We start from the raw sequence: 144,179 nt of genomic DNA on the forward strand, positions 1-144,179 counted from the left end.
AAAGGTTTGCATGAAACAGAGCAGGGTTCTGCCCAACGGGCAAAACCAGGTTCGGCCGCCGAAGGAAGGTTTGGCCGCCGAACCCCTTGTGGAGGCAGTTTCGGCTGCCAAAGCTTGCCCCCGAAAGCTAGGCTTTTGGTTTAGAAAAGGACTTTCGGCCGCCGAAAGAGGGAGTTCGACCGCCGAAAGTGTGTGAGTTTCATCTCTGGACGAGACCTTCGGCCGCCGAAGGTGCCGCCGAATATGCATGAGTTTCGTCTCTGGAGAGGGGTTTCGGCCGCCGAACCTGCCGCCGAAAGTGCCCTGTCCAGCTTTCTTTTGCATGTTTTATGTGATTGTGTGAGGATCTTTTAGAGGGTTTTTGGGGAGTTTCTTAGAGATGTTCTTGAGTTAGTTTGGTCCCTCATTTGAGTCCACCTGTGTAGGTACGGACCAGAGGAACCCCAGAGAGCAGCAGTGAGCACTGCTTCAGAACCTGCGGAGTTAGTACAGAGTCAGCCAGAGGTGAGTGGAACTTCTCTTTTCAGAATTAAACTGCTTTGAGCATATGTCATGCATCATAAGAGTATAGTAGGATGATTGCATTAGTTTCACGAAAATGACGCATTGCATAATACGATGTGTATGAGGCTGTGGATAGACCAAGGCGACTCCAATAGCCCAAGCTCTGTTATAAGACCTGGCCGGGCCAGGCAGCCATCTGTAGGTAAGACCTGACTAGATCAGGCAGCAGAGATAGTAAGACCTGGCTGGGCCAGGCAGGCAGAGTTGTAAGACCTGGCCGGGCCAGGCAGATTGAGGTTGTCAGACCTGGCTAGGTCAGGCATCCTTTCAGTGGGATTTTTGGTGGTCATGTCTATCCCTGAGATGATGTGTTGTAGTGCATTCCATGAGATCATGTTTTGAAACTATAGTTCTGCTCATTGGGCTTGTATAGCTCATCCCTCTCCTCTATCCCCCAGGTTTGCAGGTTCAGAGTTCAGAGGGAGTCTAGCAGGATACGGACGAGGAAGAGTTATGTAATAGTTAGTGTGGACATGTACTTGTAAAGAGATAGTGTACAATGTATAGACTTGTGCTTGACTTAGAGAGTTGTAATCCCTTGTTGTAGACACATGATCAGTGTATGTATGTTTCTTTTATTGTTGTTGTATATGCGAAAACCAGGCTTAACATTATGAGTTTATCCGCTCAGAGAAGGATAAGAGAGATCAGAAATAGTGCTTGCACAGGTTAAGCCCTGGAGTAAAGAAAAGTTTCAGAAAATGTATGATCATGTATGGGATTTCACAGATACACAGTCAGTATAACAGGCTTACTACGGGTCCCGGCGACCTTAAGTCGATCTGGATCCTAGTGCCGGTAGCGGTTCAGTTTTCGGGCTGTTACAGATTGGTATCAGAGCCCTAGGTTCTTATGGTCGGACCTATAGAGATAGAGTTGGGCTCATATAGATGCTAGTGGGTCAAGCACAATAGGAAAACATGTCCACTAGGAGAGGATGTCAGTCTTGTCTCTAGGATGATGTGCAATGCCATGATTCATGCATGTGCATTCTTTTATATGTGTTGCTTATGTGCTCTGTTATGTGTTGTTTTCCAGAGAGTTAAGATGCGAGGAACTCGTCGATCCGCGAGATTGACTGGAGTCCCACCTGAAAGTGAGGGTACAGCTGCTCATCCTCCTGCATTGCCAAGGGCAAGATCTCAGAGGTCAAGCAGGGAAGGAACGTCACATGACCCTAGAAGGTCTTCTAACGAGAGCAGAAGAGGAATAGGCAGAGGGGGAAGATCAGAAGAAGAGAGAGTTGCTATGGAGGAGGATCAGAGTAGAGATGTAAGTATGGGTATAGGAAGGTCGGAAGAAGGTATGAGGGAGTCTCAGGGAGGCGCGCAGGCCTCGGGGTTTGGCTATCGACCCTTTCCACAGGGCCCAGGGTATTCGATGGGAGGCACATCGGATTACTCCAGCTTTGCCCCATATCCACCCTACATGCCGTATATGCCCTATCCTTCCTTTTATCCACCATATCACATGTATCCACCCCCACCTTTTCATCCATGTTCAGCATCGCCTGAATCTAGAGAAACAGTACCTCCACCACCACCACCTGAACCAGCAGCCCCTGTTGTTGAAGCACAACCCAGTTCTTCAGAGGGAAATAAGGTGAAGATGACGGAGTACTTAAAGTTGGATGCTCCTCAATTTAACACGGGATATGATCCCTTTGAGTATCTCAGTGCAGTCAGAATGATAACAAGTGAGTTGGGAGCAGATGACAGTAGAGCCATTGAGATGGCAGGGTTCACATTAAAATGCAAGAAAGCCAGAGAATGGTTCAAGAACTATGTGGACCCCAGAATAGATAGTATGACATGGGAAGAGTTTGCCAATGAATTTGCTGGATGGGCTTTCCCTGACAGTTGAGACAGACGGAGGAGATGAGCGTTGATGAGTATACAGATAAGTTCCTGGAATTGTTACCATACGTGGGTCAGGCGTATGATACGGATCAGAAGAAGGCAAAGAGATATGCCACGAGGCTTCATCCCAGGTATTTCTCCTTGATTCTCCACGCGGAGAAGGAGAGTTTTCACTCCATTGTGGATGCTGCTAGAAAGATGGAGGCCAGTGCCATAAGTCAGGGAGTAGTTAAGCAGCCAAAGGTACAGTCTTCTGGTGCTAAACCAGGTTCCTCCTCACAGAGTACGGCAAGTGTGAGCAAGAAGAGATGGGATAAACTCAGAGGAAAGAGAGGCAAGTTCTGGAACAGGATTAAGACGGGTCTGGGAATGAGTAGCGGCTCCAGCTCTGGCACAGATATTCCAGTTTGTAATAGGTGTGGGAGACCGCACAGAGGAGCTTGTTTGTTGGGATCTACAGCCTGCTATAGATGTGGGCAGGAGGGACATTATGCACGGGAATGTCCTCAGGCGACTTTGGTTGCACCATCCCAGCAGATGACCTCAGGTAGTGTCGTACAGTCAGCAGCTTCAGCCCGACCACCAAGCAGTGGCAGAGGTAGAGGAAGAGGGGCAGCCTCTTCATCAGGGATGGGTTCCCGAGGTGCAGGTCCGTCAGCTCCAGCACGGATTTTCACCATGACGCAACAGGAGGCAGACACTTCGAACACAGTGGTGTCAGGTAATCTCATCATTGGGTGCTCTGAGGTGTATGCTTTGATGGACCCCGGTGCTTCTCACTCTTTCATTTCTTCTAGAGCCGCAGAGAGGTTGGGTCTGATGGTGTCCGAGTTAGAGTGTCCTCTTTGGGTCAGTGGACCCAAATGTGATCCATCTTTGGCAGAGTCAGTTTGTCGGTTCAGTCCGGTGTGCATAGAGAGTAGATACCTTCCAGCTGACCTTGTGGTTCTAGAGTTGACAGATTTTGATGTCATTCTAGGGATGGACTGGTTATCTACGTATAATGCTACCTTGAACTGCAGGGACAAGGTAGTCCGTTTCAGAGACCAGGATGGGTCAGAGTGTGTCTTCAGAGGAGATAGGAGGGGGACACCTAAGGGTTTGATATCAGCCCTCCAGGCTCGTAGGTTGTTAAGGAAGGGTTGTCAGGGGTTCCTAGCTCATGTGAGAGAGCTAGACAAGCAGGTTAGGGAACCATCCTCAGTACCAGTGGTTAGCGAGTTCCCAGATGTGTTTCCTGAAGAGCTTTCAGGACTACCACCTAATAGGAAAATAGAGTTTGAGATCGAATTGATGCCTGGTACCAGACCGATCTCTATTCCGCCCTACAGGATGGCACCAGCAGAGCTGAGAGAGTTGAAAGAGCAGTTACAGGATTTGGTAGACAAGGCTCGCCTGGACTTCCATAGCATACCATACATATCCAATCATGCCGGGGGCGTAGTGCAGGCTCACCCGGACTTCCATAGTCTGTCATGTTATACCATATAAGGGCTAATGGATCATTCAACATTCATCTACATCGACAACATAATGTGCAATACGACATATTCTTGAATTCTAATGCAAGCACCCTAATATATCTCATGGCATTCATGATGCGTGAATCATGCTAAAACGTTCATTATTTACTTTGAAAACATAGAGAGTTATTCCACTCACCTCTGGCTAGCTCTGACAAGACTCGAAAGCAGCTATCTCATTGCTGGGGACCTCTGTTCCTTGGGTCCGAACCTACACAGGTGGACTCAAATGAGGGACCTAACAAACATGAACATGACTCTAAAATACTCCCCAAAAACCCCCTAAAACACCTCAAAACATCCATAGAAAACATGCAAAGGAAGGCTGAACAGGGCACTTTCGGCGGCAGGTTCGGCGGCCGAAAGTCCCTCCAGAGCCGAAAGTCATGCAGGTTCGGAGGCACCTTCGGCGGCCGAAAGTGCCCTCCAGAGACGAAAGTCCATTTTCGGGGGCAGGCTTTGGCAGCCGAAAGGCGTGCCTCACAGACAGGTTCGGCGGCCGAAAATCCTTTCGGCCGCCGAACCTGGTTTCTCCCAAAGGGCAGAAACTCAGCTCTTCAATGCACACTTTCCTCCCAAACCTTCCAATCAAGCATCCAACTCTCTCAGAGCATGCATACACACATACATCAACACCTAGGGGTCTCAAACTATCCTAAACCCCAACTACAACACATCAAACATACACAAATATCATACATTGTCCATATAATCACATAAAACCTAACAAAGTTCAACTAACCTAAACATGCATTTCTACCCCATGAATCAACTTAAAACTTACTTAAAACATAAAATGAGTTCAAGATCGGCTCTTACCTCTTGAAGATTGAGAGAGAGACGACCTAAACTTGGAGAACCAAGGAAAAGAGCTCCTGAGTCTTCCAAGCCTCAAAACTTGCTTAAATGCTCAAAAATCTTCAAAACAAAGTGAAATCTCATGAAAATCATAAAAGATTTGTAGGAAGAGACTCAAAATCGGCGAGGGACGGCGGAGAACTCACCTTGGCCGAAAATGGGGAGAAAAGCTCGCCCATTCGGACAAGGGGACCCTTTTATAGGTGGTTGGCCAGGCCACTTTCGGGGGCTTAACGTGCCTCTGCATGCATGCCATGTTCGGCGGCCGAACCTGGACTTCCCTCACTTATGCCTTCGGGGGCCTAAAGCACTCCTGAAGTGCATGCATGTTCGGCGGCCGAACCTCACCTGAGTCTTCCTCTCAAGACTATTTTCATTCAAAACTTAATTTCTTTCTTGCTTAAAACCATAAAATACATTAAAACATTTTATGAAAACATGGTTTTACCCTTCTAGAGGTTTCCGACATCCGAGATTCCACCGAACAGTAGGAATTCCGATACCGGAGTCTAGCCGGGTATTACAGAGCTGCTCCTTCATTTTCTGCAGCTTCTGGTCCACACCCTCTTCTTCTTGCCTAGGCCGCTTCTCCAGGCAATATTCTTCTTCTCACTCTTCATCTTCTGTCCTCCTAGTTGTCTTGGCAGAGTAACTTTCTGCCTCATCATGTTCTATCAACTCCCTTACCCTTCTTCCCCGGATTCTGGCCTCCGGCTCTTCCTTTTCGCCTGGCCTCCTTCCCCTTTCTCCGGTTTCTCTGCTGTTTGTTTGAGGGTGGTTAAAGGTAGGTTGAGGTTCATTGGTTTGGGGTTCTTCTACCACCGGCAACATGTTTATTAGGGTATTGAGGCCCCTCTGTTGCATCATCTGCCCCAGCTAGTGAGTGGTGTTTTGCAGTTGAAGAGCCATGGTTTGGAGGTCTTGGTTGGATAGGGTGTTTCCGGGCGCATTCCCTGCCAAGCTCGACGAGGGATTGAAAGGGATTGGCGGTTGGTTGTTAGGAGTTGTGGGGCTAGAGAAAGAGAACTGTTGCCCTTCCTGGGCGGAGCTCAGGTCATTAGGGGTGTTAACAATGTTGTTTTCGTTTTGGTTGGCCATCGTGGATCTCAGTGGGTGTTGTAAGAGTGGAACTCCGGTGATGAAAAGTTCTCCTTCGTTCCCACAGACGGTGCCAATTGATAATCTGAGATCCAGAAAATAGGGTTTTATAAGGGGTTTGTAAGCTTGGTCTGAAAGGAAGGTGTCCCTCTCCTTTTATTCTTTTCTTTTGCCTGCCAGTGACGTGCAATGGCCTTGCCCTTATTGGGCCACCTGTCTCTGCCATACAGATTCATACGTATCAAGGTGTCAGATGTCTGATCCACGCTGAACGGCCATTTAATTCCCCCCTGGCACGCATGCGGATGGACTCACTAGGCGAATGGGCTGGGTACCTCTTTTCCTCCGGACTGGGCTGGAAGGTGAGATTAGAACTGAAGCCCAGGAGAGGTCTGATCTTAGAGCCGAAACGACTGGGCCGGCCCGATTGAGAGGCTTTAGAAGGAGTTCAGTCTTAAGGCCGAGCGGGCTGGACCTGGTTCCTTCGGGAGGCTTAAGAGCTTTCAGGTAAAGGGCTGCCATCATGGGTCGGACCTCAAATCGGGGTGGTGAAATCCAGCGGTTATCAATATTTAATTATTATTATATAAATATCAATAAAATCATATATTGATTGATTTATTTATATATATATTAAAATTATTAATTCATTATATAACATATATAATAATTAAAATATATTTTTGAAAATATATTTTTTTATATAAATGATCATATAAGTATGAATATTATGATTTATTTAGTAATTATTTATAAGATTTTTATATTTACCTAATATGTTTTTATATTTTTAAATATTTTATTAATGTAAAACTTTAATTTAAAAGACAACTTTATAATTAATAAAATTTTTAAAAAAATAATACAGTCTAAATGAAAAATAAAATTATATATATAAAAAACTAGTTGATAGAAAAAAAACTCTATAATTAAAATCCTATCAGTTATATATCAATTATTTATTATTATTTTAAAATAATTAGTTCAGTTTTTTTTTTTTTTTTTTGAAAAGGAGAGAAATATCATTAACTCAAAACCATCAAAGAAACTATATGAGGAGGAAGGACATAAACCTAAACTCCTTGACCTGACTCAGAATGAGCCGATGTTGTTAGAACATGAGCGACATCATTCGCAGACCTGTGAATAAAACCACATCTTACTTCTTCATAACTGGATAGAAGCAATTTACAATTTTGAACCAAAAAATTAAAAGATGATAAATCATCTAACGAAGCATTGTTAATGGACACAACAAGAATCCGAGCATTCGATTCGAAAAGAACTCGATTTTATCCACACTCTTTAATCTAGCTCAACGCCTCTCGAAAAGCCATTGTCTCAGCACACTTAACCTCCATCTGACTGCAAAAACAGCCTGCTTTAGCTGCCATAAATCTACCATTAGCATCTCGGACTACACAGCCGAAGCATAATGAATTTCGTTACGAGTTTAAAGAGGTATCAATATTAACCTTAATCCAACCCTGCGATAGAGTTGTTTTAATATTTATGGGTGATCAATTGTATTTAACAACGGAATCAAATATCTATTTAAAAAAAATATTATAAAAAAGAGCATTATAATTAGAGTGAAAGGTTCAAACTGCAATGAGGGATTAACATGATATATAACCACTTCAGTAGAAATATGAGCAACCACGTCACTTAGTTTCCAAACCCAACTTCAAATTCAAGAAGACTCTTGTGGAAAATAATTTTAAGCAATTAAACCAAATTCAGACGGATCGCATCAAAACAACATCAACTATACCTCTTAGCATCTATTTCAACATTAACATTATGCACACCCATATTCCTCAACTAAAAGGGAGTTTTTTTGAAGGCAAGAACCACGCTATCTTTAAGGAAAAAAATTATATATTTGAAAGAAGTTAAAAGCTTCTCAGTGGACAAGACTCACGCTATTTTTAGAATCGAATCCACCTAAAAATTTATTATTATTTAAAATATAATATATGAATTAATATAATAAATTCAATAAAATATATACTTACATTGTTGCATTATTTCATATTAACTTTTTAAATATCTGAATTAAAATTCAAATTTATAAGACATATAAATTTATAAAATTTATAATAATTAAATACAAATTAACCATTTTATTAATAGTTTATAAAAGAACGTAAGAAATAGATCGATTTATTAGTAATTATATTTAAAATTTTACTTATTAAATTTTAAATTTTTATAAAATGATATTATTATATTTATTTAATTTTATTAATTTATAAAAATTTAAAATATAATTAATAAAATTTAGAATATAATCCGTAATTTGTATAATAATTTTTATTTTTTTTATAAATTATCGATGATATGTTTAATTTATATTTAAATGTTATGATTTTTATAAATTTTAATTTTAAATAAATTATAATTTTAGTGTAAATATTTAATAAATTAATATGGATGAGTAAATATATATTTAACCTAATAAATTTTGTTGGGATGAGAGAAATTGTTTGGGAAGTAATAAAATAGTCTGCAATCCTGTTAAAAAAAAAAAGTAAAAGCATAACTGAAAGGCTTTCTTTAAATAAATAACTTAATTTCAAATTTAAATTAAAGTTAGTAAAAACTGGACTAATTAAGAATTAATAAATTTTTTTATATTACAAATTAAAATAATAAATTTTTTAATTCTTTTCTTTTTTTACAAATTATGGTGCTTTGTCACGATTTCACACCATAAACCCAAACCCTAACGTCTTCTATCATTCAACTTTGATATTGCTCTTGTGAAGGAATATGATCCATGATTTTTATTGCAAATGAAAAATGAAATTTAAGAGAAAGATGAAGGGATAAAAAAAAAAAGATTTTTTAAAAGAGTCAATAGAAGAGTTATCAAATTGATGGAAACTAGAAATAGAATCAAGAAACAGAAAGAAAACAGGAAGAAGAAGACAAAAACAAGGATTGAGAGAAAGAGAAAACTAAAAAGAAAAATCAAGAAACTTTTGTGATTGCTGATATACACTGCTTTGATACCATTGATGTAAACTAAAAGAGAAAGAAAGAAAATTTCAAAAGAGAGAAACATGAAAGATCAAATTCATTTCATCCATTTATAGTGACGACTTTAATTTCATTTAATTTATAAAAAATATTTATTTATATGTATAAAATTTTTAAGTAAAATTTAATTTTAAGTAGAGAAATAAAAAAATATCACATGTATAAAATTTTATAAATTAAATTATTTTATTCACTATTAAATATTGAATATAAATTTTTAAAATTTTTTAATATGAATCCTTTAAATTATTATTTGTTAAAAAATATATATTTAAAAATTTTTAAATTTTAAATATAATTTTAAATTATTAAAATTATTTTTTATTTATATTAAATAATAGTATTAATTGTGTTCTAAATTTTTATAAAATAATAAAATTATTATCGTTTAATTTTATCAATTCATAAAAAATTAAAATATAATTAATAAATTTAAAACATAATTAATAATATATTTGATCAATTTAATATTTTTATTATATTTAGTTATTATAGTTTTATAATTTTAATTATTTAATGAAAAATAAAATTCTCAAAAATTAAATGTAATTTTTTTAAATTCAAAAAAAAGAAAAGAAAAGAACATAAATTAGGATGATTACTTTAAAATTATATTGACATTAATACTTTATTTATAAGAGAATTATTATTAAATTTTTAAATTTTTAGAAATTTTACTAATTTTTATCTTTATAATAATTACTCAATTAAAAGATTTATATATTTTATGAAATTAAATTATTTAGTCAACTTGTTAAAGTAATTATTAGTTAATTTTTTTTTTATCAAAAAAATAAATAGTGTAAATATTTAAATATATAAATACTTAATATTAAATGTATAAATATTAAATGATGCATAAAATTAAAATTACATGAATTAAATGATATAAATATTTAAGACATATTAATGAATTTATAAAAATTTAAAATTTTATTTTATAAAATATAAAAATATTTTAATTCATTAATTTTTAAATATAATAAATTAATAAATTATTTTAAAATTTAAAGATAGAATAATATTTTTTTAATTAATGAAAATTATATAAATATTATATTAAATTTATAAAAAGTTTAGAGAGACTTATAATCCCTTTAGTTTCTGATTGGGTTCGTCGTTGACCCTGTTCTGCCAGCAAATAGATCCATGGCGAAATTAGGATTTTTATAAGAGAGCAAAAAAAAAAAGAACAAATTTTATCAAATTTAATTATATGTTATTTTTTAAAAGGGTGTTTAGTTTAATGTATAAAAGTATTAAGGTTTTATAAACTAATTTAAAATTATAAATATTTTTAAATTTTAAATTATTATATATTTAATATAAATATTCATAAATAATAAATAAAAATTGATATATTTAATTAAAAATGGTTTATATTTATTATAAAAATGACTAAAACTATATTAATTATTTTTTATTAAACGATAAATGTGTTGTAATTTTAAATTTTTTAATAAAAATAATACAATAATTTATACTTATAAATATCAAAATAAAAAATTGAAAAACTAATATATTTTTTTATACTTATAAACTTATTATATTATTATAAATGTCATTTTAAGTTTTAAAGTTACAAAATGATTTGATTTATTTATAAATTAAGTCGAACACCTTTAAGTCACCTTTAAGTATTAAGACAATGCGTTTTTGTTCTTTTACCCTAATTATTTGGATGACATCACTTTTCTTTTATATATTTTCGGTGAAGAAAAGAAAATTTCACTGGCCAAGTATTTGCCTTTACGTTATTATATTTTTTTATAAAAATGTAATTTAATTATTTATCATTAAGGGGCAAAAATATAATCGTGTAAGCACATCTTTATATTAATTCTAAAATTTAAATTCCATTTATTTTAAATAAAATATTTTTTAAAAAATATTTTTTTATATATTTAATATTTAAAAAAATTAATTAATTGAAAATATTTTTCTAATTAAAAAAATTTTAATTATTTTTAAAAAAATAAAAAGAAATCATTTTTTATCTTTTGAAAATTTTATTAAAATTTATATATATAAATTTATTAATATATTTTATTTTTTAAATTAAAATTAAAAAATAAAAAATAAATTATTTTTCGCGGCAAAAAAATATTCTCAATAAAAAAATTTTCCAAATGCATCAGAGCACTGTTAATTTCCCACCATATTTTCTCCTAGTTTCGTCGCTGAAAATGGTTGTCTCTTCATTGCGGCCGACACCTCCTCCGACCTTCGCTATTCTCTCTCCTCTTCCATTGCTACCCTCGCTCCTTCTTCCCCTACCCATCTCAATCCTCCTGAGTGCCACCTGCCCATTCTTGTACATTTCTATTAGTTTATTCAATTTCTATTATCTTCTCGCTCTCAGGAATTTAGATTTTGATAAGCGAAAACGCTAACTACGTAGAAGGTTTTAGGAGCTAAAACACACTTTATTGGAGACTAATCAATAGAGCTTATGAACTAGGATTTCTAAGGCGCCTCAGTCCGTGCAGTGAAGACGCATTGCTCAGCCGTGGAGAGATTCTCTTACCCGCATGTGACACCCTAGCGTAATAGATGATGAGCGGGATATTATCATCACTCAGGTCTCGAGGGACAAGGTAAGTCATTCTCCTTAATTTCTGATTTCTGTTGTGCGATCGTTGGGTCCCTGGGGCTTATTGTTAATTTAAATAGATTGATATTGTAGGTTCCTGGGGCTGTGTCACTGTGTGTGTTGCAAGAAGCATGGGAAAAGGAGGTTGTTCTTGAAATTGGAGACAGTTTGCTTCGAGAGAGACTGCCCAAATCATTCTTGCAAGGTGTTGGTTGGCCATGGCGCTTGCTTATATGGACTTGTCAAGGATGCTATGGCTTTGAATCCTAAGGATTTCATCTCAGCCTCTGAGATGCTAGAGAGAGCTTTGAAGCTTTTGCAGGTATTTGACTGCATGAACTTTTAACATTTCTTTAATCAATTTTGATGTAATAATGAAAATTTCCATTTTATTTGATAAAAAAAGGGAAGAAATATAAAACAAAAAGAAAAGGGGAAACAAACAAAAAAAAAAGCGAAGGGGCACTCTTTCTATACAGATGATTTTTAAGTACAATATTGCTGAAAGTGATACTGATAGATAAGTTATTTTTATGTCATCGTCATCGTCACACAATTAAAGCCAGAAAAAACTTTGCTTTGCTTTAAAAATGCATAGACAACCTGCAGGAGGCTAATGGCTTCCAATAAGGTAATAAACTTAATAACAGAACCGAGCCAACCACCCTCCATCTCCCCTGAAATGTATTAATGATTCCCTTCTTCATCTATTGACATACCATTAGAGGATTTAATATATATTTTATATGAATGAAAAAAAAGTACTTGTACTGTTTTTAGCAGCAGAATAAAAAAAAAATCCTGCAACTACAGTTAATTCATAACCGGTGTTCAATTTACAATTAGGAGAACGCTGAACATTCAACCATGCAGGATAAAGCTTGCGGAATGAAGATCCATTAAAGAAAGAAACTTTTGGAACTCCCAACTCCCACAGGCTCTCATAATATAGACAGAGAAGACACATTGTCTCTCCAGCTGGAGGATTTTTGACTTGATGATGGGGTTATAAAGCTGAGTCCAAACATCTCCTTAGGGGCCAAGCGTGGCTCTACATATCCGACCAACTTGGTAATAAGCAAAGAACTTTCCTTCATATGTTTCAAGTCTTTTGTGTCTGTCCATAAACGGCGTGTCAACTGTACTCTCCTCTGCTTTGTGTCCAAGTCGATACCCCACCTCAGGTAAAGTTCCTCTCTCTCCCTTTTCGTCAACTTTTTCTCTAATTGCTTTGCTAAAAATTCCCTTTCCCTATTGAGAGCCTTCAAACTACCATCAGAAAACAAGAGTGGCAGAAATTTCAGACACTTGTTAAAGCCATTGTAATGATAAAAGGCAACACCAATGTCTATGACTTCGTTTCATAGAACTTGACTGATTTTGATTCTTTTGCCTAATTCAGATAACATTACAAAGGTACTATGAAGTAGAAAAGAACATCACAAATGGAAGAAAGTGATTTCATAAGACCAACAATACAAAATGAGTGTTTAGTAATTTTGACACTTCAAACGTATGGAAAAAAAAGTATTTAGTGATTATTTGGAGTAGATGCTATGTATTAGAAACAGTTATTTAGAATTAACTACTATTAGTTGTGGAAGCAATTTAGCTTTGTATTGGGAGGTCTATAAAATGGTTTCTGTCTTCTCAGAAGATCCCAAATATCTCATAATTTCATAGGTGTTCATGATTATCTTATTATATTCAAATTTATAAATATATCTCAAGAAATTCCTTTCACTCTGTATTCTCGAGGTAGTTAGAAAGGCAAATTTAAGCATTTCCTTTGGTAAGTATTATGCTTCATAGCATGTACCATGTAAATAAATTCCCTTAATGGGTTAGAAAGACTACCTTGTGGTTGGTGAGACGATCTGAGTATCTATCATCGTGTTAGTTCTACGGGCAGACGTATCCTTCAGAAAATACAATCTTCTAAGCTCAACCTCCATATATACGTTGTCTGAAGAGTCACCTTTGAAGAGCAAAAAGAAATAGCTTCTGTGGACCAATGGTACATGGGATTTAGCCCATAGCTCAATTATCTTTTTCCGGTATCTTAGGAATTTTGAGGGCCAACTACGATGCTGCCTATCACCATTGCCTCTCTGTGCGCCTACACCTCTGCTGTTCCCTGCGTCACCAATTAGAATTGATGCTTCCGGGACCTGCAAATAGCCATCCTTTGGTAAGTGAAATGTGTTCTTTGTGAGGTCTGCTAAAACAGAGCTACAGAGCTGCAGGGTCAGAGGTGCCAGCCCCTGCAATTCGTGTTTTCCATCTACATTAGAGAAGAAGAAGAAGAAGAGGAAGAAGAGCTATCTGATGTGTGTGTAAACATATACAGGCACTAGATTCACTTGGCACCACAGCAATCCTTACATAGTCTCAATCCTTATGTATAATCCTAACAACTGCTTAACATAATCATAACTATAACATGACACAAGCATCTCGGATACATGGATAGCATTATACAGACACATGAATATTCAATAGCAATGTACTTTTTGTTTTCTGCAATAATATGTAAGCATGATTAACTGTAATCTGCCCATTAACAATCTCGCATACTTCTGTCTCATACTATATGTTTAGGAAGAATCTTGAGCCTTTGATTATTTTAGCACCATAAAATGGTTTATTTAAAATCTATGCCTTTTCCGCTCATTAAAAAATCTACTAAATTCTTCATAATTTGTTACTCAATTTGAAAGAAATTGATATGGTTCAAGACATATAAAAAAAAGAGGGCATTAGATCATATGAACCATCAGAATGAAGAGAGGAACATGAGAACAAACATGGGGTATGTGTGTGTGTGTTAGAGAGAGAGAGGTTTGCATTCTCACAGGAACATCACTAATTTGCATCTCTGACTGAGGAACAGGCAATTTGTTTACTCCTGCAACACAATCAAGGACACTTGGAGTATCGTTTACATCTACGTTTATCTCTTTGATGCTTTCTTCTTCTGTGGAAACACTACCAATGGAAGTCTTTGAATCTTCCCTAGACATACTTCTAGTTTCGGCATCAAGCTCTAATTCAGGAAGCTTTTGTTCAATGTCTAATGGTCTTTCCAGAGAGTCCTCAGTATGTGGTGTGTTTTCGTTCTCTTCTTCCTTTTCATACCAAATATCAGATGGAATTTTCATAAGAACCGTTCTCCTGCTTTTGCTTCTAGTCCATGTCAAGCCTCTAGCAGAAGCACCTGCTTCAATGGAAGAAGCTCGTTCTAAAGAGCCGATTGTTTCATACAATTCCTTAATTTTTCGCTTTAGAGCATCATGAGAGTCATATGAATTATCATGGTTCACCTCTTCATCTTTTTCCTGTGTTGATGGTGCGGCACCCTCATTCCTCACTTCTTTTGAGGCTAATTTTCCTTCTTGTTCTTTAGAACCAATTAACGACGCATCACCTTCTGTTTTCTTGTTCACGCATTCTTCCTCCGTTTCGATGCATCGAACTTCCTTGCAGATATCTTCCGTTTCTTCACGATTACCATGACATGGATCAGGCCCAAAAAACTTAGGATTGTTGTTATCCAGCTGAAGATTGTCTTCAGGATCAGGAACCTGTAGGGTTTTCTTGGTAGGAGTAACCACACTGGCCTCATCAAAATCCATGTTGCTTTTTGAAAGACCTACAGGATTGATCACCTCCGAGGACTCCGATGCTGAATTTTCATCTAATCTGGAAAATCTATCTTCACCAGTTGACCTTAGCAAACTTTCAACTCGAGATTGAGCAAGATCACGTTGCCAAGTTAATTCTTTGATTTCTTTATCCATCTGCAATATTTTCAAGAAAACAATGTGAACAAACATTGACAAGTGTTTAGCAGCAACCAGAACCCACTCCACCCCTTCACCCCACCTTTTCTTTCTGTGGCCTACTACTAAAGAATTAAGCCCTCACCCAGTGCAACAGCTTTGGCAGAGGGAGATAGGTCTTAATTTACTTTAAAATAAAAAAAAGTCCAGCCAGAATCAGAATGATGCCTATTCTATAAAAATTAATGAATATCAATCATCACTGAAGATTAATGGACCCTTTAATATGGCATCTTATGTGTGATTAATTGTTCCGTAAGTGAACGTTTTGCTTCCATATCTACAATTGAATGCAAGTTGCTACTTTCTTCCCTCTAAAAGATGTGCCTTCAGTTTTGTTTTAAATGCAAATTAGTGTACGAGTATTCACCTGTTCAATCAGAAGGTCCTTTTGTCTAAGTAATGCAGCACTATCACCTGTTACAGAAATTGATCCGGTGCTCTTTAACCGACCCTCCAGCCTGGCTAGTTCTTTTTGCAATTGTTTTACCAATGCCTTATCTGACATCATTACATTCACTTGTGCATTAGTAGCCACCTCTTTAGCACAACTTGCAAACAAGAGGGTGTTTCTTGACTGCTCGACGTGACTGCGCGAAGGGCTTATAGTGCAGATCATGGCAGTTCTGGCATTGCCTCCTAAGGAATTCTGCAGTATGCGTGTTAGCTTGGAGTCTCTGTAAGGTATGTGTCCATTTCTTCCCTTGCTGCAGCATTCATGGAGTAATCATATTAAGGAAATATGTCGAGAATTTCAGAAGATTAAGGGTCATGCCAGTGATTACCAAGACAAACCCCCACCCAGAAAAAAGTAGAAACAGTTTTTAGGCCAACAATGGACATCAAAATAGGAAAAATGTGTAAAGGTTTACGGGCAACAGATCAAGCAGGATAGCAACAATACTGAATCTGCAATAGGCTACAGTATAAAATGATGCAGCCTCTTGATCAAATTTTAGCCAAGATCAAATCGAAATCAAGGAGGAGAAACACTAAATGTAGCTAAAAATAGTATAATTATTGGAATAATTTATATCATACTCCATCAGTTCTATAATTTTTATCTTTTTTTTTTCAATTTTTTAGCTATTCCAAAATATTATCTACTTTCCTTTTATATAAATTGACTATTATATTTAATTTAATCTCATTTTCAATATAATATTTTATTAATGGTTTATTTTTTTAAATGAGAATTCAAACTATCTTTTAATATTTAATAAATTTAATATTTTTATTTTAAATTGAAGATGGATATAATAAAAAAATTAATAAAAAAAACTTTAATTATAATAACTATTAATTTCTTAAAATGCATAAAAAAAAGTAGATAAAAACTATGAGAAGAGAGAGCATATCATATGGCTTATTTGACCACATATTGTGAACCGGAGGGCTTACCTTCCTTTAGGGATGGGATTTATATGCATCAGTGTGGATAAATAAAGCAATCACTCAATTGTCCTTTTGGAGAAAAAACGGGAGTACCGCTGATAGTAATATTGGTTCTTGCTATACAAATTTTCAACTGCCAATCGAATCGAAAATTAAAATCTTTTGTCTGTTAATACCTCAATTTGCGAATTACAGTTCCCAGTGTCAGTAAGCTGCGATTTATGTGGGAACCTTCTTTTAATCTCGCGCCAGCTGTCAATGTCTGAGAAGCACGCTCGCTCCCCGCAAGATCAACAAAATTCTATAGCACAAAACCAACTCAACTTATCCTTCTAAGTATTAGAGGCACAAAAAAAAAGAGGTTGTCCTGTCATACACTTGAGAAGAAAATTTCCAATTTATCATTAATTCCAGCAAAAAAAGTTTACTTCATACCACTGTAGCCGTGAGAGTGCTTGAATTTTCGGCACCTGAATATTCACGACAGCAGCTTTCTACTGTCTGGGAGATTTCACCATTTGAGAACCAATAAAACAAAGGTGATAAATAAGAATATACATCAAAACTGGCGGGTGGGGACTAATTAACTACCAAAGTAGACAAGAAGTTTACCAGTCTTATAATTTGATGAGATCTGGAGCTATTCTCATTCAGAGAGGTCTCTCCTATTTGCCTTTGAGCTGCAAGAATTCAACACCAAAAGTAAAGGCATTAGTGTTATTCAGTGTAAAAACTAAACAAACATGAAATGCGTTATATATCTTTATGATACGATTACCTTCACAAATAGAAAAGAGCTCCTGTAAATGGTTCCGATCTGTTAGAGTCTCCTCTGTAAGCTTCTCGATTACAGTCCCTTTCTGTTGATTGTGAAATATTGTTATAAGAGTGGTTTTCTTTTTTTTTTTTTAAAAAAAAAAAAGGCTGCATCACTGCAATATTCAGACAAAAGGGAAGGCACAATATACCTCTGGATCATCTAGGACTCTAAGTGGAGTGCTATCTGTGCTAAGGAGGTCTCTGACGGCTTCATTGTAAATCTCCATGGCTGAGAATTTCAAAACGAATTCTCTTTCCTTGTGCTAGATATATATAACAAAAGAAAAAAGCTCTATAAGTATTACAATCCACAAATTATGAAGACTTTAGAAGTAAATGGCTAGTTTATGAAGCATTCCACATTTATGGGATCGGAGGATGTTTCATATATACAGCCTTGCCCGTACGTCGGAAAGAACCTATCTCCATGCATATACAATAAAAAAGAGAGAGTAATTTATACTGCTTTTTTGTAGAAATTACCTGGTCTATATATTCATATATATCTGCAACTGCATATTCAGTAATTCCTCTCATAGTATAAGTCTTCCCGCTGCTTGTTTGACCATATGCAAAAATACTAGCTGGATATACATTTTGGTAGTGTGAAAAAAATTTCCCAAATCGTGCAGAGCTAGAATATAGGAGATTAGAAATTTGAAAAGAAGAAGATAACTCACAGTTAATGCCACTAACTGCTGCAAGAGCAATTTCTTTGGCTCCTTCCTCGTATACATGCTTTGTGTGGCATTCACCCCCAAATACTCTGTCTATACCAAATATAATAATAAAATTAAAGCAGAAGAACGGGAGATCTTCTTTGGTTACCTCAATTTTTTTTTTAAAAAAAAAAAGAATAAAACAACCAAATGGAAACGACACGAGCGTTTGGTTTACCAAATGAATAGGCAGCAGGAACCATGGAGCGATCAAGCATGCTGCTTCTGAAAATAATGGTGGTATCGTTAATGCATTCCCAATCGCAGACATCGTTTCTCGCGATTTCTCTTTCGTTCAAAGGCCTCATTCTAACCGAAACAAACATTCTCTCGCCTTGGCCACTAGATCCCTGTAAATCCCCAAACATTGACTCGTCCCCACCCATTGACGACCATCCCAGGCTCCTCCTTTCCTCTCGTGACCTTACGCTCATTTTCGTAGTAAACAAACAAGCAAAATCCTCTAAAAGCTCAAATCAATATTCACCAATCCTTTCCTAAAAAAACATGGCAGATAATTCTCTTCCCGTTCTCACAACAATCGGAAAAATAAAAATAAAATATGTGAGAGAAATGATTCAGAGATCAAATCATCAAAATGCAAGACAAATTTGACAGACGTGAAGCCTCCCTTTCCTTGTCCCGATCATCTCATACCAAAACGAACAGAGAAAGAACAGAAACGAATCAGCCAAACAAGGAGGTAAGTTTTGACTGAAATCGTTTTCCGTTCTCTCTCTCTCGTTTGGCCTCCCCCTCTCTGTTCCCGGAAGGAGAAGAGGCTGAAACAGTACAAGAAAATCGTTGTTCTGTCTCCCGCTCCTCCTCCTTCCTCTCTCCCTTGAATTAGTTGCGAAGGCCATTTCTAATAAAACTGACACCTCTAACTAACTTACCGTTTTAGCCTCAACGACTTTCCCGCGCATCAACGCCTTCAGAGCATCATTCTTTGGTGGGTCTTGGCTGTAAAAGTAATTTTACCTAATTACTTTTTAAGACCACAATTTTTTTATCCAAGTAATTTTTTGTTAATATCTTTTTGGCAATTTTCTTCTTTGGGTAAAAATAGGACGTCTTCTCTTATTTCTGGCAACTATTTGGTTAATTCATTGACGAAAAATACATAATTCTATTTCAGTTTCCTCTCTAATTTCCTAATTTAATCTTTATTATTTATTCCAATCAAATTATTTGAGTTAATTTAATTTTAAAAATTTTTTAAAAGAAAAATCGAATGAATAATACAGATCTGTTTTTGGTTGGTGAAAGAGGTAGTCATAATTCACTTTGAAAATAAAACTAAATTGATTTAACGAAATCAATGCAATTTTTTTATATATATTATCTTATTCATTTGGATTCTTGTGAATATGTCTATTAAAAAAATAACAATATTTTCGTTAAATTTTTATTTATTTAAATTTGATATATTTATTAAAAAAATAACAATATATTCATTAAATTTTTAACGGTGTTTAGTATCAATTTTATTTCTATTTTATGGGTGAAATTAATTCAATTTAAATTAACTAAAATTAGAATTCAATTAAGTGGAGCTGTAAAATTTTCAAATCAAAATTTAAAAAAAAAATCTTTCTAATAAATTAATTTATTCAATTTTGTCAAAATTAAATCCAACCGCAAAAAAGAAAAAAAAAAGACACCAACAGTTTGATTTTGACTCCATAATCGGTGCTCATTTTATGTTGACTCCTCTCGAAATTTTTCCATGTTTATTTGATGATGTTAATGGAATTTCTACTTTCATTTTACGTAGTATAATTTCAGTATAGTTATTTTGCTCTCATTTAATATAAAAAACGAAATCCTATTTAGACAAAAAGTAAAAACTTTTCTTAGAAATGTAAACGTCAAATTAAATTACGGGGTAAGCATGAGCATCAGGAATGTACCTTATCAGTTTAAATTGGTTTATGCTCATCCTTATTTTGACATAATTCATTTTATAAAAAAAAATTAAATAAATTCTTGTAAAATTATATAACATTTTAAGTTTTTAAAATGAAAATTTTTTAAAATTAAAAATGAATTAAAATTTTTTATTCTAAATAAAATAATTATAAAAAAATTAATTCAATTAAATTTTTATAAAAATTTTTATTTCAAATAGAGGATTAATGTTTGCTTGAAAATAACTTGGCAGTTTAAGACCTCAAATTTGTGGGCATTAAGTATATCAGTTCAGCGCTCTATTGATGTCCATATCAAATAATCATGTTTTCCCTCTTATAAAAATAAGCTTATTTTCTTAAAATTTATCTTAAATTTTTTAGATAGTAATTTATTGATTGATTTTTAATATATTCCTATTTAGTATATATATTAAAAAAATAAAATTTATTAGTTTTAAAAATAATTTAATAATAGATTAATATTACGGCATCATGCATTTTAGATTAGAGTGTATTAGATCAGAGTATATGAATAAGTAGAATTAAAGGATTGTTTACATTCATTTAACTAATATTTAAGAATTAATAAATAAATAATGTATTACATTATATATAAATATAAATTTTTGGTTAAAATTAGTTTACATTTACAATAGATTTAAATTTAAATTGAGATATAAATCGAAAACTTTAATTATAATTATAATTAAATTTAAAAATTTTAAGTTTTTTATTTAATTAAATAATTTATTTTTGAATTCCCTACTATTTGAATAAATTTAAAAGATAGGGCTTGTAGTCCTATGAATATAATTGTGATTAAAAAAAGCTAATGGACAAAAATGATATTTATTCTACAGATATTTTATCTTAGGGTATATCTTCCACGCTTGAAAACGAGTACGTACACAAGTTGATAAATTATCCCTCGTTGACTCTGATCTCAAGCTTCCTGAACCTATCCGCTCAGTTTCTCGTCATTTTGATCTGATAATCATGCCTCTCTTCTACTTCTTTCGTAATTCCGATGGTCCTTTTCTTGGTGAGCGGCTTTATGGGGAGATGCCCAAAGGAGAAGCATTATCCGATCCCCCTGTTGCAGCCATAATTCAACATGACCAAGGTGAGACTTCTGCTTTCGCTGCTTACAAAACTAAATATGAAAACCTGCCTCATCATCTCAAATCCTGCCTTGATTATATCTTCCTTTGTTCTATGTGTTGGCATGACGATAAGGACCACGTAGTTAGGTTATTGTTAGCTCAAGGTCTAATACCAGAAAAATCAGGGGAGATTATGGAAGATACAGCAGCAAGTAATATTAAGGAATTAATTGACCTTGGGATGCTTCACGAAGAGTATGATTATTATACGACAAGATTATTAGTCTCTGAATTCCATAAGAAATCATGCATTACTGAAGTCCAGGAGCACGATTTTGTTTTTAAAGCTGCGAATTTGCCTATACATGCATCCATTAGCAATGGTGGAGAAGACCTTCCTCCTAACTTTAAAACCCTTCTAATTCGATCCTTGTTTGCGGAATCTTGGGAATCTATATCCTCCCATGCATACCACTCTGTGTACTTCTCTCAGGTGTATTTGCAAACTGTTTGTGCATTGCAATTTATTTTGGTGTTGGAATTGCATGGAGGAATAGAGTACTTACCTGATGAAGTGGGAGAATTGGTTCACCTCAGGTATTTAGGCTTGAAGGGTACGGGCATAAAGAAGCTGCCGCATACAATTGGTAATCTTCAGAAACTACAAACTTTGGAGGTAACAAGTTCAATGCTGCATCAACTACCAATAGAAATTCTGAATATTAAACAGCTGAGGCACCTTATATTCGACAATCATGTTCCAAGAGGGATTGGAACGTTGGTAAATCTATATTCACTTGTTGGTGTTTGTGCTGATGCTGATGCTGGCTTTGCCATTGAATTGAGTACCTTAACCCATTTACGAAACCTTAATATTCGGATGGTGTATGAGGATCATGCCAATGAGCTATTTGCAGCCATTTTTAATCTTGAAAACCTCGTCTCCCTCTCACTAAATGCAGAAGATGCGTACCTTGGCACACCATTGCCTGATTTGGAGCCATTTTCTCCTCCACCTCATATTCAAGAGCTTAGTTTATATGGTGGCTTAATTGAAATGCCTAATTGGCTTGCCTCCATGGAAAACCTTATCCGTCTAGTATTAAAACGTTCTACTCTCTTGGAGTTCCCGTCTTCTGTTCTTCAGTTTCTTCCTAAATTAAAACATCTCATTTTAGATGATGCCTATAAGACAAAGATCATTGGTAAAGAGTTTTGCAACGCAGGTGGATATCCGAAGCTGGAAACATTGTTGATATCTTCGATGGACCTGGTGGAGTGGACTGAGATTGTAAATGGGGCTTTTCCAAGTTTGAAGAAGCTTAAATTTAAAGATTGTCCGAATTTGAGATTTCTTCCGGAAGGTTTACAGCACATCTCTACGATTCAAGAGCTTGTTTTATGGCCTTCGCATGGGGACCTAGCAAGGAGATTGAAAGGTGAAGAAAATTACAAGATCAAGAATATTTCAAATTTGGATATCAGGGAAGAAAGGGAGCTGCTGTTTGATCCCAAATGCCCCCTCTGCTCACTACTACATTCGAGGTAATTCTTTAGAGATTCGAGATGATAGAAAATTCCAGCATTTGATCCATGTTTGTAACTTTTGAAACAGGGGTGGCGGCTCTTAATAATTTGATTGTTGCTAGCATTTATTCGGTATTATTTGGTGAATTATAAGGCCATCCAAGTTTTTGCACGCGATCAATATCTGACATTTAATCTGTATTTTTCTTAATTTTGTCATGAGCCCCCGATATGAAGTTTGCAATGATAAAACATGGGCTGCGCAAGGGAGTGACTGGTGAGTATTGTCGCCACATAAATTGAGATTAGCTTGAAAAAAAGGGTTGGGTTAGGGAAAGAATGAGGAGGTGAAAGAATGGGTCCTCATATTAAATTTTACAATTATTTACTCTCTCCGCTTGGAATATGAATGCAGCTACGGGTTATGCTCCGCACTCCAAAAGGGGCACAAAGCAAAAAAAAGAATAACAAAGCTTTCGCATTATGCTTATGTGGGAATGCAATACAGGAACCCAATCCACTCTATAATTTTTTTTCTTTTTCTTTTTTTAATTTTAAAATTATTATTTATTTTTTAATATTATAATATATATAAATTCACTATTACAATCTTATTTAATTTTATATTATTTTTAAAATAATCTTTAATTAATTATCATTTTTATAATTCAAATATTTAAAAATTATTTAATATTTTTAAAATAAATATAATTAAAAATTAATAAAAAAAATTTTTATTATTATCTTTTTGGAAATTTTCTTCTTGTGGGTAAAAAGAGGGTGTCTTCTCTTATTTATGGCTACTATTTGATTAATTCATCGACCACAATACATGATTCTATATCAATTTCACTCCTATTTTCATATTTTATTCTGTATTATTTAATTATCAAATTAGTTTAAGTTAGTTTAATTTAAGATTAAAAAGAAAAATAAAACATAAATTAACTATATATATTATGGTTACTCACAAATTCAAAATTTATAAGAGAGTAAGTTGTTCAGACTTCAGAGAGATTATCCGCCGTACATCTAAAATAATCAAATCATTGTGTAAAATCTGTTTTGGATATGAGCCTATTCTCTCTCCACAATATCTTCTCCTGGCTTCTTTTCCTTTTTCTTTCTTTTTTTTTTTTTTTTTTTGGCTTTTAATATGAATATGGACTTCCTTGGGTCAAACTTAATTGGTTGTTTTAAGTTAATATGCAGGCCACTCTCGTCTGGGGTTCGGTAGCAAAAGTCCTGAAATTGATAGTGATGAGTTAAGAGCCATTTTGTCCCTTACGGCCATAAATATTTCTTTATTGTTAGAATATTTAGAAAAAGTTATGGCAAAAGAAAATCATCTTAAAAAAAAATTAAAGAAATTTACTAATTTACCCATGATTTTTATTATTATTTATAAATTAATTTTTATATTTTAAAAAATATATTAAAACGTTATGATATAATTAAATTATTAATAAATAAATTTTTTCATCTTTCACTAATTTTTTTTTTCACTAAAGAGGAAGAATCAAAATATCCTTAGTGTTAATTAAATTTAATTTTCTCCTAAATCAACAGATCTTTCTGCTTTTCTTTTTCATCACTCATTTCATTTGATTCTTCCTATTTCAAAATAGTTTGACATCAAAATCAATAATACTCGACCTTTCAACACAATCCGTAAATTTTCATTAAATAAACTATAATATTATCATCTCAAGTATGACTTGAATAAGTGAGAGAGTCACCAACACGAAGCTCAGCAGTGCTTTCACTGCATCCCATAGTCCCGTTGTCAATGTTGTAAACAAAGAAACGTTGGCATTGTCAAATCTAAAAATCAATCTCTCTCTGCTTCTAATCAATCTCATTTTGGGTTTAGTTTGGATGCCTTGATTGAAGAAAATTTCAGCAATTTTCGAGTTTATAATTGATTATACTTCTTTGATTCTATACATTACTTAGGTTTTTTTTTTTTTTTACTGATTTGGAATTTTATTGATACTTTTTAGATTTAAAAACTGGTTTTGGATTTATGAATTTAATTAAACTATTATTAAAATTGAAATTAAGAAATGGTATTGGTTTGAGTTGGCAAGTGTGGATTCTCCATATAAAATAAAGTTTTGAATAATTTAGGATTTTAACAAATTTCTCTCTCCATTTATTATAGTTTTAATGAAAAAAATGTTAAAATTTAATGAAAAAATTATTTTATTAATCGAGATGAAAAATACGAATATTTTAAAGAGATTTTAAAAATATAATAACTGACTTAGTAAATATTGGTGTTATTTAAGAATTAAATTATAAATCTCTAAAAAATATTACTCATTCAATCTTATAATTTTTATCTACCTATTTTTTTTTTGTTGTTATTCTAAAATTATTGTTTAATTTTTTATACATAATTAATATATACATGGACTATCATAATTTTATTTAATATTATCTTATTTTAAAAATAATTTCTTATTAATTATCAAAATATATCTAAATATTAATAAAATTTAATATCTTTTAAAAAATATAATTAAAAAATTAATAAAAAAATTACTTTTTTAATTTATATGTAAAAATAAAGTAAATAAAAATTATAAAACGGATGTAATTTTAAAATTCAAAATGCTTAAAATCAAGCGTGATGTATTTGACTTCTAAACATTGGCCTTACATGGATTGTAGAATTGAGAGCAAATTTTTTTGATGTAGCTGAAATTAAAATGACGGTGTGATCAGAATGAAATTGTATTGTGATTAACTAATTCTACAAGATAAAGAATGTGAGGTGGTTGATATCTACGATAATCACTCTGACACTCAAGTCAATAATTTAGAGAATAAGGTGAATATAGAACTTAAAAGCATTTGTACGAGATAATTGTGTACTTTTGTTTCAATGATCCTTTTCTTTTTATACTATAAGAATATAGAGATAAATATAATATTTTCCGATAATTCGGCAATGATGTGGCCGGCTCGTGGGTAAGGGATTTTCACCGGTTAATTAAATAAGAATCATGTGATCATAGATGTAAATGAGATCTGCTGGATTATAACTGTTAATAGTAACTTTCTTATGAAATTTTATCATGAAATTAAGATTGTGAGTTTATCCAATCTGAAGCTAACCTGTCCTGAAGCACCCGAGACTTTTTTCTCTTGGTTCTAGGTACTATGGTCTTCCTTTCTATGGATAGAAAGGCATATTGATTTATTAGATTTTTGTCACGTGACATTGTCTTATGGTGACAGCTCACTACCTACTTTAGGCGATTATTGTATAATATCATAGGTCCTATAGCTGATTTTCGATTTTTTAAATTCGAAGGCGAGAGTCGTTTTCATGATCTGAGACATGTGACTTATTGTTCCGGGTTGAGCGTACGATATCCTTACTTTTTTCCTATTTGTCCTGCCGACTAGTCAAGTGAGGTCTAAGATCTTGTCTGGTAAACATTGAGTGATATAATAATATCTTGATGAATATCTAGACTCTCTCTAGCACCAACCAGCCTTGAGGATCATCCGGGCATCTTCTAGTCTTTACGAACTCCTTTGCCTTTTTCAGCCCTATCGGACTCTCGAGCATTTTTCAGCCTTAGCATACTTTTTCTTGCCTTGACCAGCTCTTACTAGCTTTTGGTCATTTGTCCAACCCTGACGGACTTTCAGACATTTTCTAGTCTTAACGATCTCAGGCATTTCTTAGACCTAACGTGCTTTCGGGCTTTCTTTAATCTTGAAGATCTTATGGACATTTTCTTAGCCCTGACGAGTTTCTGAGCATCTTCAGCTCTTGCAAGCTCCTTGACATTTTCCAATCTTGATGGACTTTCATGCATTTTTCAGCTTTAAAGAATTTCTAAGCATTTTCTCAATCCTTGTGAGGTCTCTGGCCCTTTACAGTCACGACGAGTTCTTTAACCTATGCATTAAATGTTTTAGAAATTCTTTGTGAAATGAGACTGACGTCCGGTTGGTTGGTTTGACTTATATCTATTTTGAGGTCTGTTATCAAATATCTTAAAAATTTCTTGTGAAACGGAACTAATATCCAGTAGATCGACATAATATATCTCCACTTTAAAGTAAGGTATTAGATGTTTTAAAAAATTTTTATAAAATAGAACTAATATACATATATCCGCTTTGAGCTCTGACATTATACGGTTGTTCTTCAATTCGGTATGGTTGATAAGAGGTAGATTCTTTACTCTGTTAGGATGAGTAGGTTGTATAAATTGATTGGGCTTGTGGAGGTTTTTTTTTTTTTTTACTTATTATTTTGTTTCTTCAATCGAAAAAAAAAAAATAATAAGAGTAAGCCAGTAACCCAAAAAGTTATCCCCTTATTTTTCTGCTGTGCCTAAAATTATCCAAAAATAAGGGCTGAAACTATAACAAAAGGAAATGCAAGCGACCGCTCTAGTGTGGGGTCCAAGTAATTTTTTGTTAATATCTTTTTGGCAATTTTCTTCTTTGGATAAAAATATGTCGTCTTCTCTTATTTCTAGCTACTATTTGGTTAATTCATTGACGAAAAATACATAATTCTATTTCAGTTTCATCTCTAATTTCTTAATTAATCTTTATTATTTATTCCAACCAAATTATTTGAGTTAATTTAATTTAAAAATTTTTTTAAAAGAAAAATCGAATGAATAATACTGTTCTATTTTTGGTTGGTGAAAGAGGTAGTCATAATTCACTTTGAAAATAAAACTAAATTGATTTAACGAAATCAATGCAATTTTTTTTTTTATATATTATCTTATTCATTTGGATTCTTATGAATATATTTATTAAAAAAAATAACAATGTTTTCGTTAAATTTTTATTCATTTGGATTCTTATGAATATGTTTATTAAAAAAATTAATAATGTTTTAGTTAAATTTTTATTCATTTAAATTCGGTATATTTATTAAAAAAATATTTAGTATATTTATTAAAAAATAATAATATTTTTATAAAATTTTTAAAGATATTTTTCCTATCAATTTTATTTCTATTTTATGGGTGAAATCAATTCAATTTAAATTAACTAAAATTAGAATTCAATTAAATGGACCTGAATGGTAAAATTTTCAAATTAAAATTTTTTAAAAAAAATTCTTTCTAATAAATTAATTATTCAATTTTATCAAAATTAAATCCAACTGCAAAAAAGAGAAAAAAAAAAAAAAAAAAAAAAAAAAGACACCACTAGTTTGATTTTGACTCCATAATCGGTGCTTATTTTATGTTGACTCCTCTCGAAAATTTTCCATGTTTATTTGATGATGTTAATGGAATTTCTACTTTCATTTTACGTAGTATAATTTCAGTGTAGTTGTTTTGCTCCCATTTAATACAAAAAACGAAATCCTATTTAGACAAAAAGTAAAATGTAAACATCGTTTATTTCTTTTTAAATTAAAAATTGATAATTATGAGAATAAAATATGAGATATTTCTAATTTAATTAAATATATTTTTCATCAGATTAAATATATGAGTGCCATTAGCTATGTATATTATCATTTGAAATTGATTTATCTTGTAAATGCATATATAATTGCTCATTCCTTTTTTTTTTTTGAAATGGGATAATTGCTCATTCTTATTTTTACATTGTTTATTTTATAAAAAAAATTTAATAAATTTTTATTAAATTATATAACATTTTAATTTTTAAAATAAAATTTTTTTAAATTAAAAATGAATTAAATTTTTTTATTCTAAATAAAATAATTATAAAAAAATTAATTCAATTAAATTTTTATAAAATTTTTTATTTCAAATAGAGGATTAATGTTTGCTTGAAAGTAACTTGGTAGTTTAAGACCTCAAATTTGTGGGCATTAAGTATATCAGTTCAGCGCTCTATTGATGTCCATATCAAATAATCATGTTTTCCCTCTTATAAAATAAACTTATTTTTTTAAAATTTATCTTAAATTATAAATTTTTTAGATAGTAATTTATTCATTGATTTTTAATATACTCATATTTAGTATATATATTTAAAAAATAAAATTTATTAGTTTTAAAAATAATTTAATAATAGACTAATATTACGGCATCATGTATTTTAGATTAGAGTATATTAGATCAGAGTATATGAATAAGTAGAATTAAAGGATTGTTTACATTCATTTAACTTATATTTAAGAATTAATAAATAAATAATATATTACATTATATATAAATAAATTTTTGGTTAAAATTAGTTTACATTTACAATAGATTTAAATTTAAATTGAGATATAAAATCGAAAATTTTAATTATAATCGTAATTAAATTTAAAAAATTTAAGTTTTTTATTTAATTAAATAAATTATTTTAGAATTCCCAACTATTTGAATAAATTTAAAAGATAGGGCTTGTAGTCCTATGAATATAATTGTGATTAAAAAAAAAAGTTGATGGACAAAAATGACATTTACTCTACAGATATTTTATCTTAGGGTATATCTTCCACGCTTGAAAACGAGTACGTACACTTGACAGGTCAAGTTGATAAATTATCCCGCGTTGACTCTGATCTCAAGCTTCCTAAACCTACCCGCTCAGTTTCTCGTCATTTTGATCTGATAATCATGCCTCTCTTCTACTCCATTCGTAATTCCGATGGTGGTCTACTTGGTGAGGAGTTTTATGGGGAGATGGCCACAGGAGAAGCATCATCCGATGCCCCTATTGCTGCCAGAATTCAAAATGACCAAGGTGAGACTTCTGCTTTCGCTGCTTACAAAACTAAATATGAAAACCTGCCTCATCATCTCAAATCCTGCCTTGATTATATCTTCCTTCGTTCTATGTGTTGGCATAACGATAAGGACTACGTAGTTAGGTTGTTGTTAGCTCAAGGTTTAATACCAGAAAAACCAGGGGAGATTATGGAAGATACAGCAGCAAGTAATATTAAGGAATTAATTGACCTTGGGATGCTTCACGAAGTGTATGGTTATTATAAGACAAGATTATCAGTCTCTAAATTCCATAAAAAATCATGCATTACTGAAGTCGAGGAGCACGATTTTGTTTTTAAAGCTGCGAATTTGCCTATACATGCATCCATTACGAATGGTGGAGAAGACCTGCCTCCTAACTTCAAAACCTTTCTAATTCGATCCTTGTTTGCGGAAGCTTTGGGATCTATATCCTTCCATGTATACGAGTATGTATACTTCTCTCAGGTGTTTTTGCAAACTGTTTGTGCATTGCAATTTATTTTGGTGTTGGAATTGGATGGAAGAATAGAGTACTTACCTGATGAAGTGGGAGAATTGGTTCACCTCAGGTATTTAGGCTTGAAGGATACGGGCATAAAGAAGCTGCCGCATACAATTGGTAATCTTCAGAAACTACAAACTTTGGAGGTAACACATTCAAAGCTGCATCAACTACCAATAGAAATTCTGAATATTAAACAGCTGAGGCACCTTATATTCGACAATCATGTTCCAAGAGGGATTGGAACGTTGGTAAATCTATATTCACTTATTGGTGTTTGTGCTGATGCTGGCTTTGCCAGTGAATTGAGTACCTTAACCCATTTACGAAACCTTAATATTCGGAATGTGGAGGATCATGCCAATGAGCTATATGCAGCCATTTTTAATCTTGAAAACCTCGTCTCCCTCTCACTAAATGTAGAAGATGCGTACCTTGGCACACCATTGCCTGATTTGGAGCCATTTTCTCCTCCACCTCATATTCAAGAGCTTAGTTTATATGGTGGCTTAATTGAAATGCCTAATTGGCTTGCCTCCATGGAAAACCTTATCCGTCTAGAATTAAATCGTTCTACTCTCTTGGAGTTCCCGTCTTCTGTTCTTCAGTTTCTTCCTAAATTAAAACATCTCATTTTAGATGATGCCTATAAGACAAAGATCATTGGTAAAGAGTTTTGCAACGCAGGTGGATATCCGGAGCTGGAAACATTGTTGATATCTTCGAAGGACCTGGTGGAGTGGACTGAGATTGTAAATGGGGCTTTTCCAAGTTTGAAGAAGCTTAAATTTGAAGATTGTCCGAATTTGAGATTTCTTCCGGAAGGTTTACAGCACATCTCTACGATTCAAGAGCTTGTTTTACTGCCTTCGCATGGGGACCTAGCAAGGAGATTGAGAGGTGAAGAAAATTACAAGATCAAGAATATTTCAAATTTGCGAATCAGGGAAGAAAGGTAGCTGCTGTTTGATCCCAAATGCCTCCTCTGCCCACTACATTGGAGGTAATTCTTTAGAGATTCGAGATGATAGAAAATTCCAGCATTTGATCCATGTTTGTAACTTTTGAAACAGGGGTGGCGGCTCTTAATAATTTGATTGTTATTAGCATTTATTCGGTATTATTTGGTGAATTATAAGGCCATCCAAGTTTTTGCACGCGATCAATATCTGACATTTAATCTGTATTTTTCTTAATTTTGTCATGAGCCCCCGAGATGAAGTTTGCATTGATAAAACATGGGCTGCGCAAGGGAGTGACTGGTGAGTATTGTCGCCACATAAATTGAGATTAGCTTAAAAAAAAAGGTTGGGTTAGGGAAAGAATGAGGAGGTGAAAGAATGGGTCCTCATATTAAATTTTACAATTATATACTCTCTCCGCTTGGAATATGAATGCAGCTACGGGTTATGCTCCGCACTCCAAAAGGGGCAAAAAGCAAAAAAAAGAATAACAAAACTTTCGCATTATGCTTATGTGGGAATGCAATACAGGAACCCAATCCACTCTATAATTTTTTTTTTCTTTTTTTTTTTTATTTTAAAAATATTATTTATTTTTTTAATATTATAATATATATAAATTCACTATTATAATCTTATTTAATTTTATATTATTTTTAAAATAATTTTTAATTAATTATCATTTTTATAATTCGAATATTTAAAATATTTTTTAATATTTTTAAAATAAATATAATTAAAAATTAATAAAAAATAATTTTTTTGATTATTATCTTTTTGGCAATTTTCTTCTTGTGGGTAAAAAGAGGGTGCCTTCTCTTATTTATGGCTACTATTTGGTTAATTCATCGACCACAATACATGATTCTATATCAATTTCACTCCTATTTTCATATTTTATTCTGTATTATTTAATTATCAAATTAGTTTAAGTTAGTTTAATTTAAGATTAAAAAGAAAAATAAAACATAAATTAACTATATATATTATGGTTACTCACAAATTCAAAATTTATAAGAGAGTACGTTGTTCAGACTTGAGAGAGATTATCCGCCGTACGTCTAAAATAATCAAATCATTGTGTCAAATCAGTTTTGGATATGAGCCTATTCTCTCTCCACAATATCTTCTCCTGGCTTTTTTTCTTTTTTCTTTTTTCTTTTTTCTTTTTTCTTTTCTTTCTTTTTTGCTTTTAATATGAGTATGGACTTCTTTGGGTCAAACTTAATTGGTTGTTTCAAGTTAATATGCAGGCCACCCTTGTCTGGGGTTTGGTAGCAAAAGTCCTCAAATTGATAGTGATGAGTTAAGAGCCATTTTGTCCCTTACGGCCATAAATATTTTTTTATTGTTAGAATATTTTGAAAAAAAAACTCCATCTTAAAAAAATAAAAAAATTTAGTATTTCATCCATAATTTTTGCCCAAATTAGCTCTTATATTTTAAAAAATATATTAAAACATTTATATAATTAAATTATTAACAAATAAATCTTTTTATCCTTCACTAATTTTCTTTTTCACTAAATACAGAGGGAAAGATCAAAATATTCTTAGTGTTAATTAAATTTAATTTTCTCTTAAATCAACAGATCTCTCTTCTTTTCTTTTTCATCATTCATTTCATTTAATTTTTCCTATTTCAAAATAGTTTGATATCAAAATCAATAATACTCAACTTTTCAACACAGTCCATAAATTTTCATTAAATAAACCAGTGAGAGTCACTAATACGAAGCTTAGCAGCGCCTTCTTTGCCAACGGAAGTTCACTGCATCCCATGGTCCCGTTATCAATGTTGTAGACAAAGAAATATTGGCATCGTCATGAGTTGCTTTCAATTGAGATTTTGGTGGGCAAGGCTTGGAGGTTCTAGACAATTACTCGAGAACAACCACTTGCTCTCCTCTTCTCCCTTTCTTGTGGTAAGTGGGGCTTGTCAAATTTGGTTGCAATCAATCTCTCTCTGCTTCTAATCAATCTCATTTTGGGTTTGGTTTGGATGACTTGAAGAAAATTTCAGCAATTTTCGAGTTTATAATTGATTATACTTTTTTGATTCTATACATTATTTACGGTTTTTTTTTTTTTTTACTGATTTGGAATTTTATTGATGACTTTTAGATTTGAAAACTGGTTTTGGATTTATGATTTTAATTAAACTATTATTTAAATTGAAATTAAGAAATAGTATTGGTTTGAGTTGGCAAGTGTGGATCCTCCATACAAAATAAACTTTTGTATTTTAATTTAGATATTTATTATTGGAGGGTAAACTAAAATTTTAACAAATTTCTCTCTCCATTTATTTACCACAATTTGATGGAAAAGTTATTTTATTTATGAAATTTTTTTTTTTAAGATTTTAAAAATATAATGACTACTTTGTAAATAATAGTAATATTTTAAAATTAAATTATAATTTTTTTAAAAATATTACTCAATTTTATAATTTTGGTCCACCTTTTCTTTTTATTGTTATCGTAAAATTATTATCCATTTTTTTTATACATGGTTAATACATAAATTAACTATTATAATTCTATTTTATTTTATTTTAAAAATAATTTCTCATTAATTATTTAAATATATCTTAATATTAATAAAATTTAATATTTTTAAAAAGATATAATTGAAAAGTTAATAAAAAAAATATTTTTCTTCATCTATGTCGATGCTCTGAGATCCAGAGAAAATAGGATTTACAATGGTTGAGTAAGCTTGGTCTGAGTGGAGGGAGCTCATCTCCTTTTATTCTTTTCTTTTGTCTGCTAGTGATATCTAACGGTTTTGCCACTATTGGGCCACCTGTCTCTGTCATACGAATACGTACGTACTAAAATGTCAGACGTCTGTTCCATGCTAAACGGCCATTTAATTCTCCCCTGACACGCGTGTAACAGATCTGCTGGATGGATGGCGGTTGTCCCTTCTCCTACTAGGCTTTAGAACCGAGCTAGGTGTGGAGAGACTAAGGCTCAAGGAAGGCCCGACCTCAAGGCCGTGTGGTCCAGGCCGACTCATTAAAGATGCCTTTTGACCCTTGGATCAGAGTTGTCATCTTGGACTTGACCCTGTATCGGGGTGGTGAAACCCAGCGGTCATCAATTGTCCCTTTACCTTCTCATCAATTATTTCATGAATGATGAGGGGTAAATATCGAGAATCATTATGACCGCGCGGCCCAAGGAAAGTTTCCCTTAAAACGTCTCTTCTTCACTTTACTGTTTCAAAATTTGAATTTTCTCAGTCTTCCCAAAACTCTTGCTCTTCTCTGCTCTCTGCGTGTATCGCTATCTCTGTTCTCCTGCCCCCGCCGTTTTCAAGGTACGCTTTTCATTCCTCCATGGATAGCTCAAAGCTCCCTGATGTCATTAACCAAGAGTATAGTATTACTCCTTCCACCTTGAAAAATTTTCTTCTCCCGGGAGTATCTGGATACCCCTCTCTTCCATATCCAGGCTCCTTATCGTAACGAGAGGATCGTTCTTCTCGATCCTCCTCCCTCCGGTCTAATCGACCCCCCAGAGAGACCGCAGTTTTGTCTTCTTTGTCAAACAACGAGAGTATGGTTTAACTTTTTCCTTCTTCCCTTTTTTCATTGAGGTCTTCCGGGGATAACCCCTCGGATGCTGGCTCCTAATTCCATTTTATTCATGTGTTCTTTTGAATCTGTTTGTTTAAGCTGGGGTTCACGCCCACAGCGCGTCTGTTCGTTACCTTTTTTCGTCTAGTGAAGGCGAGTCAGGCTTTTACTATTTTGCCCCTCGCGGAGGTCTGTCCATATTTTTGGGTCATAAGGACTCAATAAAAGGCTGAGTAGAGGGGTTTGCTGTGGTAGAGCTGAAGAAGGACTCCGGGTTGTCTTGGGAGGTGGAGCTCTCCTGGAAGGATGTCCTTCTAGGCTGCAACGATTTGCCTCAGTTAAGCCTTTCTGAGCAGGTCAGGTATCTTCGACTGACTTCTGTTGAGAAGAAGTATGACGTCGAAAAGTGCATGTTTGTGTCCAGTCTTCAGGACTGCAGGGACGCGGGTATTCCATTTTGTTTAATTGCTTTGTTTCTCCTTTCTTGATTTTTCTCCGAAGGCTTTTCTAACTTGTTTCGGTTTTGGGGTTTCTGCAGCTTCCCAAGTAGTGATGGACAAAATCAAGCCTCCCAAGAACTTTACTCTGTCTCGGGAGAGCATGAAGGCCGCTTTGGACGCTTTTCGAGCTGGGCAGTCCGTGTCTGAAGCTACTCAGGATGTGGCCCAGGTCATTTCTTCCAGGTCGGCAGGCTGATCTGTTTCCCTAGCTCCGGCTTCTTCTCGAGCTTCTAAGCCGAGCTCCCGGGGCATTAGGACCTCCAAGCCTTCCAGCCGCAGCAGGTCTAGTGCCCTTCCTTGATCTTCTCAGGCCACCGGGTCCCAACAGGCCGTAATTGCGAGGGTAGAAGTCGTATTGAAGGTTACTGTTAGGCCAGTCGAGGACCCCGGGCTTGTGAGGGTGGATGCTGCTCCGTCTTTAGGGGATGCCCCTGAGGAGAGGTTCGAGGTCTCTCCAGCTTATGGGAGGACTCTAGAGGGTGAGATGGAGGTCGTCCCGGCAGGTGAAGGAGTTCAGGTAGCTGCCGTCGTGGTTGCCTTTATTGATAAGGGCATTCCTAGGGAGAGGGCTGTAATACCCGGCTAGCTTCAGACATCGGAATTCCTACCGTCCGGGGGAGTTTGAGGATGTCAGAGGTCTCTGGAAGGGTAAGAGAAAGTTTTCTAAAATATGTTCAAGTGTTTTAAAGGGTTAGCGTAGAAAAGGATTAAGTTTTGAAGAGATATGGCCAAGGAGGCATTTTGCCATGTTCGGCCCCCTAAGGTTAAGTTCGGCCGCCTAAAGTTCCCTAGTTTCGGCCCCCGAAGGTTAAGTTCGGCCGCCGAAGGTTGCATAGTTTTGCATGTGATTCGGCAGCCGAACCTGAGGCGGTTGCTCATCTATAAGGGCACCGAGTGGTAGAAAAAGGAGGAGGTTTCTTCTCTCCTTCTGACCTAGGTGAGGTCTTGATCTCCTTAAAGTATTTTCATGGTTTTTCTTCAAATCTTTCACGGTTTTAATGAGTTTTACCCTTGTTTTGAAGAGTTGTGAGCTTGAAACAAGGTTTTGGAGTTTGAAGCTTTTGAAGCTTGGCTTCTCCATATCTTTGAGTTTGGATCATCTCAGCCTTTGTTCTTCAAGAGGTAAGTGTTGATCCATGGTTCTTATGATGTTTTTATGAGTTTTGTAAAGGGAAAAGGGAGCTAGGCATGAGTTTGCATGAGATGTGCATCATAGGGTTTATGAATCCTCTATGTTTGATGTGTGTCTTGTGAGCTTGTTTGTTGGAGTTTAAAGTTATTTGAAGCTCCCTTAGGCTTGTTGAAGTGTTTATGCATGTTTTAGAAGGGTTAAATGCATGTGTTGAGGTCTGAACAGGTGATGGAGGGACTGGCAGGCGTCCTTGTGCACGAAACTGAGTTCTGGCTAAACTCAGGTTCGGCCCCCGAAAGTCCAAGTTAGGCCGCCGAACATGCCTGACTTTCGTCTCTGGAGGAGACATTCGGCCGCCGAAGGTGCTGCCGAAGGTGCCCTGTCCAGCCTTCCTTTGCTTGTTTTGCATGCATGTTTTGTGATGTTTTAGAGGGTTTTTGGAGATTTTGGAGAGATGTTCATAGTTATGTTAGAGTATGTTTGGTACCTCATTTACGTCCATCTGTGTAGGATTGGACCGAGGAACCGAGGAGGCTCCAGAGTTAGAGTTGGCCCAGAGTTAGCCAGCATTGGCTAGAGGTGAGTGGAACTAAACTACATATTTTCTCTTGAGAAATGACACGATTCTAGCATGATCCATGCATCATAAACTGCCATGTTATGTATTAGGTTGTATTGCATTAGACTTCACGACGATGATGCATTGCATATACGTTGTTGTTTATGTGGATGAATGTTGGATGATCCTTAGCCCTTGACAGAGAGCAGATACAGATTTATGGCATGAGATAGCCATACCAGGTCGCCCCTGGATAGTCCAGGTCGCTCCTGGAACTATGAGTGAGACAGCTGGGCTGTCAAATCAGAGTTAAGTGTAGACCAGGTGAGACCTCGTCTCCTTGGCACAGTTGGTCATGTTATGATATCAGAGCGATAAGTGTAGACCAGGTGATGACATAGTCTCCTTGGCACAGTTGGCATTATTATAACATGTAGTTAAGGGTTATTGGTGACAAATTCATCCTTGAGATGATATGTTTGTGATGTGATGCATTTCATGAGAGCATGTAATGAATGAACTGTTTTTTCTTGTTCCTCCTCACTGGGCTGTAGTAGCTCATCCCACTCCCTTAACCCCAGTTTTGCAGGTTCTGAGATAGCTATGGGAAGTTAAAGTCAGCAAGAGTACAGAGGAAAGTTATGCATGAATGTATGTTTGTAATAGCATAGTGGACATGATGTAATTAAAAGATTAGTTGTAATGTAATGTATAGATATGTACTGTCGTATACTGGATAGACTTGTGCTTTTCCTAGTATCCTTGCTATAGTGTGATGTATGATTAATCCCTTGTACATGAATCCTGTTTTACGTTTCTTGATGAGGAATGTGTGAGTTAGGCTTAATGTATGGCTTTGATGTGATACCAGTGGATTGTGTTACAGAGTAAAAGGGTTTCAATCCCTTGATCCACAGCAGATAGTAGTCCCTGGTATAGGCCCTGAGGGCCATTTCAGATTGCTATGTCTGAGTAGCAGTAGTTAAGCCTACAGAGTTTTACAGGATTGTTGAGTATCTTTGTATCATGTATGGGATTTATCAGGTACACAGAGAGTATTGTCGGCTTGCTACGGGTCCCGGCGGCCTTAAGCCGATCTGGATCCTAGTGCCAGTGATGGTTCGGACCGTTACTGAGTGGTACCGGTTTCCGGGTCGTTACAAGGGCTGAGTCCGGGCCAGTCGATGACGTTCCTCCCCGAAAGAAGTCCTCAGCCGTTCCTGAGGGTGCTGCTGGCAAGCGAGCTCCTCCTTCTGATGCTCCTACTCTGGCTCCTGCCTCCAAGAAGTCTCGGGCTTCCAAGCAGCCTACCCCAGCTCTGCCTTCCCTTGAGAAGGGGAAAACTCCTGTAGTGCCCTTGCTCTCTGCCCTAGACAATGAGATTTTGAACACGGAAGACATTACCCTCCAGTCTCCGGCGAGTGTTGTTGCAGGGGTGCTATGGGAGCGTATGTTTGGCGGGGTCATTGAGGCTTTAGACCCTCGCTTGCTTGCTCTCACTGGTCTTTTGGCCAGCTCTAACGAGAGCAAGTAGCATTTCAGTCCCAGACTCGAGGGGAGCTCGGAGACACAATCAGAGAAATGCTCGTCATGGTAAGTCGTACTCTTTATTTTTGGTCTTTCATTCGATCTCCTTTGTCTTCTGTCTCAACTGTTCTCTTTTTGTTAGGTGACGGGCCTCTTTATAGAGGTTGACGTTGGATTGAGGAGGCGCGCCAGGAGGAGAACCTTGCTGCGACCAGTGATGCTCGGGGCCACCTTGCCGCAGCCCAAGAGCATCTGAAGACTCTACAGGGGGAATTGTCTTACACCCAGGATGCTCTCAGGAGGGCTGATGAGAGGGCAGCTTTGGCAGAAGTTTGCCGTGACGAAGTCTTGGAGCAGCTGTCCTCCTTGAAGGAAATTCGGTGGGAAAGGGATGAGGTTGCGGGCCAGAGGAATGAGGTCTGGCATCAGTACAAGACACTGAAAGCGGATTGTGATGGGGCTCAGGTCCGTTATGACACCGTTATGGCTCAAAGAGATGAAGCCTTGGCTCAGATAGTCGTTCTCGAGCAGGAGCTGAGCAAGCGTGCTGATAATCTTAAAGACCTGACTTTGGCAGCAGAGGCGTCCAAGCTTCAAAATCAATATCTCTGCCAAGAAGTTGAGGCTTTGAAAAAGAGGTGTTCACCCCTGCTCGAGGATGCCAAGCTTGATGAAGGTAAGGTCCAGTTGGTGTGTGAGGAGCGCCTGCAGGAATATAGGGGGTCTGCTGAGCTGAGGGCAGAGATCGATCAGGCCTGTCAGAGGCGTTTACTGGAATATAAAGGCTCCTCAGAGCTGAAAGCTGAAATTGAGCAGGCCTGTGAAGATCATCTTCGGCGTTATCAAGATTCCCCTGAGTTGAAAGCAAAGATAGAGGAGGCCTGTGAGGCACGGCTTGCGGAGTTCAAAGCTTCTGACGAGCTGAAACATGAGATATGGAACAGGGGATTCTGCATGTTTGCCTCCAGGTTCAATAGGGGCTTGAAGGAAGCCAGGGATGCCCCCTCCACCCCATTAGCACAGCTCCGAGCCCCTGAAGTGGACTCTGATGGTGAGGAGGTGTGCTATGGGGAGGATGATATCCCTCTGCCCAAAGGAGCTTCTCATACTGCAACTGGACCCCTTGAAGAGGAAGTCGAGCTGGAGGAGGGAGATGAGCAGGAAAGTGGTGAGCCTAAAGAGAGCGATGCCAGGCCTCAAGAAGAGGATGCCGAGTCCCAAGGGGAAGATGTTGGACCTCGGGGAGGGGAGATAGTGCCCTTTGTGGGTACTGGGGGGTCAGAACAAGAGAGTACTGGGCTCCCCAAGGCTATGTGTATATAATGTAAATGATGATGTAATCAATAATGTAAGTCCTCTACAGACAATCTTTCCCCCCATAGTTATAGATGATTAGATAAAGTTGTAATTTACTTTTCTTTTGTTTAATGAGATTTGGCTTTTGTTTGTATTTATACTTGAATTATTTTTGCTTTTGTTTGCTTTTCTGGTTCTATTGAGCTGCTTAACTTATTAAAAGTCTAATCTATTAAGGGCCTAATTCGTTTCTCCTATCAGTAAGCTTTTTCGGGTTTGATTTATCTTAAGGATAGAAGCTTTTTAGGTCTTATGTTCACTCAGTAATCTTTTCAAAGAATTAAATCATACTAGGCTGATCAGCCGGGTACTAATCTTTCCTCCCTTGAATCAATTTGGGCTGGAAATTTAGTGATTGACTAAACTTCTATCTTGTGAGTTTTTCTAAGTTTGCCAAGGCATTCTTGTTTTTTGATCTTGCTGATTCATCAGTAATGTGAGCCCGTGCGTATAATTTTACATGTAATCAAAACAGATTAAATCATGTACCTTCTCAGCATGGCGAGCTTATCTTCTGGGTTTTGTTTCCGGTCCTACCTTGAGTGGAGTTGGGGCTGTGGCTTTGCTCGTCTGCTCATGCCTTTGATTTCTTCTGCTTGGGTTAGAGAGGATTTGTAACTTCTATTTTGCCATTTGGCTTTCTCGAGTTTGGCTCTTCTCTCGCTTAGTTCTTCCGAGCTCAAGTCTATGTATCTCAACTCGGGGTTCAGCCTTTTCAAGCTTGTTCTGTCCCTTTCCTATTTTCAGATTTGCTTAAAGCATTAAGCCTTTTTCGCCTGGTCACCGTTCTGAGGCCTTTTGGCTTTGTTCAGATTCTGGCTTTCCGTTGGTTCTGGAGTGACGGGATCAATTTGGAGCCCGGTCTTCACTATCTCAGTTGGTTTTGTGGTGTCGGGGTCATTTTTGAGCCCGGTCACCCACCTCACTGAGGCCTTGAACAGGATTCAGGAGCTTTTGGCCTTACTGTTGCTTCATCATCTCGGCCAGTTTTGTGGTGCCGGGGTCATTTTTGAATCCGGTCACCAACCTCACCGAGGCTTTGAACAGGATTCAGACACTTTTGGCCTTACTGTCGCTTCATCATCTCGTGCGGTTTTGTGGTGCCGGAGTCATTTTTTAGTCCGGTCACCCACCTCACCGAGGCCTTGAACAGGATTCAGGCACTTTTGGCATTACTGTCGCTTCATCATCTCAGTCGGTTTTGTAGTACTGGGGTCATTTTTGAGCCCGGTCACCCACCTCACTGAGGTCTTGCGCAAGATTCAGGCTCTTAGCTCTTACTGTCGCTTCCAGGCTCTCTAGCCTTGCATAGGATTCAGGCTCATTGGCCTTACTATCACTTCATCATCTCAGCCGGTTTTGTGGTGCCGGGGTCATTTTTGAGCCCAGTCACCCACCTCACTGAGGCCTTGAACAAGATTCAGGCATTTTTGGCCTTACTGTCGCTTCATCAACTCAGCCGGTTTTGTGGTGCTGGGATCATTTTTGAGTTCGTTCACCCACCTCACTGAGGCCTTGAACAAGATTCAGGCACTTTGGCCTTACTATCGCTTCATCATCTCAGTCAGTTTTGTGGTGCCAGGGTCATTTTTGAGACTGGTCACCCACCTCACTGAGGTCTTGCGCAAGATTCAGGCTCTTAGGCCTTACTGTCGCTTCTAGGCTCTCTAGCCTTGCATGGGATTCAGGCTCATTGGCCTTACTGTCGCTTCATCATCTCAGCCGGTTTTGTGGTGTCGGGGTCATTTTTGAGCCCGGTCACCCACCTCACTGAGGCCTTGAACAAGATTCAGGCACTTTGCTCGTGTCTGTTTTCTTTTTCTTTTTAAGGAAGGCAAAACAAATTATGGCAAACAACACAATTTGATAACAACATTTATTTTATTTGCATATTTCAAAATACAGTGATTCGCTTTACACCGGGTAATACTTTAGGAAAATACCTCTTTGAATGCTGGATATTCCAGGCATGAGGCTCAGGGTTCCCTTGCATGTCCGCAATCCGATACACACCTGGTTTAATCACTTTAATTATTCTGAAGGAGCCCTCCCAGGTAGGCGCAGTTTTCCCACTGCAGCTCTTTTCCCAGTGGCTTCCAAGTTTCGCAACGCTAAGTCTCCCACCTTCAGGCTCCTTTCTCTGTGTAATGACCCGGAAATCGGACCGTTACCGGCGCTAGGATTCAGATCGACTTAAGGTCGCTGGAACCCGTAGCAAGCCTAATATACATCCTGTACATCTTCATAAAAACTTTAAACTTTTCATATACCAAGCTTGACCTGAACATTCATCATAACTGTAAGCATAAAACCCCATACTAGAGCCCTCATCAAATGCTCTAGTGGGTCAACATAACATACATCAAGCTTGGTTCAACATTTCTCATCATTAAAACATTTCATATAGATCATGTACAAAAAGAGATTACCACTACTGTTAGGGCCAAGCACAATACTAAACCATGAAACATATCCCTACATTACATTACATGTCCACTACTAATCTATTACCCTTAACACAATCTTCAACCTTGACGACTTTTCGGTCTATCCTGAACCTGCAAGCCTGGGGGTTAGGGGAGAGGGGTGAGGTATAAAAGCCCAGTGAGCAGAACAGTAAAAATAATTTACTAAATGTATGCTTTCATGGAATGCATCACAATACAAACAATTCACATCACGGATGGACTGACCCAAAAATCCCTCTACTTTGTGCCCGGCCCTCGGTGGAGCTCCTCAGGACTTCTATTACATAACATAAGCTCTGTGCCAGGGGCATAGAATGGCAGCTCTGGTCTTTCATTACATAACATAAAATCTAGAGGGCTAATGGGTCGTCCTGTTGTCCATCCACATCAACAACCAATTATGCAATGCGACATATTCGTGAGATCTAATGCAGCCAACCTATTACATATTCATGATGCATGAACATGCTTAAAACATTTGATTTCTTGAAATAAAATGTTAGTTTAGTTCTACTCACCTCTGGCTGACTCTGAACTAACTCTGAAGCAGCTATCTCACTGCTGATCACCTCGGTTCCTCAGGTCTGATCCTACACAGGTGGACTCAAATGAGGGACCAAACATACTCTAACATGATTCTAAACAACTCCCCCAAAACCCCCTAAAACATTATAAAACATGCATGCAAAACAGGCAATGGAAGGCTGGACAGGGGACTTTCGGCGGCAGGTTCGGCGGCCGAAGGTCCCTCCAGATCCGAAAGTCAGGCACTTTCAGGGGCAGGTTCGGCGGCTGAAACTCCCTCCAGAGTTAAAAGTCACCAACCTTCGGGGGCAGGTTCGGCGGCCGAAACTCCCCTTCAGAGCCGAAAGTCCAACTTTCTGGGGCGAGTTTAGGCGGCCTAAAATTGCCTCCACAGGCAAGTTCGGTGGCCGAACATGGCTTCGGCAGCCGAACCTGGGTTCTCCAGAATGGCAGAACCCGATTCGCCTCTCATATCTAGCCTCCCAAAACCCTCCAAACTCATACTCAACACTCAACAGCATGCATAAACACATTATCAAGTATATAGGGGCATAAACTAGCCTATACCGCAACAAACATCACATTAAGTATCACATTTATCATTAACTAACATAAACCCTAACATTTTACAACTAGCTTAAACATGCATCAAAACCCCTTAACCCTTCATAAAACTTACTTAAAAACATAAGGGAAGATGAGGATCTATACTTATCTCTTGAAGATCGAGAGGAGATGCGATCCCAAACTTGGAGATATGGAGGAACGAGCTCCAGGGGTCTCCAAGCTTCACAACTTTGATCTTAGCTTAAAATCTTCAAAACAAAGGTAAAAACTTATAAAAAACTTAAAGGATTTGAAGGAAAACATAAAATCAACCAAAGGAGGGTGAAATCTCACCTATGTCCAAAAATAGAGAGAGAAAACTCGCCCATTTTTGGACAAGGGGCCTTTTATAGGTGGTTGGCCAGACCACCTTCGGGGGCCAAAGGTGCTTCCGCAAACTCCCCATGTTCGACGACCGAACTTGAGGTTTGGTGGCCGAACCTGGGTTTTTCCTCCATGGCTTTTTCTTTCAAAACTCAATTTCTTTCTTCATTAAAACCATAAAAATATGTAAAAAATTTTAGAAAACCTTTACTTTACCCTTCTAGAAGGCTCCGACATCCTAGGATTTTGGATTCCAACGGAGATTCCGCCAGAAGGTAGGAATTCCGATGCCATGGTCTAGCCGGGTATTACACCCTGACTCTTTGTGTAATACCCGGCTAGACTCCGGTATCGGAATTCCTACCGTCCGGTGGAATCTCGGATGTCGAAGACCTCTAGAAGGGGTAAAACCATGTTTTCATGAAATGTTTTAATGTTTTTGACGATTTTAAGTAATGAGGAAATGAGTTTTTGAATAAAAACAACCTTGGAGGAAAGCTCAGGTTCGGCCGCCGAAGCTCAAAGTTCGGTCGCCGAACATGAATGCATTTCGGGTGTACCTTAGGCCCCCGAAGGCATAAGTGAGGGAAGTCCAGGTTCGGCCGCCGAACCTCAAGTTCGGCCGCCGAACATGGCATGCATGCGGAGGCACATTCGGCCCCCGAACGTGGCCTGGACAGCCACTATAAAAGGGTCCCTTAGCCGAAAACGGGCGAGCTTTTCCCCATTTTTGGCCAAGGTAAGCTCTCCGCAGTCCCTCACCGATCTTTGATGTTTTTCCTCTAGATCTTTCAAGTTTTTCATTTGTTTTAACCTTGTTTTGAAGATTTGAGCTTTTGAGCAAAGTTTTGGAGCTTGGAGGTTCAAGAACCCAATCTCTCCCACCTCCGAGTTTTAGGTCGTTTCTCTCTCGATCTTCAAGAGGTAAGAATCGATCTCTAGCTTACATTATGTTTTAAACAAGTTTTATGCAAGTTCATGGGGTAGAAAATGCATGAGTAAGCTTATGTTGAGTTTATGGGTTTTTGATGAGTTTTTGAGCATGTGGCTTGTGATGTGTGTTTGATGTGTTGTAGTTGGGGTTTAAGGTAGTTTGAGACCCCTAGGAGCTTGTATGCATGTTTTGGTTGAGCTAAATGCATGATGGTTTGAGTTTGGAGGCATTTGTGCATGTTTGAACCAAGTTTTTGCCCTTTTGGGAGAAACCAGGTTCGGCAGCCGAAGGGACTTTCGGCCGCCGAACCCTCTTGTGAAGGCAGCCTTCGGCTGCCGAAGCTTGCCCCCTAAAGAAGACTTTCGTCTCTGTCTGGGAGTTTCGGCCGCCGAAAGTGCCGCCGAACATGCATGAGTTTCGCCTCTGTCTGGGAGTTTCGGCCGCTGAAGGTGCCGCCGAACCTACCTGACTTTCGGCTCTGGAGGGACTTTCGGCCGCCGAACCTGCCGCCGAAAGTGCCCTGTCCAGGCCTCCTTCGCATGTTCTTCTATGGTTGTTTCATGATGTTTTAGGGGATTTTTGGGGGATGTTTTTAGAGTTATGTTATAGTATGTTGGTCCCTCATTTGAGTCCACCTGTGTAGGTTCGGACCCGAGGAACCGAGGACCTCAGCAGTGAGTCAGCTGCTTCAGTCAGTGTCAGAGCTAGCCAGAGGTGAGTGGAATAACTCTTATGTTCTTAAGTAAATAAATCAGTTTTGAGCATGTTCATGCATCACGGATGCCATGTGATATTTTAGGTTGTTTGCATTAGAAATCACGAATATGTTGCATTGCATAATATGTTGTTGATGTGGATGAATGTTGAATGATCCATTAGCCCTCATATGTTATGACATGATGATATGGTATGGAAGTCCAGGTGTGGCCTACACTACGCCCCTGGCACTATGTAAGAGAAAGACCGGACGTGGCCTGCACTACGCCCCCGGCACCATGGATTATGTATGTTATGTTATGTATAAGAGAAAGACCAGGTGTGGCCTGCACTACGCCCCTGGCATGATTGGAATATGTAGAGGGCTAAATGGTGACAAGTTCATCCTTGATATGATTAGTTGTGATGTGATGCATTCCATGATAGCATATATTTTAAATGCTTTATGATTCTGCTCACTGGGCTCTAGTAGCTCACCCCTCTCCCAAATTCCCCAGGTTTGCAGGTACGGGTTAGACAGAGAAGTCAAGAAGAGTAATGAAGTCTTATGTATGTAATAGTTAGAATGTGGACATGACAGATTGTATAATGATGTATAGATATGTAATGTAACGATATTAAGGTTAGAAGTGTGCTTGACCATAGTATATTGTAATCCCCTTTTTATACATGATCTTAATGTTTATTGATGTCTATGTTTAGCCAACTCAACACTTGTTATGCCACCCATTGGGGGCATTGATGAGATCCCACAGAGGGGTCAAGTTTATCTTTATGTTTATGTTCAGTGCATGCACAGGTTGAGTTTGGTTGTTGATCATGTATGGGATTAAACAGGTTTTCAGGTTACATGTCAGGCTTGTTACGGGTCCCGGCGGCCTTAAGCCGATCTGGATCCTAGCGCCGGTAGCGGTCCGATTTTCGGGTCGTTACACTTTGGTTGTAGTAGCGAGCCGCTTTCTGCTGATATGCAGCGGTACGAATCTGAGCTTCTTCCTTGACTTCCTTTAGGGCATCCAGGTTACTTATCAATTTATCATCGTTAGTGTCCTTGCTATTTAACTGGACTCGATGTGTGGGGACTTGCAGCTCTATTGGGACTACAGCTTCAGTGCCAAACGCAAGTGCGAAAGGTGTCTCTTTGGTCGGCGCTCTGGGTGCAGTTCTGAAGGCCCACAGGATGCTGTTGAGCTCGTCCGCCCAATTTATCTTTGCCCCATCTAATCGCTTCTTCAGGCCCTGGAGAATAGCTCTGTTGGTGATTTCTGTTTGGCCGTTGGTTTGGGGATGGGCCACTGAGGAGAATTTATACCATATGCCCATATTTCTCGTGAACTCCTTAAAAGCATTGCAGTCAAACTGCCTACCATTGTCTGATATGAGCACCCTCGGTATGCCAAACCGGCATATAATGTTACCCCAGACAAAATCTATTATTTTTCTTGCTGTGATTGTGGGGACTGCCTCTGCTTTTGGCCATTTTGAAAAGTACTCCACAGCCACTATTACAAACTTCTTTTATCCTGTGGTCTTGGAAAAAGGCCCCAGAATGTCTATGCCCCACTGCGAGAATGGCCATGGGCTGGATATGCTGGACTGGGGTGTGGCTGGAACGTTGATGGCGGTTGCAAACCTTTGGCATACATCTCATCTTCGGACAAACTCCTCGGCCTCCCTTTTGACGGTGGGCCAATAGTATCCTTGTCTAAATATTTTGTTTGCTAGTGTCCCTGCTCCTTCATGAGCTCCGCATATTCCTTGGTGTATTTCCTCCATCACCCTTACAGCTTCCTCCGGGCTTGCACACCGAAGCCACGGACTGGACTTCCCTCTTCGGTATAAGGTTCCCCTCACTGCTTGGTAGTTGGTGGCCCGAGCAGCAATTTTCTTTGCTTCAGCTTTGTCTTCAGGGAGTTTTCCCCTTTCCAAATAGTTGAGGTATGGGGTCATCCAGTTTCGCTCTTCTTTTATCTCCATTACGGTGTTTTCTTTGTCAAAGGCAAGAGTGCTGACATGTTGTATGTATACCTCATCTGGGAGTTGTTCCAGTTCTTCTTCAGACAGTCGGCTGAGCAAATTTGCCTCTTCATTTTCTTCCCGAGGTATTCTTTGGTATTTTACTGTGATCCCCTGGCCTCTTAACTCGGTCTCTATTGCCTTTACCCTCGCCAAGTAACTCTGCATGGTTGGGTCCCTTGCCTGATATGCCCCCGTTATTTGACAGATTACTAATTGGGAGTCGCTATTTATCTCGAGGTCGATTGCCCTTACTTCCATCGCGATCAACATCCCATTTATTAGGGCTTCATATTCTGCTACATTGTTGGTGGCACTGAACTCTAGGCATAGAGCATAGCAAACCTTGAACCCTTCAGGGCCCTTTAGCACTATCCCCGCACCGCTGCCCCCAGCCTCGGATGCCCCATCCACAAACAACTTCCAGCTGAATTCTCGTGGGGGCTGCCTCTCTCTCTCGCCCTCTAATGTCTCCGAGGATGTCTCACCCAGCTCTGCTTGTTTTTCATTGAAAGAGCACTCCGCTATGAAGTCAGCGAGAGCTTGAGATTTTATGGTGGTGCGAGGTCGGTACAGTAAGCCTTTGGACGTCCCTCACGCAGGTCAGCTCAGGCATTTTTAAGATGGCCTCCACCTTCTCTGGATTGGGCTCGATGCCCTTTCCACTCACCATGTATCCCAGGAACTTTCCTCCCCTGATGAAGAAAGCGTATTTTGCTGGATTCAGCCTCATTTTGTATCGCTCTAGCACCTCAAACACCTTCCTTAGGTCTATCAAGTGTTGCTGAAAAGTTGGGCTTTTTACTACCATGTCGTCCACGTACACTTCGACATTCCTACCAATCTGGTCTTTGAAAATTTTATTCATTAGTCTCTGGTATGTTGCCCCAGCATTCTTTAGTCCAAAGGGCATGGCCTTGTAACAATAGGTCCCATCTTTTGTTATGAATGAGGTCTTCTCCTCATCCGACCTGTCCATTGGGATTTGGTGGTAACCAGACATTGCATCCAGAGACGACATGTAATCAAAATCGGACTTAGAGTCGACCATTTTATTAATATCGGGGAGGGGTAACAATCTTTAGGGCATGCCTGGTTCAGGTCAGTAAAATCTATACACATCCTATACTTGCCAATGACTTTTTTCACTAGCACAGGATTCGCTAGCCATTGCGGGTACATTACTTCCCTAATAAACCCTGCTTCCTCCAGCTTTTGCACCTCCTCCCTAGTGGCCTGCTGCTTCTCTCTTCCCACCACTCTCTTCTTCTATTTTATCGGCTTGGCTTCTGGGAGGACGTTCAACTTGTGAGTCATCACCTCCGGGTCTATCCCAGGCATGTCGGATGGCTTCCAGGCGAAGCTTGATGCATGACCTCGGATCAGAGCCATGGCTTCAGTTTTCTGCTCTTCGGTCAAGCCAGCATTGAGACTAAAGACCTTGTCCGCCTCTGCCTCTGATAAGGGGAAGGTTTTCAGTTCTCCCACTGGCTCCGTTCTAGCTTCTTTCTTCTCGTCTCGGACTTCTAGGACTTTCGAGTCAAACTTTTCCCCCGTCGAGCTCGGTTCCAACACTGTGGCCAAGTATATTGCTCTCGCCTCTTCCTGGCTTCCTCTGACTACTCCCACTCCTGCTTCAGTTGGGAACTTCATGGCCAGGTATCTGATACTAGTCACCACCTCAAAATCGTACAGAACCGGCCTTCCCAATATGGCGTTGTAGTTCAGGGGAAGCTTTACTACCAGGAATACTGCGTAGTGAGTTCGAGCCAAGGGCACTTCTCCGAGGGTTAAAGCCAATTTCACCTTCCCCTCCACAGGCACTGGGACTCCTCCGATCCCCTTCACCGAGGCCTGATCCCGAACCATCTGCTCTTCAGGGATTTTCATTTGTTGGAAGACCCTGTACGGTAATAAGTTCACCTTACTCCCATTGTCAACAAGGACCTTCCTGACCCGGTAGTTGTGAATGACGGCTTCGATAACAAGGGCGTCATTGTGAGGCATCTGAATGCCATGGGCATCTTCTGGGGAGAAAGAGATGACCGTTGGAGAATGTTCTGCTACTTGCATGACCTCGGCACTGCTACCCTCCCCGTCTCGGCCCTTTTTTCTTCCTCTCCTGCTCATTTGACCTCTAGTTCCTCCGACGATCATATTGATGGTTCCACTGGAGCCATCATTCACTGGTCCTGCTCCCGTCCTCCGGAGCCTCTCTGTTGTAGGGTTCTGCTGAGGCCTTTCTCCCTCCAATTTTTTCACAAAATTCCTGAGATGCCCCTTTTTTATTAGCCTTTTGATTTCGCTGATCAGCTGATAGCAATTATTGGTGTTATGGCCGTGTATACGATGATACTGACAGTATTTGTCAAGGTCTCTCTGGCTTGCTTCAGCCCTCATGGGCTTTAGCCATTGGAGGAATTCCTTGTTTTGGACTGCCATGAGCACTTCGGCTCTGGAGGCGTTGAGTGGGGTCAGGGTCTCTGGAACTCGTGGGGGGAATGGTCTTTGTTCTGGAACTCAAGGGGGGAATGGTCTTTGGTCCCTTCGATCCCAGGATTGTCTGTAGGTCTCAGGCCTTTTGCTTTGCCTTTTCTCATGCCTTTCCGGCCTTCTTTCCTCTGGGGCTTTTCCCCTATCTGCTGCCTCTTTGGCGAATCTGCTCGTCATCAGGGCATCATCCTGCCTTATGTACTTTTCTGCCCTCTTCATCAGTTCCGCCAGCGAGGTAGGGGGTTTCCTGCTCAATGAGCCGAAGAACTCTGGGGAGGTCGTCCCTTTTTGCATGGCTTCTACGGCTCTGCTTTCATCCAGCTCGGGGATCTACAGGGCCTCCATATTAAAACGGGCTACATACTCCCTCAATGATTCATTCTTCCTCTGCTTGACTGTTTCCAAGTAGCTGGTTTTCCTGTCAGCTGGCACTCCGGCTATGAACCGGATGATGAAGACATTGGCCAAATCCCCAAAACTCCTAATGCTTCCTGCTTCTAGCCTATTGAACCACGCCCGTGCTGGCCCCGTGAGCATTGTGGGGAATACCTTGCACATCAAGGCATCCGATAGAGTCTACAGCTCCATGAAGGTTTTGTAGTTAAGGACGTGCTCCCTTGGATTTTCAGCTCCGTCATACGCCGCTATGGGTGGCATTATGAACTTTTTGGGGATGGTCTCCTGCTGTACCCATCTCGAGAAAGGCGAGGACGTGGGTAAGAGGGCCTGCTTGTGATCCTTCGTCCCCAACTCAGCTAGGAGCTGTTCTCTCATTTTTTGCAGTTTCTGATCTACATTTTCTTCTTCTTGCTTGGGCCTCTTCTCCAGACGATACTCCTCCTCCCATTCTTCATTTTCTGTTCTCCTAGTTGTTCTAATTGAGTAACTTTCTGCCTCATCATTTTCTATCAGCTCCCTGACCCTTCTTCCTCGGGTTCTAGCCTCTGGTTCTTCTTCTTCACCTGCTCTTCTACCTCTTTCTCCCGTTTCTCTGCTGTTTGTTTGAGGGTGGTTAAAGGTAGGCTGGGGTTCGTTGGTTCGGGGTTCTTCTATCACAGGCAACACGTTCACTGGGGTACTGAGGCCCCTTTGCTGCATTATTTGCCCCAACTAATGGGCGGTGTTTTGTAACTAAAGGGCCATAGCTTGGAGGTCCTGGTTAGATAAAGTGGCTCCAGGCACATTCCCTGCCAAGCTCGGCGAGGGATTAAAAGGGGTTGACGGTTGGTTGTTGGGAGTTGTGGGGCTGGAGAAAGAGAACTGCTGCCCCTCTTGGGCAGAGCTCAGGTCATTGGGGGTGTTAGCAAGGTTGTTTTTGTTATGGTTGGCCATTGTGGATCTTAGTGGGTTTTGTAAGAGTGGAACTCCGGTGATGAAAAGATCTCCTTCGTTCCCACAGACGGCGCCAATTGATGCTCTGAGATCCAGAGAAAATAGGGTTTACAATGGTTGAGTAAGCTTGGTCTGAGTGGAGAGAGCTCCTCTCCTTTTATTCTTTTCTTTTGTCTGCTAGTGATGTCTAACGGTCTTGCCACTATTGGGCCACCTGTCTCTGTCATACAGATACGTACTTACTAAAATGTCAGACGTCTGTTCCATGCTAAACGGCCATTTAATTTCCCCTTGGCACGCGTGTAACAGATCTACTAGATGGATGGGCCGGTTGTCCCTTCTCTTACTAGGCCTCAGAACCAAGCTAGGTGTGGGGAGACTAAGGCCCAAGGGAGACTCGACCTCAAGGCCATGTGGTCCAGGTCGGCCCATTGAAGAGGCCTTTTGACCCTTGGATCAGAGTTGTCATCTTGGGCTTGGCCCTGTATCGGGGTGGTGAAGCCCAGCGGTCATCATGTATAAAAAAATAAAGTGTAAAAAAATTATAAAACCAACATAGTATTTAACAATAAGTAATTTTAAAATTCAAAATCACTCAAAATCAAGCGTGATGTATTTGACTTCTAAACATTAGCCTTACATGGATTGTAGAATGGACGCAAATTTTTTTGATGCAGATGAATTTAAAATGATGATATAGCCGGAATGAAGTTATATTATGATTGGCTAATTTTGCAAGATAAAAAAGGTGAGGTGGTGGATATTTTGTTAGGAAATCCAGAGATTTACTGCAACCCAAACACGCAGCGGAGAAATTAAAAATCTATATTCTCCTTTCTGAGATCTGTGTGCTTTATTTATTTCGAAGAGAAGGATACGAGACTGACCTGTTAGACTCGACGAGAAGATACTATTGCGGACTGATGGTGCTGCTTTTTCAACGAACATCCTTTATAGTATCTACACGAACGTCTTTTATCCTACTAAAGTGCTAGCTCTCTCAAGATGGATAGACTATGTGCTTTTCCAGCTCAAAACGTTTTTCCAAAAAAAACTGTCGTCCCCAGAATTCGCAGCAGGAATTTTATACGTTTTTAAGTCTTTTAGTTTTTCCACACTTCTTTTCGTAAAAAAATTTGTGTGCATAACCAACTATCACAATCGAACAGATACACAAATATCTTACGTGATAGTTTATTTTGATAAGGAAAACCGAAGAATCTTTTATGTGTAACGGTTATAGATAGACTGCAGATTTTTTAAAATATTATTATCTTATAATAATAATTAATATTAATAATAATAACATTTTTATTATTATTAATTATACTAATAGGCTTTTAGCCCATCAACAACGTTCTTGTGTGTGAGACCCAATAGGCTCACATTAATTGGCAATAGGCCTAGTCCCACAAGACCCATAAATCATAAGCGGCATCTAGCAAGACACTATGACTACCCAATTAATATGAGCATCAATAGTCCGATAAAGCCAAATAAATAGAACATGTATTAATCCCTTTATCACACGATATCTAGTTTGAACATAAGTGATAGTCAATGTCAAACTTATAATGTTCAAACTTATGATTTCTCGATCTCTAAGTAGACTGATAAATTCAAATGATATTGATCACACTATCAATTCATTTGAGCACGGCCATACATTTCTCAGTCTCACTTATTGAGGGGCCCAGAAGATATCTCTCTTAAAGAGAGGGACAAATTCTATCTTGATTGTTCAATATCCTATACATAATTTATGTTATGCTCAATCATAACCTTTATGATTGTCCGATTAAAGACAATGTTTGGTTATGTCAAAACATAACAGTCCTTATGTTGGAAACTATGACAATCTCAAGTCAAAGGATTAAGACATAACTACTTTGATCTCAGTGCGGGTCCATCCAATACTTTGTTCTCTACAAGTATCTATGATTATTGAATTATATCAACATATATATAATCATCTCATGATTATCAATCAATAACCATACTAGTTATATTTTATTATTATCAACGTAATAATAAGTAATCAGGGATGTTAATCATTATTATGCAACATGCAAACAAATAATAATAGTAAAAACATCTTTTATTAATAACCAAAACAACATACAAAAAGGTCCAAGATAATGGCCTAGGGCAAATACACTAACATGTTTACAGTAGTCATTTCGACGCTCAAGTCAGTAATATAGAGAATAAGGTGAATATAAAACTTGAAAGCATTTGTATGAGAGAATTGCATACCTTTATCTCTATGATCATTCACTTTTTATACTGTAAGAAAGTGGAGATAAATATAGTATTTTTTGATAATTCAGCAATGATGTGGCCGGCTCGTGGGTAAGGGATCTTCACCAGCTAATTGGATCAGAATCCCGTAATCATAGGTGTAAAGGAGATCTGCTGGATTGTAGCTGTTAATGGTAACTTCCTTATGAAGCCTTGTCATGAAGTTAAGAGAGTGATTCTGTCCGATCTGAGGCCGACCTGTCCTAAAGTGTCTGAGTCTTTTTTTCTCTTAGTTCCAGGTACTATGGTCTTCTTTTCTGCGGGTGAGACAACATATTGGTTTATTAGATTCTTGCCACGTGGCACTGTCTTATGGTGACAACTCACTGCCTACTTTGGGCGATTGTTGTCTAACATCAGAGGTCCCCTTGCTGATCTTCGATTCTTTAGATTCGACTGTGACAATTGTTTTTATGATATGGAACATATGGCTTATTTTTCCTGGTTGAGCATACCATATCCTTGCTTTCTTCTTACTTGTCATGCTGACTAGTCAGACCTAAGATCTTGTCTAGCAAATATTGAGTGATTCAGTAATATCTTAACGAATTTCTAGGCTCTCTCTAGCACCAACCAGTCCTGAGGATCATCCAGATATTTTCTAGTCTTTACGAGCTCTTTGACCTTTTCTAGCCTTATCGAGCTCTCGAGCATTTTTCAGTCCTGGCGTACTTCTGAGCATTTTCTTGCCTTGACCAACTCTGACTACCTTTTCGTCATTTGTTCAGCCCTGACGGGTTTCCTAGCATTTTCTAACCTTGACAATCTTACAGGCGTTTCCTTAACCCTAACGAGTTTTCAAGCATTTTCTAGCCCTTGTGAGCTCTCTAACATTTTTCAATCCTAATGGGTTTTCGTGCATTTTTCAGCTTTGACGAGTTTCTGAGCATTTTTTCGGCCCTTATCAGCTCCATGGCCCTTTCCAGCCTTGACGAGCTCCTTGGCCTGAGCATTAAATGTCTTAAAAACTTCTTGTGAAGTAGAACTAATACCCAGTTAGTCGGTCTGACTTATACCCATCTTGAAACCTAACATCAAATATCTTAGAAATTTATTATAGAGTGGGACAAATACCCAATAAATCGACTTAGCGTGTTTTTGCCTTAAAGTATGACATTTGATGCTTTAGAAATTTCTTGTAAAATGAGATTAATATTCAGTAGATCAATCTAATATATACTCACTTTGAGGTCTGTCAGTACATAGTTGTTCTTCAATTTGGTATGGTTTATAAGAGGTAGATTTTTTACTCTTTTAGGATGAGAAGGTTGTATAAATTGACCGGGCTTGTGGAGGCTTTTTTTTTTTTACTTATTATTTTGTTTCTTCAATTGGAAAAAAAGAAAGAAAAAGAAAGAGTAAGCCAGTAACCCAAAATGTTATAGCTGAATGGTGACATGACATTTCACTTCCTTATTTTCCCATTATTTTTCTGCCGTCCCTAAAATTATCCAAAAATAAGGGCTAAAACTATAATAAAAGGAAATGCAAGCGACCGCTCTAGTGTGGGGTCCAATAGTCCCCATCATCACTCATTGCTAAACAACAAATTGAACACAAAAGTGACAGCTAAACAAAAACACTCCTCCTCCTCCTTCCCCTTTCCGATTACCGGAATATGCAACTACAATCCCCAAATTCAACCCTAATGTGACGAATTAAGACTTGTGTTGTGGTCATTATCTTTTCGGTACCTACATTTCCGTTGTCTACTCCGGTTTTCAAACCCCTAAACTAAACCAGCACCGAAATGTCAACCAGAGGTAGCAGATCAGAGAAGGTGAAGCGGATTTTCCAGAAATTTGATTCCAACCGAGATGGAGGACTCAATAGAGAAGAAATGGCGGCTCTGGTTGTCGCTGTTAACCCTAGAGTCAAATTCAGCGACGAGCAAATTAATGCCATTCTCGACGAAGTGTTTCGTACTTATGGTGAGTTCATTGATGGCGACAAAGGTTTAACTTACGACGGCTTGTTGCGTACTTACGATGATGGGGCTGGTGACGTCGACCGAGACTTTGATGCGCTTGAACTCGAGCTTAACTCGGACGACAATAAAGGGATCTCGATGGCATCTGAAGCGTCTTCGTCGTTAATACTGGATGAGACGGCTATGGAATCGCAAAAGAAGCAGAGGACTGCAGCTTGGGCGGTGTCTCCTAACCATGGGATTGTTTTTGATGATACATGGAAAATCGTGGACGATTTGGAGATTTTGGTTAAGAGATTGAAAGCTAAACAGTCGAAAGATGGGAAATTGAAAGGGGACAACTTTGATGCGTATTCTGATGCTGGGTGGTCGAGGGAATTGGGTCCATCTTCGGAGATATCAGAGAAGAGAATCTTTTGGGAGGAGTCAGGGCATGATTACGCAGTTTTCGTGAAGGAATTGGGTGTTCTGAGGAGCCGGGCTGACGGAGCGAGATCGAGAGAAGAGGCTTTTGATGGGCATATGGCAATTGGGAGGGTTTTGTATGAGCACCAGTTGTTTAAAGAGGCATTGGTAAGTTTTAAGAGAGCTTGTGAATTGCAGCCCGTAGATGTTAGGCCGCATTTTAGAGCTGGAAATTGCTTGTATGTTCTTGGGAGGTACAGGGAATCTAAAGAGGAGTTCTTGTTGGCCCTGGAGGCAGCTGAGGCTGGTGGGAATCAATGGGCCTACTTGCTTCCTCAGATATATGTCAATCTTGGTATTGCACTGGAAGGTGAAGGTATGGTTTTAAGTGCCTGTGAATATTATAGAGAAGCTGCTATTCTTTGTCCTACTCATTTTAGAGCTCTGAAACTTCTGGGTAGTGCTCTGTTCGGGGTAGGGGAATATATGGCTGCTGTTAAGGCCTTGGAAGAGGCTATTTTTATGAAACCGGATTATGCTGATGCACATTGTGATCTGGCTTCCGCATTGCATGCCATGGGTGAGGATGAGAAGGCCATAGAGGTATTTCAAAAGGCTATTGATTTAAAACCCGGTCATGTGGATGCTTTGTATAATTTGGGTGGACTTTACATGGACTTGGGCAGGTTTCAGAGAGCTTCTGAAATGTATACCAGGGTGTTAGCTGTGTGGCCAAACCATTGGCGGGCACAGCTTAATAAGGCTGTCTCATTGTTGGGGGCTGGTGAAACTGAGGAAGCTAAGAAAGCTTTGAAGGAAGCTTTGAAAATGACTAACAGGGTTGAATTGCATGACGCAATATCACATTTAAAGCAGCTGCAGAAGAAGAAGGTCAAGCCTAATGGAGGTGCAAATGGGGAGGGAACTTTTGTTATTGTGGAACCCTCAAAATTTAAGACAGTGAGTGAAAAAACTACATTGAGGCAGGAATTGGCCAATGCTCTTCAAATTAGGGCATTTCAAAGGATTACCAGGTTGGGTCGTTGTGATGTGGATCTTTTGAGGAAGGAGATGAATGAAAATGATGTGCCATTGTCTTATTCTGGTGGCGGAGTCCCAGAGAAATCCATACGCAAACCTAACTTGGAGGAAATCCTTCGGAGGTTACTTAATTTCCTGAAGCCTGAAACCTTTCAGGGGACTGTCAAGGCAATAAATGAGAGGGTTCTCTCTGTTTTAGATGAGACAGGATCAGGCAGGGTGGATTTGGGCATGTTTTATGCTGTTCTTGCCCCCATTTGTAGTGGCAGTCCAGACAAACGAAGACGGATTGCTTTTGATGCACTTTTGTGGCGTCCTGCAAATCAAGGTGTATCTCAGATTAGGAAAGTTGATGCTGTTGGTTATATAAAGTTGCTGAGGGCTATTTATGTTCCTTCTCATGGAGTTAGTGAAATGTTAGAAATTCATGGAGAAACAGATTCTTCACTGGTATCTTTCAATGATTTTCTGGTGATGTTTAATGATCCTGATTGGGGTTTTGGTATCATGTCAACCCTAATAAAGCTTGAGTCTGGAGATAGGAATCGCCATGGAAACCATGTTTGCTCAGTCTGCCGCTACCCAATTATCGGGTCCCGCTTCAAGGAGATGAAATCTCATTTTAGTCTATGTAATCAGTGCTACAGCGAAGGAAAGGTGCCTCCTGCTTTTAAGCAGGAAGAGTACAAATTCAAAGAGTATGGAAGTGAGGCTGAAGCGATGAAAGATAAGTGCATGTGTTTTACTTTGCAATCCCATAATGATTGATAGCACATTTACTCAAAGTTTTCTTGTTGATTTTGTATCATTCTGTCATTGTATTCTAGTATTGTGTGAATTACATAGCTCCTTAACATGTTCAGTGGGCTTTACGCCCTTTGTATAATAAGTAATTTTGAGTAATATCTCAGTTCCTGTTTCCTATTAGGATGTAGATCTTCTCTCTTTTTTTGTGTTACTGTTTAAAATAGATTTTGAAATTGTGTATTTTATTCCTTCAGCAATAATGGTGTGTATGCATGCTTCCGTGTTTTTGCGTGTTTGTTTATATACTGATCTAGCACCTCTATGTTCTGCCATGACTGTTGATATGAACGTTGATCGACACCAATGTTATAAAATGGACAAACGAATTTCTAGTTTTTGCATCTTCACATTGTGACGAGCCTCATTGATGATAAGAAGATAGAACTTTCGCATATTTGTATCCATAGAAGCAATTTTGGCATTAATGGAAAAGTTTACTGTAAAAGGTATGCCATGTTGAATTTGGGTTGAGTCAAGTTTGTTGATGACTGTGGAGGGATGGAAATTGCGGAAGCGGCCAACTGCCAAGGAGACCTTGTCGTTTGACTAAATCTTATTATACCTTATAATATAAGCTTTAAACTGCGCCTGGAAAGGCCAATGACACCTTGCTCCAGCGATTAAGGTGGTATCAGAAGGGGTGTGCAAAAATCCGAACAGTCGAAATGGTTCTGAAATTTACCTGCAGCTGTAGAGTTGTTCATCAACAGTAATAATATGAAGAGAAAAGAGAGAAAAATCATTTTCTATTGCATGCAATTCAACGGTAGTGTGGGGAAGTGATTTATTTTGTTTGGAAAATTTACTCTTTAGTCTCACCATTATGGATAAACTCGTTATGGATACACTTATTAATTAATTTTTTTTATTAATTTTAATTATTTAGTATTATAAAAAATTTTAAAATATTTTAATACGGAGAGATTAATTAATAAATTTTTTATAAATTTAAAATTTTAATTAAAGATTAAATAATAAAATATTTATAATTAGAATTAACTGAAAATTTAATTAATAAAATTTTAAAATGTTAAAAATATAATTTATATTTTAAAATTAATAAATTTTCTCATACTAATTTTTTCATGAAATGAAATTTGGTGGTTGGCAGTTTAGGTGGACCAGTTGGTTGGTGTATCATTAATGATTGTGCTTAACTGGGTAATGAATGAATATTTTTGGCATCATTTTGCATTGGCCTCCGGCAGTTAGAACCCAAATTGTGGGAGTAAAGTCTCCTTTCTGCTTTATGATGCTTATAATTGTTTTATTTAATGATGTTGGTGATATTAACTGTTATTCTCTGCTTCCATTGTGTTTTATAATAATAAATATATGATTTGGTATGTTCATTCAAGATTGCTCTATTATTTATAATACTCATCATTATGACATTTTTGGGTGATTATATTTACACCATTAAAGTAGGTGGGCAGTTTTATTTGGCTGTTGTCTGGTACAGCCGACATTATGGGTTGAATTGAGGTTTCCTAACGGTGGAGGTGTCTACTCTTAAGAATGATTTTTGTAGAAGAAGATCAAATGTCTCCGTTGTAGTCTAGTTGGTTAGGATACTCGGCTCTCACCCGAGAGACCCGGGTTCGATTCCCGGCAACGGAATTTTGTTAATTTTTTTTTCCCTGTTCTGCTTTATATACGTGTTACTCACAGATTATTATTATTATTACACTTGAGTTTATCTTTTGTCTTCCTGACCTATTGCAAAAAAATCTGTCTTCACTTTAATTTTTTCATTGTAAACATTTAATACTTAAAAAGTATAATCACCCTTTTTTTTATATAAATAAGGGTATAATCATTTAGTTCTTATGTACATATAAAGTTATATGCACTCTAATTTTTTAGAGTTTAATAATTATATTTTATAAAACTTATATATTATATAATTACATTTCATAAAATTTAGAAATTAAATAATATCATTTTATAAAGATTAGGCATTAAATATTAACCATAAAAAAAATAAAATACAGCTAACTTTTAATGTAAAAGTAAATAATCAAATAATGTAATTTAGCTTTTAGTATTATTATTATTAAAATAAAAAACTGAAACCCTAATGTAAAAAAGCTAAACCAAAAGATAACCCATAGTTTCATCATTAAACACAGCTAATGAGATGAGTTTGCAAATGTGAGTCAATCTTAGATATGTGAATAATGAAAGAGAGTAGTGATCATCATTGTTCCATCTGTTGTCATCATTATCAACGACAACATTAACATGGAAAGAAAACTTTATGCCTTTGACATTATCATGTGGGAAATTAAAAATTCTTTTTTTTTTTAAATTTTATTTTGGTAGAACAAGAAATTAAATTATCATTGCAGAGGAAAGGTTGAAGTCTTAATAACCCATCTAAAATTATTTAGTTGAATTATAAAACCCTCTTAAATTGTGTGTTTCACTTTCTCCTCCATACACAGATGGGAAGGCAACTGTTAACCCTGGCCATGCCCTGTAGAATCTCGAATAAAGACTCTGCATTCATTTGATGGCCAGATGAGTAGTAGAATTATTCTCGTGACAAACAGAAATTATCTCCTACATTATATCTAATATGATACGTGTAATTTTATAAAATTATTAGATTGTCATAAATCATTTTATTATTAATAGGATTTTGTCATTATCCTTTTTTTTATTATTATTATTTAGTCTTGGAATTAACTATTAATAGTTTGAGGGATATGGGCAATACAAAAATTATTCTTTGATTAAATTCAATGTATCATGTACTAAACATATAAATAGGTAATCTATTATATAGAAATTGTCTTGATTTTTTGAAATATTTTCATTTGTTTACGATACCAATTACCAAGTTTTCGTTCTTTAAAATGCATGCAAGAAATGTTTGGGTCATACATTAGGCATCACACAAGTACTAGTTTAATTTGAATACTAATAACAAATGCAACACAGCTACAAATCCGAACCAAATCCAAAATTTTGCTTTTCTTTTTTTATTTTTGGAACCAAATTCAAAAATTAAACAATTTAGATTCTGGTTGGGTTTCAAATGATTTTAATTTTGATTGCAATTCCTGTACAAATCTAAAGAGATCTTAATATTTACTTTTGTTCATTCGAAAATAATAAACAACTTGATATTTCTAACCTTCAAACAATAATAAAAATAATAATGCCAACATTAAAATAATATCAATAATAAAAAATATTAATATAAAAATATATTATATATAATTCTTACTAAAAGTATTACATATCTTCTATATATTTTTTAATTACATATATGATTATCTAACAATATATTTTAACTCATATTTGATTCAATCATATAATTAAGGTGTAAAATAATTTAATAGCCAAATTATTTTAAAAAAAATAGAAAATTAAAAAATAAATATCAAATTACATACACTTATAACTAATTTCATATATAGTTAATATATAAATATCAAAATAATTTCAATAAAATCTTAACTACATATAATTGATTCAACAGTTCAATTTCAAATTAATTCTTAATAAAGAGTTAAAATTAAACCAAAGCAATGAACTTAAATTCCATTCAATACGATTCAATGGTGTTTCCGATTTTGCCCTAGAATTTATCACAAATTCAGATAGAAATCACATTTGGTTGAAGGATTAGTTGCCATGAGAAGCATAGAACCAAGGGTTTAGTGCATTTTTGGCAGAACTCAAGTACTGAGTAGAGGAAAACACATAAACATATCACAAGCATGACAGCCTTTAAGAGTTCAGTAGTTCACATTTCACGCATGATAAGTGTTGTTATAATGACACTGCTGCTAATGATACCTTCAGAAGCATCGTCACCGGCGTCATCACCATCATCATCACCAACTTCTCTTCCGATGCAGCCAATCATGGACCAGAAGAGGCAGAGCTATGGGGAAACGTACAACGTCCACCCAGCAGGTGTAGTAGACGACTATGGTTCTTGGGATCCTTCACCGAGATCCAGTGGAGGATTTTGCGCACCCATTCACCATGGAGAAGTTTCATGAACTCATTAGTAAAGTGATATTTCCTCCTACCATTAAGTGAACTTTGTATTCTAACTCTTAATTACAGTGTCAAGCTACCAACTAATGTAGTTTCATAATTAATATTGCGGTTTAAATAAGTGGGAGGCAAGTTCAATTTATGCCACGTTTCAACCAAGATAACTCATAAGCTTCAGACTTCACTGTGCTTGACAACCAATATATAATATTATAAAATGACAATCCAACGATAAACAGCAAAATTTGTATAAACCTCAAATCAGATTGGCAATAACAACTTCATGCTATGTCTGGAATTCAAGGATGAAACGAGTCCCACAGTTGGCTTCGCAAAAAATGGGCGTCATTCTCATAATCATATAGCTAAGCAACAAGCTGATGCCAAATTACCTATTTCAACAGAAGAGGGACAAAATATTAGATATACTGTGATGTAATTGCACATCATTCAATTTATATTTGCAGTGTAAAAAGCCAAAATATCATTCACTCATCAAAGAGCTCTAGGGTAATATGTTGGGAGCTTAAGCTTAAACATGAGATAATTAAAGGCAACTTAGAATATTCATGGATGCAAAGACTCTGCCCATAATGTTGAGTTCAATGATGTGAACACCTAATTCAATCTTCTTATAGGCCACAAAATGCCAACTAAGGACTTAGCCCATACTGAACCCAAGAAATCACAGGCAGAAGTTTTACCTAACCAAATCTCTACCAGCAATGGAGGATTACCAAAAAACTACAATGTCCTTATTCTGATTCCTTTTCCAGACAAAGAATTCAGGATTGAAAGTGCCCTGGTCTTCTCCAAAGGTTGAGGAAACCTCCAGAGATGATGGAGATTATCAGTTCAACAAAGAACTAAAGATTCTAACTATTCATGGCAAATCTTATCCAAGCCAAGAGTTGAATGCATGTAGAAACCCTATGCCGTTTCACCAACTCAAATCTCAATCAACATTGGAGGATTACCAAATTACAATGGCGTCATTCTGATCCCTCGTCCACATAAAGAATTCAGGATTTAAGTGCATTTTGGGCTTCTCTAAAGGTTGAGGGCACCTCCAAAGATGAAGGAGATTATCAGTTCAACAAAGAATTAAAGATTCCAACTGTTGACGGCAAAAGTTATCCAAGCCAAGCTGTGTTGTTAAAGGCGAAAAAAAGGTGAGAGGCGAGGCAAGGGGGTGGCCTGCACAAAGGCGACGCTTCACTGAAGCAAGCTTTTTTTTTGAAAAAAAAAATGCTTTTAAACAACAAAAGAGAAATTCTAGTCTCTCTCCATCTCTTTCAAACAGCAGATAACACTTCTGCAGCAACTAAAATGCAAATTTCTGACTCTTTTTTGCTCCAAATACCATCAACAAGGTATGTCTCTCCTCCTTTCTCTCTTCTTCTTCTTCTTCTTCTTCTTCTTCTTCTTCTTTCTCCTTTCTTCCTCTTTTTCTTTTCCCTTTTTTTAAAAAAAATATTCTCTTGCAAATAATATATATATTTCATTTGAACATGTAATTTTTCCTTTAAATATGGGTGTTCATTTAAGTGTTTATATATATATATATATATATATATATATATAAAATATATAACAAATTTTGGCTTTGTCAGCGTCGCCTTGCCTCTTGCCTATGGTGACAGGGGACCTATCGCCTCTAGCCTTGATAACACTGAAGCCAAGAGTTGAATGCATGGATAAACCCCATGCCATCCCATTATTTTAGTATTTTCTCATTCTCATATTTTCAATTTCAATTTCCTGAAGAGGATACTGCCATCATAACCTTTCTATTTTCCATTAGTATGAAAAACTGAATATTAGATTTCAAGAAATTCAAAACAGCTATTGTTCAAATGCCCGAATAAATATACAGAACACATGCCTGAATACAGTGTACTCAACAATCAAATACTTACAAAAGATGAATTGACGATGGACCAGTAATAGCAGCAACTCTCTGCGCACGATGTGTTTCACCTCTGTAGAGTCCCTTCAATTCTTTCTTTGCACGTCTAGCCTCGCGCCTTTCCTCCTTTACAGCAGCCTGCATGCAGAATTTTAATGTAATAATTGAACCCCAAATAAATGATATAATTAAAACAGGACATAGGTCCAAGTAATTTCAAATAACAAAAGAAAATGAACAAACAATTTGTTTCAATTTTTGACAGTTTCAAATGGAGTGCAACTAGTGTAGGCACTTCATAATCCAGTATAGCCACAGACACACAAGGGATCAAACAAATAGCAAGTATATACCTTTCGCTCTTTCTTCTCTTCCTTCGACTCCTGACCATGTTGCTTCCTCCTGAGTGGCTCAGTTTTTAAGCCAGGCACATCCTTCACTTTTTCCACATCAGGTTTTTTACCACGAGGCAAGAAGTCTACAGGAAGCTTCTCCTTTCCTCGAAGGGTTATCATGTGACTGGTTGCATTCAAGGCTCCAGAAACTGTTTCAGCTATCTTCTTTTTTCTAGCAGCTCCTGGAGCTTCAATTTTAGCAGGGTGGTTATCGAGGTTTGAATATGTTGAGACGATAGTCTCACAATCCCATTGATCTGAATCATCATCACTACTTTCCTGTACAATGATAACATCTTCATTTTCATCCTCATTGTCATACTTATTTGCATATTCTACACAACGTCGGATGACATCAGCTGCTGACTCAATTATTTCTTTAGTTATTGGTCTCTCATTGCCATGCAATAAATCTGCAGGAACTTCATATTTATCACCAAATTCTAAGTCATCCATTGCTCGGGCATTAAGGAGAACCTGGTTGAACTTATTAGCATGAGTTTCATCTCCTTCAGCCATATAACCACCATATTCATCATCTTCATCATCTGTGCCATATTCTTGATGTTCAAGCTGCATTCAATGAAACATTGTTACATTAAGAACCACATTCATGCTATAAAAGGTTGCGGAATAAGGATCTTAATAAGGTAAAAATAACAGGTCAATAATGTGAAGAAAAAAGCTGATATTCTATGGAATGACTAACAGAGCATTCTTTCAATTCTTGTATAATTCTTAATTAGCTGTCATTATTTGAAACAAACTATCATATGGTTCGTCCACAAAATGACAACACCTACTAAAATAATTTCTTGAAGAGAGGAGCGTTTTACCAAATCAAATTGCTCATCCAGAAGACGGCGAACCCGTGGTTTCTCACCAGAAAAATCTTCTGGTACAACTTCTTTCTCTACACTGCCATTTTCAACTGAGGTCTCTTGATTGCCAGAAGCCACATCATCAGAATTATCAATTAAATTCAACTTCTTATCAATATCCAATTCCACCACTTCTTCAGGAAGATTTGCACGAACAACAAAATCCTCCTCCAAGTCCTCAACATCAGAACCAAACCTCGATAAATCACTGTCATCAAGTAATGCAGCTACTTCAGGATCAAACACTTTCTGCACCCTGACACCAACAGTCTTAGAGGCCACACTATACATAGACTTATCATTGGTATCATCACTTTTCACCTCGGATACTCGCACTTTTGAAGCGTCATATGCCTGGCAAGTCACAGTACGCAGTCATTTTCATATAGACACTCTATATAGATTAAAATTTGAAACAAAATTCCATACTTTAGAAGTGGAAAACAAAATTTGACGAACCTTGATATCGCGAGGGAGCTGATCAGGAATAGCTTTGGGATTTGAATAAAAATAAGAGCCACCACCAGTGTGCTTGATCTCCCTTAAGTGAAGCAAATAATTATAGCCATCGTCAGGAAACCCTAGCTCCAAAATTTCCCTCCTCACATGCTCAGGCAAAGGCCCCCCCTCCGACGATGAAGCACCACCAAACCCCCCTCCAAACTTAACTGAACTTCCGAAAACTCTAGCATCAGCATTTCCGCCGTCGTCGGAATCCTCTGGCGCATCAGCAAAGATGGAATCAGGATCGTCATCGTGTTCAACATTAGAAGAGATACCGTCGGGGTTATCTCCGTCAAAGAAGGTGTCTGCAGAATAGGGATTATTGTCGACTCGGACGAATATCCGGTCACCGCCCGGTGTTTCGGCATAACTGGGATCAGATGAGTCGCGAGCGAGTAATTGGAAAGTTGCGGATTTCTTCTTGTCGATGAATTTCTTCTTCTTACCCATTGGAAGAGCTGTTTGCAATTGCGGATGCGGAGAATGGAGTATGCCGGGCGGAATTTTATAAACCCTAAACACTCGCAGCTTTGTGCATAAACCCTACCCGATGTGATGGAGCATAAAAACACAAGAAAAGAAATTTTTTCCGTTGCCGGGAATCGAACCCGGGTCTTTCGGGTGAGAGCCGAATATCCTAACCAACTAGACTACAACGGATTTACATTATACGAATCATTTAAGAATATAAGAGATATAGAGAAATTGGGGCCCACAGAGCTCAACACTGCAAATGGACCCAGGGCCCATGGACAATGGCCCCAAAGGTAATGGGAAGGGATGCCTAGATCATTGCTCGTCCACCTCCGTAAATGGCTTGGAAGAAACACACACACACGAAAAAAAAGGTTTCCAGCGTACATTCTTTCACAAAGGAAGCTCTCCTAAATAATTACAATTTTCAGGAATCGGCAAAAAGAGTAGATAGCCAAAATTTTATCTAACTTTCAGGTTTTCAATAATTAAGCGATTATGGATACGGAGTTTTGGAGACAAACGTTTTCACAACTTAAAACATATTACATTACTTTAACTTGATTGATTGCCAAGGAAAGTCAATATTAGGCGATTTGGACCTCATCTACCACTGGAAATATTTATAAACTATCAAAGTAAATCCAGCAAATATACTACCAGCCCTGGTCATTGTCAAAGTCATTTCCTTCTATAAACCTATAAACATCTTTTAACAAAGATTATCATCTAGGGTTTTAAAAGGTTAGAATTGAGACATGCAAGAACCAAGCATGAATATTCTCATGTGAAAATTGCCTACAAGAAACAAAATTCAAGTGTTTACAGCCAATTCTAAAAGGCAAAGAGAAGAATCCATTTTCAAAATTTGGACGCCATTCCAGAAGAAAGCCAGCATTATCAGCAGAAAAAAAGTTATGAAAGCTTATAATCAAAGAGACCAATAAAGAGGATTTTCTCTCCTTATAGAATAGAGAGATGGTTCTAGAATATAACTATTTTTTTAAGAGTATTTTATTTTTTAAAAAATAATTTAATTTTTTACTTTTTCTTAAAAATATTCAGCGAAACAAAATGAACTTAATCATATAAATTAAAATTTCAGTCTTACTACTAAAAACAATTTTACATGTACAATAAACTTTATTGTAATTTTTAATTCAAAGTTAAAATTTATTACATTCACATAAAAATTTTACATATAATTGGGATATATTAGGCTATTTTTAATTTAATAATATTTTAAATTAAATTTATAAATTTAATTGGACATCAATAGATGTATCCAGTTGATCTCAATTATAGCATAAGTTTTATTAGTAAAACATTTAATAAAACAATCTTGTGATAATATTTATATACAAGAAGTCAATATTATACTTTATTTATACCTAATTATACATTCTTTACATTCATGCATAGATTAATATGGGAAATCTCAATTTCAATATCACAATTTAAAAAAAATTAATTTTTTCCTTAAACTATATTATAAACCAAAATAATTAAATTTAATTTTGTAATCTAAATTTATTTTTAAATTATCATTAAAAAAATTAAATAATGTCAAATATATTAATGTAAGCGTCACTCATACATAAAGCTGAAATAATTCATAATAAATTATGGTTTGATTTTATTTTTTAATAATAAATTTAGAGGTAATTTTATACCAAAAATATAAAATTTAGAGGTGTTTGAATTAAAGATTTAAAAGAATAGTTGGAGATGGTAAGGTGAGTATATATCAGCTCAAATTAAAAAATTGAATCAAATTAATTTATTTTAATTCATTAATTTAATTAATTAGAACAATTTAATTTAATTCGATTAGTATTTTTCAAATTATTTAGTTTGTTATTCGATTTAATTTGAATATATTCAAAAATCGATTAACTGAACTAATCGATTTTACTATATATTATTATATTAATCCTTATTCAATTTAGTCAAGGGTTCAAATCCAACCTCTTTATTCCCCATTTGTTCAATTCAATCAACAGTTCAAATCTAAACATATTAAATTTATAAACTTTAATTTTAATATAATCAAATTGAACCGAATTAAATTTTTTGATTTGATTATATTTTAATAATTAATTTAATTTAATTTAATTTTTAATATTTTTAAATTTTAATTTTTAATTTTTAATTTAATTCGATTTAAAATTAAATCGTAGGATTACACAGCCCTATCAATAGCTCCATTCCTATTTGATTAACTCATTAATAGACTCTTGTACGGCTGATAGAACTTCTAAATTCATTAATCAACTGTTGTTCAGTTGATAGACCTCCTAAATTGCTGCATTTAGTAAAGTTGTAAATTTTGAAGCTGTTTGCGATGAACTGTTACTATTTCAACTTAAAAAGACCATTTTATCGGGTTTTTTTTTTTCTTTTTTCATCCTACATATTCATATTATATTATATGTATTTTGTATATATAGTTCTTATTTTATTATTATTATTATTATTTTTATTTATTTTAATCATAAAATAAATATAAGTTAATTAATAAAAAATATGTATTTATTCAAAAAATAAAATAAATTATTTAATATAATAAATTAATAATTATATTATCTATTTTAATAATAAAATATATTATATAAATATATATTTTTAGTCAATTTACACGTGAACAGCTGCAATTATAAAATTTAATATAAATGAACTCTTATCAATTTTATCCATTAACAATGATAATTATCACTTGCTACTTATCGATTATATATAACGGTTAAGTTAAATAAGTTTAGTATATATATAGGAGTAAAAATTTTTTTAAAAAAAATATTAAAAAATATATTAAAATACTTTTAATATTTTAAAAAAGTTACTAATTAATTTTTTTTAATTTTTTAATTATTAAATATTATAAAAATTAAAATATTTTAAATACAAAAAAATTAATTTAATAAATTTTTTAAAAATTTAAGAGATTGATTAATAAATTTTTTAAAGTTGTAAAAATTAAATAATAAAATAAATAATAATAAAATTAATTAATAAATTTTTAAAATATTATAAATATTTTATTATTAATCTAATAATAAGTGTATTACAATCAATTTAAGAGATCTAATATTTTGAATCTCTAATTTTCATTTTAAAAAAAAATTAAAAGACTGACCAGTTTTTTTTTTTTTTTTGGGGTGCCCAAGGGAGTAAACCTGAAAGGTCCATATCTGATTGCATAAAAGGACGAGGTGCTACTCGATAGCCGAGTTGAGAGCAAAACTTCATTCATAAATAGCCTTGAAAAATCCGAACCCAAAAAGCAATAGCTTTCCGCGTCGCATCAGCAACCCGAGGTTCCCAGTTTAGTTCTTCTATTTCTCTACGCACGCTGTGTCTGGCTCCATCAACTTTCTCAAGAACTTCAAGAGCAGCTCTCAGCAGAGAGAAAACTACCACGGTGTTTGGAAGCGCGACGTGCAAATACCATTTCTGCTTCAAGCTCCACAAGGGTGCTGCAGGTCTGCACCGTCTTAAGTTCTTAACCGCCCGTAGATTTACTGTGGTTGATGCGTTATTCTACATCCATTTTGATTAAATTTCTTAATATTGGCGCCGGTGTGAAATTCGCCTATGATTAGGTTTATTGCTACGGAAAATCTGGTGTTTATGCTGCTTGTTGGTACTGTTATGATCTGGCTAAGGATTTAAGGAAATTAGGTTTTTGGGGAGGTTCATGTCTTTGGATGTCAAATTGAGGTGGCTTTTCTTCCGAAACAAAATTCATTAACCCTCCTTTTGAAATTTTTTATTTCAAAAGAATTCAATTCAATTGATTTCTTTTCTAACAATTCTCTTGTTTGAAATGGAAAAATTCAATTATTTGTACCTTCAAAAATTTTCATTTTAAGAAAAGTTAAAATCCTGCATTATTTTGCAAGAATTGATTTGAATTCTTCTCTTTATCATGCCAAACGAATTGTAAACATATGCTTTTCTGTTTCAAAATTTGCTTCCTGCTGCTTACGAAATGCTCAGAATTGTTTTTAAGTCTAGATACCTTATTGAACGAACCAATTTAGTTCTTATGTCGTCACAGACATCAAAAGTTTAAATCTTATCCTTGGTTTACTTACTGGTAGATTGCCTTATAAAATTAGAGCGCAATGTTGTGGTTTAGTCGTCACAATTTTGCAAGTTTCATGGGTAACGGTTCTTTTGTTTTCTTATTCATTTTGGGTTGATGCTGCGTTGGTTGGTTTGATGAGTTCTATTAATAACTTTGCCATTAATTGTGCTAAAGGATGGGATCACACCTGCTAGCTTTTTTGGCATTTTCAAAGACATGGAGTGGTTGGCTTGCAATTTGGGTTCTTACCAATTGCTTATTACTTTCAATGAGGGAGAAGTTTAATGATTTAATATGACTGTGTATTAGAAATTACTAAAAGAGTATCCTGCGAAATCATAATCTTTTTTTGGGAAACCTAATATCACTATTTCTTCAGTTGCAATAAATGATATGCAGACATGAACACAATTTGATTTCTTTTGTACAATGCCAAAAGCTAGAATATTAAGAACTTTCATTGAATGTAAGATTCCCTAAATATATTTGATGGAGTGATGAGTGTGATGCAAGGTTAACTATCTATAAATGATTGAGTATAACTGTTTAATGCTGTCTAAGGATATGATGCTAAATAACTACATACAAAGACATTGAACTGTAAGTGAAGCTTTACTTAATGGTGTATTCAATGAATCCTAGGTCAAATCCCTTGTAGGTCAATTGTCAAACTATGTTTTTATGGAATATTTAGATCGATACCAAATTATGGTCATTGAAGGAGGTTCTTAGCTTGAGAGGGGCATTCTTGCATGCTTAAAAGGAAGCTTATTGAAGTCTTGGTTTTCTGGTAGACAGAAATCCAGGAAAAAAAAAACTGTGTCCTTAGAGCAGATGGTAGCAGTTATAATTCGCAGCATCAAGAAAGCAGATTGCATTTGCTGGAAACTAAATGCATAACTTTTATGCATCTGTTTGATTTTCTTAGCCATTTCCTGCCCTGGTTAATGCATGGGTGTTATTTCATTGACTTCTAAATTTCTGGGTTTTTATGGGTGTTGTACTTCCTTGAAATGCTTTGTCTGCGAAACTTTCAAATATAGTATTCTGATTATGATGTGAAACTGAGGAATGTTTGTCTAAGTGGATGAGACATGCTTCTCATGCTGGACTATCCGTTGCATGGTTGGTGCTGTCCATCATAAACTATATGGTATACATTCCTTACTTGAAAGGGCTACATAATTCTTCACTGGGGAGATGTTTCAGTTGAAGAAATGTGTCCTGTATATTTACATGGCATTCTTTGGATGTAGTGACCATTAGTTTGGCAGGTGGTTTTCCGGCAAGGATTTCATTCTAGTGCTGGAAATTTGGTGTATCTGTTTGAAGGTTAAGGTAGGAGTATAAGGTGAATCAATGGTCAATGTGGATAATTTCAGGTGTAATTGATGTTCACAGGAAAGCTGCAGTAGCTGTGGATTCTGGTGTGTGCTTGTGGATTTGTGGTGGGTGGCTCAAATTGTAGGAGGTTTGAAGATGAGTTCAGGCAGCAGAAGCAATAGCAGGAGCCAGAGTAGGAGCAGGAGCCCACGAGATCGTAGAATTCGGTCTCGACGCAATTCTCATCGCGATGCTCCTTATAGGAGAGAGACACATCGTGGTTTCAGGTTATTTGGTTTTCAATGAGTTTTTGTGCATTTTGATTCTCCGAATGGTTGCAGCTACATACATCAGTGGAATATATTTGGGGATGTTTACGTTGATGAGATCTGTCTCTACGATCAGTGAGCATATTGTGAGGATTTCATCCTCTCAGAGTGTTTGCTAGTCTTGTTGTGATTGCTAATGTAGTCCACCTTCTGATGCCCCTGTAGTCTGTAGCATCCTTTTGATGTCTTGACGCTGCAGACATGTTATTTAATCTTTTCCATTAAAGAATCCATACCTCACTAACATCCTGCAGTGTAACTTATGATTTCCATTGTTTATCTGGGGAAGTCTTTAGCTTGGGATTTTGATTCTGTTGACCCTGTGACATGTTCAATTGGCTTTATCCATACAACTGACAACAGACTTCTCTTTAGTTGTCGTACTCACAGAAACTTCTCACTTTGCTCTTCAAACTTAATCAATGATTGATGGCACGAAGTAATTATACAGATATTGGAATTGGGTGCTCATAGTCCCATATAATCTTTGGGGTGGCAAGATAGATTATTTGTGGTAGCATACTGCTCTAACTTCTGACCAAGGGGCAGTCATGTTGTTTATGGTTCTATCATTCTGGTGACGGATATTCATAATTGAGTTTCCCCTTAATCATTCTTTGGAGAAAGGTTCTAAGTAATAGGCGATAATGATGCTGTTTTGATTACTGTTAAGGCCTGTTAGATTACCGTTATTGCTTATTGTCCCAACAGTGGACATGCTATCTTCCACTTGGTAGGGGTATTACATTCTTAGATTTGGACATTATTGAATAGTCTGATTGCATTTTGTCTGCCTGTTAGATTACCGTTATTGCTTATTGTCCCGACAGTGAACATGCTATCTTCCACTTGGTAGGGGTATTACATTCTTAGATTTGGACATTATTGAATAGTCTGATTGCATTTTGTCTGAAGATGTGTTGCATGAATGCTACGAAGAACACTCGAGTCCATGTTAGCTCCAGGTGGATGACTGGATTTTCTTTTCACTATGGTAGAAAGCATGAACTCTTGATTGTTTAAGAATAGCACTGATTATTAGTTGCCTTTTAATTTAAGCTACCTTTTTAATTTTAGAGGGTTTTGATACTTATTTTCTCCATTTTGACTTTTCTGATTGTTGCCAGCCAAAGCAATTTGTGCAATAACTGCAAGCGCCCTGGTCATTTTGCAAGAGAATGCCCCAACGCAGCTGTGTGTAACAATTGTGGTCTTCCTGGGTATATTTCCTACTTGCGCCTGCCCCATTCCTTTATGACCCTGAGGGACCTGAACTTCACTGGTGTTTTTTTCCCAGGCATATTGCAGCGGAGTGCACCACACAGTCACGGTGTTGGAATTGTAGAGAACCTGGGCATGTTGCTAGTAACTGTCCGAATGAAGGCATCTGTCATTCATGTGGCAATTCTGGGCATCGTGCCAGGGATTGCCCAAATCCTGAGATGCCACCTGGAGAGTTGAGGCTATGCAACAATTGCTATAAGCCAGGGCACATTGCTGCTGAGTGTACAAATGATAAAGCATGTAAGAACTGCAGGAAAACTGGCCACATAGCACGCGATTGTCAGAATGAACCTGTTTGCAACTTGTGCAACATAGCTGGGCATGTGGCAAGGCAGTGCCCAAAGGGCAATAATGTTGCAGAGAGGGGTGGTTGGGGTCGGAACAGTGGTTACCAGGATGTCGTCTGCCGGACCTGCAACCAGGTGGGCCACATGAGCAGGGATTGTGTGGGTCCCATGATCATCTGCCACAACTGTGGTGGCAGGGGCCACAGGGCATTTGAGTGCCCATCAGGCAGATTGGCTGACCGTGGATTTCGGAGGTTCTAATCTAGCTCTCGCCTTCTGTTTTGCAAGTCATATAGCCTTGATACGGATAAGTGTTTCTGTTTGTCGGTTGAAGCCTATAATTTGGGCAATTGGACTATCGTTTTGGTGCGAAGTTGTAATACTATGAGGGATGATTTCTTGGTTTCAACCTTTCTTTCTTTTATTCTTTTCATTTTCACTTTGGACTTGGTAGAATTGACACGTTATATGCCATTGAACTGGATTTTTGTAATTGCTTTTGATTTGGACTGGAAGTTATAAACTTCTAATACTCAAATGTGTCTGTGCACCGGCTGATTTCTATAATGCTACCAATACCATTATGCTGAGATTGGGAAAAAATGATGTCATCTTGGTGGCTTGACTGTCTGGATTTCTCCAGAGACGAAGAATATAAAAAATTTAGTAGATGTTACTTTTTACTGGCTTAATTTTCCTTGAAAGGACTCATTTTAGGATTTACTTAGAGAGATCGCCTTGGTTGGAACTGCATTTAGAGCAATTTCTGGTTTAAATTGCCACCATTTGAGCTTGATAAATTTTTATACTCCCAGCATAATTGATTTTTTGTTTTTATGGGAAATGAAAGAAGCTCTCATTTCTAGAATTGAACTAAGCTTGTTGGATAGATAACTCGTAGATTGGAAGCTTATACGCCTAGAAATCAAAAGGGTAAACAATTATTTAGTCTTTATGGATACATAATAGAGTTAGTAGATTCTCCTTAAAATCAACTAATTAATATCTCATGTTTAGTTATGTTAATCACAATCCATTTATCCATTATAAGCATTTACTGCAAATCCTCCTGTGTTGCACTTCTTGGATGGTGTCATGCTGACCTCTGCACTTTGCAAACATCCATGGATTGTTCTTCTCTTGTATGAAGCCATGGAGATAATGTATTTCTCTCTAATGGATTCCCTTTCCAGGTCAGATAGTTGATCTTTCTGGGTTGTTGGCATCTATGAATTTCTGAAACTTACAACATTGAATGCAAGTAATACTCAGATATATATGGACATCTTTATGTTGACATATTATTTGGCATCTTTGTTTCCCATATGCAGGTTTCTTTCTCAAGGATTAGCAAGATTCAACCTCTTGATATTCCTAACACAAGTGATAAATCTTTTTAAGAAATTATTTAATGTAATCTATGTATAACAGTTAGATAGTGATATAAATCATGATAAGACTTACATGAAATCCATCATAATTAATGACTATAATAAAATTATTGTATTATAGAGTTTATCATGAAACATAGCTTATTTCAGAAGTATCTTGTTTCATATGAGAAGAGAAAAGGACCTTTTCATAAAAGTAACAAAATAAATGAGCCACAGAAACTATATATGATCTACTGTATATCACTTAATAGGTCAAATGATTGCTATACTCAGAACATGAAGCTACTACCATCACTTGTATATTTTCATAGTGGATGAAAGCTATCTAACTATATACTGTACTTTTATATCTTTATTTTTAATTATATAATCTATTTAACACTTGAATTTTAAGAAATTATAACTATTTTTTATATATAAATACACAATCATGACTTGTACGTACTTTAATTTTTCATTTACAATAGTTACATTTTATAAATTCAAAAGTTTAGTAATTATATTTTAATAAATGTTAAATAGGATGCAATTGAAGATAGTGACATGAAATGATAGGGTAAAGCCAACAAATTCTGACAAGAGCACCAAGATCCTTGAATGTTTAGGTAAGTTCCATTTAGATTATTTTACTGCAATCACATTCTTATTTAGTTACTAAGCTGAAATGCTTTGGCATGGCATGTAATAATTGTCGTATATGAAGACAACATAGTTGGTGTTTGAGCTTGAGCTTGAATCTTAACCAACTAGTTTTTAAAAATTAAAAAAAAAAAAAAACTGAATTTTGCAGAGAGAATATAGACGGAAGCATGATGGCAAACAACATAACAGGAATCAATTTTTATACTTTTGCAAGGAACATTATGTGTACAGGTATTAAACTACCCCCACCCCCACCATCTCTCTGCAACTTCCTCTTAACACTTCATTCTTTAACGTTATTTCCAAGCAACACACGACAAGTTGGTTATTCCCATAAAACATTTCATGTAATGTCAAAATATGGTAAGTATTCATCAGAACAAATTTATAGTGGAATTTATATAAAATTTTGAGGACCAGAGTGTGCCCCGACTCCTCACAAATTGCAAGTGGGGACAAAAGTGCGCCTCAAGGCAACATTTCTTTTTTGAAAGAGAGCTTGATTATATGAGGCCAAAAATCTAGCTAGCAAGGGATTATATAAATGTATCTACACATGGCATTTATGTGTAGCAATTGGATTCTGCAGCTACATGGTAGAAGATGGAGACCCTTAAGATTAGAAGTTTATGGGTTCTTTTGTTTCTGGCAATGGCAGTTGTTGACCTGATCAGATGTGATGATCAAGTTAGAAACAGTACTGTTCAAGTTAATGTCACTTCCTTAGTTTTTCCTGAGCTTCCTCCTGTGCAAGGAAGTCATAACAGCACTTCTTCTACTGTTGTGATTGTGCATGATAATAAAAATAGGTACAGTGGGTACTATAGAAGAGGAGGAGGAAGTGGTGGGAGTGGAGGAGGAGGAGGTGGGGGTGGTGGTGGAGCAGGTGGAGGTGGAGGTGGAGGAAGTTTTGGATGGGGATGGGGTGGAGGTGGTGGAGGGGGTGGAGGTGGAGGTGGGGGTGGTGGAGGTGGATGGGGATGGGGAGGAGGGGGTGGTGGTTGGTATAAATGGGGATGTGGTGGCAAAGGGAAAGGAGGAGGAGGAGGAGGCGGTGGCGATGGTGGTGGTGGCGGCGGCGGCGGGGGGAGGAGAGGTATAAATAACAGGAGAATGCATAGGAAGAGAGAATTCAAGAACGAAAACATTGTAATGGGAGAGTTTGCGCAGTGCATGGGAAGAGGAAGGTGTCGAGGAATGAGATTGGATTGCCCTCTTCACTGTGGTGGACCTTGCTTTTATGACTGCCAACATATGTGCAAGGCTCATTGTCGATATTCACGTTCTTCATTGGCTCATTAACTCTTCCATTAATTTTTTTTTCACATTGGATTGCTAATTTTTTAAGATAATAGCTATAATTCAATACTAATTATTTTTTTTTCTATGCATAATGATTATCATCGGTGAGATTCGTTAAGTGATTGCCATTTGCAATGTTCTATAGTATTATTTTTCTTTTTTTACCTAATAATTATTACAAGTCTTCTCTTTATTTTTTTTTATTGGTAGAATAAAAATAGCTGAAGCTCAAATAAAGACCCCATTAATTTTCAAATAACTAAGAGAGTAGAATATCATATCCGCGTAAATTAAAAATTAAATATTAAAATATTTATAAATTTATTATTAATTAGAATAATAACTGTAAATGATGATTGTAAATTTAAAATAAAATAAAAAAAATAAAACTAAGCACTCAACATACAGAATTTCTAAAACAATTAATATTAAGTATTAGGGTAACTTGATTTCACTTTAGACTTATTCAATTAATTCATTTGGTTAACAATTTAATTTTAATTACTAAATTTAGAGTAAATAATTTTAAGATAATTGTCTCTCTCTATTAAGTAAGACCAAATTAATTAACTAAATATCATCACCTATCTCCAATAATCTGATAATGCTTTTATTATCTAGGGCTCCACAGGTCAAATCTTATTTCCAATCCAATTAATATTCTTGTGATACTCAATTCCCAATTTAGTCCTAAAAATTCTATTCCAATATTAATTTTAAGATAAAATCATTCAAAAATTTCATAGATACTCAAAAGGATTAATCTCAAGAATTGAATAATAAATTAATAAATAAAATCAACTCAAATAAAATTAAAAAGAATAAATAATCCAAGTTACATCAAGTCCCCTAATAAAGGAATTTACTTGCTCATATTTAAAAACTCAACAATAAACTCTATTGAGAAATTATCCAAAATTATTCTAAAATAATTGTAAATAATAAATCAAAAGAATAATAGAAGAAAGAAAAACACTAGATGTATGAATTTCTCCTTCTAGATCTTCTAAATCTTTCTCCTTGAGTTTTTTGTGATTTTTACCGTGTATATGTGTTCAAAAGTGGACAAAAAGTCATTAAGTTTCTGAAGTATGATGTATTTATACTCTCTTGAGATTCCTGATTTGTAGACCTAGTCAAAATAGGTGGATGTGGTGGATGTGGTTCTAAGCAAGTGTCAGATGACACTATATGTCCCATTAAAGAGCGGCTTTTGTCCATAAGAAGTGTCTGATGACACTACATATAGATATTGATTTGCAATATCCTCAAAATTGACTAAGATTTGTAATAATTCTGCATATAGCATAAATAACACTTGGTTTTGAACAATTAGCTTGAGAAAAAAACTTTAATTTTTGTTTCAACTCTTGGAGAATATTATAAAATGATGATGATACTATTGGAAAATAAGGATTTTCAGATGGTACATATGGTATGTCCATCAATGAGCTCAAATTGATGGTCTCATATATTTCTTCACCCATCAATACTATTATCACATCCTCTTCGAATAAGCATTTTTTCTCCACGATGATCACTATTTTGAGGACCTACTATTATTGTTGTTAACTCACTTTCAGAAAAGCATTATGTCTCCGTATTGATCACTGCATTAGCCAACTGCTCAAATTGTATTTCAAAATTCTTTATAACAGCTTGTTGATTTTGGAGGTTAGATCTAGTTTCTCTCATGAATTTTTTATTTCTCCTATGAATTCTGCAGTGATCTTAGAGATTGATACAATTAATTCTTCTAGTCTTGATTCATTCTCTTCTTAATGCTCAAATGGTTGGGAGATAAATGGAGAATATTGATGATTTTAACCCTACAGTAAAGGATCTCAATACTGATTATAGTCAAAATCTGCCATGTCATCCCGTAAGTAAATTGCATCCTCATGGTTTCTATGTAAAAGATATCCACCAGTGGCCAAAGCTCCATCATCAATCCGATTTCTTGTTTCAAAATCCAATTCATTATGAAAATAAAATATGGGAGACTCATTTGAAAGACTGTGATTGAAAAATTGTGCAACCAATTCATTAAATCTATTCCAAGTAGCATAAAATGATTCAAGTATTGTTGAATAAAATTTGTGAAGACATGTTGATGAGACATAAATACCTCACAATAGAACTACAAAATAAATAAATAACACATCTATAATTAAAGAAGAGAAAAAAAAAGTCTAAACTAATAATAAAATTACAATTATGATATTTGTAACGACCCCAAAATGAACCGTCACCGGCGCTAGGATTCAGGTCGGCTTAAGGCCGCCAGAACCCGTAGCAAGCCTGCTATACTCTCTGTGTACCTGTAAATCACATACATGATCATACATTTTCTTTGAAAATAAAAACTCTTTTCTGAACCAAGGCTTAACCTGTGCATGCACTATCTCTGTACTCTGTACTCTGTACTCTGTACTCTGTACTCTGTACCCCTGACTAGAGCTTGCTCTAGATGAGTTATCTCATACCTGTTAAGCCTGGTTTTTTACATACTCTGTAAAAACATATATATACTAGATCATGTACATAACAAAAGATTTACAACACAAACCACTAAGTCAAGCACAACTGTAACAGAATACACAACTAGTACATCTCTTTAATATTACATGTCCACTCTAAGCTATTACATATCTCTTTTCTCTTTTTGTACTCCTCTAGATCCCCCTCTGTACACTGTACACTGAACCTGCAAAACTGGGGTTAAGGGAGTGGGATGAGCTCTATAGCCCAGTGAGTAGAACAATAAAACATATCATTTAAAACATGATCTTATGGAATGCATCATACCACAGACAATCCACATCAAGGGTAAACCTGTCACCACATAGTCTCAGTAACTCTGCCATGCCAGGGTGTAGAATCGAGCACCTGGTCTTCCTGTCATATATGTATACGTGTATATAACACCTGTACTTACCATTGCCAGGGCGTAGTCAAAGGCTCCTGGGCTTTACTATACCTACCAGGGCGTAGTCAAAGGCTCCTGGTCTTAACTATACCTGCCAGGGCGTAGTCAAAGGCTCCTGGTCTTAACTCAGAGACTATTGGATCATTCAGCATTCACCCACATCAACAATTAACTATGCAATGCAACATATTCGTGGATTCTAATGAAATCAACCTATTGCATAATCATGATGCATGAGATATGCTAAAAACATTCCATTGCTCAATTAAAAGAATTAAGTTTAGTTCCACTCACCTCTGGCTATCTGGACTGACTGACTCTGCAGGCTCTGAAAACTCTGGAGCAGTACTCACTGTTGCTCTCTCTGGTTCCTCTGGTCTGTGTAAGCACAGAAAGACTCAAATGAGGGACTAAACTAGCTTAAGAATAACTCTATTAAACTCCCCAAGAATCCCCTTCAACTCACTCTAAAACTCATGCAAAACATGCAAAAGAAAAGCTGGACAGGGCACTTTCGGCGGCCGAAAGTCCTCTCCAGAGACGAAACTCATGCACCTTCGGCGGCCGAATCTCAACTTTCGGCAGCCGAACCCTTTCGGCGGCTAGTTTCGGGGGCTAAAAGGCACTCCAGAGACGAAAGTCTCTAACCTTCGGCGGCACCTTCGGCGGCCGAACTCCCCTCCAGAGCCGAAAGTTCAAAAGCTCGGGGGCAAGCTTGGGCAGCCGAAGTCACCTCCTCTCACCTCCTCAGGGGTTCGGTGGCTGAATGTTCCTTCGGCTGCCGAACCTGAGTTCATCAGCAGGGCAGAAACTTGCCCTGCCTCTCGCCAAATGCACAAAACTCCTCCAAACTCAAACACCTCACTTCCTCAACTTGCATACACCTAAGTATATGCTCAAAGGGATCAAAAACTACCTAAAAACCCCAACAACACAAAACACATAACACATAAACAAGCTTTTCTCACAAAATCATCAAAAACTCTCTTTTTAACCTATTCATGCAACTCTCTCCATAAACCCTATAAAACCATTAAAAATCATAAAAACAAGTTCAGGATCTTCACTTACCTTTTGATATTAAGTAGATGAATATTCCTAACGTGGAGTTTTGAAGCAACTCTCCTTCAAACTCTCCAAAATTCACAACTTTGTGTTTTTAGCTCAAAACCTTCAAAATAACATAAAACTCAATCAAATCTTTGTAAGATTGGATGAAAATATGAAAGAATGCTAAAAAAGGACAGAGTCTCACCTCAGCAAGTGAAAGAAACGGCGAAACTTATCCTTTCAACCGACTGAGGGCCATTTTATAGGTGGCTGGCCAGACCACCTTCGGCGGCCATACGTGAAACCGAAAGCCATGCATGTTCGGCGGTCGAACCTCACCTTCGGCGGCCGAACCTGACTTTTCTGCCTTGGTTCATTTCAACTCAAAACTTGGTGCTTTTGAACTTTAAAACATTAAAACATATTACATTACTTTAGAAAAACATAAATCTTACCCTTCTAGAGAATGCCGACATCCTGGATTCCACCGGACGACAAGAATTCCGATGTCAGACTCTAGCCGGGTATTACAATATTAATGTTGCCGGTCCTAACGGAGCCAAAAACTTGATAGGTTGTATGTTGTGCGATATTCACAAATGTATGAAATCGTATCAAGTAACAAGGAGGAAGTAGAGTATCGTATATACAGGAACTGAAAATTAAGTACCAAAATATTTGTAAATCTAACTATTATGTAAACTATCAATTGTGAATGATGATTGTAAATTTCAAACAAAATAAGAAAATAAAACTAAACACTCAACAAGGCAGAATTCATGAAACAATTAATATTAAATACTATGGTACCTTGATTTCATTTGAACCTGATTTAATTAATTCATTTGGTTAACAATCCAATTTTAATTACCAAATCTAGAGTAAATAATATGAAGATAATTGACTATCTGTGTAACCACCGGAAACCGGACCGCTACCGGCGTTAGGATCCAGATCGACATAAGGTCGCCGGGACCCGTAGCAAGCCTAACATACATCCTGTATACCTGTTGAATCCCATACATGATCATGCATATACATAAAATTTAAACTTTTTCTTTCATTTACCAAGCTTAATATGTGCATGCACAAACTCATAACCATAAAACCCCACACTGAAGCCCTCATTAAATGCTCCAATGGGGTAACATATCGTACATTAAGCTTGGTTTACATAAACATCATTAAAACATTTCAATAAAAGATCATGTACCCAAAAAGGGATTAACATACACTAGGGCCAAGCATAATTCTATCCTCAATACAATTCTTTACATTACATCACATTATAACATTTTATAATACAGGTCCACAACTAACTATTACATAAAACATGACTTCTTTATTCTTGTTGACTTCCTGGTCTATCCCGTACTTGTAAACCTGGGGGTTAAGGGAACGGGGTGAGCTACTAGAGCCCAGTGAGCAGAATAGTAAAATATTATATTTAAAATATGTGATCTCATGGAATGCATCACATCACAAATAAATCACAATCAAGGATGGACTTGTCACCAATAGTCCTCTACATATCCAATAGTGCCAGGGGCGTAGAATGGGCCTCGACCTGGTCTTTCTCTTAACATAACATAACATAGCATTCCAATAATGCCAGGGGCGTAGAATGGGCCTCGACCTGGTCTTTCTCTTAACATAGTGCCAGGGGCGTAGAATGGGCCTCGACCTGGACTTCCATACCATACCATATCATATCATATCATCATCATATCATATCATACGAGGACTAAAGGATCATCCAATACCCATCCACATCATCATCATATTATGCAATGCAACATATTCGTGAATTCTAATGCAAACAACCTAATATATCTCATGGCATTCGTGATGCATGAACATGCTCAAAACTGATTTATTTACTTTGAAACATAAAGAGTTATTCTACTCACCTCAGGCAGACTCAGAAGCAGCTATCTCACTGCTGGGGTCCTCGGTTCCTCGGGTCTGAACCTACACAGGTGGACTCTGATGCGGAACCCAGGACCAACTTGTGATCAAAAACCCCGTCACACAACTTGATAAAGAACAAGACAAAGATATCTTCCAGAAGGTTGCTCTACCACACCCCTAACCAACGAATGTGATTAGAAACATGGATAATCAAGCGAAGGTTGCTCTACCACACCCCTAACCAACCATGTGATTAGAAACATAGATAATCAAGCGATTCCAGCTTCGAGAACGCCACAAGAAATTCTTGATAAGTTAACTAAGCATGGAGGAAATCCATATCAGAACGCCACAAGGTTAAACCTTGATAAGTTACCAAATAATGGAGAAGAATCAAATATTGTTCAAAAAATCATTTTTATTCACTGCCTTCTCGTGGCTGCCACCTTAAGGGTGTTTTTATAGCCTTCAAACCCTAATTCTATTGTAGGATGGTGTAATTACAATATAGGAAGGGTATCTAGTCAAATAGTCAAATCTGGATTACATTAAAGATCATTTTCCTAAATTATCTTGGAGAAATCTCCTTCCTAAATGGGCTGCACGAATTTGGCTTCTAATATAGGCCAAATTAATTTAAAACAAATCCCACAAAATACTAAAATACCAAAATAATAAAACTGGCCTAAATGCAATTTGGCCATACATGCATTACGCGATCTGAAATTGTGTTGTGCGTCCACATGTGTTGAAGAGAGTCTGATTTGTTTCCTTATTCTCCCATGCTTCCCAAATATAGTTCTCATCTCGTAAGCCTTGAATTAAGCGATGGTAACTTGATTTGTCATGATTTGGAGTTTCCCTTTTTAAATATTTGAAGTATCGTATTATTTCCTTATCCGTATCATTATCCATGTTTCTAATCACATTCGTTGGTTAGGGGTGTGGTAGAGCAACCTTCTGGAAGATATCTTTGTCTTGTTCTTTATCAAGTTGTTTGACGGGGTTTTTGATCACAAGTTGGTCCTGGGTTCCACATCAGTTGGTATCAGAGTACGGTGATAGATAAATTCCTATTTATCTATATTTATTTATTTCGTAAGTTTTTTTTTATTTTTTCTCTATTTTTTTTATTTCAGTTTATCTTATAATTTCTCTCAACAAAAAAGGAAAAAAAAAAAGAGAATTTATTTTTTATTTCAGTGTGAGATTTTTTCTTTAAAAAAAAGTGAGAGATAAGAAAAAAAAAAAAGAAGAGTAAAGAAAAAAAAATTTATTTCAATTGTTTGATTTCAAAAAGAAAAAAAAAAGAAAAAAAGAGGAGAGATGCCAAAATTTAGTGTTTTATTCGTGAAATATCATACTGCATTCAAGGAGAATCCCATGTCGATCGATTCTTTTCTTATCATTATGGTTGAAAATTCGAGGACGAATCTTTTTGAAGAAGCAGAGAATGATACGGATAAGGAAATAATACGATACTTCAAATATTTAAAAAGGGAAACTCCAAATCATGACAAATCAAGTTACCATCGCTTAATTCAAGGCTTACGAGATGAGAACTATATTTGGGAAGCATGGGAGAATAAGGAAACAAATCAGACTCTCTTCAACACATGTGGACGCACAACACAATTTCAGATCGCGTAATGCATATATGGCCAAATTGCATTTAGGCCAGTTTTATTATTTTGGTATTTTAGTATTTTGTGGGATTTGTTTTAAATTAATTTGGCCTATATTAGAAGCCAAATTCGTGCAGCCCATTTAGGAAGGAGATTTCTCCAAGATAATTTAGGAAAATGATCTTTAATGTAATCCAGATTTGACTATTTGACTAGATACCCTTCCTATATTGTAATTACACCATCCTACAATAGAATTAGGGTTTGAAGGCTATAAAAACACCCTTAAGGTGGCAGCCACGAGAAGGCAGTGAATAAAAATGATTTTTTGAACAATATTTGATTCTTCTCCATTATTTGGTAACTTATCAAGGTTTAACCTTGTGGCGTTCTGATATGGATTTCCTCCATGCTTAGTTAACTTATCAAGAATTTCTTGTGGCGTTCTCGAAGCTGGAATCGCTTGATTATCTATGTTTCTAATCACATGGTTGGTTAGGGGTGTGGTAGAGCAACCTTCGCTTGATTATCCATGTTTCTAATCACATTCGTTGGTTAGGGGTGTGGTAGAGCAACCTTCTGGAAGATATCTTTGTCTTGTTCTTTATCAAGTTGTGTGACGGGGTTTTTGATCACAAGTTGGTCCTGGGTTCCGCATCAGTTGGTATCAGAGCCAAAGTGAGGTAAATTCTGATTTATCTTAGGATCTAGGATTTTTGAGTTTTCCTTGTCTTTCTTGTTGATTTCGGTGAAAACTTCTGTATCCATGACTGCGTCTTCTTGATAAATTATCACATAATCTCTTTTGGAAAAAAAAAATCGAAATCCAAAAAAAAAAAAAAAAAAAAACGAAAAGAAAAACAAAAAAAAAAAATCGCCTTGGCCATATTTATCTTGATCTGGCCGAAATTGTGATATGCTTCCTTTTTCATCCATATTTCCTTACCTATCTCAATTGATTGCTGTAATTTATGGAAATCAATTTGAATTTTGAATTTTGAATTGGGTTGAATCCAGATTAGGAGATAAAAGAAATTCTGCCTATTTCCTAAAGTGCACATTTAAGGCAATTGCATCTCAATTGATTTGATGTCAAATCCTTCTTTTAACACCAGAATTTTCGTCCATGTTTCTGATCTGAGAGAAATTTACATTTTTCTTTTCTGATTCTATTTGTGGGGTTTTGATACTTTCCTTTTTGAGTAGATTTAAGTAGATCCATATTTAATTTGTGTTGAAGTGAATTAAATGCAATATTTTTTTGTCCAGGTTCGTTTTTATTTGATTTCTAAGTTTCTTTTTTGGTTTAAGCTTGCTTTTGCTTCCTTTACATTGCTGGAGTATTGTTTGCTTGTGTCTATACTCTAGGTGATTTTTTCAAGTAGCACAAAACCTAGTTCATGTGTTACTTTCCAAATTGTCAGTGTCTTCTTTCTAGTTTTTGTGCGCTTCCTTCTTTCTTTAGGTTTTCTTCTTTGTTTCATAAAACGCACCTTGTGGTTGGTTGGTTGACCTTAGTTTCTGAAGTGCAATTGAAGAATCAGCAAAAGAATGGTAAGAGTGCAAACACTTGAGTACTTTCTTTTTTTTAACACAATATTTGCTAGTTCTTTTTGTTCTTTGTTGATTTAAGGTAGGATGAGTAAAAACAAGAATGTGGTGGGTCGTACTGATGGAAGTGAATCGATCATGAGTAACGATTACAAGCTCTTTAAGAAGTCAGTTAGTGGTGAGATTCAAAGGCTCAATAAGACTCTTCAGAGGTTGACTGAAACTATGGAGAGTTTGAATGTCTCCCAAGCTTCCCAAATATAGTTCTCATCTCGTAAGTCTTGAATTAAGCGATGGTAACTTGATTTGTCATGATTTGGAGTTTCCCTTTTTAAATATTTGAAGTATCGTATTATTTTCTTATCCGTATCAGACTCAAATGAGGGATCAAACATACATGAACATAACTCTAAACTATTCCCTAAAAACCCCCTAAAACACTTTAAAACAATCATAGAAAACATGCAAAGGAAGACTGAACAGGGCACTTTCGGCGGCCGAAAGTCCCTCCAAAGCCGAAACTCAGCCACTTTCGGCGGCACCTTCGGCTGCCGAAAGTCCCTTCCAGAGACGAAACTCATGCATGTTCGGCGGCACCTTCGGCGGCACCTTCGGCGGCCGAAACTCCCCTCCAGTGTGATACCCGGCTAGACTCCGGTATCGGAATTCCCACCGTCCAGTGGAATCTCGAATGTCGGAAATCCCTAGAAGGGTAAAAACATGTTTTTATAAAATATTTTAATGTATTTTATGTTTTTAAGCCAGAAAGAAAATGAGTTTTTGCACGAAAATAACCTTGGAGGAAGACCCAGGTTCAGCCGCTGAACTTCAAGTTCGGCCGCCGAACATGCATGCGCTTCGGGAGTGCTTTAGGCCCCGAAGGCATAAGTGAGGGAAGTCCAGGTTCGGCCGCCGAACATGGCATGCATGCGGAGGCATGTTAGGCCCCCGAAAGTGGCCTGGCCAGCCACCTATAAAGGGGTCCCTTGTCCGAAATGGGTGAGCTTTTCTCCCCATTTTCGGCCAAGGTGAGCTCTCCGTCGTCCCTTGTTGATTTTGAGCTTCTTCCTTCGAGTTTTCATGTTTTCTTATGAGTTTTAACTTGGTTTTTGAAGATTTTAAGCTTAGATCGAAGTTGTGAAGCTTGGAGACCTCAGGAACCCATCTTCCCCAAATCTCCAAGTTAGGTCACACTCTCTCTCGATCTTCAAGAGGTAAGAGTCGATCTTGAGCTCATTATATGTTTTAAACAAGTTTTAAGTTGATTCATGGGGTAGAAATGCATGTTTAGGTTAGATGAGCATAGTTAGGTTTATATGTGAGTTCTTGGACAATGTGAGTTAAATGTGTTTGTGCTTTGTGTTTTTGTTGGGGTTTAGGTTAGTTTGAGACCCCTATATGTTTATGAAAGTGTAAATGCATGTTTTGGTTGAGTTGAATGCTTGATTGGAAGGTTGGGAGGTGAAATGTGCATGAGAGCCGAGTTTCTGCCACTTTGGGAGAACTTAGGTTCGGCAGCCGAAGGGACTTTCGGCCGCCGAACTTGCCTGTGGAGGCCAGCCTTTCGGCTGCCGAAGCCTGCCCCCGAAAGTGGACTTTCATCTCTGGAGGGGACTTTCGGCCGCCGAAGGTGCCGCCGAACATGCATGAGTTTCGCCTCTAGAGAGAACCTTCGGCCGCCGAAAGTACCGCCGAAGGTGCATGACTTTCGGCTCTGGATGGACTTTCGGCCGCCGAACCTGCCGCCGAAAGTGCCCTGTTCAGCCCTCTTTTGTATGAATTCTTTGATTGTTTTGAGGTGTTTTAGGGGGTTTTGGGGGGAGGGGGTATTTTAGAGTCACGTTCTAGTATGTTTGGTCCCTCATTTGAGTCCACCTGTGTAGGTTCGGACCCGAGGAACCGAGGACCCCAGCAGTGAGTCAGCTGCTCCAGTTTATTTTCAGAGCTAGCCAGAGGTGAGTAGAATAAACCTTTATGTTTTAAAGCAAATAAATTATAAAGTTTGAGCATGTTCATGCATCATGAATGACATGTGATATCCTAGGTTGTTTGCATTAGAATTCACGAATATGCTGCATTGCATAATTCTATGATGGATGTGGATGGATGTTGGATGATCCTTAGTCCTCGATATGATGCGATGTGATATGATACGGTACGGTATGGTATGGAAGTCCGGTTGACCCATTCTACGTCCCGGCACTTTGGAATGTTATGATATGTTATGTTTAAGAGAAAGTCCGATTGACCCATTCTACGTCCCGACACCTTGGAATGTAGAGGACTATTGGTGACAATACCATCCTTGATGTGATTTGTTTGTGATGTGTTGCATTCCATGAAAGCATGAAATGTTAATATATGATTTAAATGTTTTACTATTCTGCTCACTGGACTCTAGTAGCTCACCCCATTTCCCTAATCCCCCAGGTATGCAGGTACGGGATAGACCAGGAGGTCAGCTAGAGTAAAGTCATGTTTATGTAATAGCTAGTGGTGGACATGATGGATATTGAAATGTATTGTATTGAATAGTTATGTACTGTAATAATGTTATTGAGGATTAGAGTGTTCTTGACCCTAGTTTGTATGGTTATCCCTTTGATACATGATCTTTCAAATGTAATGGTTTAATAATGTTTTATGTAAACCAAACTTAATGTATGTATGTTGCCCCATTGGAGCATTGATGAGGACTCCAATGTGGGGTTAATGATTATGATTATGAGTTATGCATGTACAGGTTGAGTTTGGTAGTTGAATGAGAAAAGTTCAAATTTTTATGTATATGTTGATCATGTATGGGATTAAACAGGTTTACAGATTGTATGTCAGACTTGCTACGGGTCCCGGCGGCCTTAAGCCGATCCGGATCCTAGCGCCGGTAGAGGTCCGATTTTTGGGTCGTTACATCCAGAGCCGAAAGTCCAACTTTCGGGGGCAGGGTTCGGCAGCCAAAAGCTTGCCTCCACAGGCAGGTTCGGCGGCCGAAAGGGCCTTCGGCTGCCGAACCTGAGTTCTCCCAAAGTGGCAGAACTCAGCCTCCTCATGCACATTTTGCCTCCCAAACCTTTCAATCATGCATTTAGCTATTCTACAATATGCATACATAAGCAAACAAGCATATAGGGGTCTCACACTATCCTAAACCCCAACAACAACACAAAGCAAACTCATACAACATACATTTTCCATAATCTCAACATTAACCCTAACAACAAACAATTAGCTTAAACATGCATTTCTACCCCATAAACCTTCATAAAACTTGTTCAAAACATGGAATGAGCTAAAGATCTACTCTTACCTCTTGAAGATTGAGAGGGGAGGCGACCTAAACTTGGAGAAATGGAGGAAGAGAGCTCCGGGGCCTCCAAGCTTCAAATCTTGATCTTAGCTCCAAAAATCTTCAAAACCAAGTTAAAACTTGTTAAAACTTGAAAGATTTGAGGGAAATCATCAAAACCAACCATGGGAGGGCATGGACTCACCGTTGACCGAAAATAGGGGAGAAAACTCGCCCATTTTCGGCCATGGGGCCTTTTATAGGTGGCTGGCCAGACCACCTTCGGAAGCCAAAGGTGACTCCAAAACTCCACCATGTTCGGCGGCCGAACCTGGATTTCTTCCCTTGGTCTTTTTTCATTTAAAAATTCAATTTCTTTCTTACTTAAAACCATAAAATACATTAAAACATTTTATAAAAACATGATTTTACCCTTCTAGAGGTTTCCGACATCCGAAATTCCACCGGACGGTAGGAATCCCGATACCGGAGTCTAGCCGGGTATTACAATCTGTTCCGAGTAAGACCAAATTAATTAACTAAACATTATCACCTATCTCCAATGATATGATAAGTTTCTAATTAATTTCACAAATAATGTGATTATTTTATCTAAGTCTTCACGGGTCAAATCTTTATTCCCAATTCAATTAATATTTATGTGATACTCAATTCCCAATTCAATCCTAAAAATTTCCTTCCAGTATTAATTTCAGGATAAAATCATTTAAGTATCTCATAAGTACTCAAAAGCATTAATTTCAAGAATTGAATAATAGATTGATAAAGAAAATTAACTCAAATAAATTAAAGAGAATAAATAATGCAAGCTACATTAAGTAATAGACTAAAACATGGAGTTGCCCCATGTTTTTTACTGTTTTTTGAGAATCTCTCTAAATTGTCCCAAATTTCTCTTTAAAGTATTTTTTTCATTCCTTGACTTATTTTTGACTTGTAAAAATACTATAAATGAAGTAAAAACATCAAGTAATAGATTAAAACTAAAAATCCTAAAATTAAATATAAAAATTTAATAAAACTAAAAAAATCAATCAAAATAGGTGGATGTGGTTTCAAAACTATATGAGTAAATGTGTAAAATTTCACCATATCAATAAACAATTACCGAATCTTTGTTTCAATTGTAGCACTTTAGGCCATTTCAATAGTACTTGTTCGGCTCCAAAAACAAAATCATCAGCAAGTTCTATAAAAAAATCACTGCTTTTGGTCCCTAGATGAAGGTTTTGTCTCCTCGCAAAATCTTAAATCTTGAGTTGGAAAAACAGAGACAAAAGGAATCTATTAACCCTCATAACCAAGCAGAACCCTCAAATGACTTATCTATCACTATAAATTCTCTAACACATGCTAAAACTCTTTCCTACCATGGAAATATCAACCCAACCTAGTGCGTCTCTCCATCCACACAACAAACACTCCAACCTTTTGCTCTCATTAGAAACCAATATATTCGTAAGAAAACCCTCAATTCACCAACTAAATTGGTGAAGATTTTAGAAAACTCTAATTTAAAAAACTACACACTCACTCTCTCTTAAATGCAGATTCAAGAATTCTGAATTTTGAAAAACTTTTCTCCAAACAAAAAGTAAGGGGCAGATTAAATCCAGCGCTCAGTGCACTAAGGTTATTTGTCTAGACTTTGGACCTTGACCTTGGTTGTTATCTGGAGATGGAGTTTTTTTTCCATGGGGTTGGATTTTCCATGGATCCAGCAGAGGCTTAAGCACCATTTCCCATCAATAACAATATATTTAGATCTTTCGTTTTTACTCTTCTTCTTTCCCATCAAGCGCTCTTTTTGGCCAAAGATTTAGTGATCAAGTAGCTTATCAAAAAGAAAATTCCAAGCACTACCTCTTTTGCCTTATGTTCTCACCACTTTAATCAAAATTTGACAAAATCCATGTATTAAACTTTAAAGGCTTTCAATCAAGATCAACAACATTAAAAGATAAAGAATCTTTAGAAAATAAGAGTCTTACAATCAAAATCGTGTTTGTGTCAGATCACATGTAATCAACACAAAAATGCATCAGATAGGGATAACTGTGTGATATTTTCCTCATCACACACAAACACACTGTAAGTTCCAAAAAGAACACACTGAAATTAGATAAAGTCAACAAAAGCAAAACATGAAATATTCACAAAATTATTTCAACATTTATGGGATCTCAAATGAAATGCAGCAGTCATCAATGGTTTTAAAGCTAAAATTCATTATAAAATTTTAAAAAATTTGATAAAAACGAAATAAAATTCCTAAATCAAATATCTGAGCATTCAACAATTCGGCATATGATTCTCGTTGGCCCCCTAAAATATAATTCTAAAAAGAGAAAAATAAAAATAATTCTAAAAAGAGAAAAATAAAAATAGAAAGAAATGGCAATTTCATTGTTAACAAACTCTTTAAGTTTAAGCTTAACTAATTTAAATTTTTAAACTTAAACTTTGAACTAAAGAGCCTAACTAATATAACAGACTTTATTAAAAGTCTCTTATAGGCAAGATGTTAATTTAAACTATAATAGAGAGGAAATGCTTATTTATAAAGAAGTTCCACCCAATTATTTTTATAAATTTTCAATGTGGGATGAGGAGATAGTGCAGGCGGCTAACCGTTTTTCATGTTATATATTTACGTAATGTTCACTAATAATTAAAATTGGCCTTATGGTTTAGTGTTTAACATATGGTTACTTTATCTTTAGGTTGGGTTCAAATCCTAGCAATTAAAAGGTGTCTTTTTTCTTTTATTTTTTTACTATTTAGGTAAAAAGAAAAAAAACTCTATTCCTCTCATAATTTCTAGTCCCTTTATTTTTTATATATATATTAAAAAATATAATTTTTTATTAACTTTTCAATTATATACATTTTAAATACATTAAATTTTATTAAATATTAAAAAAAATATAAAAAATTTTTTATAAATGAAATAAAATAAAATAAGTTTTTAATAGTCATTTTATATATTAATAGCCTTCAAAAAAAATAAACAAAAATTATAAGACGAGGGAGTATTATATAATAATATATTAAATATTTTAAAGTTTCAATATTTATTTATTTATTTATAATTTTAAATATTATTTTTTATTAAATATTATCCTTTAATTAATTATATAAAATATATTTAATATAATATTAATAATATAATACTGAATTTAATAATTATTTGTTCAAATATTTATATTAAATTTTACACAAAATTAATTGAAATATATATAATAAACATATAAATTTATGTATGAATGATATGTCTATGTTTTTTATTAAATACTACTCTTTAAATAATTATATAAAATACATTTAATATAATATTAACAATATAATACTAAGTTAAATATTTTTTTTCAAATATTTATATTAAATTTTAAGTAAAATTAATTGAGGCATATATAATAAATATATAATTAAATTTATATATAAATAATCTATCTACCTAAGAGAAAATGAGTTTCTATTTAAATTATAAAATTATATAATTTTATTGCTAGTATCAATAGATATATTTATATTAAATTTATTAATATATTATCATTTAATTATTCATATATTATTATTTATTTTTAATTCAAATAAATTATTTATATTAAATTATTTTATATTATATAAAAATATTATACATATAATATAAATATAAATATTATATAAAATAAAAATAGTAATGTAAGTATAATCAACTTAAATTATATAATATACTCAAACTTATTTGATAGCATTATATTAATTTGTATTTAAATTACATAAAAAATTTTAATTTATAAAATTAAGTGGATAATAATAAATATAAAATAATAATAATAATATATATATGAACATGTAAAAATAGTAATAATAATAGTCGATTAAAAGAAATTTAATGAAAATATTTTTTAAAAAATATAAAAAAAATATTTATTTAGAGAAGCATATAGTAAAAGATAAATATATAAACTAATATTATAGTTACACAATAAATAGATATAAATATGTATGGTTATATAGTTTAGTAATTTAATTTTTAGCGGTTTAAAATTAAAGAGACAAATAATACAAATAAATATTAAAAACATAGTATTTATAATTTTCTGTTCAAATAATATTTATAAAATTACTTATTTTTTAAAAGATATTATTCAATATTTATTAGTTGTGTTATTATTTTATATTGAATATATTTTTATCTGATTTATTAAATTTCTTTCGGACATATAATGATAGAATTAATTTGTTTTTTATTATAAATTTAAAATAAAATTATAAATAATTACATTTTATAAATATGTATTTTTATAATATTTATATTTAATATATTTATAAATAAAATTATTATTAAATTTATTTATAAATTTTATAAATGAATTTAGCTCACAAACTTCTTAACAAATTAATTTGTTAAAACAATATTATTAAATTTAAATTTATTTCGTTATTAAATAAATTTGAGTTCGACTCATTTAGAAAATGAGATTGAGATAATAATTTTATTTAGTTACACAACTAAATCTGTTGCTTTTTTCACTAGGAATATGAATTAAAAATTGAAAATTAAAAAAAGGAAACGGTTCTAGGCCTATAAATTAGACTGCACCAAGCAAAAACTTAAATTATTTAATTCTTTTTATTTTCTGGCCTTGTTAATCTACTTTGTGCTTTATTTTTTCAAGAGATTTACTTATCTTCATAATTTGGGCCAACTAATCCATGGGCTCTAGCAGTAACTGGGATTTTATTAAACAAATTAAAATATATATATTATCTTATCAAAATACAATTTCATGCATTAAATATTTTTAAAATGTAATCTAATTAATTTTTTCATCGAAATTCTCTTAATATAGATAAAAAAATTCTTTAAATTTTTTAAAAATTATAATTTTATAAAAATCTATTCGAATTATACTTTTTTTTAAAAGATAAATCGTTTCAAATAAATTGTTGTGAAATCTATTTTTACAAGGAAAGGTTATCTATAATTTTTAAATCTTAATGATTTTTTTATTATTTAAAAGCAAAAGAAGTTTTGTAACGACCCGAAAATCGGACCGCTACCGGCGCTAGGATCCAGATCGGCATAAGGTCGCCGGGACCCGTAGCAAGCCTACTATGCATCCTGTACAGCTGGTGTAATCCCAAACATGATCAACATATCCATAAAACATTTAAAACTTTACCTTTAACCAGTTTGACCTGTGTATGCACTATGACTGAACTCATAGAACCCCTAGGATCAGCATACACTATGTCAAACTCGGTTCATCACATGTAACCACATAAAATAAAACTCATGTACAAAGGGATTAACCAACTCGGGCCAAGCACAATACTATAACTCTGAACATATAACATAATATCATATTACAACATAACTCGTTTACATCCTTACATAACTTTACATTACATCATGTCCACTACTATTCTATTACATAAACATGACCATGGACGTAACCTGCTGATCTCCTGACTATCTCTGACCCTGCAAACCTGGGGTTAGGGGAGAGGGGTGAGCTAAAAAGCCCAGTGAGCAGAAACCATAAAGAAAACAATTCATTTTTAACATATGTTTTCATGAAATGCGTCACAGCACAAACATACCACATCAAGGGTGAATCTGTCACCAATAGCCCTCTACATATCAATATCGTACTATAACAAATCAACAATGCTCTATGCCAGGGGCGATACGGCCACGCCTGGACTTCACATACTCTATGCCAGGGGCGATACGGCCACGCCTGGACTTCTCATACTCTATGCCAGGGGCGATACGGCCACGCCTGGACTTCTCATCTCATATCATAATGTACATGCCATATTATATTATTTCATATCATGTCATACATACTGAGGGCTAGAGGATCATCCAGTATCCATCCACATCATCATCATCGTATTATGCAATGCATCATATTCGTGAATTCTAATGCAAACAACCTATTGCATAACATAGTATTCATGATGCATGAACATGCTTGAACATGCTGAAAACATTTGATTTAAAAACATAAGGGTTAGTTCCACTCACCTCTGGCTAGCTCTGGACTAACTCTGAAGCAGCCAACACTGCTAAACACCTCGGTTCCTCGGGTCCGATCCTACACAGGTGGACTCCAGTGAGGTGCCAAACATACTCTAAACAACTCATAAACAACTCCCCAAAAACCCCCTAAAGCATCACTTAAACATGCATAGAAAACACTCATGAAAAGGCTGGACAGGGCACTTTCGGCGGCACCTTCGGCGGCCGAAAGTCCCAGACAGAGACGAAAGTCAGGCAGGTTCGACGGCACCTTCGGCGGCCGAACCCTCTCTCCAGAGACGAAAGTCAGGCACTTTCGGCGGCCGAACATTACCTTCGGCGGCCAAAAGTCTGCTTTCAAGCCAAAACTCAACTTTCGGGGGCAAGGTTAGGCGGCCAATCCCTGCATCCTCAGGCAGGTTCGGCGGCCGAAACCACCTTCGGCGGCCGAACCTGAGTTCATCCAGAACTCAGCCTTTGTGCATTTCAAGCCTCCCAAACCTTCCATACACCCCAAAACAAGCACCCAACTTCTCAAACACATGCATACATCCTTAACCATGCACAAGGGAGCTTAATAGCTTGATTAAACTCCAAAAACAACATCTAAAGCATACATAGATAGTTTATGACCCACATAGGCCAAAACCATCAAAACAAACCAAACCTCACATACTCTCTCCCAATCATGCATACTCTCTCCCATAAGCTCAAAGGGGCTTGAAAACTAACTTAAACCCCAACACAAACATCACATGATCATACATTGGGCATAAACCCACATAAACCCTAACATGCATACCTACCCATGCTCAACCATCAAAACCTCTTAAAACTCACTTAAAATATAAAGGAAAGCATAGATCTACACTTACCTCTTGAAGATCGAGGGTTGGTGTGACCCAAAGCTTGAGATGTGGAGAACCCAAACTCTTAAAGTCTCCAAGCTCTCCAAACCTTGATCCAAGCTTTAAAACTCTTCAAAACAACCATATAGCTTATAAAACGTGAAGGATTTGAAGAAAAAGCAAGAAAACGACTAGAGGAGGACATGAACACACCTGAGCTCGAGAATGGGGAGAAATCTCGCCCATTTTCGGTCTGAGGGGCTTTTATAGGTGGCCAGCCAAACCTCCTTCGACGGCCTAACGTGCAAGCAAAACACCCCCATGTTCGGCGGCCGAACTTGAGGTTCGGCGGCCGAACCTGGTTTGCTCAAACAAGGCTTTCGGAGGCCAAAAGCGCTCCCAAAACCAACTCATGTTCGGCGGCCGAACTTCACTTTCGGCGGCCGAACCTGGCAAAAACCTCCTTAGTCTTTTCTTTTCAAAACTCGCTTCTTTTTCATTTAAAACTATGAAATCAGTAAAATCATTTTAGAAATCACATTTTACCCCTCTAGAAGACTCTGGCATCATCAAAATTCCATATTCCAACGGAGATTCCGCCGGAAGGTAGGGATTCCGATGCCGGAATCTAGCCGGGTATTACAAGTTTAAAGTTATTTGGAGACTCTCATGAGAAAAACTTCTCAATTCACTAATTAAATCGGTGAAAATTTTAAAAAACTCCAATTTAAAAAACTACACTTTCACTCTCTTCAAAAATTTTAGACTTTGAAAATTCTTTTATTATTTTAAAAAATTTTCATCCAAACAAAATATAAGGTAGATTAAATCCAACCAGTGCTTAGTGCACTAAGGTTGTTTGTCTAGATTTTGGACCTTGATCTTGGTTGTTATCTGGAGACCAGAGGTTTTTCTTTTTCATGGGTTGGCTTCAGCTCCTTTTCGATTAATGACAATATATTTAGATATTTGTCTTCACTCTTCTTCTTCAACTATCAAGTGCTCTTTTTAATAAAAATTTCAGGGATTAAGTAAATGACCAAAAAGAAAATTCCAATCACTTCATCTTTTGCATGATGTTCTCACCTCTTTAATTAAAATTTGACAAAATCTATGTACTAAACTTTAAGGACTTTCAATTAAAATCAACAGTATTAAAAATCAATAATCTTTAGAAAACAATAAGATTTTTCTCGAAAGTTTTACGATCAAAATCAATCGACAGGGATAATTGTGTAATATTTTATATTTCTCATCACACACAAATATAAACACCGTAAATATCAATTTAATATAAAATTTTAAAAATTTCAACAAAAATAAAATAAAATTAGAAGGCATCAGATCTTCCTATTAGAAAATATGAATCATAATACCCAAATCAAATATCTAAGCATTCAACTATTCAATATATGATTCGTCATTTGCCTTTTTAAAACATAACTTTAAAAAGAAAAAAATAAAAATAAAAATCAAACAATTCTATTTTGAAGCTAAAATTTGAACATGTAATTAATCCGAGCCAAATTTTAAAAAATTCATCCTCCATTAATAAAAAAAATATATCATAACCAAATTCAAATTCGACTCAAATTCTAAATCCAATTCACATAATAATTTGAACTTAAACTCTAAATCCAATTTAAATAAACATTCAAGTTAAAGTTTGAGTTGATAAAAAACTCTTCAAGTTAAAATCTAACTAATTGAAATTTTTAAACTTAATCTTTGAACTAAAGAGCCTAACTAATATAATAGACTTTTAAGTCTCTTATAGCCAGGAGCTTAATTTGAATAATAATAGGAAAGGAATTCTTATTTATGGAGAAGCTCTGCCCCTTTATTTTTACAAATTTTCGATATGGGATGGAGAGACAGCTAACCATTATTCAGATTATATATTTACATATTGTGCACTGATAATTAAAATTGGCCTTATTATTTAGTGGTTAACATACGGTTACTTCATGTTTAGGTTGGGTTCAAATCCTTGCAATTTAAATGTTTTTTTTTCTTTTATTTTTTTACTATTTAGGTAATAATATTTTTTTACTCAAACTTTATTTATAGTATTTTATTAATTTATATTTAAATTATATAAAAATTTTAATTTATAAAATTAAGTGGATAATATTAAATATGAAAATAATATATATATATATATATATATATATATATAAGCATGTAAAAATAGTAAGAATAATAATAATAATCGATTAGGAGAGATTTAAATGAAAATATTTTTTAAAAGTATAAAGAAAATATTTATTTAGAGAAATACATAATAAAAAATAAATATAGAAATTAATAGTATAGTACACAATAAATTAATATAAATATATAAATTAATAGTATGTATAGTTATATAATTTAGTAATATTTAGTCTTTTTAACAATTTAAAAATTAAGGAAGAGAGACAAATAATATAAATAAATATTAAAAATATAGTATTTATAATTTTTTTCTATTAAAAAATATTTATAAAATTACTTATTTTTTAAAAGATATTACTTAATATTTATTAATAGTACTATTATTTTACATTATATATATTTTTATCTGATATATTAAATTTCTTTATATATATATATATATACAGTGAGCATTAATTTATTTTTTTATTATAAATTTAAAATAAAATTATGAATAATTATATTTTATAAATATATATTTTTATAATGTTCATATTTATAAAATATATATTTTTATAATCTCCATATTTAATATATCTATAAATGAGATCATTATTAAATCTATTTAGGAGTCTATTTAGCTCACGAGTCCCTTAACGAATCAAATCATAAACCTCTTAATGAATCTGTTTGCGAATCACTCATGACATTTAACGAGTCGAATACTAATAAATTTAAATTTGATCCATTAACTAAATGAGTTTAAAAATTAAATTCGAATTTAACTCATTTAGAAAATGAGTCAAGTCTGATCTACAATAATTCACAAATAGTTTAATTTATTTACTCATAAATATATTTTAATATTTTTCTCTTCGGTCCTATAAATTAAAAATTAGAAAAAAAAACCCTTGTGTTAGGACTATAAATTAGACTGCACCAAGCAAAAACTTAAATTATTTGATGGGAATTTTCGGACTAAACATTTCATTTTATTTTCTGGCCTTATTAATCTACTTTGGGCTTGTTTTTTTCCAAGAGATTTACTTATCTTGTCCTTGATAATTTGGGCCAACTAATCCATGGGCTCTACTGGTAACTGGGATTTTGTTAAACAGATTAAAATATATATTATCTATCAAAATACAATTTCATGCATTAATTGTTTGTAAAATTTAATCTAATTAATTTTTTCATCGAAATTCTCTTATTTTTTATAAAAAAAATTCTTTAAATTTTTAAAAAAGTCATTTAAAAAATTATAATTTTATAAAAATTCATTCAAATTATATTTTTTTAAAAGATAAATTGTTTCAGATAAAAAGATAATTAATTTTAAACAAGTGATTCCATTACTTACCTCAATGTAAAAAAAAAAAAAAAAAAAAAAATCCCTTTTTAACATTTTAAGAGAAAATGGTTAGTTATTTAGGCTATGTTTTGTTGTACTTTTCAAAAAAATATTTTTCATATTTTTTAGCATTTAAAATATTTAAAAAATTAATTAATAAAAAATATTTTTTTAATTTAAATAAAAATAAAATTATTATAAGAATAATAATTTTTATAAAAGAAAAATTCATTTTTTATATATTAAAATTAATATTTTTATATATAAATTTATTAATAAATTTTATTTTTAAAATTAAAATTAAATAATAAAAAATAAATTATCTCATTTAAAAATATTTTTCAAAAAAATATTTTATATTTATAAAAAATATTTTTCTAAATATAAATTATTTTCTATAAATAAATATAAGCTTAATTATATGTGGGTCGACCTTTTATTATCTTTAGTTCAATTTCTTATAAAAGGGTTTACTTCTTGATGAGTACAGCGCAGCTATAATATTTTTTAAACATCTTTATAAGCCACCAATTTTCTCAGAAAGTCCTGAAGTACAACTGGATTTAGCCATGGTCAATCTAAACCTAATTTTAAAATTAAATAAAATTAGCTTGAATTGAATTTTTTTTATTATTTTTTAAATTAGATTAAAATTACATCAAAATTAATTATTTTGGTCTATTTAGAGTCAAAATTGAAAATTTTCCTAATATATAATTTTTAAATCCAACCGTTGAATTAGATTAAAATCATGTCCAATTGGAAACTAAAAGATTTTGCAATCTAATCCTGTATAGCTTAAAATTTCGAATTGAAATTACTATTTCCATCTTAGAATCGCCTAAATGGACCCTATAGGTAATAAGTTAAAATTTGCTAAATTTAATAGCTGATGGAGTTTATTGAGAAAATCGTTTTTTTAAAATAATTATTGAGAAAATCATTTTTTAAAATAATTATATAGAGAAAATCGTTTTTTTTAAATAATTAAATTTGATAAAAGTTTTAATAATAGAAACACTAAATTACAAAACATCTTTCTCAAAACCATTTCTTAAGAGCATTTAAAATGTTTTTTACTTTTTAAAATCAGTTTTTCTTTTCTAATCAAATGTAAATCGACAAGCTAACATCAAATTAGAAAGGAAGAAATTGACTTAATCTAATTTTCATGAACCTAAAATACACATAAATGAATCATCTTATTAAAAAAAATAAAATTAAATATGAGCTATTATCTCGTATTTTAAATTTATGATGAACTGAATTTATTTTTTGAAAGAATTATCACTCTCCAGTATAATTAACTGTGGGACTGTACCTTTGGCTTTTGAGAAGGAATTTGCAAATTTGGAGGTCAAAATTGCAATATTTGCTGCCTTTATCCCAATTATTGGATACATGTTATTTTCCCCTCAAGGAGTTGAAGTACAGTTTTTTTTTCATCCATGTTTGAAAAAGAAAGATCACCACCAAACCAATGAAAAAGAAGAAAAAAGCGAAAAAAGAGAGGAAGCCAAGTACATCTTGCCAAGAATGGCTTGGTTATATAAAAATAAACTCTCATATTGAAGCTAGACTGGCTGGCGAGACAAGAACAAAATCTCCATTTTTTGGGCGGGCGAGTTGATATGTTGGCCTGGCTAACCTCGCGCCAAGTGCCTACCGTGGAAATTGATCAGTAAAAGACAAAACTACAGCATCACTTCTCAGGCCGTATCCTGACTGTCCCTCTCTTCCTTATCCGACTGCAATCATCTTCATTATTACCATTCCCATCTTTAAATTTCTAGTTTTATGCTATAGTCCAAATCTTAAGACAAAACCCACTTGTGATTCATAATTCATAGTTACCCAAAAGCGAAGATTTCCCCATATCATTATGGCAACAATTGACAATTTGTCTTTTCACTTCTCTGGATCTTTTCTATGACTTGCAGGAAAAAACCCTGATTCAGTTTCCTTTTATCATATTGTTCAGTCCAGAATTCTAAGAGTATTTAGAACTAATAATGGCTCCGCGCACTGCAAATAATTGGATTGAAAAGGAAAGGGGCCGGAAAAGCTTAGTCATTTGTATATACAGAAGATGTCTACACTTTGCAAGTACAAGAAAAAGCAGAAACAAAATCCAACTGGACCACGTACGAAACCAGAGAGAGGATAAATGCACAATTTAAACCAGATCCGACGAAACTTGATTGAAAGATATCTCAAAAATACAAAGCATTAGGCCTTGTTCTTGATAATACTCGTGTAAGAGCAAGTCAATTTTGTCCTACCAGAAGGGAGTAGATCTCTTGGAGCCAGTGGATTGAGGGCTGATCTGTGGAACAGTAAATGCATCATCAGCCCAGCTTCTGTTGTTAGCTTTCATGTTGGTGGCCTCCTTTGTCTCCTTTAATCCAATTTGTCCTCCCATCTGTGGATAATGTTGAGATGGGTATAGAGGAGTTGGCGTTGTAGGGACCCAAATTCCCATTGTTTCTGACGAGAAAGGGGTAATATTGCTCCCAAGATCATTACCCACAAACGGCAATATCCCATCATCAGGCTACAATCCTCAAACAAGCCCAATAAAATTATCAGATCCAATAATATAATCTAAAACAGATAACATTAATTTCGTATAGATTTGATTGGGGATGAAAAGAAAGAATTCAAACGCAACCTTACAGAAACCAAAGGCAGTAGAAGGGATATCAAGAAAGTCCTCGACATGCCAACCAGGTAGCGTCTCAATCAAGTACTCTGAGATGCTGCTTGTCGAACCAATTCCTTCATTTATTAGCAGATTATCCCCAGCCTTGTTCACCGTTGTGTCTGAGAATAAGGCCTTGTTCCCCGTCGTGGTTGATGATAAGGCCTTGGTCACTGTCGTGTTTGAGGATAAGGTCTTGTTCACCGTTGAGTTTGGAGTTGAGGTCTTTGCAGTTGAAGGATGATGAGAAACTGGGAGGGAGACGGGCACACGTTTGTTGGTAGATGGCTGTTTTTGAGACTTGGAATCAGGAACAAGATCACCTCCGTTGGTTACGGCGGAGGAGGAGGAGGGTATATAAAGCGCAGATGTTGCAGAGAGCTTAACACCAGTGAGAAGAAACCTACTATGCTTCTGGGTATGCTCGTTAGCCTTGTGTATGGGGACATCACAGTCTCTGCAAAGAATCGCTCTATCTTGTTGACAAAACAAGAAAGCCCGTTTCTCCTATAACAAATTTACAACCCAAAAAAGAAACCCACCAAATCATATACAAATCAAGACCAAAGGCTAAATAAAGAGGAAAGAGACAAAGAGGCAAATAACTGGCAGACATCACAGAGAGGGAAGTTTTTAGATGAAGGATGGAGAAGGGAAAAACGTTGGTGCTTGGAAGCGAGCTTGTTAGCGTGGTGGACACGGTGGTCGCAGGCGTCGCAGAGGGCAGCCTCGTCGGCGGTGCAGAAAACAGACGCCTCGTCTTTGCTGCAGACGTCGCACTGGATCTTCATCTAGGAATAGAGCCGATGGGTACAATATGGTAAGCTAGGTTTCTAAAGATGGAAAGGGAGGCTGAGATTCTGGGAGAGAGGAAAAAGAATAGAGCTTACGAGAGTAAGAGAGAGAGAAGACAGCTAAAAGCTTGAAGAGAGAGAAGAAAGACAATAAAAAAGTAGTACAAAGTGAAGGTGAAATAGGTACTAGGAGACAGGAGTGTCTCAATAGTTTGGTGCTCTTTTGTGTTTGACTCTCTCTGCCCTCTGTGACTGAAAGAAACGGAAGGAGAGGGACAATGGGATATGGTGGCTACATGGCTTTCTGGAACTTGGTCTTAAATTACTGCGGCTTCTTTTAGCCCGCGGAGATTTTGGGCGACATCTGATTTTACCTTATAAATTGATTAAATCAGCATATAAATTTTGAAGCGAGGGAGGGAGAAATAGGGAGGAATGAGAAAGAGAAAGCGACAATTGAGAGAGTAAGATCTTTTTATCATCGATGGCTGGCTTTTTTGTTTTTTTTTGCAGTGGAGCCAGCCATTGATCTATGTATTTTAATTTATTTTTATTGTGGTTATCGTGATTTTTTTTTCGAATCATTTTAAAATCTAATTCGGGTAGTTATATTAAAAAATTTTAGGATCAGTGATAATTGGCGTTAAAAAATTCATGTTTACCTTTAATAGCTAGTTCAATGGCTATAAAATTCATGTTTTTAGAGACTTTTCAGAGGATTTAGTGGTGATTTTCATCGGGGACTCTTACATGCTTCAGATGGGTGTGTATCTAGGATTGAACCCTCTATACCAGCAATTCGTATCTTTCCAAGCTAGCTCTCCTCGTCACGTTCGCTGGTCATGCTTCTCAAATACCAGCTTACTACTACTTCAGTTATCTCTGTGTGGTGTTCGGCTAGCCATGTTGCATGCAGATGACTTGGCTGGATGGGTCTCAGACGGCTTTTGTTGCTGTAAGCGGTTTTACTTCTAAGAATCCTGTACTAGGATTGATTGGCTTGGTGGATGGTTTTGGATTTTCAAGATTTGATTTGATTAGTTTGATTCCCTTGGATTAGATTTCACCAGTGTTGGGCTTGTATCTTTCTTTCATTTATATTTTTTACCGATTTAGTCCTTATAAATGCAATACCCAGTTGCATATCCAAAAAAGATTCAGCTTATAAATTAAAATAAAATAAACGGTAAAGGGAACATCTCTTCATTTTGATTGCTTAATTTTAAAATTTCAATATATATCTTATCTAGTATATTTTTAGTAATTTGAATAGACAAAAAACATATTTTAATTTTTTTTTAATCCAAACAATATTTTAACTATCAATTTAAACTAAATAAAATTTTTATATTTTAATCAAATATCAAAATATACCCTTAAATGACATAAACCCCTTTCAAATTTTGAAAAAAAAATAAATAAATTTTTTTAAAATATATTAAATAAGCCCTCGTGTCTAATTTATATTTTACTTTTTATATTTTATCTCATTGTTCCATATTCATATTTTTCTATAATATCTTAATTTATATTATCTATTCACCTCTTATTATAATAACCGATAATATATTTTATTAAATTGTATTAAATAAGTGATAGCGACCAAGACAGTACATTTATAAAAAAGCTCTCAACCATTCAAGAAACAGCAAAATACACCAAATATTTAATTTATTTTATGTTAAATTATTGAACATATATTTTTATTTTTTTATTTTTCACTCTAAGGTGAGATTGAGAGTCAGAATAAATGATAATATACAAATTATGAAATATTTAAATTTTAATTAAAATTATTGAATTACTTCTAATTAATTATTTAAAATTATAAATTGCAATCTGTAAACCGATATTAAAAATATAAAATTTAAAAATTCTGTAAAAAGAGAGGAAAGAGTATGTCTCTTAAATAAACAAGCAATTAATTTATTTAGCTATCTCAAAATCAACATAATAATAAAAGAAAATCAATTTTTAGAATATCTTATATATATAAATATTTATTTATTTATTTTAAAATATTCTAAATCCTTATCCTTACTTCATTATATTTAGACAGTGGGGATGCCCATCTAAGCTGTCAGTCCACCCATGAAAATAATATATTATTTAATTTTATGAATAATAAATTATTTAGTACGTGTCAACTTCAGATAATTGCTGTCATAAATTATGCCCTATTTAATATTATGTTTCGTTATGAAAAAGAAATGCTTTTTTTTTTAAAAAAAAGCACGATTTAATATTATTAAAAATTAAATTATTCGGTTTTTAATATTTTATAATGAATATTTTCAAAGAAATACATTTCTTAACGATTTTTAGTTATAAAATCACGCATCAGATAAATTTTATGGTCTTATGATCACTTTGTTATAAAAATTAATTACTTTTTTTAATAAACCATATTACAAAAAAATATATATATGTTATTAATAGAAAAATGATAATAATTCAGAATATGATATTTTATTTAATTTTCTTAAACAATTAGAATATGTGGTATTTGCATTTTTTTCAGTTTTATAAAACATTATATATCTTTTTTAAATAATTAAATAAAAAATAACGAGGACTTTAAAAATTGTAAAAAATTAAAAATAATAACTTATTTTATAAATAATGGAATAAAACTTCCTTTTTAATTGATAGTGATGTTATTAATTTAATATTTTTTTTCCAATTTACAACAAATAAATATTTAATTTTTTAATTTAATATTTTTTAAAAATAATTATTTTTTTATCTATAAATTAACGTATTATATGGCTGTAAAAAAACAGCAAAATTTACGAAAAAATAGACTAATTCCATAATAACATCTACTAATCAGTCAAATGATAAAACATTTTTTAAATAAAATATTATTACTATTAATAAAATATTATTTTAATATATAATTGAATTATAAATTTTAAATAAATTAATAATTCTAAAATAAAAATAATAATAAAAACATGATATATAAACACCTTTCTCCTCATTTCTCTTGATAATTATTACTTAAATTTGATTCACTGTAAATTTTTAAAAATTATACAAATTTTTTAATGTAAAAATTATATTATATTTTTAATTTACAATAAAATCGATGTAAATAATTTTTTTCGAACAAGAAAACCCATAATTTTAATTTGGAAACCCCACCATGACTCGTATGGAGATGGCCATCATCACTGTCGCCACCAGGAATAGTAGGAACGCCAAGCACTGAGAACTATGAAATCCCAGCCTCAATATACATAAAACACCGTCAGCAACACTTATACCCCACCATAAATATTGATGAGTAGCAGCCCCACCACCTCCATCCCCACCTCAACCCCCACCGCTGTCTTCACGTAAATAGTAATTCATGTGTTCGGAGGGTGAGGCGGAGCGGAGGGACGGAGTTGGGGCCACAATCCCCTTCCACGTGGCGTGTGGGACCTCTTGTCTCTGCGTGCGTGCGACTTGGCGGAGTATCGAATGCCTTAAAAAGGCGCATGATTATGGGATCCAAATTTTTTCTTTTATTTTCTTTTTATTTATCATTGAACTTTTATTTATTGGTAATAGAATTATTTTCTGTTCTTGAGGTCAAATTCTGGAAAAGTCTCGAGTCTGACTCTTGTTCAGTAATCTGAAACAATATTTATTTTTTACTTTGATTTAGAAAAAAAATAAAGAAAATATAAAATTAAATATTCTTTTGATTTTTTTTTCTTTTGGAGTAAATGAGTCGAAATACTATTCCAAAAATAAAAATAAAAATAAGTTATGTCAACTTCTGGTCTTTCCTAGAATAAAAATTAATCTTTTAAGCAATTAGTTTGGTTTTTATTTTTTATATCTTAATTTATTTAATCCAAAGGGTAAATTGAATCAATTATTTTATTTTTAATTAATTATTATAAAAAATTAAAATAAAATTAAGCTTGTCGAGGACTACCTACTAAAAAAGTCCCAGTGGTCCCTGGATATCGTGACATGTAGATGAAGGAAAAAGCAGGTAGAATAATTAAAGGTCACACAACTCGAAGTGCTTTCAAAAGTGATTTAAAATTTTTTTATTAATATTAATTTGAATAAAAAATATAAGAAATTAGTCTATAATTTAAAATGAATAATAAAGAAAGAAAGAAACCTATATATATATTTCTTTTTTTTTTTGAATCAATATATATATATATATTTCTTGTCTTTCACATTTTTTATTTCATTCTTATGCTTAATTAGATATATAGCCACGCAAAATTTACAAGGGGTGCTTTATGGGTTATCCTACTTCTCTTCCTTTTGATTTTAGTTTTTTTTATTCAATAATATTTATATTTATTTTCATTTGGAGATAAATTTTGAAATTTTTTATTTTCTTAATAGTAAAATTTTGTTATAAAGTCAAAAAAGCATATTTTATTTTAAAAAATAAATTTATTATTTAATTTTTAAATATTATTATTATTAATAAACTAATTTTTATATTTTTCAAAATTTATTAAAATGTTATTATCTCTTTTTTATCAATAAAATAATTCTTTCATGATCATTAAAAATATATCAAAAAACTAAATTATTCCTTTTTCTTCTTTTTAATAATCCTTATTCTACCTATTTTTCTTCTTTTTAATAGTCCTTCTTTGGTAAATATTTAAAAGAAATCCTTTTTTATTTTTTTAAGAAAAAAAAAAGAGATTATTAAAATAAAATAAAATTTAAAAAATTTTTTCTTTTACTTTTTATCTATTTTTTTAGACTAATTATTTTATTGATAAAAAAAATTAAAAATATTTTCATAAATTTTTAAAAATATAAAAATTAATTTATAAATAATAATAATATTTTAAAAGTAAATAATAAATTTCTCTTAAAAAAATTGATCTTATCATGAAATATATGAAATCATTTTAGATTTGATTAAAATTTATGTTAACCTACTTAGATTATATTTTATATTTGATTATTATTATTTAAGCAATATTTAAATTCTTTTCTTTTTATTTTTAATTCATAATCTATATAAAAATATAATTTCCATTAATAATTTTGCTTTGAAATTTTACTAGTGCTGTTATTCTATATTTTAAATTAGAATATATAAAAAAAAATATTAATATTTTATAAATTTTTTTTTTATACTGAATTAATTATTTATATAAAGATATTCAAATAAGAGATTACCAATATATAAAAATTTAAACTTGTTATAAATACTTATTTTTAAATTTAAATTTATTTAAAATTCATAACTAAATTCATTCTAATAAAATTAAATCGGATTGAATATTCAAATTTGCCGGCTCATTATTATACTTAATTGCGATATCCAACTACATGGGAGCTTGCATTGAAATGCCATTGCATCGCAGACACAAAAGTCATGGTCACGGCTCAAAAAGAAATTAAATAGTTATTATTTTTTTATTTTATAAAAATAATTTTTTTATTTACTTTTAAATTATATTTATTTTAAAAATATTAAATTTTAAAAAATATTTAAAAAAAATAAAATTAAATAAAGTTTTAATAATTTTAAAATAATAAAAATAAAAATAAATAAAAAGAGTATAATTTTATTAATTCAAAATAATCTGTTTGATTTTTATCACTTTTAAAATATAAAATATTAATGAGATCTCGTCTCTTCATTTATTTATAATAAAAAATTATATAATTTTATTAGGTTGGACAAGTAAGAATAAAATATAAATCTTACAAAATTTTATTATTTAATTCGGAATTAAATTTCAATATCCCAATCCCTTATAAAAATAGAAAAAAAAAAATGGTCAATGAAATGATATGGTATTGCTTTCGATTGCAAGGTAAGACATCACATGACATGTCTCCAAAGTAAGTGGATGACATGGCATACAATTAATCAAATCAAAATTCCAAACGACTTATCTGGATTATGCTTCATTTCAAAATAAACAAGGCTCCATCGTAATGGAAATCTGCTATCCTTTCTTTGTGCTTGCTTGTTGGAGCAATCTCTTCAATTTTTTTTTAAACATTATATCAAGATTTTCTAGAGATTTGTATGAAAATCTAGTATACTATGATTCTAATTCCATGTGGCAACAGGCATAATGATGTCAAATTGCAAAAATAAAATTTTATATTTTTAATTATTTTATATAATTATTATATAAATTTAAAATATATCGATTTAATTCTTTTGATCTCTTTTTTTCTTAATAATTTTAAAAAGTAATAAAAATTAATCCAGCTAATTGTAGTTTGATTTATGATGCATTGATTTTTTTTTTTTTAAAAAAAAAGGAATAAGGTTGAAAAAGAGAGGTGGTGGGATCGCACAAGAAGACAAAGGACACTTTTTGAAATGAAAGAAAAAAAAAAAAAAAAAGAGATGATTTGAAGATTAATATGGAGAATTAAATGTTGATGAGAATCTTGAAAAAAAGAACATAAAAGATGGGCGGAGATGAGTAGTCGGCATCGCAGCTGCGTATTTGCTTCAAAGATAAGACCCGTCCCCAATATTTCCGCATGTTTTGGATTCTCATTCCATTCCTTTCACTTAGACGCCAATTTGGTCTCCCACTCCCAACCACCTCATCCCCTTCCCCTCTTTTTCCTTCTTTTAATTATTTATTTCTAATTCTCATTCCATTCCTTTCACTTAGACGCCAATTTGAACTGTTTAGTATTATTTATACTTTAATTTATTTTAAATTTAATTAAAAATTATTTTAAATTTAATTAAAAATTATTTTTAATTATTTAAATTCATTCTAAATCTAATTATTATTACTTTAAAAATAACTGAGTCTATTTAATTTAATAATTTTCTTAAAGTACACTTTAAAAAATTTAATTTATATTTTATAATTTTAGTTATTTAATAAATTATTAAAAAATATTATTGCTATTTTAAAAATAAAATATATTTATATTTATTCATATAAGCAAATTCAGATGATCCATACTCAATGCACAAAATCTAAATTCAAACACAAATATTATTACAAAACTCGGATTCGTCCACAACTCAATCTTGTCTTAACAAGGTAAGGTTGGATATCCATACAGAATGCCTTTTTTCTGTACCCTTCTCTCCAACTATATGCACGTGAAAATTAATCTATTTTAAAATTTATTTAGCAACGTTTTTAGACTCGGTTTGTTGAAAAAATTAATAAATACAAAAGGCTAAGGATTTAAAATTCAACCGAAATCAAACCAAAATTCAACTCATATGTTATTAAATAATAATAATAATAATAATAATAATAATAATAATAATAATAATAATAAAATTTTTATTATAATTATTACTTTACATATCTTATAAATAATTATTAAAATAAATTTTCTTAAAATTTGAAATTTAAAATATATATATATTTTAAATAATTTAAAATTTTAAATAATAATATTTAATTTTATATAATAAAATACCTAATATTAAAATTTCATAATGACTAATAAAAATAAATAATAATACATTAAACTTTTATAACAAAATAACTAAAAGTATGTGTATTTTTTTACTTTATAAAAGATAAATGATATGACTGAAACAATGTTGCGCTGCGATTAGTTAATTTATAAGAAAAAGAAAGCAAGGTGATGGGTGCTTATAGTAGCCACTACAACGTTCAAGTCAATAAATTGAAAAAGAGCGAGTGTAATGTAATGTTTTGAACTCAAGAGTAGTTGTGTAAGAATGCATACATTGATCTCTATATTCATCTGCTTCTATACTGTAAGAAGATGGAGTTGGTTATCAAAACTCTTGGAAATTCGACCAGCATCGACTAGTGGATATGGATCCCGCAATTATATGTGTAATGGAGATCTGCTGGATTGCGCACTCTAATGATAACTTCTCATGAAGTCTCTCCCTGTAGTTGAAAGGGCGAGTCTTGACAAAGAGTTGAGATCTATGGGGTCCGGATCTTCTTTTCTGCTAGTGGGATTGAGTATCATTTAATCAAACCCTTACCATGTGACCCTATCTTCGAGTGCTAGCTCATTGCCTATTTTGGGTGATTGTTATGCTATATCAGAAGTCTCCCCACTGATCTTTGATTCCTCATATTCGAAAGTGACAGTTGTCTTCACGATTTGGGGCACGTGGCTTGTTTAGATTAATCTTCTACACTCGTGTTGCTTTGCCTGCTCCTACCCATAAATGACGATTGCCTTGTTTCTCAAGCAACATTCAAAACTTTCCAGTGAAGCCATCGTATAAAAACCCTTCATCTCCTCCAAATACCACTTTTGCTCACAACTGGTATTTGCGCTTTAGAAAAGACTTAACCACTCTTATTTTCCATTCACACTTCCTTGGTTCAAAGTATTTCCTATTTGCTTTTCTTTTTATAGAAATGAGTATGAATGCTTCATTTTCTTCTTCTTCTTCTTCTTCCTCTGGTGGAAGTTCTGCCTCAAGCTCCTCCTTCGATGGTCCCATTCGTGCTCTAGCACTTATCATTCCACTAAGAGCAGTCCATAATAATGAAAGCCTCTTGGTTAACGATATCCCTTCCATACTAACTAAAAAGAACGTAGATCGCTTACACGATCAATACCACATCTCTTGAGAAATCTTTCGTGTCTTCGCTCTATCTCCGAGCGTTCATATAGATAACCAAATTCCTGTGGAGGATACCATCATAGTCGACAAAGAGCAGTTGAAGGGGAGTCTTCGGTTCCCCATAGACCCATTTTTTACTGAGGTCCTTCGATTCTAAAAGCTGTCAGTCGTCTAACTATACCCCAATAGCTGGAGGATCTTGGTGGCCTTCCAGTTTGTTTATTTTAACAATAATATAGAGTCGAGCGTTGCGCTTTTCTCCCAACTATACCAGCTGATTACATGAAAGAATAAGGAGTTCTGCTTCTTTAGTGGGAGAAAACGTCAGACGCTATTTGACCGGATCCCCTCATCTTTGAAATGCTGAAAGAATAAATTTTTTATTCTCTACCACCGGGTGTTCGGAGGTTTCAGTCTCCTTCATACGAGCTGGAATGCATATGTGGAGCTGAGAAAGGATAGGGTCCAATCACGGAGGAGTGAGGAAGAGGTTTTGGACTTCCTTTAAACGATAGCCACATTTTAGAAGATAGACATCACCATGGCAGTGAGGAACACTGTTTTATCTTGGCAGAGCTATCTCCAAATGAACCAGGCTCGAGTTCCTCACCCGCCCAACCTTTTATGCCTTGGAGAAAGCACCTCCCTGGTTAGCGAACAGGGTATTTTTCTTTTCAACTCCTTTTATACTTCAAATTGCCTTACTTACTTTTTATTCTATCTAGATATGGTCAGATCAAAATATCTTAGTTAGTGGGACTAACATCTGGTTTATGAGTCTGAAAGATACCCACCTTGTGATCTAGGCATAAAAATACCCTAGTCAGCGGGACTAACACACGGTTTGTGAGACTGGCAGATACCCGTCTTGTGGCCTTAGCATAAAATGTCTTAGTTAGCTGGACTAACATATGGTTTATGAGCTTAGTGAATACCTGTAACGACCCGGAAACCGGACCGCTACCGGCGCTAGGATTTAGATCGACTTAAGGTCGCCGGAACCCGTAGCAAACCTAACATACATCCTGTACATCTGATAAAATCCCATACATAATCATACATTTTCATAAAATTTTTAAACTTTTCATTCACCAAGCTTGACCTGTGCATGCACCATAACTATAAACATAAAACCCCACACTAGAGCCCTCATTAAATGCTCTAGTTGGGTCAACATAACTGTAATGACCCGAAAATCGGATCGCTACCGGCGCTAGGATCCAGGTCGGCTTAAGGCCGCCGGGACCCGTAGCAAGCCTAACATGCATCCTGAAAACCTGTTTAATCCCATACATGATCAACAACATACATAAAAATTAAAACTTTTCTTTCATGCATTTCTCAAATACCAACCTCAACCTGTGCATGCACTGAACATAAACATAACCATAACATTAATCCCTCTGTGGGATCTCATCAAAACCCCAATGGGTTACATAACATGCGTTGAGTTGGTTTACATAAGCATTGCAAAACCTCTAAGATCATGTATTAAAAGGGATACCATACACATAGGGTCAAGCACAATCTCTAATCCTTAATATCATTACATTACATAACTATTTATAACTTTACAACTTCATCATGTCCACATTCTATCTATTACATAAAACAACTTCAAAACTCTTGCGGACCTCCTGGTCTACCCTGTACCTGCATACCTGGGGTTAAGGGGAAAGGGGTGAGCTACAAGAGCCCAGTGAGCAGAATAATAAAACATTTAAAAAACATATGATAACATGAAATGCATCACATCACAACTAATCATATCAAGGATGAACTTGTCACCATCTAGCCCTCTACATATTCCAATCATGCCAGGGGCGTAGTGCAGGCCACACCTGGTCTTTCTCTTATACATAACATAACATACATAATCCATGGTGCCGGGGGCGTAGTGCAGGCCACGTCCGGTCTTTCTCTTACATAGTGCCAGGGGCGTAGTGCAGGCCACACCTGGACTTCCATGTCATATCATCACGTCATAACATATGAGGGCTAATGGATTATTCAACATTCATCCACATCAACAACATATTATGCAATGCAACATATTCGTGATTTCTAATGCAAACAATCCTAAAATATCACATGGCATCCGTGATGCATGAACATGCTCAAAACTGATTTATTTACTTGAAACATAAAGAGTTATTCTACTCACCTTAGCTAGCTCTGACAACGACTGAAGCAGCTGACTCACTGCTGAGGTCCCCGGTTCCTCGGGTCCGAACCTACACAGGTGGACTCAAATGAGGGACCAAACAACTAGAACATAACTCTAAAAACATCCCCCAAAAACCCCCCTAAAAAACCTTAAAACAATCATGCAAAACATGCAAAGGAAGGCTGAACAGGGCAGGTTCGGCGGCACCTTCGGCGGCCGAAAGTCCCTCCAGAGCCGAAACCCAGACAGGTTCGGCGGCACCTTCGGCGGCCGAAAGTCCCAGACAGAGACGAAAGTCTCTTTTCGGGGGCAACTTCGGCAGCCGAAAGGCCTGCCTCCCAGGCAGGTTCGGCGGCCGAAAGTCCTTCGGCTGCAGAACCTGGTTTCTGCCAGAGGGCAGAAACTTGGTTCCCTTTGCACAACAACCTCTCCTTCTCATTCCAACATGCATATAACTCATTCAAATCATGAAAATAAACATACATTGGCTCCTAGGGGCTTCAAACTATCTTAAACCCCAACTACAACACACAACAACAACACATTGCTCAAAATCACCATATAAGCTCATAAACCTAACCATAAGCTAAACATGTATTCTACCTCATAGATCTCACATAAAACTTACTTAAAACATGCAATGAGCTTAAGATCGGCTCTTACCTCTTAAAGATCGAGAGAGAGACGACCTAAACTCAGAGATGGGAGAGATTTGAGTTCTTGGACCTCAAAGCTCCAAAACTTGCTCAAAACTTGAAAATCTTCAAAACAAGATGAAAACTTGTGAAAATCGTGAAAGATTTGAAGGAAAAGCTCAAAGATTGGTGAGGAACGGCGGAGAGCTCACCTTGACCGACAATGGGGAGAAAACTCGCCCGTTTTCGGCTAAGGGACCCTTTTATAGTGGCTGGCCAGGCCACGTTCGGGGGTCGAACGTGCCTCCGCATGCATGCCATGTTCGGCGGCCGAACTTGAGGTTCGGCGGCCGAACCTGGACTTTCCTCACTTATGCCTTCGGGGGCCTAAGGCACACCCGAAATGCCTGCATGTTCGGCGGCCGAACTTTGAGTGTAATACCCGGCTAGACTCCGGTATCGGAATTCCTACCGTCCGGTGGAATCTCGGATGTCGGAAGCCTCTAGTAGGGTAAAACCATGTTTTTATATAATGTTTTAATGTGTTTTATGTTTTAAGCATGAAAGAAAATGAGTTTTTGCATGAAAATAGCATTGGAGGAAAACTCAGGTTCGGCCGCCGAACCTCAAGTTCGGCCGCCGAACATGCATGCGTTGCGGGTGTGCTTTAGGCCCCCGAAAGCATAAGTGAGGGAAGTCCAGTTTCGGCCGCCGAACATGGCATGCATGCGGAGGCACATTCGGCCCCCGAACGTGGTCTGGCCAGCCACTATAAAAGGGTCCTTTAGCCGAAAACGGGCGAGCTTTTTCCCCATCTTAGGCCAAGGTGAGCTCTCCGCCGCCCCTCACCAATCTTTGATGTTCTTCCTCTAAATCTTTCAAGATTTTCATTTGTTTTAACTTTGTTTTGAAGATTTGAGCTTTTGAGCAAAGTTTTGGAGCTTGGAGGTTCAAGAACCCACTCTCTCCCACCTCTGAGTTTTAGGTTGTCTCTCTCTCGATCTTCAAGAGGTAAGAGCCGATCTTAAGCTCATTGCATGTTTAAAGTAAGTTTTAAGTAGATCTATGGGGGTAAAATGCATGTTTAGGTTATGGTTATGTTTATGGGTATAAATGTATGTTCTTGAACAATGTGGATGCTTGATGTGTTGTAGATGGGGTTTATGATGGTTTGAGGCCCCTAGGAACATGTATGCTTGTGTATGTATATTGTAGAATAGGTTTAATGCATGTTTGGAAGGTTTGGAGGCGAAATGTGCAAAGGGAGCCAAGTTTCTGCCCTTTGGCAGAAACCAGGTTCGGCAGCCGAAGGACTTTCGGCCGCCGAACATGGCTGGGGAGGCAGCCTTTCGGCTGCCGAAGCTTGCCCCCGAAAGGAGACTTTCGTCTCTGTCTGGCAGTTTCCGCCGCCGAAAGTGCCGCCCAACATGCATGAGTTTCGTCTCTATCTAGGAGTTTCGGCCGTCGAAGGTGCCGCCGAACCTGCCTGACTTTCGGCTCTAGAGGGACTTTCGGCCGCCGAACCTGCCGCCGAAAGTGCCCTGTCCAGGCCTCCTTTGCATGTTTTTCTATGGTTGTTTCATGATGTTTTAGGGGGTTTTTGGGGAGTAGTTTAGAGATATGTTCTAGTATGTTTGGTCCCTCATTTGAGTCCACCTGTGTAGGTTCGGACCCGAGGAACCGAGGACCCCAGCAGTGAGTTCAGCTGCTTCGGTGTTGTCAGAGTCAGCCAGAGGTGAGTGGAACCAAACTTAATCTTTTAAATTGAGAAATTAAATGTTTTATCATGTTTCATGCATTATGATTATGCAATAGGGTGATTGCATTAGTTTTCACGAATATGCCGCATTGCATCGATTGTTGTTGATGTGGGTGAATGTTGGATGACCCAATTAGTCCATGACAGGAAGACCAGGACCCCATTCTACGGCCTGGCACAGAGTAAGGAAAGACCAGGACCCCATTCTACGGCCTGGCATGGTTATGGGACTCGAAGACCAGGAGCCCAGAGGAGGCCCTGGGACAATGGTAAGTAATGTATGTTATGATAGGAAGACCAGGACCCCATGCTACGGCCTGGCACAGAGTTAGCTTGGACTAATTGGTGACAAGTTCACCCAACCCTTATGTGAATTGTCTGTGTTATGATGCATTTCATTGGAGCATAGTGTTAATATGTTTTATAGTTCTGCTCACTGGGCTTTTAGCTCACCCCTCTCCCTTTACCCCCAGGCTTGCAGGTACAGTATAGTGCGGGAGTCCGGATAGAGTAAAGAAGTCATGCTTATGTAATAGCTAGCAATGGACATGATCAAATCGTAATGTAATGTCTCAATCAGTATAGATATGTAATGAGATGATGTTTATGGATGTTAGAGTGTGCTTGACCATAGATTAGTGTTATCCCTTTTTAATTACATGATCGTAGAGATTTTTATGATGTTTATGTAAACCAACTCAGCATATGTTATGTCACCCATTGGGGGCACTGATGAGATCCCACTGAGGGATCAATGTTATGATTATGTTATAGTGCATGCACAGGTTGAGTTGGCGTATGAATGGAAAGAAAAGTTTTAATTTTTATGTATGTTGTTGATCATGTATGGGATTAAGCAGGTTTTCAGGATGCATGTCAGGCTTGCTACGGGTCCCGGCGGCCTTAAGTCGACCCGGATCCTAGCGCCGGTAGCGGTCCGATTTTTGGGTCGTTACAGAATGGTATCAGAGCCCTATGTTCATATGGTCGGACCTAGAGTGTCGGGCTCATAGATGTTATAGAAGGTCAAGCACAATAGGAAAGATCATGTCCACTAGGATAGGATGTGGAGTCCTGTCTTACATAATGATGTGAAATGCCATGATTGTATGCATGTGCATTAATGATATGTGATGTATGTGATGCGGGTTCATGTGTGCCCACATGAACCATATGATGCTAATGTTTATGTGATGTGCACTGTTTTTCAGAAAACAGGATGAGAGGAACTCGTCGATCAGCAAGATTGACTGGAGTGCCACCTGAGGATGAGGGCACGAGCGCCCGTCCTCCTACATTGCCTAGGGCAATGTCTAGTAGGTCTAATCGAGAAAGAGCAGTAAGAGACCCTAGAAGGTCTCTGGATCTGGGTAGGAGCAGATCAGTTAGAGGAACAGTTCAGGGAGAAGCGTCAGAGGACATGGGGGATGATATGGATGTAGAGCAGAGGAGGGATGGCAGTCTGGGAGTTAGCATGTCAGAAGATGGAATGGGAGAGTCCCAAGGAGGCACTCAGGCCTCGGGATTCGTTCAGCCACCCCACTACCCACACTTCTCACAACATCCCGGGTATTCGATGGGAGGTACATCGGATTACCCTAGCTTCACCCCTTATCCCACACAGATGCCATACCCACCATACTACCCACCATATTCACAATACCCAATGTATCCACCCCCACCTTACTATCCAAATCCAGCAAACCCTACCTCAGAAAATGTTGCACCACCTCCACCACCTACAGAACCAGCAGCCCCAGTTACTCAACCTTCTAGACCTAGTTCAGCCAGTGGGAGCAAGGTCAAGATGACTGACTACATGAAATTGGGTGCTCCTCAGTATGAAAAAGGGGATGACCCATTTGTGTATCTTGAAAGGGTTAAAGTGATCACAGAGGAGATTGGGGCTAATGACAGTAGAGCCATTCAGATGGCCGGGTTCACGCTTAAGTGCAAGAAGGCACGAGAGTGGTTCAAGAATTATGTGAATCCGAGGGTGGACAGCATGTCTTGGGAAGAGTTTGCAAACGAGTTTGCAGGATGGGCTTTTCCCGATAGTTCAAGGGAGCTGAAGATGATAGAGTTTGAACAGTTGAGGCAGACGGATGAAATGAGTGTAGAGGAGTACACCGACAGATTTTTGGAGCTGTTGCCTTTTGTTGGGCAGAGTCTGGACACAGATTCGAAGAGTTCAAGGAGGTATGTCATGAAACTTCATTCCAGGTATTCCTCCTTGATTCAGTCCGTGGACAGGGAGAGCTTCCATGCCATAGTAGATATGGCCAGGAAAATGGAGGCCAGTGCCATCGTTCAGGGGATAGTTAAGCAGACAGTGGCACAATCTTCTGGTTTAAAAACTCCGGGTGAGGGAAGGTTAGATCCCTATACCTTGAGTGCAGTAGCTTCAGGCAGTAAGAGATGGGGTAAGCCCAAGGGTAAGAAGAACAAGTTCTGGAATAAGGTTAAGTCTAGTCTGGGATTTGGAAGTGGCTCAAGCTCTGGTGCGGATAATGCAGTTTGTGCGAAGTGTGGTAGGCCACACAAGGGAGTATGTCGGTTTGGGACGAACGCCTGCTTCAGATGTGGTCAGGAGGGGCATATGGCTCGAGAATGTCCAAGAGCAGTTCCGATGGCTCAGTCCCAGCAGACAGCTTCAGGCAATGTAGCGCAGCCAGCGGCTCCAGCCATGACTCAGGCCAGTGGCAGAGGCAGAGGGAGAGGGGCAGCCTCTTCTTCAGCGTGTTTCAGAGGTGAAGGTCCATCAGCTCCAGCACGGATCTTCACAATGACACAGCAGGAGGCAGATGCATCTAACACCGTGGTGGCAGGTAACTTAATCATTGGTTGTTTAGATGTGTATGCCTTGATGGACCCTGGTGCATCTCATTCTTTTATCGCTCCGAGAGCCGTGGGGAGGTTGGGTCTGATGACTTCTGGGTTAGAGTGTCCTCTCTGGGTCAATGGACCCAAGTGTGATCCATCAGTGGCAGAGTCAGTCTGCCACTGTAGTCCTGTGTTTGTTGAGGGAAGATGCCTGTCCGCCGACCTGGTGGTTCTAGATTTGACAGATTTTGACGTCATTCTAGGGATGGACTGGTTATCTACCCATGGTGCTACCTTGGACTGCAGGGACAAGGTAGTCAGGTTCAGAGGTCAGGATGGGTCTGAGGTTGTCTTCAGAGGAGACAGGAGGGGTACACCTAGAGGTCTGATATCAGCTCTTCAGGCTCGTAGGTTGCTCAGGAGGGGATGTCAGGGGTATTTGGCTCATGTGAGAGAGCTTAGCAGTCAGGTCAAAGAGCCCGCCTCAGTGCCAGTGGTTAGAGAGTTCTTAGATGTGTTCCCAGACGAGCTGCCAGGTTTACCACCTGCTAGGGAGATAGAGTTCGAGATAGAACTGATGCCTGGAACCCGACCGATCTCTATCCCTCCCTACAGGATGGCGCCAGCAGAATTGAAGGAGTTGAAGGAGCAGTTACAGGAGCTGGTAGACAAGGGCTTCATCCGACCGAGTACCTCACCCTGGGGTGCTCCAGTTTTGTTTGTGAGAAAGAAGGATGGATCCCTTAGGCTTTGTATCGACTACAGGCAGTTGAACAAAGTCACTACCAAGAACAAGTACCCATTGCCAAGGATCGATGATCTATTCGACCAGCTAGCAGGAGCGGGTTGTTTCTCCAAAATAGATCTGAGATCCGGGTATCATCAGTTGAGGATCAGGGAAGAGGACGTGCCAAAGACAGCTTTCAGGACCAGATATGGGCATTTTGAGTTCCTTGTGATGTCGTTCGGGTTAACCAACGCCCCTACAACATTCATGGATCTCATGAACAGAGTGTTTAGCCAGTACCTGGATCACTTCGTTATTGTCTTCATAGATGATATCCTAGTGTATTCCAGGAATGCAGAGGAGCATGCCCATCATCTGAGGTTGGTTCTACAGACCTTGAGGGAACATGGCTTGTATGCCAAGTTCTCTAAGTGTGAGTTCTGGCTGAGGAGCATTTCGTTCTTGGGGCATGTAGTGTCAGAGAATGGGATAGAGGTGGACCCCAAGAAGACAGAAACTGTGGCTAACTGGCCTAGACCCACTTCAGTGATGGAGATCAGAAGTTTCTTGGGTTTGGCAGGTTACTACAGGAGGTTCGTTCAGGACTTCTCGAAGATAGCAGCTCCTCTGACCAGGTTGACCAGGAAGAATCAGAAGTTTCTGTGGACCGACCAGTGCGAAGAGAGTTTTGAAGAGCTTAAGAAGAGGTTGACTTCAGCGCCAGTTTTAGCTCTGCCGTCTAGTGATGAGGACTTTACAGTCTTTTGTGATGCGTCCCGTGTGGGATTGGGTTGTGTACTGATGCAAAATGAGAGGGTGATTGCTTATGCTTTGAGGCAGCTAAAGAAGCATGAGTTGAATTACCCCACGCATGACCTTGAGATGGCAGCAGTAATCTTTGCACTCAAGATGTGGAGGCACTACCTCTATGGGGTAAAATGTGAGATCTTTACAGATCATAAGAGCCTGCAGTACATCCTGAGTCAAAGAGATTTGAACTTGAGACAGAGGAGATGGGTGGAGCTGCTGAGTGGCTATGATTGCAAGATTCAGTATCATCCGGGTAAGGCGAATGTCGTGGCGAACGCCTTAAGCCGGAAGTCACTAGGCAGTCTATCCCACATTACGGCAGAGAGGAGACTAGTGGTGAAGGAGTTTTACAAGCTCATGGATGAAGGTCTACAATTGGAGTTGTCTGGTACAGGTGCCTTGGTTGCTCAGATGAAAGTGACACCCGTGTTTCTGGAGCAGGTGGCTCAGAAACAGCATGAGGACCCAGAGTTAGTGAAGATTGCCAGGACTGTTCAGTCAGGCAAGGACAATGAGTTCAGATTCGACAATAAGGGGATCCTCCGCTATGAGAGTCGTTTGTGTGTACCAGATGACATAGGGCTAAAAGGAGACATTATGAGAGAGGCTCATAATGCAAGATACAACATTCACCTCGGGGCCACCAAGATGTATCAGGATCTGAAAAAGGTTTATTGGTGGCCAGCTATGAAGAGAGATGTGGCACAGTTTGTGTCAGCCTGCGAAGTGTGTCAGAGGGTGAAGCTGGAACATCAGAAGCCGGCTGGAATGCTTAACCCGCTACCTATTCCAGAGTGGAAATGGAAGAATATAGCTATGGACTTCGTAGTGGGGTTACCGGCGACGTCCAACAGATTGGACTCCATATGGGTGATTGTGGGCAGACTCACCAAATCTGCTCACTTCATCCCTGTCAGGAGTGGCTATTCTGTGGACAAACTGGCGCAGGTGTATGTTGAAGAGATAGTCAGACTGCATGGGGTTCCTATTTCTATAGTGTCAGATAGAGGACCCCAGTTCACCTCCAGGTTTTGGCGGAGTCTGCAGGATGCCATGGGTACCAGGTTGGATTTTAGCACTGCCTTCCATCCACAGAAAGACGGACAGTCAGAGAGGACCATCCAGACCATAGAAGATATGCTAAGAATGTGTGTGCTGGACTTTGGCGGTTCTTGGAGGCAGCATCTACCTTTGGTGGAGTTTGCCTACAATAACAGCCATCATGCTAGCATCGGGATGGCTCCATATGAAGTTTTATATGGGAGGAAGTGCAGGTCACCTGTTTGCTGGGAGGAAGTTGGAGAAAAGGCCTTGGCAGGGCCTGAGCTAGTAGAGATCACCAGCAGGGTGGTACCCTTAATCAGAGAAAGAATCAAGACTGCTGCAAGCAGACAGAAGAGTTATGCAGACATCCGCAGAAGGCAGGTAGAGTTCCAGGAGGGGGATCTGGTATTGCTCAAGGTGTCTCCAATGAAAGGAGTGGTTTGCTTCGGGAAGAAAGGTAAACTGGCTCCACGATACATCGGACCCTTTGAAGTCTAGCAAAAGATTGGGAATGTATCGTACAAGCTGGATTTACCTGCTTCAATGGAGAGAATCCATCCGGTTTTCCATGTTTCTATGTTGAGAAAGTTCGTGTCAGATCCGGGCAAGGTTCTTAGTGAGCCTGATGTGGAGATCCAAGAGGATCTCACCTATGTTGAGCAGCCGGTACAAATTTTGGACACTCAAATCAGGAAGCTGAGAAACAAGGAAATCCCGATGTTGAAAGTCCTTTGGAACCACCACAATGTGGAAGAATGCACCTGGGAGACACGGGAGTCCATGCTCCAGCAGTACCCTTATCTTTTCTAAGGTTGGTTTCTTATATGTTTCATGTGTTTTATGTGTATAATATGTTGTATGCCTTGCATGTGCTAGTTGAGGAGCATTCGGGGACGAATGCTCTTAAGGGGGGGAGAATGTAATACCCGGCTAGACTCCGGTATCGGAATTCCTACCGTCCGGTGGAATCTCGGATGTCGGAAGCCTCTAGTAGGGTAAAACCATGTTTTTATATAATGTTTTAATGTGTTTTATGTTTTAAGCATGAAAGAAAATGAGTTTTTGCATGAAAATAGCATTGGAGGAAAACTCAGGTTCGGCCGCCGAACCTCAAGTTCGGCCGCCGAACATGCATGCGTTGCGGGTGTGCTTTAGGCCCCCGAAAGCATAAGTGAGGGAAGTCCAGGTTCGGCCGCCGAACCCCAAGTTCGGCCGCCGAACATGGCATGCATGCGGAGGCACATTCGGCCCCCGAACGTGGTCTGGCCAGCCACTATAAAAGGGTCCCTTAGCCGAAAACGGGCGAGCTTTTTCCCCATTTTCGGCCAAGGTGAGCTCTCCGCCGCCCCTCACCAATCTTTGATGTTCTTCCTCTAAATCTTTCAAGATTTTCATTTGTTTTAACTTTGTTTTGAAGATTTGAGCTTTTGAGCAAAGTTTTGGAGCTTTGGAGGTTCAAGAACCCAATCTCTCCCAACCTCCGAGTTTAGGTCGTCTCTCTCTCGATCTTCAAGAGGTAAGAGCCGATCTTAAGCTCATTGCATGTTTTAAGTAAGTTTTAAGTAGATCTATGGGGGTAGAATGCATGTTTAGGTTATGGTTATGTTTATGGGTATAAATGTATGTTCATGAACAATGTGGATGCTTGATGTGTTGTAGATGGGGTTTATGATGGTTTGAGGCCCCTAGGAACATGTATGCTTGTGTTGTGTGTTGTAGAATAGGTTTAATGCATGTTTGGAAGGTTTGGAGGCGAAATGTGCAAAGGGAGCCAAGTTTCTGCCCTTTGGCAGAAACCAGGTTCGGCAGCCGAAGGACTTTCGGCCGCCGAACATGGCTGGGGAGGCAGCCTTTCGGCTGCCGAAGCTTGCCCCCGAAAGGAGACTTTCGTCTCTGTCTGGCAGTTTCGGCCGCCGAAAGTGCCGCCGAACATGCATGAGTTTCGTCTCTGTCTGGGAGTTTCGGCCGCCGAAGGTGCCGCCGAACCTGCCTGACTTTCGGCTCTGGAGGGACTTTCGGCCGCCGAACCTGCCGCCGAAAGTGCCCTGTCCAGGCCTCCTTTGCATGTTTTTCTATGGTTGTTTCATGATGTTTTAGGGGGTTTTTGGGGAGTAGTTTAGAGATATGTTCTAGTATGTTTGGTCCCTCATTTGAGTCCACCTGTGTAGGTTCGGACCCGAGGAACCGAGGACCCCAGCAGTGAGTTCAGCTGCTTCGGTGTTGTCAGAGTCAGCCAGAGGTGAGTGGAACCAAACTTAATCTTTTAAATTGAGAAATTAAATGTTTTATCATGTTTCATGCATCATGATTATGCAATAGGGTGATTGCATTAGTTTTCACGAATATGCCGCATTGCATCGATTGTTGTTGATGTGGGTGAATGTTGGATGACCCAATTAGTCCATGACAGGAAGACCAGGACCCCATTCTACGGCCTGGCACAGAGTAAGGAAAGACCAGGACCCCATTCTACGGCCTGGCATGGTTATGGGACTCGAAGACCAGGAGCCCAGAGGAGGCCCTGGGACAATGGTAAGTAATGTATGTTATGACAGGAAGACCAGGACCCCATGCTACGGCCTGGCACAGAGTTAGCTTGGACTAATTGGTGACAAGTTCACCCAACCCTTATGTGAATTGTCTGTGTTATGATGCATTTCATTGGAGCATAGTGTTAATATGTTTTATAGTTCTGCTCACTGGGCTTTTAGCTCACCCCTCTCCCTTTACCCCCAGGCTTGCAGGTACAGTATAGTGCGGGAGTCCGGATAGAGTAAAGAAGTCATGCTTATGTAATAGCTAGCAATGGACATGATCAAATCGTAATGTAATGTCTCAATCAGTATAGATATGTAATGAGATGATGTTTATGGATGTTAGAGTGTGCTTGACCATAGATTATTGTTATCCCTTTTTAATTACATGATCGTAGAGATTTTTATGATGTTTATGTAAACCAACTCAGCATATGTTATGTCACCCATTGGGGGCACTGATGAGATCCCACTGAGGGATCAATGTTATGATTATGTTATAGTGCATGCACAGGTTGAGTTGGCGTATGAATGGAAAGAAAAGTTTTAATTTTTATGTATGTTGTTGATCATGTATGGGATTAAGCAGGTTTTCAGGATGCATGTCAGGCTTGCTACGGGTCCCGGCGGCCTTAAGTCGACCCGGATCCTAGCGCCGGTAGCGGTCCGATTTTCGGGTCGTTACAGAATGGTATCAGAGCCCTAGGTTCATATGGTCGGACCTAGAGTGTCGGGCTCATAGATGTTATAGAAGGTCAAGCACAATAGGAAAGATCATGTCCACTAGGATAGGATGTGGAGTCCTGTCTTACATAATGATGTGAAATGCCATGATTGTATGCATGTGCATTAATGATATGTGATGTATGTGATGCGGGTTCATGTGTGCCCACATGAACCATATGATGCTAATGTTTATGTGATGTGCACTGTTTTTCAGAAAACAGGATGAGAGGAACTCGTCGATCAGCAAGATTGACTGGAGTGCCACCTGAGGATGAGGGCACGAGCGCCCGTCCTCCTACATTGCCTAGGGCAATGTCTAGTAGGTCTAATCGAGAAAGAGCAGTAAGAGACCCTAGAAGGTCTCTGGATCTGGGTAGGAGCAGATCAGTTAGAGGAACAGTTCAGGGAGAAGCGTCAGAGGACATGGGGGATGATATGGATGTAGAGCAGAGGAGGGATGGCAGTCTGGGAGTTAGCATGTCAGAAGATGGAATGGGAGAGTCCCAAGGAGGCACTCAGGCCTCGGGATTCGTTCAGCCACCCCACTACCCACACTTCTCACAACATCCCGGGTATTCGATGGGAGGTACATCGGATTACCCTAGCTTCACCCCTTATCCCACACAGATGCCATACCCACCATACTACCCACCATATTCACAATACCCAATGTATCCACCCCCACCTTACTATCCAAATCCAGCAAACCCTACCTCAGAAAATGTTGCACCACCTCCACCACCTACAGAACCAGCAGCCCCAGTTACTCAACCTTCTAGACCTAGTTCAGCCAGTGGGAGCAAGGTCAAGATGACTGACTACATGAAATTGGGTGCTCCTCAGTATGAAAAAGGGGATGACCCATTTGTGTATCTTGAAAGGGTTAAAGTGATCACAGAGGAGATTGGGGCTAATGACAGTAGAGCCATTCAGATGGCCGGGTTCACGCTTAAGTGCAAGAAGGCACGAGAGTGGTTCAAGAATTATGTGAATCCGAGGGTGGACAGCATGTCTTGGGAAGAGTTTGCAAACGAGTTTGCAGGATGGGCTTTTCCCGATAGTTCAAGGGAGCTGAAGATGATAGAGTTTGAACAGTTGAGGCAGACGGATGAAATGAGTGTAGAGGAGTACACCGACAGATTTTTGGAGCTGTTGCCTTTTGTTGGGCAGAGTCTGGACACAGATTCGAAGAGTTCAAGGAGGTATGTCATGAAACTTCATTCCAGGTATTCCTCCTTGATTCAGTCCGTGGACAGGGAGAGCTTCCATGCCATAGTAGATATGGCCAGGAAAATGGAGGCCAGTGCCATCGTTCAGGGGATAGTTAAGCAGACAGTGGCACAATCTTCTGGTTTAAAAACTCCGGGTGAGGGAAGGTTAGATCCCTATACCTTGAGTGCAGTAGCTTCAGGCAGTAAGAGATGGGGTAAGCCCAAGGGTAAGAAGAACAAGTTCTGGAATAAGGTTAAGTCTAGTCTGGGATTTGGAAGTGGCTCAAGCTCTGGTGCGGATAATGCAGTTTGTGCGAAGTGTGGTAGGCCACACAAGGGAGTATGTCGGTTTGGGACGAACGCCTGCTTCAGATGTGGTCAGGAGGGGCATATGGCTCGAGAATGTCCAAGAGCAGTTCCGATGGCTCAGTCCCAGCAGACAGCTTCAGGCAGTGTAGCGCAGCCAGCGGCTCCAGCCATGACTCAGGCCAGTGGCAGAGGCAGAGGGAGAGGGGCAGCCTCTTCTTCAGCGTGTTTCAGAGGTGAAGGTCCATCAGCTCCAGCACGGATCTTCACAATGACACAGCAGGAGGCAGATGCATCTAACACCGTGGTGGCAGGTAACTTAATCATTGGTTGTTTAGATGTGTATGCCTTGATGGACCCTGGTGCATCTCATTCTTTTATCGCTCCGAGAGCCGTGGGGAGGTTGGGTCTGATGACTTCTGGGTTAGAGTGTCCTCTCTGGGTCAATGGACCCAAGTGTGATCCATCAGTGGCAGAGTCAGTCTGCCACTGTAGTCCTGTGTTTGTTGAGGGAAGATGCCTGTCCGCCGACCTGGTGGTTCTAGATTTGACAGATTTTGACGTCATTCTAGGGATGGACTGGTTATCTACCCATGGTGCTACCTTGGACTGCAGGGACAAGGTAGTCAGGTTCAGAGGTCAGGATGGGTCTGAGGTTGTCTTCAGAGGAGACAGGAGGGGTACACCTAGAGGTCTGATATCAGCTCTTCAGGCTCGTAGGTTGCTCAGGAGGGGATGTCAGGGGTATTTGGCTCATGTGAGAGAGCTTAGCAGTCAGGTCAAAGAGCCCGCCTCAGTGCCAGTGGTTAGAGAGTTCTTAGATGTGTTCCCAGACGAGCTGCCAGGTTTACCACCTGCTAGGGAGATAGAGTTCGAGATAGAACTGATGCCTGGAACCCGACCGATCTCTATCCCTCCCTACAGGATGGCGCCAGCAGAATTGAAGGAGTTGAAGGAGCAGTTACAGGAGCTGGTAGACAAGGGCTTCATCCGACCGAGTACCTCACCCTGGGGTGCTCCAGTTTTGTTTGTGAGAAAGAAGGATGGATCCCTTAGGCTTTGTATCGACTACAGGCAGTTGAACAAAGTCACTACCAAGAACAAGTACCCATTGCCAAGGATCGATGATCTATTCGACCAGCTAGCAGGAGCGGGTTGTTTCTCCAAAATAGATCTGAGATCCGGGTATCATCAGTTGAGGATCAGGGAAGAGGACGTGCCAAAGACAGCTTTCAGGACCAGATATGGGCATTTTGAGTTCCTTGTGATGTCGTTCGGGTTAACCAACGCCCCTACAACATTCATGGATCTCATGAACAGAGTGTTTAGCCAGTACCTGGATCACTTCGTTATTGTCTTCATAGATGATATCCTAGTGTATTCCAGGAATGCAGAGGAGCATGCCCATCATCTGAGGTTGGTTCTACAGACCTTGAGGGAACATGGCTTGTATGCCAAGTTCTCTAAGTGTGAGTTCTGGCTGAGGAGCATTTCGTTCTTGGGGCATGTAGTGTCAGAGAATGGGATAGAGGTGGACCCCAAGAAGACAGAAACTGTGGCTAACTGGCCTAGACCCACTTCAGTGATGGAGATCAGAAGTTTCTTGGGTTTGGCAGGTTACTACAGGAGGTTCGTTCAGGACTTCTCGAAGATAGCAGCTCCTCTGACCAGGTTGACCAGGAAGAATCAGAAGTTTCTGTGGACCGACCAGTGCGAAGAGAGTTTTGAAGAGCTTAAGAAGAGGTTGACTTCAGCGCCAGTTTTAGCTCTGCCGTCTAGTGATGAGGACTTTACAGTCTTTTGTGATGCGTCCCGTGTGGGATTGGGTTGTGTACTGATGCAAAATGAGAGGGTGATTGCTTATGCTTTGAGGCAGCTAAAGAAGCATGAGTTGAATTACCCCACGCATGACCTTGAGATGGCAGCAGTAATCTTTGCACTCAAGATGTGGAGGCACTACCTCTATGGGGTAAAATGTGAGATCTTTACAGATCATAAGAGCCTGCAGTACATCCTGAGTCAAAGAGATTTGAACTTGAGACAGAGGAGATGGGTGGAGCTGCTGAGTGGCTATGATTGCAAGATTCAGTATCATCCGGGTAAGGCGAATGTCGTGGCGAACGCCTTAAGCCGGAAGTCACTAGGCAGTCTATCCCACATTACGGCAGAGAGGAGACTAGTGGTGAAGGAGTTTTACAAGCTCATGGATGAAGGTCTACAATTGGAGTTGTCTGGTACAGGTGCCTTGGTTGCTCAGATGAAAGTGACACCCGTGTTTCTGGAGCAGGTGGCTCAGAAACAGCATGAGGACCCAGAGTTAGTGAAGATTGCCAGGACTGTTCAGTCAGGCAAGGACAATGAGTTCAGATTCGACAATAAGGGGATCCTCCGCTATGAGAGTCGTTTGTGTGTACCAGATGACATAGGGCTAAAAGGAGACATTATGAGAGAGGCTCATAATGCAAGATACAACATTCACCTCGGGGCCACCAAGATGTATCAGGATCTGAAAAAGGTTTATTGGTGGCCAGCTATGAAGAGAGATGTGGCACAGTTTGTGTCAGCCTGCGAAGTGTGTCAGAGGGTGAAGCTGGAACATCAGAAGCCGGCTGGAATGCTTAACCCGCTACCTATTCCAGAGTGGAAATGGAAGAATATAGCTATGGACTTCGTAGTGGGGTTACCGGCGACGTCCAACAGATTGGACTCCATATGGGTGATTGTGGGCAGACTCACCAAATCTGCTCACTTCATCCCTGTCAGGAGTGGCTATTCTGTGGACAAACTGGCGCAGGTGTATGTTGAAGAGATAGTCAGACTGCATGGGGTTCCTATTTCTATAGTGTCAGATAGAGGACCCCAGTTCACCTCCAGGTTTTGGCGGAGTCTGCAGGATGCCATGGGTACCAGGTTGGATTTTAGCACTGCCTTCCATCCACAGAAAGACGGACAGTCAGAGAGGACCATCCAGACCATAGAAGATATGCTAAGAATGTGTGTGCTGGACTTTGGCGGTTCTTGGAGGCAGCATCTACCTTTGGTGGAGTTTGCCTACAATAACAGCCATCATGCTAGCATCGGGATGGCTCCATATGAAGTTTTATATGGGAGGAAGTGCAGGTCACCTGTTTGCTGGGAGGAAGTTGGAGAAAAGGCCTTGGCAGGGCCTGAGCTAGTAGAGATCACCAGCAGGGTGGTACCCTTAATCAGAGAAAGAATCAAGACTGCTGCAAGCAGACAGAAGAGTTATGCAGACATCCGCAGAAGGCAGGTAGAGTTCCAGGAGGGGGATCTGGTATTGCTCAAGGTGTCTCCAATGAAAGGAGTGGTTTGCTTCGGGAAGAAAGGTAAACTGGCTCCACGATACATCGGACCCTTTGAAGTCTAGCAAAAGATTGGGAATGTATCGTACAAGCTGGATTTACCTGCTTCAATGGAGAGAATCCATCCGGTTTTCCATGTTTCTATGTTGAGAAAGTTCGTGTCAGATCCGGGCAAGGTTCTTAGTGAGCCTGATGTGGAGATCCAAGAGGATCTCACCTATGTTGAGCAGCCGGTACAAATTTTGGACACTCAAATCAGGAAGCTGAGAAACAAGGAAATCCCGATGTTGAAAGTCCTTTGGAACCACCACAATGTGGAAGAATGCACCTGGGAGACACGGGAGTCCATGCTCCAGCAGTACCCTTATCTTTTCTAAGGTTGGTTTCTTATATGTTTCATGTGTTTTATGTGTATAATATGTTGTATGCCTTGCATGTGCTAGTTGAGGAGCATTCGGGGACGAATGCTCTTAAGGGGGGGAGAATGCAATACCCGGCTAGACTCCGGTATCGGAATTCCTACCGTCCGGTGGAATCTCGGATGTCAGAAGCCTCTAGTAGGGTAAAACTATGTTTTTATATAATGTTTTAATGTGTTTTATGTTTTAAGCATGAAAGAAAATGAGTTTTTGCATGAAAATAGCATTGGAGGAAAACTCAGGTTCGGCCGCCGAACCTCAAGTTCGGCCGCCGAACATGCATGCGTTGCGGGTGTGCTTTAGGCCCCCAAAAGCATAAGTGAGGGAAGTCCAGGTTCAGCCGCCGAACCCCAAGTTCGGCAGCCGAACATGGCATGCATGCGGAGGCACATTCGGCCCCCGAACGTGGTCTGGCCAGCCACTATAAAAGGGTCCCTTAGCCGAAAACGGGCGAGCTTTTTCCCCATCTTCGGCCAAGGTGAGCTCTCCGCCGCCCCTCACCAATCTTTGATGTTCTTCCTCTAAATCTTTCAAGATTTTCATTTGTTTTAACTTTGTTTTGAAGATTTGAGCTTTTGAGCAAAGTTTTGGAGTTTGGAGGTTCAAGAACCCACTCTCTCCCACCTCCGAGTTTTAGGTCGTCTCTCTCTCGATCTTCAAGAGGTAAGAGCCGATCTTAAGCTCATTGCATGTTTAAAGTAAGTTTTAAGTAGATCTATGGGGGTAGAATGCATGTTTAGGTTATGGTTATGTTTATGGGTATAAATGTATGTTCTTGAACAATGTGGATGCTTGATGTGTTGTAGATGGGGTTTATGATGGTTTGAGGCCCCTAGGAACATGTATGCTTGTGTATGTGTGTTGTAGAATAGGTTTAATGCATGTTTGGAAGGTTTGGAGGCAAAATGTGCAAAGGGAGCCAAGTTTCTGCCCTTTGGCAGAAACCAGGTTCGGCAGCCGAAGGACTTTCGGCCGCCGAACATGGCTGGGGAGGCAGCCTTTCGGCTGTCGAAGCTTGCCCCCGAAAGGAGACTTTCGTCTCTGTCTGGCAGTTTCGGCCGCCGAAAGTGCTGCCGAACATGCATGAGTTTCGTCTCTGTCTGGGAGTTTCGGCCGCCGAAGGTGCCGCCGAACCTGCCTGACTTTCGACTCTGGAGGGACTTTCGGCCGCCGAACCTGCCGCCGAAAGTGCCCTGTCCAGGCCTCCTTTGCATGTTTTTCTATGGTTGTTTCATGATGTTTTAGGGGGTTTTTGGGGAGTAGTTTAGAGATATGTTCTAGTATGTTTGGTCCCTCATTTGAGTCCACCTGTGTAGGTTCGGACCCGAGGAACCGAGGACCCCAGCAGTGAGTTCAGCTGCTTCGGTGTTGTCAGAGTCAGCCAGAGGTGAGTGGAACCAAACTTAATCTTTTAAATTGAGAAATTAAATGTTTTATCATGTTTCATGCATCATGATTATGCAATAGGGTGATTGCATTAGTTTTCACGAATATGCCGCATTGCATCGATTGTTGTTGATGTGGGTGAATGTTGGATGACCCAATTAGTCCATGACAGGAAGACCAGGACCCCATTCTACGGCCTGGCACAGAGTAAGGAAAGACCAGGACCCCATTCTACGGCCTGGCATGGTTATGGGACTCGAAGACCAGGAGCCCAGAGGAGGCCCTGGGACAATGGTAAGTAATGTATGTTATGACAGGAAGACCAGGACCCCATGCTACGGCCTGGCACAGAGTTAGCTTGGACTAATTGGTGACAAGTTCACCCAACCCTTATGTGAATTGTCTGTGTTATGATGCATTTCATTGGAGCATAGTGTTAATATGTTTTATAGTTCTGCTCACTGGGCTTTTAGCTCACCCCTCTCCCTTTACCCCCAGGCTTGCAGGTACAGTATAGTGCGGGAGTCCGGATAGAGTAAAGAAGTCATGCTTATGTAATAGCTAGCAATGGACATGATCAAATCGTAATGTAATGTCTCAATCAATATAGATATGTAATGAGATGATGTTTATGGATGTTAGAGTGTGCTTGACCATAGATTATTGTTATCCCTTTTTAATTACATGATCGTAGAGATTTTTATGATGTTTATGTAAACCAACTCAGCATATGTTATGTCACCCATTGGGGGCACTGATGAGATCCCACTGAGGGATCAATGTTATGATTATGTTATAGTGCATGCACAGGTTGAGTTGGCGTATGAATGGAAAGAAAAGTTTTAATTTTTATGTATGTTGTTGATCATGTATGGGATTAAGCAGGTTTTCAGGATGCATGTCGGGCTTGCTACGATTCCCGGCGGCCTTAAGTCGACCCGGATCCTAGCGCCGGTAGCGGTCCGATTTTCGGGTCGTTACATTGAGTTTCGGCGGCCGAACCTGAGTTTTCCTCCAAGGTTGTTTACATGCAAAAACTCATTTCCTTTTCACTTAAAACCATGAAAAACATTAAAACATTTTATGAAAACATGTTTCTACCCTACTAGAGGCTTTCGACATCCGAGATTCCACCGGACGGTAGGAATTTCGATACCGGAGTCTAGCCGGGTATTACATTCTCCCCCCCTTAAGAACATTCGTCCCCGAATGTTCCTCAACTAGCACATAGCATGGCATACACATATCATACATACAAAGCACATATAACTCACAAGGAATTAACCTCAGAAAAGATAAGGGTATTGCTGGAGCATGGACTCCCGTGTCTCCCAAGTGCATTCATCCATATTGTGGTGGTTCCAAAGGACTTTTACCATCGGGATTTCCTTGTTTCTCAGCTTCCTGATCTGGGCGTCTAGGATCCGTACTGGCTGCTCAACATAGGTGAGATCTTCTTGGATCTCCACATCAGGCTCACTAAGAACCTTGCTCGGATCTGACACGAACTTCCTCAACATTGAAACATGGAAAACCTGATGGATTCTTTCCATTGAAGCAGGTAAATCCAGCTTGTACGACACATTCCCAATCTTTTGCAAGACTTCGAAGGGTCCGATGTATCGTGGGGCTAGTTTACCTTTCTTCCCAAAGCGAACCACTCCTTTCATTGGAGACACCTTGAGCAATACCAGATCCCCCTCCTGAAACTCTACTTGCCGTCTGCGGATGTCTGCATAACTCTTCTGTCTGCTCGCAGCAGTCTTAATTCTCTCTCTGATTATGGGTACTACCGTGCTGGTAATCTCTACTAGCTCAGGCCCTGCCAAGGCCTTTTCTCCAACTTCTTCCCAGCAAACAGGTGATCTGCACTTCCTCCCATACAAAGCTTCATATGGAGCCATCCCGATGCTAGCATGATGGCTGTTATTGTAGGCAAACTCCACCAAGGGTAGATGCTGCCTCCAAGAACCGCCAAAGTCCAGCACGCACATTCTAAGCATATCCTCGATAGTCTGGATGGTCCTTTCTGACTGTCCATCAGTCTGGGGGTGGAAGGCAGTGCTGAAATCCAACCTAGTACCCATGGCATTCTGCAGACTCCGCCAAAACCTGGAGGTGAACTGGGGCCCTCTATCTGACACTATTGAAACAGGAACCCCATGCAGCCTGACGATCTCATCAACATATACCTGCGCCAACTTGTCCACAGAATAGCCACTCCTGACAGGGATGAAGTGAGCAGATTTGGTGAGTCTGTCCACAATCACCCATATGGAGTCCAATCTGTTGGACGCTGCCGGTAACCCCACTACGAAGTCCATAGCTATATTCTCCCATTTCCACTCTGGAATAGGTAGCGGGTTAAGCATTCCAGCCGGCTTCTGATGTTCCAGCTTCACCCTCTGACACACTTCGCAGGCTGACACAAACTGTGCCACTTCTTTCTTCATCGCTGGCCACCAATAAACTTTCTTCAGATCTTGATACATCTTGGTGGCTCCGGGGTGAACGCTGTATCTTGCATTATGAGCCTCCCTCATAATGTCTCCTTTTAGCCCTATGTCATCTGGTACACACAAATGACTCCCATAGCGGAGGATCCTCTTACTGTCAAATCTGAACTCACTATCCTTGCCTGACTGAACAGTCCTGGCAATCTTCACTAACTCTGGGTCCTCATGCTGTTTCTGAGCCACCTGCTCCAGAAACACAGGTGTCACTCTCATCTGGGCCACTAACGCACCTGTACCAGACAACTCCAACTGTAGACCTTCATCAATGAGCTTGTAAAACTCCTTCACCACTGGTCTCCTCTCTGCCGTGATGTGGGATAGACTGCCTAGTGACTTCCGGCTTAGGGCGTCTGCCACAACATTCGCCTTACCCGGATGATACTGAATCTTGCAATCATAGTCACTCAGCAGCTCTACCCATCTCCTCTGTCTCAAGTTCAAATCTCTTTGACTCAGGATGTACTGCAGGCTCTTATGATCTGTAAAGATCTCACATTTTACCCCATAGAGGTAGTGCCTCCACATCTTGAGCGCAAAGATTACTGCTGCCATCTCCAGGTCATGTGTGGGGTAATTCAACTCATGCTTCTTCAGCTGCCTAGAAGCATAAGCAATCACCCTCTCATTCTGCATTAGTACACAACCCAGTCCCACACAGGACGCATCACAAAAGACTGTAAAGTCCTCATCACTAGATGGTAGAGCTAACACTGGTGCTGAAGTCAACCTCTTCTTAAGCTCTTCAAAACTCTCTTCGCATTGGTCGGTCCACACAAACTTTTGATTCTTCCTGGTTAGTCTGGTCAGAGGAGCTGCAATCTTTGAGAAGTCCTGAACGAACCTCCTGTAGTAACCTGCCAAACCCAAGAAACTTCTAATCTCTGTCACTGAAGTGGGTCTAGGCCAGTTAGCCACAGTTTCTGTTTTCTTGGGGTCCACCTCTGTTCCATTCTCTGACACTACATGCCCCAAGAATGAAATGTTCCTCAGCCAGAACTCACACTTAGAGAACTTGGCATATAAGCCATGTTCCCTCAAGGTCTGCAAAACCAACCGCAGATGATGGGCATGCTCCTCTGCATTCCTGGAATACACTAAGATATCATCTATGAAGACAATAACAAAGCGATCCAGGTACTGGCTAAACACTCTGTTCATGAGATCCATGAATGCTGCAGGGGCGTTGGTTAACCCGAACGGCATTACAAGGAACTCAAAATGCCCATATCTGGTCCTGAAAGCTGTCTTTGGCACATCATCTTCTCTGATTCTCAACTGATGGTACCCCGATCTCAGATCTATTTTGGAGAAACAACCTGCTCCGGCTAGCTGGTCAAATAGATCGTCGATCCTTGGCAATGGGTAACTATTGTTGGTAGTGACTTTGTTCAACTGCTTGTAGTCGATACAAAGTCTAAGGGATCCATCCTTCTTTCTCACAAACAAAACTGGTGCACCCCAAGGTGAGGTACTTGGTCGGATGAAGCCCTTTTCTACCAGCTCTTGCAACTGTTCTTTCAACTCTTTCAACTCAGCTGGAGCCATCCTGTAGGGAGGGAAAGAGATCGGTCGGGTTCCAGGCATCAATTCTATCTCGAACTCTATCTCCCTAGCAGGCGGTAAACCTGGTAGCTCGTCTGGGAAGACGTCTAGAAATTCTCTAACCACTGGCACCGAGGCGGGTTCTCTAACCTGACTGCTAAGCTCTCTCACATGAGCCAAATACCCCTGACATCCCTTCCTAAGCAACTTACGAGCCTGAAGAGCTGATATCAGACCTCTAGGTGTACCCCTCCTGTCTCCCCTGAAGACAACCTCTGACCCATCCTGACCTCTGAACCTGACTACCTTGTCCCTGCAGTCCAAGGTATCACCATGGGTAGATAACCAGTCCATCCCTAGAATGACGTCAAAATCTGTCAAGTCTAGAACCACAAGGTCGACGGAAAGGCATCTTCCCTCAACAAAGACTGGACTGCACTGGCAGACTGACTCTGCCACTGATGGATCACACTTGGGTCCACTGATCCAGAGAGGACACTCTAACCCAGAGATCATCAACCCCAACCTCTGGACGGCTCTCGGAGCAATAAAAGAATGAGATGCACCAGGGTCCATCAAGGCATACACATCTGAACAACCAATGACTAAGTTACCTGCCACCACGGTGTTAGATGCGTCTGCCTCCTGCTGAGTCATCGTGAAGATCCGTGCTGGAGCTGATGGACCTTCACCTCTGAAACCCGCTGAAGAAGAGGCTGCCCCTCTCCCTCTACCTCTGCCACTGGCCTGAGTCGCGGCTGGAGCTGCTGGCTGAGCCACACTGCCAGAAGTTGTCTGCTGAGACTGTGCTCCAAAAGCTGCCCTAGGACACTCCCGAGCCATGTGTCCCTCTTGCCCGCATCTGAAGCAGGCTGCTGTCCCAGCCCGGCAAACTCCCCAGTGTGGTTTACTACACTTTGCACAAACTGCATTATCTGCACCAGAGCTCGAGCCACTCCCTAGTCCCAGACTGGACTTAACCTTGTTCCAGAACTTGTTCTTCTTAGACTTCCTGGGACCTCTGTCCCACTTCTTGCTACCTGAAGCTGCTGCACTCATTGAAGAAGAGCCTGGGGTCTTAGAACCAGAAGGCTGTGCCACTGACTGTTTAACTGTCCCCTGAACGATGGCACTGGCCTCCATTTTCCGGGCCATATCCACTATGGCATGGAAGCTCTCCCTATCTGCTGACTGGATCAAGAAGGAATATCTGGAGTGGAGTTTCATGATATACCTCCTTGATCTTTTCTGGTCTGAGTCAAGGTTTTGCCCTGCGAATGGCAACAACTCCAAGAATCTGTCTGTGAACTCCTCTACACCCATCTCATCAGTCTGCCTCAACTGCTCAAACTCTATCATCTTCAGCTCCCTTGAACTATCTGGGAAGGCCCATCCTGCAAACTCGTTTGCAAATTCCTCCCAAGACATGCTATCCATTTTGGGGTTCACATAATTCTTGAACCACTCTCGTGCCTTCTTGCACTTGAGTGTGAACCCAGCCATCTGAATGGCTCTACTATCATCAGCCCCAATCTCATCTGTGATCACTCTGACCCTCTCAAGATACACAAACGGGTCATCCCCTTTTTCATACTGGGGAGCACCCAACTTCATGTAGTCGGTCATCTTGACCTTGCTCCCACTGGCTGAGCTAGGTCTAGAAGGTTGAGCAACTGGGGCTGCTGGTTCAGTAGGTGGTGGAGGTGGTGCAACATTTTCTGAGGTAGGGTTTGCTGGATTTGGATAGTAAGGTGGGGGTGGATACATTGGATACTGTGGGTATGGTGAATAATAAGGTGGGTATGGCATCTGTGTGGGATAAGGGCTAAAGCTATGGTAATTCGATGTGCCTCCCATTGAATACCCAGGGTTTTGTGAGAAGGGTGGGTAGTAAGGTGGCTGAGCAAATCCCGAGGCCTGAGTGCCTCCTTGGGATTCTCCCATTCCTTCTTCTGACATGCTAACTCCCAAACCGCCATCCCTCCTCTGCTCTACATCCATATCATCCCCCATGTCTTCTGACGCTCCTCCCTGAACTGTTCCTCTGACTGATCTGCTTCTACCCAGATCCAAAAACCTTCTAGGGTCTCTTACTGCTCTTTCTCTGCTAGACCTACTAGACATTGCCCTAGGCAATGCAGGAGGACGGGCGCTCATGCCCTCATCCTCAGGTGGCACTCCAGTCAATCGTGCCGATCGACGAGTTCCTCTCATCCTGTTTTCTGAAAAACAGTACACATCACATAAACATTAGCATCATATGGTTCATGTGGGCACACATGAACCCGCATCACACATCATAGCATATCATTAATGCACATGCATATAATCATGGCATTTCACATCATCATGTAAGACAGGACTCCATATCCTATCCTAGTGGACATGATCTTCCTATTGTGCTTGACCTTCTATAACATCTATGAGCCCGACACTCTAGGTCCGACCATATGAACCTAGGGCTCTGATACCATTCTGTAACTACCCGAAAATCGGACCGCTACCGGCGCTAGAATCCAGGTCGGCTTAAGGCCGCCGGGACCCGTAGCAAGCCTAACATGCATCCTGAAAACCTGTTTAATCCCATACATGATCAACAACATACATAAAAATTAAAACTTTTCTTTCATGCATTTCTCAAATACCAACCTCAACCTGTGCATGCACTGAACATAAATATAACCATAACATTAATCCCTCTGTGGGATCTCATCAAAACCCCAATGGGTTACATAACATGCGTTGAGTTGGTTTACATAAGCATTGCAAAACCTCTAAGATCATGTATTAAAAGGGATACCATACACATAGGGTCAAGCACAATCTCTAATCCTTAATATCATTACATTACATAACTATTTATGACTTTACAACTTCATCATGTCCACATTCTATCTATTACATAAAAAAACTTCAAAACTCTTGTGGACCTCCTGGTCTACCCTGTACCTGCATACCTGGGGTTAAGGGGAAAGGGGTGAGCTACAAGAGCCCAGTGAGCAGAATAATAAAACATTTTAAAAACATATGATAACATGAAATGCATCACATCACAACTAATCATATCAAGGATGAACTTGTCACCATCTAGCCCTCTACATATTCCAATCATGCCAGGGGCGTAGTGCAGGCCACACCTGGTCTTTCTCTTAGACATAACATAACATACATAATCCATGGTGCCGGGGGCGTAGTGCAGGCCACGTCCGGTCTTTCTCTTACATAGTGCCAGGGGCATAGTGCAGGCCACACCTGGACTTCCATGTCATATCATCACGTCATAACTTATGAGGGCTAATGGATCATTCAACATTCATCCACATCAACAACATATTATGCAATGCAATATATTCGTGATTTCTAATGCAAACAATCCTAAAATATCACATGGCATCCGTGATGCATGAACATGCTCAAAACTGATTTATTTACTTGAAACATAAAGAGTTATTCTACTCACCTTAGCTAGCTCTGACAACGACTGAAGCAGAAGACTCACTGCTGAGGTCCCCGGTTCCTCGGGTCCGAACCTACACAGGTGGACTCAAATGAGGGACCAAACAACTAGAACATAACTCTAAAAACATCCCCCAAAAACCCCCTAAAATACCTTAAAACAATCATGCAAAACATGCAAAGGAAGGCTAAACAGGGCAGGTTCGGCGGCACCTTTGGCGGCCGAAAGTCCTCCAGAGCCGAAACCCAGGCAGGTTCGGCGGCACCTTCGGCGGCCGAAAGTCCCAGACAGAGACGAAAGTCTCTTTTCGGGGGCAACTTCGGCAGCCGAAAGGCCTGCCTCCCAGGCAGGTTCGGCGGCCGAAAGTCCTTCGGCTGCCGAACCTGGTTTCTGCCAGAGGGCAGAAACTTGGTTCCCTTTGCACAACAACCTCTCCTTCTCATTCCAACATGCATATAACTCATTCAAATCATGCAAATAAACATACATTGGCTCCTAGGGGCTTCAAACTATCTTAAACCCCAACTACAACACACAACAACAACACATTGCTCAAAATCACCATATAAGCTCATAAACCTAACCATAAGCTAAACATGTATTCTACCTCATAGATCTCACATAAAACTTACTTAAAACATGTAATGAGCTTAAGATCGGCTCTTACCTCTTGAAGATCGAGAGAGAGACGACCTAAACTCGGAGATGGGAGAGATTTGAGTTCTTGGACCTCAAAGCTCCAAAACTTGCTCAAAACTTGAAAATCTTCAAAACAAGATGAAAACTTGTGAAAATCGTGAAAGATTTGAAGGAAAAGCTCAAAGATTGGTGAGGAACGGTGGAGAGCTCACCTTGGCCGACAATGGGGAGAAAACTCGCCCGTTTTCGGCTAAGGGACCTTTTTATAGTGGCTGGCCCGCATGCATGCCATGTTCGGCAGCTGAACTTGAGGTTCGGCGGCCAAACCTGGACTTCCCTCACTTATGCCTTCGGGGGCCTAAGGCACACCCGAAATGCCTGCATGTTCGGCGGCCGAACTTTGAGTTTCGGCTGCCGAACCTGAGTTTTCCTCCAAGGTTGTTTACATGCAAAAACTCATTTCCTTTTCACTTAAAACCATGAAAAACATTAAAACATTTTATGAAAACATGTTTCTACCCTACTAGAGGCTTCCAACATCCGAGATTCCACCGGACGGTAGGAATTCCAATACTGGAGTCTAGCCGGGTATTACAATAACATACATTAAGCTTGGTTTAACATTTCTCATCATTAAAATATTTCATATAGATCATGTACAAAAAGGGATTAACCATACATTAGGGCCAAGCACCATACTAAACCATGAAACATTTCTCTACATTACATTTCATTATACCATTTTACATTACATGTCCACTACTAAAACTATTACACTTAAAACAACTTTCAACCTCGACGACTTCCCGGTCTATCCTGAACCTGCAATCCTGGGGGTTAGGGGAAAGGGGTGAGCTACAAAAGCCCAGTGAGCAGAACAGTAAAACAATTTAATAAACATATGCTTTCATGAATGCATCACATCACAAACAAATCACATCGTTCAACTCATAATCCTCCTCCTGCTCCTTCTGGTACCTTTGCACGACCCGCATCAGCTTTCAGTTGACATCCTTTGGGGCCTCGTTCGACGACTCCTCTTTCTCCAGCTTGGCCTTCCCCTTGGACTGTATTTGGATTGCCTCTTCCGAGTCCTTAGGGTGTTGATGAGAGCCTCTTCCCTTATCTTGAGAGCCATGAAGGATGTCTCTTCCCGAGCTTTATACTGCTCGAGAGTGGCCTTTAGCTTTTTTATATCTTGAAGCATTTATTCATTATTCAGATTGCTCAAATCAACTTCATTGGCTATTGATGGGGTGTTTTGTCCACTACTAGAAGTAGAGAAAATGATTATGCCCTTGTTGGCAACAGCCTTAGTAGCAGCTCATGAATTGTCTGCCATTTTAGAGAATAGAAAAGGAAAAATTTTCTTTTTAAGAGGAAAATGAATGAAAGACCAGTTTCTACTCCAATTGAACAGAGAAAATCCAATAAAAACTCTCGCCAGCGGAACCAAATTATGTAGTTAAAATGAGGTTATGCTGCGATTAGTCAATCTGCAAGAAAAAAAAAAAGCCAGGTGATGGGTGCCTGTGGCAGCCACTCCGACACTCGAGTCAGTTAATTGGAAAGGGGCGAGTATAATGTAATGCTTTGAACTCAAGAATATTTGTGTAAAAATGCATACTTTGATCTCTATATTCATATGTTTTTATACTATAAGAAAATTCTATTTTTATACTATAAGAAAATGGAGTTGATTAACACGTCTCCTAAAAATCCGATCAGCACTGCCTAGTAGATATGGAATCCTGCTATTATAAGTGTAATGAGAATCTGTTGGACTGTTCTCTCTAACGGTAACTTTTCATGGAGTTTCGCTCTGTAGTTGAGATGTCGAGTTTTGACGAAAAGCTGAGACCTATGGTGTCCAGATTTTCTTTTCCACCAGTAAAACTGAATATTATCTGATCAGATTCTTATTACATAGTTTTCTCTTTAAGTGGTAGCTCATAGTCTATTTTGAGCAATTGTTGTGCTATATCAATAATAATGTAAAAAATAATATAATAATTTATTTTAATTAATTAATTTATTAAAATATACTATTATTTTTCTAAATTAAATTTTAGAAAGTTTTCTTAAAAAATATTTTATGAATGTCTCTTTTTTCCTTGCAAAAATATACTGAGTCACTTTGTTAACGCCATTAATACCTTTTTATTAAAGGTAACTGGTTTGATTTGAAAATTTTAATTTAATCCAAATGATTTAATGGTTTGTTAACAAATTGATCGGTTTGTATTGAATTAAATTTTGTTATTTGAAATTAGGAGTTTATAGACAAAGCGAATCTGACTAAAATCTAATTAAACTGATTTAATTAGTTGGTTCAATTTTGATGATCTGAGATCCAGAAAATAGGGTTTACAATGGGTTCTGTGAAACTGAAAAAGCCTAGACCTAGAGGAGAGTATTTCTCCTTTTATATGTTTCCTTTTGTCTGCTAGTGACGTACTAATAGAACGTATATCATTGGTCCACCTGTCCCTGCTACGTTGATATGGACGTACGAGGGAATCAGATCTCTGCTCCATGCGTAACGGCCTCTGATTCTTTCAGGACGCGTATGCGGGTGGATCCACACAAGGGACATGCGGATCTACTTCCTGGTTTCGGGTTGGGCCAGAGGATGAGGTACGGGCCAAGCCCAACGAGGATCGGCTGGTCCAGTCGGAAGGGTCGGGCTGGCCTTGGAGAGAGGGAGCTGGACTTAGTGCGAGTCGTGAGGTTCGAGGGCTTCGGGATGATGGGCCTGCATCGTGGGCTGGACCCCAGACCGGGGAGGAAGAGCCCAGCGGTCATCAATTGCCCCTTTACCTTCTCGTTAGTTATTAGGCGACTGACGAGGGGGTAAATATCGAGAGTAATAATGACCGCGCCGCTCCAGGACAAAATCGTGCAGGGCAACTTTCCACCTCATTACTGTTTTGCATTTCAAATTCTTTCTGCCTTCTTGCAACCTCTGCTCTCTTTTCTGTCTTCTCTGCGATTTACCTACATCGTCCTTCTTCCTCAGCCGTTTCCAAGGTACGCTCTTTTCTTTGTTATTCTATGGGGAAACCAAAGCTTCCTGACGTTCTTAACGTTGAGTCTAATATCACCCCGTCCGTTCTGAAAAATTTCTTTTCTCGGGAGTATTTAGATACCCCCCTTTTTCGCATCCGTGCCCCTTATCCAAACGAAAGGATTGTTCTTCCCGATCCTCCTCCTTCTGACCTGATCGATCCCCAACGGGACCTGAGCCTGGTGTTTTTTGCTAAACAAAGGGAGTTTGGCTTAACTTTCCCTTTCTCTCCTTTCTTTACGGAGGTCTTCCGGTACTTCAAGATAACTCCTCGGATGCTAGTCCCCAACTCCATTCTGTTTATGTCCTCTTTTGAGTCCGTGTGTCTAAGCCGGGGGATCATGCCCACGGTGCCTTTGTTTGTCTCCTTCTTCCGATTAGTCAGAGCAAGCCACTATTTTTATTATTTTTCTCCTCGAGGAGGGCTCTCTATCTTTTCGGGTCATAAGGATTCGATAAAAGGCTGGATGGAGGGCTTTGTCGTAGTGGAGCTCAGGAAGGAGTCCGGGCTAATCTGGGATCTAGAGCTTTCCTGGGAAGAAGTTGCATTGAACTGCAATGACCCGCCCCAGCTGAGTCTTACCGAACAAGTTGGATTTGTTTGGCTGACCTCTATTGAAAAGAAATATGATGTTGAGAAATGCATGTTTGTGTCTAATCTTCATGATATTAGTGAATCGGGTATTTTACTCCACTTAGTTGTGTTATTTTGTCTAGGTAATCTTTGTGGCAAATTGTCTTGTTCTGTGTTAATTTCACATTTTTGCAGCTTCCGACGTGAAGATGGAACAGATCAAGCCCCCGAAGAACCTTGTATTATCCCGTGAGAGCATGAACGTGGCTCTGGATGCTCTTCGAGCCGGGCTGTCGGTGAAAGAGGCCACCCAGGAGGTAGCTAAGACTATTTCCATTAGGACGATGACTAAGACCCCAGCTCTGCCCTCTGGTCGAGCTTCCAAACCGAGCTCCAGGGGTGCCAGGTCTTCCAGATCATCTAGTCGTGATGGATCGAGCTCAATTCCCCAGTCTTCACCAACCTCCAGATCTCGGCTGGCCTCTGTAGAAGAAGTGAAGAAAGCTCCTTCGGATACGGCTAGATCGGCCGAAGGCGTCGAACTGAAGAGGACTGATTTATCTTTGCCTTCAAAGAAAATCTCTGAAGGAGGAGCTGAGGTCTTCCTAACCACTAACAAGGCTCCTGCAAGCGACCGGGCGGTCATCTCTGTAGAGGATGACGTTCAAGGAGCCGCTGATGAGGACATCCTTGTTATTAGGGATATCCTGGTGAAGACAATTGAGTCCAGATCGACTGAGAAAATACCCCTCCAGAAGGAGTCTTTGGCTACTCCTGCGGGGGTTACTGAGGAGGTCGAGAAGAAGCGCCCCCTTTCATTTGATGCTCCTGCCCCCGTTCCCAAGAAATCTCAGGGTTCTAAGCGTGCTGCCCCTGCATTGCCTCCCCTCGAGAAGGAGAAAACTGCAGTGGTGCCCCTGCTTTCAGCTTCAAATAATGATATCCTGAATGCCGAGGACATCACCCATCAGACTCCGGCGACCGTGGTTGCTGAAATAATCCGAGAACGAATGTTCGGTGGAGTCACTCAGGCTTCGGATCCTCGTCTGTTGGCTCTTTCTGGTCATCTAGCCAGCTCTACTCAAGAGCAGGCGGCCTTCCAAGCTCGGTCTAGAGAGCAGCTAGGAAGCACTGCCAGGGAGATGCTTTTGATGGTGAGTTCTGTTTGGTTCTTTTCTACTCTTAATTCGTTTCTACCTTTCTCTATCTCTCAGCTTTGCTTGTCTTCTTGTTTACTAGGTTACTGGCATATTCATGGAGATGGATGCCCGGGATCGTGCCCTCAAGGACTCGGTGGACCGTCGGATCGAGGAAGCACGTCTTGAGGAGAAT

At 37.7% G+C, this 144,179-nt stretch overlaps 9 protein-coding genes and 4 non-coding genes across 18 annotated transcripts; 7 read left to right on the plus strand and 6 right to left on the minus strand.

The window, feature by feature from the left end:
* Window positions 1-11,097: 11,097 nt before the first annotated feature.
* LOC110614925 lies at window positions 11,098-12,546 on the plus strand. 3 transcript variants are annotated; one of them, XR_006350627.1, is made up of 3 exons: window positions 11,098-11,544; window positions 11,621-11,862; window positions 12,414-12,546. XR_006350627.1 is itself a non-coding variant. In XM_021756614.2 (3 exons), exons 1-3 carry the CDS (start codon window positions 11,501-11,503, stop codon window positions 12,441-12,443), a joined length of 303 nt encoding a protein of 100 aa, XP_021612306.1. In that variant the 5' UTR covers window positions 11,098-11,500; the 3' UTR covers window positions 12,444-12,546. The 3 variants fall into 3 exon arrangements, 2 of the variants coding, with proteins under 2 accessions (XP_021612306.1, XP_043812358.1); XM_021756614.2 differs by having other exon boundaries at window positions 11,634-11,862; XM_043956423.1 differs by having other exon boundaries at window positions 11,634-11,862; window positions 12,387-12,520.
* LOC110614924 (kinesin-like protein KIN-7C) lies at window positions 12,259-19,142 on the minus strand. The gene is made up of 12 exons (XM_021756613.1): window positions 18,494-19,142; window positions 18,277-18,366; window positions 18,080-18,180; window positions 17,746-17,859; window positions 17,556-17,637; window positions 17,390-17,457; window positions 17,213-17,278; window positions 16,954-17,078; window positions 15,753-16,089; window positions 14,396-15,340; window positions 13,398-13,711; window positions 12,259-12,809 (listed from the first exon to the last, which is right to left on the minus strand). Exons 1-12 carry the CDS (start codon window positions 18,747-18,749, stop codon window positions 12,482-12,484), a joined length of 2,826 nt encoding a protein of 941 aa, XP_021612305.1. The 5' UTR covers window positions 18,750-19,142; the 3' UTR covers window positions 12,259-12,481.
* Window positions 19,143-21,156: 2,014 nt separating this feature from the next.
* On the plus strand, window positions 21,157-23,314 carry LOC110614997 (probable disease resistance RPP8-like protein 2). Its single transcript, XM_021756702.2, has one exon. The coding sequence runs from the start codon at window positions 21,225-21,227 to the stop codon at window positions 22,878-22,880; it is 1,656 nt and encodes a 551-aa protein (XP_021612394.1). The 5' UTR covers window positions 21,157-21,224; the 3' UTR covers window positions 22,881-23,314.
* Window positions 23,315-29,345: 6,031 nt separating this feature from the next.
* LOC110614927 (probable disease resistance RPP8-like protein 2) lies at window positions 29,346-31,285 on the plus strand. Its single transcript, XM_043956518.1, has one exon. The coding sequence runs from the start codon at window positions 29,434-29,436 to the stop codon at window positions 31,027-31,029; it is 1,596 nt and encodes a 531-aa protein (XP_043812453.1). The 5' UTR covers window positions 29,346-29,433; the 3' UTR covers window positions 31,030-31,285.
* Window positions 31,286-54,915: 23,630 nt separating this feature from the next.
* Window positions 54,916-57,710, plus strand: LOC110615675 (uncharacterized TPR repeat-containing protein At1g05150). Its single transcript, XM_021757677.2, has one exon. It carries the CDS (start codon window positions 55,158-55,160, stop codon window positions 57,549-57,551), a length of 2,394 nt encoding a protein of 797 aa, XP_021613369.1. The 5' UTR covers window positions 54,916-55,157; the 3' UTR covers window positions 57,552-57,710.
* A 1,427-nt stretch (window positions 57,711-59,137) lies between these two features.
* Window positions 59,138-59,210, plus strand: TRNAE-CUC. Its single transcript has one exon. It is a non-coding gene; the product is annotated as a tRNA-Glu (tRNA).
* A 2,474-nt stretch (window positions 59,211-61,684) lies between these two features.
* Window positions 61,685-65,846, minus strand: LOC110615700 (protein LTV1 homolog). The gene is made up of 5 exons (XM_021757733.2): window positions 65,252-65,846; window positions 64,748-65,146; window positions 63,870-64,484; window positions 63,527-63,654; window positions 61,685-61,999 (listed from the first exon to the last, which is right to left on the minus strand). The coding sequence occupies exons 1-5, from the start codon at window positions 65,744-65,746 to the stop codon at window positions 61,996-61,998; spliced, it is 1,641 nt and encodes a 546-aa protein (XP_021613425.1). The 5' UTR covers window positions 65,747-65,846; the 3' UTR covers window positions 61,685-61,995.
* A 37-nt stretch (window positions 65,847-65,883) lies between these two features.
* TRNAE-CUC lies at window positions 65,884-65,956 on the minus strand. Its single transcript has one exon. It is a non-coding gene; the product is annotated as a tRNA-Glu (tRNA).
* A 3,018-nt stretch (window positions 65,957-68,974) lies between these two features.
* Window positions 68,975-73,615, plus strand: LOC110615958 (zinc finger protein GIS2). 3 transcript variants are annotated; one of them, XM_021758231.2, is made up of 5 exons: window positions 68,975-69,142; window positions 69,203-69,252; window positions 71,262-71,470; window positions 72,640-72,732; window positions 72,810-73,615. In XM_021758231.2, exons 3-5 carry the CDS (start codon window positions 71,340-71,342, stop codon window positions 73,342-73,344), a joined length of 759 nt encoding a protein of 252 aa, XP_021613923.1. In that variant the 5' UTR covers window positions 68,975-69,142; window positions 69,203-69,252; window positions 71,262-71,339; the 3' UTR covers window positions 73,345-73,615. The 3 variants fall into 3 exon arrangements, with proteins under 3 accessions (XP_021613923.1, XP_021613922.1, XP_043812964.1); XM_021758230.2 differs by having other exon boundaries at window positions 68,975-69,252; XM_043957029.1 differs by lacking the exons at window positions 68,975-69,142; window positions 69,203-69,252; window positions 71,262-71,470 and adding an exon at window positions 71,605-72,245.
* Window positions 73,616-75,722: 2,107 nt separating this feature from the next.
* On the plus strand, window positions 75,723-76,522 carry LOC122723707 (protein FAM98B-like). Its single transcript, XM_043956814.1, has 3 exons — window positions 75,723-76,017; window positions 76,060-76,173; window positions 76,249-76,522. Exons 1-3 carry the CDS (start codon window positions 75,723-75,725, stop codon window positions 76,419-76,421), a joined length of 582 nt encoding a protein of 193 aa, XP_043812749.1. The 3' UTR covers window positions 76,422-76,522.
* Window positions 76,523-90,797: 14,275 nt separating this feature from the next.
* Window positions 90,798-90,880, minus strand: LOC122723758. The gene has a single exon (XR_006350898.1). It is a non-coding gene; the product is annotated as a small nucleolar RNA R38 (small nucleolar RNA).
* Window positions 90,881-96,995: 6,115 nt separating this feature from the next.
* On the minus strand, window positions 96,996-97,075 carry LOC122723768. Its single transcript, XR_006350908.1, has one exon. It is a non-coding gene; the product is annotated as a small nucleolar RNA snoR64a (small nucleolar RNA).
* Window positions 97,076-101,196: 4,121 nt separating this feature from the next.
* Window positions 101,197-103,024, minus strand: LOC110616227 (B-box zinc finger protein 21). Of its 2 annotated transcripts, none has more exons than XM_021758578.2 (3): window positions 102,449-103,017; window positions 101,814-102,350; window positions 101,197-101,696 (listed from the first exon to the last, which is right to left on the minus strand). In XM_021758578.2, exons 1-3 carry the CDS (start codon window positions 102,632-102,634, stop codon window positions 101,421-101,423), a joined length of 999 nt encoding a protein of 332 aa, XP_021614270.1. In that variant the 5' UTR covers window positions 102,635-103,017; the 3' UTR covers window positions 101,197-101,420. The 2 variants fall into 2 exon arrangements, with proteins under 2 accessions (XP_021614270.1, XP_021614271.1); XM_021758579.2 differs by having other exon boundaries at window positions 101,555-101,696; window positions 101,819-102,350; window positions 102,449-103,024.
* Between the last annotated feature and the right edge of the window lie 41,155 nt (window positions 103,025-144,179).

The sequence above is a fragment of the Manihot esculenta genome, chromosome 5 (genome assembly GCF_001659605.2).
Source record: "Manihot esculenta cultivar AM560-2 chromosome 5, M.esculenta_v8, whole genome shotgun sequence".
Lineage (NCBI taxonomy): Eukaryota > Viridiplantae > Streptophyta > Magnoliopsida > Malpighiales > Euphorbiaceae > Manihot > Manihot esculenta.

Coding starts and splice junctions, on each gene's coding strand:
- LOC110614925 (XM_043956423.1), top strand. CDS start 11,501: ATGATGAGCGGGATATTATCATCACTCAGGTCTCGAGGGACAAG. Junction 11,545..11,633: donor CTCAGGTCTCGAGGGACAAG/GTAAGTCATTCT, acceptor TTGATATTGTAG/GTTCCTGGGGCTGTGTCACT. Junction 11,863..12,386: donor GAGCTTTGAAGCTTTTGCAG/GTATTTGACTGC, acceptor ATTTACAATTAG/GAGAACGCTGAACATTCAAC.
- LOC110614924 (XM_021756613.1), bottom strand. CDS start 18,749: ATGAGCGTAAGGTCACGAGAGGAAAGGAGGAGCCTGGGATGGTCGTCA. Junction 17,279..17,389: donor CTCATCAAATTATAAGACTG/GTAAACTTCTTG, acceptor GAAATCTCCCAG/ACAGTAGAAAGCTGCTGTCG. Junction 17,079..17,212: donor GCACTCTCACGGCTACAGTG/GTATGAAGTAAA, acceptor TTTGTGCTATAG/AATTTTGTTGATCTTGCGGG.
- LOC110614997 (XM_021756702.2), top strand. CDS start 21,225: ATGCCTCTCTTCTACTTCTTTCGTAATTCCGATGGTCCTTTTCTTGGT.
- LOC110614927 (XM_043956518.1), top strand. CDS start 29,434: ATGCCTCTCTTCTACTCCATTCGTAATTCCGATGGTGGTCTACTTGGT.
- LOC110615675 (XM_021757677.2), top strand. CDS start 55,158: ATGTCAACCAGAGGTAGCAGATCAGAGAAGGTGAAGCGGATTTTCCAG.
- LOC110615700 (XM_021757733.2), bottom strand. CDS start 65,746: ATGGGTAAGAAGAAGAAATTCATCGACAAGAAGAAATCCGCAACTTTC. Junction 65,147..65,251: donor AGCTCCCTCGCGATATCAAG/GTTCGTCAAATT, acceptor GTGACTTGCCAG/GCATATGACGCTTCAAAAGT. Junction 63,655..63,869: donor AAGAGAAGAAAGAGCGAAAG/GTATATACTTGC, acceptor TTCTGCATGCAG/GCTGCTGTAAAGGAGGAAAG.
- LOC110615958 (XM_021758230.2), top strand. CDS start 71,340: ATGAGTTCAGGCAGCAGAAGCAATAGCAGGAGCCAGAGTAGGAGCAGG. Junction 71,471..72,639: donor GAGACACATCGTGGTTTCAG/GTTATTTGGTTT, acceptor GATTGTTGCCAG/CCAAAGCAATTTGTGCAATA. Junction 72,733..72,809: donor AACAATTGTGGTCTTCCTGG/GTATATTTCCTA, acceptor TTTTTTTCCCAG/GCATATTGCAGCGGAGTGCA.
- LOC122723707 (XM_043956814.1), top strand. CDS start 75,723: ATGGAGACCCTTAAGATTAGAAGTTTATGGGTTCTTTTGTTTCTGGCA. Junction 76,018..76,059: donor TGGAGCAGGTGGAGGTGGAG/GTGGAGGAAGTT, acceptor GAGGTGGTGGAG/GGGGTGGAGGTGGAGGTGGG. Junction 76,174..76,248: donor AGGAGGAGGAGGAGGAGGCG/GTGGCGATGGTG, acceptor ATAGGAAGAGAG/AATTCAAGAACGAAAACATT.
- LOC110616227 (XM_021758578.2), bottom strand. CDS start 102,634: ATGAAGATCCAGTGCGACGTCTGCAGCAAAGACGAGGCGTCTGTTTTC. Junction 102,351..102,448: donor CTCTCTGTGATGTCTGCCAG/TTATTTGCCTCT, acceptor AATTTGTTATAG/GAGAAACGGGCTTTCTTGTT. Junction 101,697..101,813: donor CTGCCTTTGGTTTCTGTAAG/GTTGCGTTTGAA, acceptor TGAGGATTGTAG/CCTGATGATGGGATATTGCC.